Here is a 142,125-nt window from a genome sequence, read left to right on the forward strand (position 1 = left end):
ATAAGGGGTTTAGAGGCTACACAAAGGCTTTAAATTCTACATATGCCTTGCCTAGCAGGAAAACCCTGTCTAATTCAATTATCCCTGAAATGTACATCAAGACTTGTAAGAAGATTAAGGAAAAGGTAGGAAGAGCCACAGCCGTATGCCTCACTACTGACTGCTGGACATCCCGTACAACCACCAGTTTCATGTCAGTTACATATCATTTATTGGATGACTTTGAATTAACTACTTGTCTACTTGACTGTTTTCAATTCAGTGAAAGGCACACGGCAGACAATCTGTCTGAAAAACGTTTAGGCATTGCCAGAGAGTGGGGCATCAAAGACAAGGTAGTTGCTTGTGTCACTGACAATGCAGCCAACATGATCCTGGCAATCAGGAAAACAGGGTGGAAGCATTTAGCTTGCTTTGCTCACACCCTCAACTTAATTGTTAGGGGGGCCCTTAATTCAATCAAAACAGCGGTGGAAAAATTAAAGGCCATTGTCGAATACTTTCACAGAAGCACAGTTGCAGCAGAAAAACTAAAGGTCACTCGGCAACAGATGGGATTGCCGGAACTGTGTCTTAAGCAAGATTGCCCAACCCGCTGGAATTCAACATTCTACATGTTGAAAAGATTTTATGAAATGAAGGAGGCAATCATCACCACACTGGCTTTGGTCAATCCAGGTTTGCTAACCTTGTCTCCAGAAGAGTGGGAGGAAATTAAAGAGGCCTGTGATGTTCTAAAGCCATTTGAGGAAGTCACAGTTGAAGTTAGTTGTGAAAGGTAAGACATTTATATTGATGAAAGATTGTGATTTAGAAATTGTAGTAGGCCTAATTATTCTATTTTTGCATTATTAATTTGTTAATGATATTTATTTTGAAGCCACCCATTGACAAAAAATCTAATAATTATCTTAGAGATCCCAGAAGAAATAATTACAAGGAATAACACTTGAGCAGAAATACTATACATGTTATTAATAACAATAATAGTACTATTAAAAATGTAAAAATATATAAAAAAGGAATACTGTATGTCTAATAGTTGCTTTTGAACCTAAATGTTCTGTATCTTTTATTCTTCCAGCTACGTGACTGCCTCAAAGGTTATACTCCTAGCAAGGGACCTCCAAAGAACAACCTCCAATCTCCACATCGAAAAGTTGACAAGGCCTGTGAGGGAAATGGTTGAAGCCCTGAATGCAGATATGGCTTCAAGATTCCATAGAATGGAATTTCACAAGCTGCTTTCAGAGGCAACAGCTCTGGATCCCAGGTTTAAGAGAAGAGCTTTTACCGATGACCGTGCAGCAGATGAGGCCTTTCAGAGAATTTCCAACGCAGCAGGAAAGATGAACGTCAATGAGCAGGCTGAGGAAGAGGAACACAAAGCTGAACATGCAGGGAGTACCTCAAGGGAGAGCGCAGTGTGGGCCGAGTTTGATCAGCGTGTCTCTGGACAGCTTATCAACACGCGCAATTCAACTGCAGAGGCAATTATGGAGGTCCGTTCTTTCTTTGAAGAGGCTATGGTACCCCGGTCTTCTAACCCGCTTGTGTGGTGGAAAAATCGGGGTGTGGTCTACCCAAGGCTGACACGGGTCATGATGACAAGGCTTTGCATTGTGGCCACATCTGTCCCTTCAGAGAGTCTTCAGCAAAACTGGGCAGATAATAACAGAAAGGCGCAATAGAATTGGCCCTTCAAAAGTGCGCCAACTGGCATTTCTTAAAAATGCAGTTTAATATTTATAGTTCATTGTTGCACTATTATTTGTTTGTAATTTTATATTTTCAAAATAATGTTGATAATGTTTGTATTTCTATATTTACTTACCATTTATTTATATATTTTCTGATATGTATATTTGCTACTAAAGGCATAATTGCCTATGAATCGGTTATTTTAAATTGCATACATTTAGTTAACGTTTGATTGTTTGGATAGAATACACTTTGATCTGGGCCAAATGGAGATCTATGCAATAGTTAATTGTTGTTGAATAATTATTTGTTCAGTTGTTAATTTATGTTTTAAATTTGATATTTTGTTTTGCAAAACTAATGTTGATGTTACATTTTCTGAAATATATTTGCACTGGGCTATGGTTATATTTATATAACTGCATAAGTATTGCCTATAAACCTGTTCTTTTGAAACAAATAAACAACAATCCAAAGAAAATGCAAGGTTTGTTCATGAAAAATAAATTGCATACTTTACCAGGTGGATCTTCATTTCGGAAACGCCTTATTCCCTTTGAGTGCTTGATAGAATATGAATAAATCGTCACCGATGTAGAGGATATATTTTTATATTCACTTTGAACTCGGCCAAATGGAGTTTAATGCTTTGGGATTTAAGTTAGGCCACATAGTACGTGCGTGGGTTTGAAAGTATAACGTGCTAGCCTGCTGTAATACATCGTATAGTCAGGCACACATTTATGAGATTTAACAATGGCCAATTATATTTCTTAAATAATATGTAGCCTATTCCCAGAGCATAATTCATGGGGCAACAAGGTGAGGTGTAAAATGTGTTTTAATATCATACATTTTACGCCAGCAAACTTCTTGTATGGACTTCGGCAGTAGTGAAGACTCACTGAACGAATTAAGTACAAAGAGGAATCGTTCGCGAACGTGCAAATCACCAGAAGTCGTTTGCGAACCGGTGAACGAATCAGTGAACGAATCTTTAAAGTGAACTGAATCAAAAGATTCGTGTCCCATCACTAGTTCAAGTTAGACAACTAATGTCTGGGTTCAGGGGCGGCTATAGAGGCTTCCTAATGACGTCACAGGATTTCGCGTCAGACATCTTGGAGTACCACTCTACTGGCGGGAGCGTTCAAAAATGGCAAAAATGAAAGGCTACTACAAATCACTAAACCCGGAGGATAAGACCGTTTACAGAGAAAAATGTGCGTCGATTGGTTCGGTGGACCCTTATTTGATTCCCGTTAAGGATTACAGCACCGATATAAATTCATGGCCTTCACTTTCCTACTGTGATATCGTGAACTACCTGGTTTTTTCGCCTATTCCATTGTACACCATGGAGGAAATGAAGGCGTACAAAGGACTCGAGGCACATAACCAGTTCACATCAAGGAGATGTGGCTGTAATAGCAACACATCCTCACTCCCAGGTCGGCCTATGTTGACGTTATGTCAAGTCCTGTGTCGGCTTTTTCCAACGCAAGGGGGGGGGGCCTTAGCGTCCATTTTCAACGCAAGAGGAGGGCCCTTAGCGTCCATTTTCAGCTTTCCGGGATGTCCATATGCTTCTATGGACGCTCATGGAAGCACGGCATTCGTTTGTGTCGGCTGCCCTTAAAGGCAATGTGAGCGTCCATTCTCATTGGATAACGGAGAATTGTACACCCGGAAGTAAGTATTCCCCTTACTGTCGATTGAGTTTACAGTGATATCTGCACTACTCATCGACTAAAAAACACCAGATTATCCTTGTTAATTACACAACATTGATTGGTTTAAATTGTGTGCAATGCTTTTGTATTTTTCCCCTTCGATTCGGAGAAACAAATATTTTTTCGGAGTAAAGGATGGCAGAAGACACTACACTACCCAGAATCCCCAGCTATCGTTTGGACTACACCATGTGTGCTGTTTGACGTCACGTGATCTTCAAATTTCTCCCTGCAGAAAAAAAAACATGGCCGAACTTCGTTTTATTCTCGGTGTAAAATGCCTATTTTAAAGTTAGTTTGGCCATTAAAATGCGTTTTGATGTCATTTGATGCGAGAAATATGAGTTGTTATTTCAGATTATGTGTGCAGTGGATGTACATGATCTTTAGTTTGCTAGTTATTACGAAGATTACTTCAGGAAGTTTTCATTGTTACCAAGGTAGTTGCTAGGGACGCTGCTATCGATATTAATTCTGTTATGTTGTGTAACTGTTTAATGGTGTTATGTTTATTGCTACCCCCTTCCCCGTCAATGTATAGTGTTGGTCCACAGCGCAAACGTATTAGTTTAACAAACTCCGCATCTAAAGATACGTTATTTTCCCCTGTGCAATTCCAGTCTCACATCTCAGAGCACATCGTCATTAACAAATACCGGAAACAGACCGAATTTTTTTTTTTTAAATAAAATAATACTTTATTCCGAGTGTGCTTGCTTTTCTCTTTGAAAGTCATCACATAACGGCATTGTAATACACGGTTCGGCTGCATTAAATATTACATATCTGCCGTAGTTCTGTATTTATAGAGCCCTGATGAGAAGACTTCTAGACAAACATGAGGAACTGAAAACGTGACGTGGATCATAAATATATCAGCAGTTAAACAACATCTTACATTTCTTTTCACACAATACGTCTCGTTGCAGTATCAACACTAATTCGGCTGACTTTTATATTTGATCCAATTGGTAAATATGCTGTATTTACACCATAAAGGTGCACAGCTGATATAAAGGGACACCTAGTGGTTAAAGCATGTTATTGAATTTCATTATTTTTATTATTAGATATTAATAGGATCCCTATAAAGTATATTCATTACTCGTTATTCTCTACTAATAGTTAATTAAAGACTGTATATAATGACTATTTTGCACATCCCTTTCAAGATTTCAAGATTTTCTAAGGTTTATTGACATATCATATAGGCCTACACAACTATGGTGTAGTTCTGCATTGAATGAAAAACTTGGGTCGCAGGTTCCTCAATAGTGCATTACAAGACATCTATCAATATTTGTGCATACCTCCATCAATGTTAACTATGTTGAAGCACTTATTTTAACTGATATTATACATAATGTATTATACTCTTATAAGATGTATGTAGATATTTCATCTCCGGCCTTGTCAGGTATTGAACAATCAATAAATAAAGAACACAGAATTGTTGAATATAAAACACAGAATTTGTGTGATTATACTAAATGATTTACAAATGAACACCACTGCATATTTAACTGTTACACATGCTGATGTAACGCAAATGTTCCAACTTGGGATCAATAAAGTATATCTTATCTTAAGCTGATCGATGGCTACTGCCATATTTGCAAAATGTGCCTCTGAACCTTGACAAGTGCATGTTTCAGGCTTATCAATTAATGTAATGTAATGTTATCAATGAACAACAGGGGTCACAAACATAAGACCAGCTGTTAAATAAAGCTCTTCTGACCTTAGCTGGCATGTGTGTATATATATTAATGCTGCGCATTATGGGCACAAGCAATTTTCACCCATTTATTAATTATATGTTTTAAATGTGAGTGTTTCCTATCCCCTAAACCTCCAGGGATGTACACAGTTTAATACTGGCAACTTCTTATTATGGGAAATACGAAAACGTCTTTTAAAACTACAACTCCCAGTAGAGACGTGCCATAGATAGAGAACATGTTGCGAAACAGAATAGCCAGCATGTGTAGTTCTGGGGACGGGGTGGGGGTGGGGGTGGGGGAGGGGGGGGACGCGGTGGTCCCGTTCAAATCCAGTTTTGGACATTCTGCCGTTCGAGGCTCGGCGTAACCCTCGGAGCACACTCTCCAATCACAGAGCTTGAGGACTATCACGGGGTTTGTCAAACAGAGCACATGGTGTAGTCCAAACGATAGCTGGGGATTCTGGGTAGTGTAGTGTCTTCTGCCATCCTTTACTCCGAAAAAATATTTGTTTGTTTGTAAGGGGAATACTTACTTCCGGGTGTACAATTCTCCGTTATCCAATGAGAATGGACGCTCACATTGCCTTTAAGGGCAGCCGACACAAACGAATGCCGTGCTTCCATGAGCGTCCATAGAAGCATATGGACATCCCGGAAAGCTGAAAATGGACGCTAAGGGCCCCCCCCTTGCGTTGAAAATGGACGCTAAGGCCCCCCCCTTGCGTTGGAAAAAGCCGACACAGGACTTGACATAACGTCAACATAGGCCGACCTGGGAGTGAGGATGTGTTGGTAATAGCTGGAAAAGTGAGTAAATATTTCGTGAGGTCCTCTTCAGCTGGCTTTTTAAATATCCCTAAAGTCCCCCAAAATAAAATGGGTGAGGCTGCTTTTATCCACTACCAAGAAATATCAGAGGCCAACTCAGTGGACATTTTTAAACACCAGCTTTTATTTTTGTTGTACCTATATCTATATGTTTACTTTATTTTATAGGGTTTTATATTGTTGCATCAATTAACTTAGTCTTGTGTCCTATTATTTATTTTCATTATCATACCTTTTAACTCGCCGTGTCTCTTAACCTGTTAAAATGTTATATGTTGTTGCTATGCTGCATGTACCTGTAAAGGTCTTAACATCTGATCTGAGGGGAATTTCTTGTGGTTTATTTTTAACTTGTGATGTGTGCCATTTTGTGAAGCACTTTGAGCAACACATGCTTTATGAAAAGGGCTTTATAAATAAAGCTTTATTATATATTGCAATATATTTAAATGACAAAAGTTGTGAACCTATTCTTGTCAGCTTCTGTTATGTGCTACCTAGCATATGACAAGGTGGTTCTAAATAGTCAACAATCCAATAATATTTTTGTATTTTATTTTTCAGGTATTGCATTCTCAGAGTATTGGGCTGCCGCCAACATGTCCGTGGGTACTGATGAAGAAGGATGGTGCAGTCATCACAGCTAACTGCAACTGCAAGGCTGGTTTGGGATCAACATGTACCCATGTTGCATCTCTCTTTTTCTACATATAAACATCTATATGGATACGTGATGTGTGCAACTAAACCATCGCTTAGCTTGATTAAAGCTATTTGTTACCCAGAAGCCACAAAATGTAAAACTGCAGCTACTGAACGGGGATGTAATCACGAGAAATCAGCACGTAAAGATTACATTGCAATTATGAATCGACATGACGGTTTCATTTGCCAGGACTCTGGGCTCGTGTTATCGCCAACATTTCCATATTTAGGTGCTACTCCAGATGGTGTTGTGTCCAGCAAGTGCTGTGGTGTAGGTGTTTTGGAAATGAAATGCCCCTACTGTGTTGCTGCACCGTCAGACCATACATGTCTGGAATCACGTGATGGACAGGACAGGCTGAAGAAGACCCATGCCTATTTCTATCAAGTGCAGACCCAGTTATTTATATGTGATGTTGAATATGCTGACTTTGTTCTGTGGGTGAATGGAAAGATTAATCTTGAACACATAACCCCAGATATTGACTTTTGGGAGAAGGTATACCCCAAAGCTCATGGATTCTTTCAGAAGGTCATTCTCCTCGAGTTGAGTGGGCAATTCTTCACCAGAATTTCCAGTGCAACTACACCAGTCTCCATTACTGCACCAAAAAGGCCTCTCTGCCTGATACCAGACCCTGCTCTATGTGCCACTCTGACTCAGCCAACCGATACCCAACCACTGATACCCAAGTGGTGCCTTTGTCGTGGAGAGGAAAAGCTTCCCATGATAGGATGTGATAACACAAATTGTGAAACTACCTGGTTTCATTTTGAATGTGTTGGTATAACAGTCTTCCCCAAAGGAAGCTGGTATTGTGACAAATGTCATCAGCATGTCCCCTCTCAAAAGAAACAGAAGTAGTAATCAATCTGAATGACAGTGTATATATGTATTTGATTGAACATGTTTCTTTTACATCAAATCTATATAAAGAACATGTAAGTGTAACAATCAAAAAAAGTTGTGCACACTAAAATGACACAAAAAGCATCATTATTTAAACTGACACTCAAAGAGCAAAACCTCAGCTCAAATATCCAAAACTCTAAACACATGTTCAGCTCTGCACCCAATTTGCAATTCAACTTTCCACTTTTTGAAAAGTAAAAGTATAACAACAGTATATTTGTGTTTCCGCACATATTTTGGAGACTTGAACAATCTTTATTTGCAGAATTCTCTATATCAAACGCCATAAAACAGTGTGCTTGAGCACGATGGTGTGTAGTTGGTTTTACAAAATGTCTAATGTACTATGAATGAAGTGTGTGCCATTTGGTGCAAAAGTTTGGTTTTGGTAAGTGTTTCTGTAGTACTGGGTGCAGTGCTTAAGTCAGTATATATGAGGTGTTTTGCACTTTGTGTGTATGGTTTTGTGAATTGTGTTTAGTGTTTTGAGAAAATAAGCCCTGCTTTCAAAAAATGTGTTTTAGCATTGAAAAAAACTAATATGAACACAATGTTAATCTATCTCTGTTATGTGCGGTGATCTCTGCAGCTTACAGTTAAAGGAGCATGTACTTGTTTTTCACCCTTTTTCAATGGGTAAATTGGAAACCTGTAATAAATATAATACTTTGCCCTTTCAATTGTTTTTTTCAAAATGTATTTACCCAAGCTTAATCAGTCTGAGTTGCAGTGCAGTCTCTGGTTCAATCAGTCCTTCTTCTTCCCCAGTGGCTCCCAGGACTGGTGTGGGCTCTTCTAGAGATGGTATATCAGATACCATGCTGTAGAGATCAAGTAGTGCGATGGATGACCTTTTTCTGGCGCGTTTATACCTGGCATGTGTAGTAGGGGAAGGTGCTGTAATTTTCTCGTGGCCCAATTTGACAGACGGTGCCCAGTCAGGAGGATTTTTGTCAAAAAGTGCCACTCGTTTACCTGCAAATAAATCAGATTGTAGGTCAGTTATATCCTGGGTGAACTGTTAATTAATACAAATTTGACCTCTTTTGACAGGACAAGTCAGACTTTAGACATATTTAAAATGCCAAAAGCCTCTGAAAAGGTGCCAGGGACTGTACAGCCTTTACTGTTTACATATAATCAAATGGCCAGTAGGGGGAGGAATTACTTTAAATTACATTTAAACGAAGCACTGCAGGGGATTGACAGACTGGTGGGAAGATGACCTGAGCCAAGGGATGACTTTACTTTGTAGATACTCCACAATCTGATATGTCGATCGATGACACAGACTCCAGGATTCCTATTTCCTTGTTAAGATGCATGTCTTAGTACGTGGGTTATATGTTCATTTTGAATGTTTGTATGTAAAATCCGACTCTTACCTGACGTGAAATGATCCCCACAAACACAAGTATAGTTGTGGTTGGATGGTTTGAGATCCTCCCGTCCGATCCTATTGAGCAATTTTTCCTGGCGACGCTTTGAAAGTTCATGTGTTGCTTCACCCCGGTGTGTTATAACCGCCGGCAGCCTGTAAAATGACTTCGGCCCCCTGTTTCGATCACCTCTGTTGCCGCAGCCAACAATGGCACAGAAGTTAACCAGTTAAGCCCGAAGGTCCCCCCAGTGGACCCCTCCCACAGTTTTTTTTTTCTCACATGTCTCAGGGCTTCTTAACATTTATGAAACTATTAATGTTTCATACCCTTTTAAAGGTAAGAAACTCCGCTAACTGACAATAAGAACAATTGTTAGCTAGAAAAAAACACAAGAGTAATACCAAGCCTTTGAATTAGCATTGAGCGAAAAAATGCTAACTAATGCTAACGCTTTTTTACACACAACACACGGTAGAAATGCCCTTATTACTATCTTAACTGCACAAACAAGATATACGATTTAAAGCTGAGACTCCACAGATTCCACACATGTAATGTCATCACTGTCCTACCTCGAATTCCTGGAGCTATCAGCCAGAAAAGAGAAAGTAAACAACATCCGGTTCCAAAAATATTACAATAATTACGTCTTACCTTTTTTGATTTGTGATCAAAAGTTGTGTTCAACGGAATAAAAACGCATCTCAAGGTTAATCCAATGTCTTTGTGTCACGTAGGAATTTTTTACTGATAATCAATCATCATATTTATGGCAATATACTCGGTATAAAGTATTGCCGTCCAGGCTTGCACTTTCAGATATGCTTCGTTTGCTTCTCTATTACATCCGCTATGGTAATGTGTACGTAGATTTGGGAACTGCCCATCGATTCTATTGGTTCTGATGGTTAAGAAAAAGGTGTAAATCACACGAATCGACCAATGGGTTCCAGAGATATGGTCCTGCGTAAAGTATAAAGAATGCCAGCCAGCGTAAGCACATTACGCAGCCGACTTCATTTATTGTTTACAACGTAACGAAGCAGGAAATGCAGCAGGACCCAGAGCGCACGGAGCACAGAGCGGACAGTAGATAACGGAATTGCAGTTTTATTGCTTATAGATTATCAGAACATTTCAAAGGGACACAGCCCCATTGGATATTAATCTATGGATTAACTACATCATCGTTTTTATCGTTTTAATGCCATTGAAGACCAGTTTAGATCAGACAACGAGGAAGGTAAGTCATTGTTAGCCTAGCGCATGTTAGTACCACTTGTTTTGATGTACGTTTTTGTTGATAACGTCGCGAGTTTGTATCTTTCAGTGTTGAGGTGGGCACCGTTATATTCTGTGTCTCCTTGCGATCATAAACAATGTGTTGGATGTGCAGCTAGGATAAGTAATAAGGGAGCGAGGAGTGATTTTCGGTGCAGTAATAGGTTAGCATTTTTCGCTCGGGGCTAATTCAGAGGATAACAGAGTAGGCCTATGTTTTATTTATTTTTTTAATTTATTTTTTTCACAACAGTTGTATTTGGATGGAATGAATACCTATAGTGATAATTCAAAGTAATAAAATGATTTTTACAGTGAAAAAGTTCAAATGGAACCGATGGTTCCCAAATTACCCAGAGGTGAGTCCGCTTGGACTTTATTTTTCTAAATCTCTCTAAAAAGGTCAAATTTCACTTGTTTTGCATCAATCTTGATACAGGGTACTTATTATATGTTATAGTTTGGATTCCTAAAGCTTTTAGTCTACTAACCCATCATGCAAGGGTGGTTTTCACTATAAGTAAAGGTTTTTTTTTAGGTGGACATTAGAATTTACATGTTTTTACTATGTTCCATCTGAATTTACTTTAAAATAAAAACATCTATATTGATTCTGACACTTCTACATCCAACTCACAGATGTAACCTTGCTTTGAGAAAAATAATTATTAATTTACCCCTTTTAGAAGTGAAGATATATCATTTGTTGTGTTAGTGGCATTTTCGAGCCTGAAACCTGAAAAACAGGCTCAGGGCTTAACTGGTTAACCATTGTATGTCCGGTAAAAAAAAAAACATTGAACAGGTATGACGTATTACGGTGTCTGTTTTGGTACGGCCGTTGCGCTGACGTCACGTTACCCGTGACATCATATGCAAAGCCTCTATAGGGGCCGATTCTATGGAGCTAATTTCCTGCCATAACTCCACAAACAAACTAAACAGGTTTTACAAATGCCTCATGATTCACTAACAAACACAATGTGGTTTGCAAATACAAAACACCATCTACAAACTAATGCATTTAGTTTTGCAAAGAAAAAACGTATCTATCAAACAAACACATAACATTTTTCTAATAAATCATGTTTCAGAGACAAATTCAGCATAGGTTTTACAAGTACACACATTTTTTTTACAACTACAACACTTTTTTTACAAGTACAAATCTTGTTTTTACAACTACAAAACTTTTTCTTCTCACGGCGGAATATTACTGCCAAAAGTCACGTGACTTTTGGCAGTAATATTCCGCCGTGGCTGGCACATGCTCCACGGCAGCAGGGGCCGCTACTGAGTCCATTGGGGAAGGCGGGAGCCTCCCGCCGGGAGGTTGAGCAGAGCATGGAACAGCCCTTGCCAGCCTGATCACAGCAGTGTTTCTAGTGATCCAGCGATCTGGGTCAGTGTTATAGTGATAATAAACAAGGTGAATTTAGCGATCACAACGAAAACAGCCAAGACACATATTGAGCCCAGAAAATGAATGTTATTAGGGCTGTAAATATAATAAGCCTAAATCTAAAATGGACAACATTGTAAGGAGATCTAAACTGTAGCCTACAGCGATTCTGCACTCGGTCAATCAGCTGCTCTTCATTTTCTTTCCTGCTATATTCAATGAGTGATACAAATATTTGTTATCATAAGTTCTGAATAAAACTGACACTGTTGGACTCGGTACTAGTTGACTGCTACCAGAAATAAAAGGAAGTACTTTACTGTGTACTTTGTGAGTACTCCGTCAGAGTCCCCTCCGTATAATGCATGTTTTCTGCTATCTTTGATGAGTGATAAAAAGACAATTTTACCATAAGTTCTTAATGATATTGAGACTGCTGGACTCAGTATTCTTACACCTTTTGCCATTAGTTCTTCGTGATATTGACACTGTTGGACTCAGTACTAGTCCCACAAGTACTATGAAGTACTTGTACTGTGTACTTTTTGAGTAATCCTCTGTCAATGTCCCCTCCTGAGTACAATAATGCATTTTGAATAAGCGTTAAAACACCTTTCTTATGAGACTGATATTGTTGGACAGAGTACTTTAAGAGGATGGTAGACATGATATCAGCAATACTTCCAGTCAGTACTCCAGCAGCAGCATTTTACACCTTGGAAAGTCTTTAGAGTCTGGCCTGGATAGCTGGTCACAAATATCCTTCAGCAAAGTGACAAACCCATGTGACTCTTGTTGGCCTCTTATGACAATGCTGTCTTTTAAATATGATTATTTCTCAGCTCCTAGTTCATTCCTCTCAGATTCTTCCATCAGTCCCAGTCATTGCATGTCTGTCGATAGAGCTTTGTAAAATGTGTCCAATTCAACTAAATGTTTTTGGGAAGGTCAGAGCTAAATTATAGATTGTTTGATTGTGTAATTACAAGGTGAGAGAAAATAAATCCACATCCTATTAAACTTATTTTATTTACTTTTCCATGTTGTACATATACTTACGTGACTTACTATCATTTAAAAAAATTATAAAAATGTATAAATTAATAATGTTGTGTGCAAACATTTCAAATTGAAATATAAAATGAAAAATAAGTTTACTTTTGAAATGATTTCTCATAAAAACCTTTCTAAATTATAGTAAATTATTAAAAAAGGTTTCGTCAATATACGTTTTTCTGCCTAAAATAGTTATAATTGAACGTAAACTATATCAAACACCACATCCATGGCAATTAACCCACTTTTGCCCACTATTTAAATTGACTTTGGTTGAAGTTAATAACAATATTGATATTATATATATATATATATATATATAGCATATAATTGATGCAGTCTTTCTGAACACTTTTAAAATACCGCAAATTAAGAATATTTGTAATGTTCTGCACAGATAGTGGCTTAACTTGAATTTGAAAACACGTGGCAACTTTATTAATACAGCAGTTGAAAAGATTTTTGGAAAGAAAAATTCTTCATGGGCTTCAATGGCTCTCTAGATAAAGGGCGTTTATGGTTGCTTCTTATGCTCACATAGTGGTTTGTTTAAATAACTAGTGACATTTGAATAAATAATTCAAAAAAGGGCTCCAAAAAAGGCTTATATAACCTGGCCGGCTTAACCCGTCTGTATTTCTTCAAGCACCACAAGATTCATAGTTTATAAAGTACAATTCTGGGCCATTGATTGTGTTATTTCTCCAAACACATACAGTAAAAATGCCTGTTATGAAGCCTTAAAATGGTGCAGGACTTTACATTGGGTTATACTTAAAGACAGGGCTATTCAGCTAAGAGAAGAGCAAAAACGAAAGCAAATTGTTATAATGGGTGATGTAACATTAATGACCGACATAATATGAGGTCTTTGGCGCTCAGACTTTAGAGGGGTCATTTTGTGATCATGGGGCATCACCCTTACAGCATCAGGACAATATCATATGGAGTCAGACACTGGAAGTGTGCTGGAGGCGTTGACTGGGACTGATGGAAGGATGAGGCTGATGAGACTGAAGAATCTGCGAGGTACGAACTAGCGGCAGAGGAATAATTATATATTAAAAGACAGCAGCCCCATAAGAGGCCAACAAGAGTCACAAGGGTTTGTCACTTTGCTGAAGGATATTTGTGACCAGCTATCCAGGCCAGACTCTAAAGACTTTCCAAGGTGTAAAAATGCTGCTGACGGAGTACTGACTGAAAGTATTGCTGATATCATGTGCACCATCCTCTTAAAATACTCCGTCTGTGGCAGCGGGGTGGGGTTAGGGCGCCGGCTGCTGGAGTGAAGGGAGTGGCTCGGCCGGAGGCCAGACAGCTGATCGGAATCAGGTAATCAGTGCCGGAATAAAAGCATGTCGTAACCTGGTTCTGGGCTGTTTTGCAGTAGGCGAGATCCTGGAAGGTGACAAAAGGACCTGTGAAGGTTGCCACGCGGGCAACGTTGGAGACCCGTGGATGCTTTTGTTTGGAGCTAATAAATGCCTGTGTTACACGAACCTGCTCTTTCCGTCCATATTTGAACCCTGTGTGAGCGGAGAGGCTCACAGTGGCGCCCTGAATAGGGACAGCATGGCGGAAGGAGAAACCCCGCTGGGGCAGGCCCTCCAACGTCTCGCTCACATGCAGGAGACCACCACAGCATTACAGCGACAGCAGAGCGAGGCTCTGCTCGGGATCGCCTCGAGCCAGCGCGAGGACCGGGCTCTCCTACGGGAGCTGCTGCAGCGTCCGACCGCTCGGGAGGCCGATCCCGCGACCAACCAGGCCCGACCGCCTTCAATTGCCCTCCAGAAGTTGACGGCAGAGGATGATCCGGAGGCATACCTGGACATCTTTGAGGGCACAGCGGCGGCGTGCGGGTGGCCGGAGGAGGAGTGGGCAGCGCGGCTATTGCCTCTGCTATCTGGGGGTGCGCAGCTAGCCGCCCACAGCCTGCCAGCAGCCTCTCGGCATGTGTACCGGCATCTGAGGAAGGCCATACTGGACCGGCTTGGCAGCACGCCAGAGGGACATCGCCGCCGGTTCCGGGCCCTCCCCTTCGGGGACGCTGACCGGCCCTTCTCCTACGCGCAGCGGCTCCTGGATGCAGCAAGCCGCTGGCTCCAGCCGGGGGTGCGCTCCGCTGAGGAAGTCGTCGGGCAGGTGGCGCTGGAGCAGTTAATGTTAGGATCTGTCTGTGTTGGTGTTTTTCTTGTCTTTTTCTATCTTTGGGTTTCCTGTTGTATTTTGTAAAGTGTTCACCCCCGTTTCCTGCCTCTTTGCTTTCTGTCTGTTTCCCTCCCCGATTACCCGATTGTGTTCACCTGGTACCTCTGTGTTTTCTCCTCCCTCCTCACCTGTCTCGTGTTTATGTGATTAGTCCTGGGTGTATTTAAGTTCTGGGTTTTCTGTCTCTCTTTGTCGGGTTGTCTTGTGTTATGACCAGTTCATCGGTGAGTGTTCCGTGCTGTCTTTGTGTAGCCTATATCTAGCCTTGAAATAAAGGAATTATTGTTACTCTAATCTGCATTTGGGTCCTGCTTCCTGCACACCGTAACATCCACCGCAACATTACAACCCGACCATAAATATGGGCCCAGCAGATCCGTTCGAGCTGGAATTATTGAATTTTTCCTTTTTTCTGGCTAACTGCTCGGATCGATGGAAGAGAGCACCCGGAGTTCAGCAGCGAGAGGCGGTGTTATCAGAGGCGCGCCAGATGGCTAGAGAGAAACCAGGTTTGGTGAAATTCTTACCTGGCTGGATTTCAAAGATCCTCCCGGTGTGTGATTCCCGGCCTGCTAGCCCCAGGCATGCTAGCTCCCTGGCTCCCAATTCCCAACCTGGCACCATACGCCTTGGTGGGTTCCGCCTACACTCAACCCGTGCTTCTGCTCCAGTTCCTGCTCCTGTCCAGGAGTTGTATTCCGGAACTCGTCTGGCTTATGGAGGTCCACGGAGTATTCAGGCGGCTGCTAAGAGGAGTCGTCGCAAGGCCAGGCTAGCAGCCGGAGCGGCCACAATTCCGGCTCCAGAACCGGACCTTACAGTCATGTTTCCGGCTCCAGAACCGGACCTTACAGCCATGTTTCCGGCTCCAGAACCGGACCTTACAGCCATGTTTCCGGCTCCTGGACCGGACCTTACAGCCATGTTTCCGGCTCCAGAACCGGACCTTACAGCCATGTTTCCGGCTCCAGAACCGGACCTTACAGCCATGTTTCCGGCTCCTGAACCGGACCTTACAGCCATGATTCTGGCTTCAGTACCGGCCCCAGTAGCCATGGTCCCGACTCCAGTTCCACGGATGCATTTCCGGGAACGGTGGAGACGTTACGCACGGCCGGACTTATCTCAGCCAATGACAGCTCTGCATGCATCCCCTGGATATTATTTTAGTAACTGCTTTCATCGCGATGCGATGTTTACAGTGAGAACAGCTGTGAGGTCCGTGCAGAAAGCAGAGTAGTGTGTAAAATATATATCACTCAGTATAACAGGCCTACATTACTCTCTGTATTTGTATGCTGTGGTTTAGTACAGGGGTTCCCAACCCCCGGTCCGCAGACCGGTACCGGGCCGCGGAGGTGTTACTGCCGGGCCGCGAAATAGCTGTGAGTTTATCGTAATATTTGCAGAATTATAAATATATAAAAATATTTTATCATATTTTTTTTTTTAAGTGTTTAATTTTCGCACCTATACCAGTCATATTATTTAATCCAGTAGCCTAGTTAATCTTTCACCAGAAAACCATTTAAAATGGCTTTTATGATGTTCCGAGGGATTCGGCGGCTCAGCCTAGTCTCAGCCTCTCGAGCGCACGAGAGAGTTACCGGTGCGCCAAGTAGGAAGAGGAGCGCACAGGAGACCTTTTGATTGCAGACTGTTATGTTTATGTGGGGAAATGGCAGTGCATACATTATTTGAGATATATTTCAAACTCGGACTTCATTTTAAGGACATGTCGGCCAGGGGTGTAGAGCTATTTGTTTAAGCACCGGATTGGCAAAACAGGAGAGTAAACCAGTGTGCCTTGATCTATGAATTCATGTCCGGGACTCTCACGGTATCTGCTGCCCGCAGCTGTTTTATAGAAGGAAAACCTCCTTCACTTCATGAAATGGCTGCAGCATCAGGAGGCAGCGGGACGTATACTTCGCCTCTGAGAAGTGCAGCACCAGCGCGCCGAGAGCTGTGCCTTTTTACGCACCGCCTTCGCTGTGTTTACCTTCATCAGAACAGCTTAAGAGTGACTGCAGGCTGCTACGTGTTAACCACACACACCTCTACACACATCTCTACACACATCGAACTGCCTGATTACTCCCCCTTTTATTAGTTTTATATCCAGTCACCAAGGCGCATGATGTGTGTGTGTATGTGCTCTGCTCAGCTCAGCTGTGTGTTCGGTGTGTTTGTGTCTGCCCGACACCGGCATTTGTTTTCAAATGACCATGAACAGTAATTTACACACATCTGGCTAACTCCATAGGTAGCCTATATGCGGGTGTTCCCATAATAAATTAGTTTAATCTTAATCTCGATGTAGTGCTAAATGCTGTCGGACGTGCACCGGAACGAACGTCACTATCATAATATCTTCTGAAAATAAATGCCAGTGACACACACACACACACACACACACAGGCGACCGGACATCTCCTTCATAATGCGCCTTCTTCTCGTTTTCCCAGCATTCACTGGATTATCCGTAAATCATACAAACAAAACCAAAACGTTGATTTATCTGTTTTTCCGTTTTGGTTTAAAAACTGAATAACGTTGGTTTTTTGGTTTTCCGTTTTTCCGGTTCTTTTTTAAACGTGAATATGTTTTGGATGCATATTGTTCTAGTATTTGTTCAGGCTGTTACATACAATTAGCCTCTGTTGCTACCTGCTGGTGGTGAGTAAATATTAAAATCAGTTAAAATTGACAACCGGTCCGCGATTTGTTTTTAATGTATATGCCGGTCCTTGGCACAATAAAGGTTGGGAACCCCTGGTTTACTAGATAATAATAATTTCAATTTATATAGCGCCTTTCATGAAACCCAAGGACGCTTTACAATGGGAAGTAACAAAAAAAAGAATATTTCTCTAAGACCATTTAGTGCTTCACATAATAAAATACACAACGGCTGTAGCCTGATTATGCTTTAGGAGCTGTAGGTGTGTAGTACAGTGTGTAGGTGTGTGTGGTACAGTGCGTAGATGCAGCGGACAGACGGGTCTCAGTTGGTTTGGTGTCCTATGCTTACTTGTAATACTTGTACATACAACTTTTGGCACGTAATTTCAATTCCCCATTTCGGCGACCAGAGAGAAGGGGGGGATATCCAGTCTCTGATTGTGTTACGTTCTTATGAGAGTGCTCTCATACTTGTTTGATTCTGAAATTGTATATATTTATATTATGGCTGTCAGTCGATTAAAATATTAAATATAGCGATTAATCGCATGATTGTCCATAGTTAATCGCGATTAATCACAAATTAATCGCATATTTTTTATCTGTTCTAAATGTACCTTAGAGGAATATTTTTCAAGTTTGTAATACTCTTATCAACATATGAGTGGACAAATATGCAGTGTGTGTGGTGTGTGTGTGTGTGTGTGTGTGTGTGTGTGTGTGTGTGTGTGTGTGTGTGTGTGTGTGTGTGTGTGTGTGTGTGTGTGTGTGTGTGTGTGTGTGGTGTGTGTGTGTGTGTGTGGTGTGTGTGTGTGTGTGTGTGTGTGTGTGTGTGTGTGTGTGTGATGGATCGTTGGAGCTATGTACAACTCAAGGCATATGCTCGAACGGGAGCTGCCTGAGGCCTGTACTACGAAGCTGGTTCAACCTAACCTGGATATGTTTGAGTTAGCCGGTTGGCCTAATCCAAAACATACGCGCTGTCGCTAAACTGTACTACGACGCTGGTTATTGTTAGAAATTAAAATCAATGTTTTTATAGCATAATGTACCTTAAACAGCTCCTTATATCCGTTAGCGATGCTAGCTAGCACCAGATGCTAACAACAACAATACACGTAAGGTCTCTCTCTCGCTCGCTCGCGCCACACATGCACACACCCTCCCGGTCCTCCCGATGGCCAGTCGGTGCCTGCCGGTGAGCGTGGAAGTGTGGTCTGCCGCAAGCGGGCAGCAGGAGCGGGGCTGTCAGCATCAGCTTGTAGATGGTATTTTAAAGTCGATGCGCTCTGAAACTACGGGGCGCCCGAGGACAAAAAATACACATGCGTTACTCGCGTTAAAATAATTAGTGGCATTAATTTTTTTTTGCGTTAACGTGTTATTTACGCGTTCACTTGACAGCCCTAATTTATATAAATATATGTGTGTATATGTCCACATCTGTAGCCTGTTATTGTCTCATTATACCGCACTGTCAATGAATTAAAAGTAAATATATAAGTCGTCATGTCATGAACACATCTGTCCATCAGACAGAGTGCTGCTGTGCCTCCTGTCATCATTAATGGACGTCTCTTTAAAATGACCGCTCAGAGGAGAGGAGTTCTCATTTCTCTAACCGCCTGCTGCTTCCCCTCCTCTCTCCTCGATTCCCCTCCTCAGTCCTCCGCTCGCATCTCCTGTGGGCGGGACTAAGTCTCGAGGATAGGAGTCGAGGAGGGGAAATTAGAGTATTGAGTAACCTCTCAGGCATGAAAACGGGTCAGGGGTGAAAAAGGTGAGAAGGATATTATCCCTCTAGGGGGGTCCGGGGGCATGCTCCCCCGGAAGAAAATGTTGAATATTCCATATTTTAAAGCATCAATCTGATGCATTTTGAGATGCATTTTTTTGCCAACCTGGGGAGAGCTGGAGAAACTTAACTTCAGCCATGAGTCAAAAATATTATGGCCTCCTTACTAAGTATTATCAGGGATGCAAACTCATCAGGTATGGAAAAGGGGACAAGGACCCGAGCCCCCGAACCCACGGAATATCGGCTTTAAAATGAGGAATAACAGAGGATTTTAGCAGTCAAAACAACTAAAGCAGCAGTGTTAATAATAACAGAAACGCTAAAGAGTCACATCTAATAGAAATATATAAAAGCATTTATTTTAATTGTGTAGCAGTCAGTTTATAATTTTGGCAGCACTGTTGAGCATTTTGAAAATCTATTGTCATGCCTCTGTGCAAGGCTTAGTCTTTCTATCTTTATGGCATCTGGTGTAAAGTAACTAAATTCATAAACTCAAGTACTATACTTGGGTACAATTTTGAGATACTTGTACTTTATTTAAGTATTTCAATGTTTTGCTACTTTGTTCTTCTTCTCCTCTACAGTTCAGAGGTAAATGGTGTACTTTGACTCCACTACATGTATTAATACCTTTAGTTACTTTACAGATCTGGATGAATGATGTGAAATATAATCAAGTGTTAAATCAGACTTTAGTTCCACCTGGAGTAAATCCACAAGCTACCCTGCAGTATACAAAGTCATTCAAACTAGCTGCACCTTTACCAGCTTTGAAACACTTTCATGATCAATCATTATAAAACATATCATATATATTATTCTGAAATGGACCAATCTGCACAACGACTACTTTTACTGTCGCTACTTTCACTATATTTTGATGAGAATACTTTTCTACTTTTACTTGAGCAACATTTTGAATGCAGTACTTTTACTGACAGAGTATTCCTACACTCTGGTACTTCTACTTTTACTCAAGTACAAGACCTGAGTACTTCTACTTTTACTCAAGTACAAGATCTGAGTATTTCTGCTTTTAATCAAGTACAAGATCTGAGTACTTCTACTTTTAATCAAGTACAATATCTGAGTAGGCTACTTCTACTTTTACTCAAGTACAAGATCTGAGTATTTCTGCTTTTAATCAAGTACATGATCTGAGTAGGCCTACTTCTACTTTTACTCTAGTACAAGATCTGAGTGCTTCTACTTTTACTCAAGTACAAGATCTATACGTATACCACCTCCGTTTATAGCCTATGAAAAAAAAACTATTAGAAAACGAAGGCTAAAGCTAACGTTAGCAGATAGTGACAATGTATGCTAGTTAGCCAGCTCAACGATAATATTGCGACAGAAAAACGTTTCAGTTTACATCACGCTCTGCAGCTCCGACGGGGAACTCTGCTCTGAACACCTGAACGGCCCGTTCTAACAGCTGTTCACCAGCGGTCCAGTCTGTACCACAGTGACTCCGGACCGCACAGTTAATATTAACGAACGCACCCGTAGGTAATGTGGCTGCTGAAGCTAGACCATCATCGCGGAGCAGCAGAGCCGACAGGCAGGAAGACTCGAGCACACAGCTCGCGCTGCATTATAATATATAAAAAAAGAACACCATGCGTGTCATGATGGCACATAACAGCTCGCGGCCGCAGATTACTCCGGGTCCCAGACCCCCCCCATACCCCAAAAATATTTTTATTGCAGATCTACATGAATCACACAAACGACCTATTTTGGATTCAAAACGGCGAATTTCGCCGAAAGGTGAGTGATTTTCATGCCTGCCTCTATTGTCTTGAAGTGGATTCTAGCAGTTATATCTCTCACAGGCTCCGCCCTCTACTGGACTCTATGGGTACTACCTTATCATGCAAGCATTCACCTACTGAGATTTCTATAGACGTAGCCGGCCCCGGGGCGGAACTACCTGAATGCGTGCGCATCTCACTTCTGTATAAAAGGAGGCCCCGCCTCCTGACCATCATCCTTTACTCTTCAGCGAGCGGAGGTGAAAGCCTAGCACTGAGTCCAAGACGTATTTTTTGAGAGAAAGGAAGAAAGAGAAAGAAAGAAAACGAGTATTTTTTTAAATCGTGCCCTGGCTTAAATAGCGGGTGCCGATCCCCACCACCTCTGCTTCGAGTGTTTGGGGGACCAGGATATGGCCGAGGCGGTACCATTTCACGTTCGCCATTCCTTCCGAGTCCGGCGTCCATGGAAGGGTGTGTGGGCTACTCGCTCATTGCTAGAGATGCCCCCGCCTCACCAGGTCAGAGCGATTATTGGGCCGCAAGGCCGAATAAGTAGCTTAGTCCACGGGCCTTGCCCCAGGCCCGGTTCCCCCGGGGACCGGTGCTCGGTGGCTTCACATGATAGGGTCGACCCTACTTCATCACAGGCCGCCGCCGCTGCCTGCTGTGTGATGTCCCTGGGGGATCACGTCGCATGGCATTTTTCCAAAGAGGACCGTGTTGATCTCCTGGGAGCCCCCGTCTTTACGGAGGGGTTATTTAATATAAATAACTTATATATTAAGGGTTGATGTTATTATGTTTAGCTTATGATGATCAGCAGCACTATGAGCTCATTCTCTCAGTGTATCATCAGGAATACAGAGACACACACACATCATTTAAATAAGAGTTTTTAAATTCAATTATTGGTTAAGAATAAACATCTTAAAGTAAATAACAATAAACAATAGCCCTTAACCCTGTAAGGCCCCCGGTTGTAATTTTACAACATTAATTTAAGCTATCCAAAAAAGTCAGTAAATGTTTTTGTTTTTTTAAAAGACTACATTTACATAGTCAAAAGGTCCTTTTGTTCAGCCTCACAATGCTATTGGATAGTAAATGTGTTTATAGGTCCTGCCCTCTGGCCATACATATAAGACTTACATTCCTGACAATAGATCTCAATAGTCATCTTTTATGGTGTAAATGCCTTTTTAATAATAACACTTTTGAATGGAACATTCTCAACATGAATGCATCAATCAAAATGAATACAACTTAAATATGTGGGAAAATACTGTGTTTGAAATGTATAATTGAAATGAGATGTTAGCTTTTTGTTTTGATATATATATTGTATTCCAGTCTCCCTTCAGATATGTTAAGTGGCATGTAATGCAACACAATGCAGCTCACCTCCTTCAAAGTTAAATTAAAAACCTCTGCAATTTCTATATAGATATTAACAGTACTTAATGTCAGCTTAGTAAAAAAAAAAACATAACTTATTATTTACAATGGACTACGCTTAGCTAACAGACTAATTTCCACCACTCATGTACCACACTCACCTTTTCTCTTGAAATACTGGGTGACATACTGTCGCCCTCTACTCCCTCTCTCTTTTCTTTCTCTCCTTTCTTTTCTTTTTGAAAGCCTGACTTTGTGAGTCGTTGAGACATGGTGTTGTACCCTTAAAAAAGGGAAATAGTGAGTGAGAGAAGTGAAGCCATAAATCACGCAGCTCCCGCCTTCACTCGTCTGAATCGAGCCATCTTTATAATGAAGTTTGTACATTTACAATGAATACACTCAAATTTCAGGACCAATAATTATGACTAAATTATCCTTTATCTTTAGCTCTTTAACAGTGGTACAACAACATCTGTATGGACATGTGCATGTAACAGTGCCTAGCTTAGCTGCCAACAACATGACAAACGGTCAGATTCAGCGGCACCACAAGGTATACAGCAGCTAGCTTCAATGACCACAAAGTTAGCCAGAATTAGCAAGAACCTTCCAACAATACAACAAAGTGCAAAATACACACTTTCCTCTCACAACGAACCATGGTGATGTAATACGGATTATATATAACATGGGTTGATAGATTTACAGTGCTTTGTATACTGTAATTACCTTAAAAAGGGATAGTGATTGAGAGAAGTGAAGATCAAGATCGATCACGCAGCTCCCGCCTTCACTCGTCTGAGAGCGAGGAAGAGCGCAGTGATCCGTCCCACTGGAACCCCAAGGCATTACCAACAGATTAACGCACAATCAACCCATACATCTATCTCTCAGAATTGACTATTCTTGTCTGTCACAATGGCACACACGTAAGTACTAGCATCCCTGCTCACATGCTCTCACTGGCCGTGTCTCAATTCAGGGGCTGCACCCTTGGAAGTACGCAGCCTACGCGGTCCACGGAGGACCCAGCCCACGTAGACCGGGGCTGCTTCTCATGTCGATTAAATGAAATCCTTGCTTCCCTCACTTGCGTCGTTTCCCTGCGTTTAGTCCCTCCCGCCAGGGAAGCATGGAGGGACGCAAGGAAACCACGAGAAGCAGGGAAATGAGTTTTAAGAGCAATGGGACGTCCTTTCCTCCGGAGCGTCACGTGAAGCGACGTCCGTTTGTGATGACGCTGCACAGCTGTTCGTCTGGCAGCAGCCAGCTCTGTACCCGTTATTTCCACAAACACCCCCGCCTCTGTTAGTGCACATTTACTGACATAAACATTAGTATCATCTGTTGTAGATCCAAATACATGAAATAAAATAAGAACTCATTCTCAAAAAAGATAAACGCCATTCTTAAAATGTATTTAAACGAACAATAGTTTGATTAATATTGATTAGAGTGCACAATAGGAATACAATTATTCAGAGAACAAAAACAGATATGTTATCTATCAAAACCCAGTTAGATTAACATTCATTGGACTGCACACTTTGTTTGTTTGTGTGGAGCAAATTAACATTTTAAATAGGACTTAATGACTGCGGTTTGGGAGCTGAATTAAAAGCTAAGCAGGTCAGTGAAAAACTACAAGCTGAAACCCATTAAGGTAATTTAGGAAGAAGGTTCCAATATACATGTTGGATAGAAAGAGGTTTAACCTTTCCAAACACAACATGTCTGATGCCATGGCGTGCATTGCAGTAGGCCTTGATGTATATAATGCGCTCCTGCAAGAGCAGGAGCAGTCCAGGCGCCGTCGGGCACGACTACAACAGGCTATTGGTTTCATGGAGGTAAGCATCACTAGACTGTTGCAGTATGAATGGTTTCACCAACAACAGCAATTTCATGTAAGATCAATTAATTGTCAGTTTAATAAAAGCTAGGTGCTGAAGGTAACATGTATCTTTATTTTGCAGACGGATGTCGATCCCATAGCCATTTTAAACCCTCATGTGCCAGTCCTTGCGGCGTTCTTTGATGGCCAGAAAGACCTCATGCAGGACTACAGACTGGGGCGCCAGTCTCTGGAGGCCCTGCTGAGGATCCTGCCATCAAAGAACACACAAGGCTGGTCACATGAGGTGAATATTTTAATTACCCTTTATTGGTTGGCACACGGCTTGTCATACAGTGTGGTGTCCCGAGCCTTTGATGTCCCCAAGTCCACCGTCTGCAGACTGGTGCACACTGGAGTACAAAAAATTGCAGCCCTTCGCCAGGAGGTCATCAAACTGCCCCCCCCTGGAGAACTGGAGGAGGTTGGCCCAGAGTTTGCAAGGCTGGCCAACAGCCCAGTATTCTCCAGGTGTGTGGGGGCCATTGATGGCTGCCATGTCCGCATAAAGACCCCCCCAGGACCTCTGGGCCAGGATTACCTCAACAGAAAGCTCTTCCCATCCATACAATTGCAGGCAGTGTGTGATGGGAAGGGCTTCTTTCTCAACACCTTTGTTGGGAATCCTGGCTCAGTCCATGACACCAGAGTCCTGAAGAACAGCGCAATTTACAAACAGGCTCTGTATCCTCCCTCAGGTGACACCAAATATTCTTGTTAATACATCAAAATCCATCAATGACTTTTAGTATACTAAATATGTTCTCTCTCTTTTTAGGATTCTTCCTTTTGGGTGATGGTGGCTACCCCTGCATAGAAGGACCTGTGGCCCTCATCACCCCATATAGAGAACCACTGCAAGGGAGGGTGCAGAGCCGCTTCAACCAGCATCATGCCAGGGCTCGCTCCATCATAGAGTGGGCCTTTGGCAGGATGAAAAGCAGGTGGAGATCGCTGTTCTTCAAGGCTCTGGAGGTCCACCACACCTTTGTCCCCTCAGTCATCACCGCCTGTGCAGTACTCCATAACATCTGCCTCACAGCGGGGGACATCCTGGAGCCTGAAGAGGATGTTGGGGACATTGGTGTGGTTCCACCACGTCTGGTGAGGGGGGATCGAGGCGGACATGGCCAGCGAGACTGACTGGCAGGGCTGCTCTCTGCTCCATGTGTGCAACCAGTTGAACTACAAGAACATGATTATTTGTAGGACTTGGGGACACGAAGGCCTTGGACACCACACTGTGTGAAAAGCTGTGTGCCTTCATTTGCGGTTTATTGCGTTGTGATGTTTATAATTTAACAAATAAAGGAACAATGTTTTGACAAACAAAGTGTATCTCAATGGAACAATAACAACGTTGCAAAAACTTAGAAACAAAATCATTTATTTACCAATTTCTCAAATAAATCCAAAAATCTTTTTGTGTTAGCCTGATTGGCCTCAAAGCGTTCCTGCTCTCGTTGGGCCTCCTCTTTCAGAAACTCTAATGGCGCGTTTCCACTGCAGGCCTCGCTCGGCCTCGCTCGGCCTCGCTCGGTTTGGTTTAGCCCGGCTCACTTTAATGCTGCGTTTCCATTACAGTTTAGGAACTGGGGTAGTTACCATAGTAACGCAGTGTAGGCGGGGCGATCAGCTTTTTAGCGGGCGGAGCGACGCTGCATACAACTGCCGTGATGTCATCTTCAATGCGACACAACTCACAAAACACACAACAACAATGGAGGATGTGGAAGCCATCGTGTCCTTGCTTCTTGGTATGTGGTTTTTTATCACAGCAAGAAGGAAAACTTTGTTTCGGAAAAGGCTGCTTATAGTAAGACGTAATACAGAAGAAGCTGAGGGGAGACTTATGGCAATCGTACAACGCGGCAGAGACTACTCCAGGACGACTCAACGACAACGCTACTCGGTAAGCTAACGTTCGCTAACTAGCAATGTGTTTCACACTCACTATACGACCAAAGTGTTTCACGCTCATTATATGACAAAAGTGTTTCAAGTATTTAATTAATTGTAGCTACCACTTTTACGTATTAAAATATGTATGCTTTTGTTTGTGTATTTCAGAAGTTAGGTTGCCACCGCAGACCATGTGTTTGGATGCTTGACCGAGCAACCGAGTGGTGGGGTGTGATTGTTCCATCTTTCACACACACTCAGTGGGTGGAGAACTTCAGGATGTCTGAGGAAACCTACGTATACCTGTGCAACAAACTGCGGCCAGCGATGGAGAGACAGGACACACCATTCCGCGAGCGTATACCTCTAAAGAAGAGGGTGGCCATCGCACTGTGGAAGCTTGCGACCGGCTCAGAGTACAGAAGCATTGGACATCTTTTCGGAGTGAGCAGGACTACTGTGTGCCGGTGTGTGCAAGACTTCTGTGCTGCTGCAGAGACGTTGTTGGTACCGGAACTAATTTGTTCACCAGACCGGGAGCAGTTTGCAGAAATGGCTGCCTACACTGAGAACAGGTGGGGGCTCCCACAGTGTGTAGGTGCTATTGATGGATCACACATACCCATCTTGGCACCACAGGAATACCACTGCGACTATTTCAACCGTAAAGGCTGGCACTCCATCATCCTTCAAGGAGTTGTAGATGGAAAGGGACATTTCTGGAATGTGTTTGCAGGAATGCCTGGGAGCTTGCATGACGCTCGGGTTTTGAGGCTGTCCTCATTGTGGGAGTTAGCCAGTCGTGGCAACTACTTTCCACCTTGCACCAGGGACATTGGTGGGGTGAATGCTGGCTATTAATAGGGCCCCCCTACTTGCCCTCTTCTTCTTGGCAGGCGGGGGACTGAGAGAGGTGGATGGCTCTTCATCCAGTGTAGTGGTGCTGCTACTTGTGCCAGGCTGCCCAGGATCCTCCTCTTCCTCCATTGCCTGGCCACAAGGAGCAGACCCAGCTCCACTGGATGAAGAGCCAATCCCACTGGGGGCCACGTCAGCCGAGTCCATCACTTTGGAGGCTCCATGGAGGGCCGACTCCCAATGGCTTCATGCATCAGGGAAAACCACGACCATGTGGCTGCCGTGGCCTCCGCCGCATCTGTCCCCGTCCATGTAGGGGGGGTTTTCAGCTCCTGAGGGAGAACAAGGAATGTATGAGTCAGATGAAGACACAATAGAAATAGCTGCATTGTATGCATCTAGAAATACAATATCTCACCTTATATTTTCTTTTCAGGTTGTCCCACTTTTTTGCCAGTTGGGTGGGAGTGAGCAACTCCTCCAACTCCATCTTCTGCAGAACCTCTCTGTGGAGTAAACCATTTCTTAAATTATAGCATCCAGGCATGCAAAGTCTGATTACTTCTGACAATATGCTTCATGCATAATAATTCCATGACACACTCAGGTTCACTGTGGTTCATTCACAGTAGTGGTTCCATTGATTATCATACCATGCACCAAAACAACATTGTCAAACAACTCATGTAGAACTGTAGCTCACCCCCAGGCCTTCTTGGCTGTGAACCTCTTTCCTGTAAACAGGTGCTCATTGTCAGTCCTCTGTCTAATGAGGGCTCTGGTTTGGGCCTCCGTCCCTGTTTAAGGAGAATTATGTTATACATACATCAGCAAAAGGAAACCTTAAGCCATTAACATTTCACTCACATAATGCTGCATATAAATGACAGCTTAATTATTGAATTGAGCCGATTTGAATGTATTGAATTATTTAATACAAATACATTGTGACTGCCAGCCAAATGAATGATGGTACCTAGTTTAGCATACTCAGCCCGACTCAGCCTGGTTGTTCCTGGCCCTAGAACCACGATTTAGTCGGGCCAGAAAAAAGGTGAAAAAGTAGCCCCGGGCCAAAACTAGGCCAAGTGGAAACGCAACCAAAAACGGGGCCCCGCACGGCTCGGCACGCTTAAAGCGAGCTACCCGCTGCAGTGGAAACGCACCATTAGTTACGTCTGTATGTGGCAGGTAGCCTAGTTAAATGAAGAAACAAGTGGTTTCCAACCGAAATATGTCCGATAAATAACGAATGCTGCGTGTGTATACGCACGTTATGTAGCCTATTGCAAATCTTGCCTTTAGTTGGGCATTTCACATGAACATTGTTGAGAAAATATAAAGCGTTCAATAACAGAAATATATGAGTTGTGGGTTAAATACATGTGAACAGATGTTGCATTATCGTAACGGTATCGTTGTAGGCATACAAATAACATGAAGTAATAGGTACTTACACTTGTGTAGTTTTTCTGCCGCCATGTCTTTCAAATGTGCCAGCTGCATGCTGGAGGCAGGGCTTTTAAACCGAGTGAAATCAAGGATTCATGCCTCAGCTGTGATTGAATGGAAATGACAATAAATGAAACTGTAAAACGAAAAAATCGATCATGAAAATGTTTCCAATAATGATTTTTGACCACTTTTGTTCAGATCACATATTTGTAACTAAATTATACATTAATTGAAACAAAACACGGTATAAACTGAGGAGTGAGTCCCGTGAGGTTCATGTATTTTCTTCACTCCGCTGGGGTATTGCTCTCATGTCAAGAAGCATCAGATCAGTGCATGCACTGCCTCGTCCAATCAGTGAGCGATACACAGTAAGGGGGCGGGGTGAGTATCTGAGGATTTCATCGGAGGATGGTCTGGTGGTTCCTCGGTTATCGCTCCTCCATGATCGCTCCTCGCTCCTCGCTCCTCGCTCCTCGCTCCTCGCTCCTCGCTCCTCGCTCCTCGCTCCTCCGGCAGAAATAAGAGCCATGGGACGGTACTCAAGATGGCGCAGGCAAATCGACTTCCGGTGAGACCGAGGACCGAGGAGCGAGGAAATGAAAATAGTCGACCTGAGAAGCAGCCCGAGACCGAGGAGCGAGGAAATGAAAAATAAGAGAAGTGAGAAGGGCCCAGAGAAACGCGGATTTTGGGTCTTTATCTTTTTTAAAAGAGGAGGCGGAGCTAATGCCTGATCAGAATTCTACCGGAGATAAAGTTAAATTCTGCTGTCATAAAACGCCATCCTGTTCTAAACCACATCAAGGATTATTTCTGAAACAATATGGAGCTCAAATGCTTTTTCTCTTGCGGATTTATCACAAGGTGAGTTCCTTTTTTTATTTCCTGCTTTTTAAAACACATGTGCTCTACAGTACAGGACAGGTTAGCTCTGAGTGTTAGCGAGGCTTGCTAATGTAAACAAAAACGAGATTACGTCCAAAACACGTCAGGCATTGTTTCTGATAGCAAGTTTCTGTGGGTCCTCCGCCGATTTGACGTCATATCGGCAGCAAATCTGTATCCGTTCGTTGTACCCCCGTTTTTAAAAGATTTGGGTACGTTCCTACTTCCTACCCTCACCTATGGTCATGAAGGATGGGTCATGACCGAAAGAACGAGATCGCGGATACAAGTGGCCGAGATGGGTTTTCTCCGCAGGGTGGCTGGTGTCTCCCTTAGGCATAAAGTGAGAAGTTCGGTCATCCGGGAGGGACTCGGAGTTGAACCGCTCCTCCTTCGCGTTGAAAGGAGCCAGTTGAGGTGGTTCAGGCACCTAGTTAGGATGCCACCTGGGCGCATCCCTATGGAGGTGTTCCAGGCACGTCCAGCTGGGAAGAGACCAAGGGGTAGACCTAGGACCAGGTGGAGGGGTTATATGTCTTTGCTGGCCTGGGAGCGCCTTGGGATCCCCCAGTAGGGGGATGATGTGGCCAGGGAAAGGAAAGTGTGGGGCTCTCTGCTGGAACTGCTACCCCCGCGACCCGACCACGGATAAGCGGGAGAAGATGGATGGATGGATGGATGGATGGATGGATGGATGGATGGATGGATGGATGGATGGATGGATGGATGGATGGATGGATGGATGGATGGATGGATGGATGGATGGGTACGGAGGAAAAGAGAAAGGGTTTTATTTTCTGACGCTGCGTGAGTTCCCTGACACACCGGGGACCCATATTTATGTATAAAAGACATCAAAAAGTGCATTTTGCACTTTTTAAATTAATACCTGAAATATTAATGCCAACATGAAGGGTATACTGCAGCCTAATGTACAGTTGTATAGTGTTACATATTATTGCATTATACATGTTTTTTTTATATTTAATCAACCTCATAAATGTCAACAATTATATTATGATTCTGAACAAAAAGTGAAAAGTAAAACTCCCATGACAGGTAGGCTTTGTTGTACAGTTGTTGATGGAAAGTTAAAACAAATCATCACCGTAAAACAACAATACAGTACTCTGCAGCTATATATAGATTGATATGTATTGTAAGGTGCAAATCTATGGTATCATACAGTAAATATTTATGATGTATTTATTGTTGATGCTTGTGAACATTTTCCTCTCCATCTGGTTGTGATTTGAAAATATGATTTGTTGTTTTAAATCTTTCCTTGTAGGAATTTTCTCTGTATCATTTTGTAATTTCTCTGTATTTTAGTCTCAATAATCTTATCTCTAATTTGTACCAAATCCAGTGGTTATGAAACCTACTACATCAACTGACTGTGTCACCCCAGTTGAAGAGGAGAGTAGATTTTGCTGAGCCGTTTTGAAGCAATGAGTGGTCTGACTCTAACCTAGGTCCAGATGACATGCAAGACACAATCAGGCCCTATTGATTTAGGCTACTTTGCATACATTTGGTAAATGACTTTGACTTGTAGAAATGAACTCCCTAAACTCGTTCATATAAGAGCTCATTTATGTAATTAGCTCTTAATAGCATAAGAACCCGGACCCATTTCTATTTTGGGGGAAATTAAGGGGAACATAATTTAGACTAAATAGATCACTTAGAACACATTTCTGACAAGTAACCCCCCCTAGTGTCAACTATCTGAAATGTGACATGTCACATTGGGCTTTAATGGTAAAATAACTCTTATATATAACTTCATTAATGACGATGATTTTTTGGTTTTAATTAGTTTGAACATTCTTTGAATTGAAGAATAAAGAATATATTAACTAAATATAATTGAATCAGCTAAATTAACTGAGCAGATCATAATCATATTTTTAATTGTGATTAGAAATATATGACACTTTGGGTTTACTGTGAAAGTTTAGGGTTAAAGTCCCGATGTGACACCAGTGTTACAGCGATGTTTGTCTCATATCAATTTGATCAATAAATGTTTCCACAACAGGTTAAATGTAATAAAGGACATATTATGTAAGCATTTTAATTCTTAAATGGCTTGAATTTGACCTTTAGCAACAACAACAAAAGCTTTTGAAATGCAGCTAGTTAGGTCACATGTGTTAGTCTGGCACATGGACATCATGGACCTGGACCATGACCCACCAGACTGTTCAGTGTGTAAGGGACTTCATGAGATAAAATAAAGGCTAAAGCGGTACAAGGAACTTTCCAGAACATTTAAAGTTCATGTGACACCCGTGTCACGGTGGGTCCTTATGGGGTAATCAAATCCTTTTCATAAATCCCACTTTTGACTTATATTGATCTGATCTACTTCTTTCACAACACAATTGAGTGACCACAGTTCTTGAAGACCAGCAGATTGTCATCTTCAAAGAATGAACTATGACCGGAGCTCAGAAGTCGATCTTACACAGGGCTGGCAAAACAATATTTTAGTGTTTTTATTGATCGATTTGTGGGTCATGATTTGATAAGGCAAGGCAAGGCAAGTTTATTTATATAGCACTTTTCAACACAAGGCAATTCAAAGTGCTTTACAAAAAATGAAAGAGATTAAGAAAATGGCATTTAAAATCAGTCATTAAAAAGAAAAGCTAATAAAATAAACATTAAAAGAAAAAAATACATGGCAGTCAATTAAACATTAAAAGAAAAAAAGTACATGGATAAAAGTTACAGTGCAGTCTAAGATATGAATAGTTCAATTAAAAGCAGCGACAAAAAGAAAAGTCTTCAGCCTGGATTTAAAAGTAGTCAGAGTTGTAGCGGACCTGCAGGTTTCTGCGAGTTTGTTCCAGATATTTGGAGCATAATAACTGAACGCTGCTTTACCATGTTTAGTTCTGACTCTGGGGACAGAAAGCTGACCAGTCCCTGAAGACCTGAGAGATCTGGATGGTTCATAATTTAGCAGGAGGTCAGAAATGTATTTTGGGCCTAAACCATTCAGTGCTTTATAAACCAGCAGCAGTATTTTGAAATCTATTCTTTGACACACAGGAAGCCAGTGTAAAGACTTCAGAACAGGAGTGATGTGATCCACTTTCTTAGTGTTAGTGAGGACTCGAGTAGCAGCGTTCTGAATTAGCTGCAGCTTTCTAATAGATTTTTTAGTGAGACCTGTGAAGACACCATTGCAGTAGTCGAGTCTACTGAAGATAAAAGCATGGACAAGTTTTTCCAAATCCTGCTGTGACATTAGTTTTTTAATCCTAGATATATTCTTTAGGTGATAGTAGGCTGATTTAGTAACAGTTTTAATGTGACTGTTGAAACTCAGGTCAGAGTCCATGACTACACCTAGATTTCTGGCTTTATCTGTTGTTTTGAACATTGCACACTGAAGCTCAGTGCTAACTTTTATATGTTCTGACTTGGCTCCAAAAACCATTACCTCAGTTTTATCTTTGTTTAATTGGAGAAAGTTCTGACACATCCAGTCATTGATTTGTTCAATGCACTTACTCAGTGTTTGAATTGGAGCATAGTCTCCTGGTGAAATTGTTACGTAAATGTGTGTGTCATCTGCATAGCTATGGTAACTTATTTTGTTGTTCTTCATTATCTGAGCCAGTGGTAGCATGTAGATGTTAAAGAGAAGAGGCCCCAAGATGGAGCCTTGAGGAACCCCACATGTCATATTTGTCAACTCAGATGTGTATTTAACTATAGAAACAAAGTTGTTTCTGTCCTTTAAGTAGGATTCAAACCAATTCAGAACTGTTTCCGAAAGTCCCACCCAGTTTTCCAGTCGGTCTAGTAATATGCTGTGGTCAACAGTGTCAAACGCAGCACTGAGATCTAATAATACTAACACTGAAGTTCTGCCACTGTCTGTGTTTAAGTGGATGTCATTAAAGACCTTTACAAGAGCAGTCTCAGTGCTGTGGTTTGGACGAAAGCCTGACTGGACCACATCAAAACAGTTATTTAAATGCAAGAAATTACTCAACTGTTGAAAAACAACTTTTTCAATGATTTTACCTAGAAATGGCAGGTTTGATATGGGCCTGTAATTGTTCATTACTGAAGCATCTAGATTATTCTTTTTTAAGAGCGGTTTAATGACTGCAGTTTTCAGGGCCTGTGGAAAAATACCTGAGTGAAGAGATTTGTTTACTATATGAAGTAGATCTGAGGCCATGCAAGGCAAAACATCTTTGAAAAATCCTGTTGGAATAATATCAAGGCAGCAAGAGGAGGATTTCAGAAGTTGAATAATGTCCTCTAGGTTTTTATCATTAATCTGATGGAATTGTGTCATGATGTCTGAATTGATGTTAAGTGGAGATAGGGACAACACATTTGCTGTTCCTGATGCAGAGGCACTGACTGCTTGTCTGATTTTCTGAATTTTGTCAGTGAAAAAGGAGGCAAAATCATTGCACGCCCTGGTGGATAGAAATTCAGAGGCTACTGACACTGGGGGGTTAGTTAGTCTGTCGACGGTAGCAAACAAGGCACGTGCGTTGTTTTTGTTTTTGGTAATGATGTCAGAGAAGAACGATTGTCGTGCGTTTTTCAATTCCAAATTATAAAGGCCAAGTCTCTCTTTATAGATTTCAAAGTGAACCTGGAGATTTGTTTTTCGCCACCTGCGTTCAGCTTTTCGACATTCTCTTTTTTCTGGATAAGAAAGACAATTTCTGCAATTTAGATTTCTCTCATATGTATTGTTTTGGATTGACTTCCATATTGTATTGTTGTGTTATTTTTTCAAAAGTAGTTGCTTTACTGTTAATGTAAGCTAGTAATTTATCATTCAAGAAAAAATGTAAACAAGATATGATCTATGGATATTTGTATGACCACCTCTGATTAATTTATTGTTGAAAATGTGTGTAGTACATAACAACAACCCCAAATAAAATCATTCTAGACCAGAATTATGATTATTTTTTTATTATCCCAAATTTTCTTTGCATTAGTTCAGTCAGACAACTTTATTAGAAGCAGCATATTTGAGTTTGGCATCTAGGCTCGGGTCTCATCACTCCACAGATATACATAGCACGATGAGTGATCATTAAATAACTAACCCCCAGAGCAGGTGGAAGCTGGGGTGGTGGTGAGGCAGGCAAGCAGCAGCGACGTAGAAGTAGCTGCAGCAAAGCAGCAGCAAGCAATGCATAGAGAGATATCTGGCAGGTTAAATAGCGGCATATTAAGGAGACTGTTTGGTTGGCTGTAGAGTGGCAAGGGGCGTTATGTATGAATGCAGCATAAGTGCTCGAGTTGACTGCCTGCTAGCTCGCAGACTTCTCCCCATTTATGGCCATTTGCTCAAGTCCAATAAGATATTTTGTACGTACTGTAATCACTGTACTCAGTGCTGCTGTGACTCTTGTGAAATGTCACTGTCAGGCTTTCTTCTTCTGCCTGATTAACTTATCTCTAGTTCACCTCTGTTGTAATCCTGATCCAACAGCTGTCATATATCACTCTTAGGTTAAAGGTTAATCAACAATAAAAAAACATCAGTCTCTTGTTCAGCAAAGTTTATCAGAAGAATGTGTGCCTGAGTGTCCCAGTATACTTGAGGCATACCTTTGAACATATATGACAAAGCCTGAGCCCGAGAAATAAGTTAATGTAGTTTCAGCCAAATTATAATTAAATAAAAGTTATGAAGAACACTGTACAATTGGACACAGCATTTAGTCTGACCTTAGGCTTTAACTGTCTCATAGATAGACATCTTATGTATTTTGGTTGTATTCAGATATTTTCCTTTAGCAGAAGTACTTATACCACACTATAAAAATACAACATTACAATTTCCTGCAAAGTTAGTCACTGAAAATGCTGCAGAAGTAAACTAGATATAGAAATGATTAGGTATGAATAAAACATTTGAGACACTGAAATGTAATGCAGCCATTTTAATGTTATCTGATACAGCTGTAATATTTAAAATATAATTCAGTATGACATGAAACGGCATAGAATAAGATCATATATAGGGTAAAAAAAATGTCAGCGAATGTCAGCTTTAAGACATTCGCTAATGTGGTGATAAAACTCCAAGTGCTGTAAAAAGCAGCAGGTGACTAAGGTTTCGATTCTGTGTGAATATGAATCATGTTGTTCAGCACTCAAGGGACAAAGGCTCACTTGCCTTCATGTATTTGTGAACGTTATAGTGTAACCTTTGTTAAAAAAATCAGTAAAGAACTACAGAGTGTTTACTTATTTTTTAACAATTAATTGACTTAAAGATAATGGTTTTGGAAACATTACAAAATAAAAACAGGATAGCACACACAACTGAAATACAAATATTAAATAAGTAATCCCCTTGCTTTGCTGAAATCAGTTTGTTTGTGAACTGCCCTTTGAGCACTTCAGACAAGCAATTAAAGTTGTCTTTTTGAAAATCAAGATATGTGACGAACATTAATATATGTTCACATTACTAGTTTGTGAAATGTTTTAACCTTTGGCCTGCCACACAGACTACTCAAACTTTGGAACCAGGGCAACACATTCGCAAGTCCTGGTAGTCACACCAGTGAGGTTGGAGGAGTATAAAAGCCAAGGGACCAAGGCATAAGAATTAGTCTTCACAGAAAGAGGAAGACTCGACAGGAGCTTTATACTAGCCAAACATGGGGAGTATCAAGCTCTGCCTTTTGCTGCTGCTGGGCACATCCACACTAGCCCGTAAGTATTGTGTTTTTATTTCAAAGCTAATAGAATTTAAGGATACAGTTTTAAATTATTAATGTTAGTTTATTTGAGAGAAACATGTAGTGGCTTTTAACGGGTCATTCCCTTTAGGATGTTGCTGTTTTGACAATATTTCATAGCCTGTTTTGTATTCTGCTTTAATTTTATTCAAATCCTTTTCAAATTTGACGACAAGCTAAATTCAACGTTTAGAGCACGAATATAAATAATTAGAGCTTTATAATGATTTAAAATATTCTAACTTTTCGAATGTCTTGAGTTGAACCTTCGTAGCAGTTTTTTAAATGTCATATAAACAATGTGTGCTTCCTTAACAGAGCAAGATGTGGGAAGTGTTGAAGAACAATCCCCTGTTTGCCCATGTGAGTTTCTTTTTCAATATTAAAATAGTTTTATTGATTATTATAAGATGTGATTTAACTTAGTAAATGCACAAAAAAAAGTGATTTGCCTCTTTGAATCCTATCGATAACCTAACATGTTAATAACCATTTGTCATGTATTCTTAGTTTTCAAGTATTTAAAGGCATATCAAATGTGTATTTCCTATAGAATGTCAAAGAGATGTTCAGTGTATTAAACTTTAACATGACAGAGATCTAACTGATGTTTTAAAACATTTCAGTGGCAAAACGATTCAAGAACTTCCGGCGTTTTGTGTACGACTATGAAGCTGAGACCTCTAACGGCGTGAACGGAGCTACTGACAACAAGAGCGGCCCCAAAGTCTCCTGCAAAGTATGTCATGACCATTACTGCTAGTTGTGACTCTAAAGTAGAAACAATAGTCCTAATGAAATGTTTAATCTGCTGCACAGGTTGAAGTTGAAGTGCCCCAGACCTGTAGCTTCATCCTGCGCACAACAGAGTGCTCTCTGAGCGAGATCTCTGGCGTGGACACAGAAGGAAACGCAGTGTATCGTCCTGCCGATGAAAATCAGGCTTTCACATCTGCCATGGCCAAGTAAGTTGTTATGTTTCCAGCTAAAATGTAAAACTCATCTGTGTTATTTAGCTCTTAATCTGGGGCTGTATGATCAGAAAAGTGGCTAATGATAGGAAAACCAAAGAAAAGGGATGGGCTGAATGGCAGGTTGTCAATAATTATGTGTCCACGTTAACAGGAACGCTTTGAAGATTACAGTTGAAGGACACCTCCGTGTTCAACTCTACCCCGAGGATGACGAGCCTGTCAACATCCTGAACATCAAGAGAGGAATCGTCTCTGCTCTCATCGTGCCAGTAATGGAAGAGGAGAAGAACAAACAAATGGTAGCTCATCTTACTGTTTTACTGCCTTATTTTTGTTTTGTTAGTATTTACATCAGTTTCCAATCAATTCAGGACACGGTAGAGCTTGATCCTGATCATGTTGTAAGCTCATGCTAAGATAAAAAAATTGCATAATAGAGAAGATAAGCGGCGCCTGTCACAGGTGATAAAACCTCATGTAACATCATGTTCTTTCGATGACACTCTTCAACTGGAGGGCAAAGTCCTAGATAAGTTTATCTTGCCTCACCTGCTCTCATAATGGGGGCAATCTTTCAGATCAATTGATAATCAGATTCAAGGACCAACAAGCAACTTGGTGTTTTTGAATCGTTTCCTCAGTATTGATGATGCCTCTTGTAATTTTCAGGCCACCATTCATGGAATGTGCCCCACCAACTTCAGCGTCATCGCCACAGAGGATATTGCCACCGATGTGACTCTCAGCAGGGATCTGTCCCAATGTGACTTTTTCATTGCCCGCAGGCAGGTCACCAGTCCTCTGGCCCTCATCACAGGCATGGTAAGTGATTAAGTTACATTTTCATGGTATAAATCCACTTACAAAGCTAGTAAAATAAACACGAAGCTTTGAGATGCTACTTTCATATTATTTTCATTACTTTCCAACAGTCTGCTCTTGAGAATCTAACAAAAATGTATTTGTCTCTTCACCATCAGAACTTCCCTCTGTCCAAGATGATTAGCAGCACCCAGACTTGCAACTACCACTTTGACAACCAGAAGAAGCACATGACCAGCGGTACCTGCACAGAGAAACACATCTTCCTGCCCCTTTCCTACCAGTACGTTTAAGAAAAATAATGCAGGAAACAATTGAGGAGTATCTTATTCACAAAATCTTATGGTATCAAAGTGACTTTTTTCTAAAGGGGGTTGAGCGCCATGCTAACAAAAACATTTGACAAGTGATTTTTTTGTTTGTATCCCTTTTGTACATAGTTTAGGGAATTTCCTAATTTAATATATGCTTTAAACAGAGGCTCCAAATTGGTACACAAAGGCTCAGTGAATAGAAGTGAAAATGTATTGTAAAGTAAAGATAATTGTTCCTACTTTTTATGCGTCAATGTCAAACAGCAATATCTTGACTAGTTTTTATGGGATCAAAGAATGTAGTCATGATCCCATTGGCATCCAGGAATGAGTGAAACTGAGTAAGTGAACTAAGGGGGGTGGGCTCTTTTCTAAACTTAGTCTGATGGGAGGTCCATAGTCATACACTTAAAAAGTGATATTGGTATGTAAAATGAAGTGTAATAATTTCCTATTTATGACTAATTTGTTGAATTTGTCTCATCTTCCGCAAACAGGAATGAATATGGAATTTCTACTGTGGTGAAGCAGACTGTGACTCTGAGAGAGACCTCCAAGATCAATGACAGAATCTTTGAACGCGGTGAGTGTTACAAGAAAAATAAATAAAAAATGCTCAGTGCTTTAAATGCGTTACATTTGTTGCATGCATTTTCTCACATTTTCTTCTGTGATGACTCTTTACAGATGAGAACAAGTTTGTGGAGCTGGCCATGGATTTTGCTGACGATAAGTCCCCTGTGCAGACCAAGGATGCTGTCATTGCCACCATGCAGCAGCTGAACACCCTGTCACAGACAACTGATGGTGAGGAACGCGCCAGCCTCTTCCACAAGCTGGTGTCTGAGCTGCGTGGCCTGAAGGTCGACGTACTAGGATCTGCTACTGTTGAGATGATGGACATGTCCGCACCTCTGGCATGGCAAGCTTTGGCTCAGTGCGGCACCCCAGAGTGCACCAGTGCCATGCTGAAGGTTCTCAGGACCTTCGATGATGCTGCTCTTGAGGTTGATGCCAGTGTCTACGCCCTGGGACTGCTGCACAACCCCTCCTCTCTCATGGTGAAGGACATGCTGGCAATGGCTCAGTACAAGCAGAGCAAACCCATCATGTATGCTCTGAGCAATGCAGTGAGGAAGTAAGTAAACCTTTAGTTATTTCTTTTTTTTAAGTCCTCTTCAATACTCTAGCAGTGAGTGGTGGTTTCTGTTGAAAATTAATGTCAAACTTTGTCTCTAGACTGTACGGGATTGAAGGTGTCACCCCCGAGATCTCTGCTGTCTCTGAGTTCATGTCCTCCCTGCTGGGCGCAGACTGCGCTGGGGATAAAGATCTGACCTTCCTGACCTTGAGGGTATGTACCCATCTTGTACACACAGGCCCCTTAAAAACTTAAAAACTTCAAAAGGCACCATCCAGTTCCACGTTTTTTCTTACTATCTATACTATTCCATCCAGGTTGTTGGTAATATGGGAGATGCAATGGAGGCAGCCGACCCTGCAATTAAGAACACCCTGCTGAAGTGCATGAGACAACCTGCAACCACACTGTCTGTGCAGCTGGCTGCCATCCAGGCTTTCAGACTTATGTCTCCTACTGATGAGGTAACTAACGCCCCCCTCCACAGATGAACACTTGCTTGAGTCCCAATTTTATAGTGTTATCGAGATTCCGCAATGACTAACACTGTTGTTTTTCTATCCAGATTCGCTCTAACCTCCAGAGGGTCAGCCAGTACCCCAAGGGTGCTGTGCAGAAGCGCCTGGCAGCTTACCTGATCCTGATGAGAAATCCCCAGGATAGTGACATCGAGATAGTGAAGAAGCTGCTGAATCAGGAGCAGAACACGCAGATCAAGTCCTTTGTTACCTCCCACATTTACAATATCATTTCCTCCACTGATCCAGAGACCATGAAGTAAGAATGGAACACCTTTCAACTAACAGCACAATATATGCTTTATTTAATGGAAATACTGTGGTCATGTAACAACCAAACTTCCTAAATTCAGCTGATATTTAATATTCTGTTTCATTATTTCTCCAGGCTTGGAAAGAGGATCGTGGATGCCCTAGAGGACACTGAAGTCGCCACACACAGTGACTACAGCACAAAGTCTCGCAACTACAAGCTGGGCATGGCCAATGAGAATATGCAGGCCGCCATTCAGGGCAACATGATCTTCGATCCCAGTAGCCAGTTGCCAAGAGAGGTGCTGCTGGAAACTACCCTGCAAGTTTTTGGTTTTGACATGGATCTTTGGGAGGTATGTAACACTGTAGGTCATAATAATCATCAATGTGTTGCTGTTTCAAATAGTTGTTTTACCCTTACTGGCAGAAAACTATAGAATAGGTGTTTTATTACTATTTGGTCTGTTGGACTTTTTAACAGTATACCAATCTGCCCCTTAAATATTATTCGTTCATGAGGCAGACTTAAACACACTAAACCCACACTGTTTCTGAACTAATCTTACTTTTTTTTAATAGATTGGCATGGAAGGAAAGGGCCTTGAGCCAACCATTGATGCTTTGTTTGGAAAGAACGGGTTCTTCCCTGACACATCGGGAAAGGTTATGTACTGGACTTTGGAAAAGATGCCACCAAAGATGAAACAGGAAATGGATAAATGGGTATCTCCCATGGACACAGAGGGGCGCAAGGTATATATTGTGTTTAATTTATGTTTAACTTTAATGTATGTTTAACTCTATCAGTTAAGTTGTCATTTTTACTGATATCACCACATCTAATACAAATGTTCCCTCAGGTTCCCGAAAATCTTGTAAGAGAAATTGTTCGCAACTTCAACAAGCTGGTAAAGGATCTGCAGAGTCAAGAGTCCCCAGAGGCCATGGCCTACCTGAAGATTATGGGAGCTGAGCTTGGCTTCATCAAGGGCAGCGAACTGAAGTTTATTGCTGATAATGCACAAATGTATGCAGAGATTTTCCTGAAGGGCATTCCTTCCAAGGTACTGTTGTTGTTGTTGTTGTTGTTGTTGTTGTTGTTGTTGTCAACTTAATATAGTCTTTTTATTTTTCCACATCAAGATAGATTTCATGTTAACCATTTTTCTTTTTTTAAATCAGGTTATGGCTAAACTGATGTCCAACACTGACAATGAGCTCTTTGCCCATTACATCTTCATGGACAACAAATTCATCCTGCCAACAGCATCCGGCATGCCTCTGACATTTGCTCTGTCTGGCACCTTCACTCCTGGAGCAAAGGGAGGCATTCGCATGGCTCCAAACATGGTACATTTTAAACCTACCCTTTATTGATGTTCTTCCTCAATTATGTTGTATTTTATATATATATCAATAACAATTGTTGTTCTATTATATTATCAGTTTCATTTTTACATTATTTCATGACTGTAATGTATTAAATCAAACATGTTGTTTATTTAACAGCAGGAGCTGTTGTTCAAGCCCTCTATTGGAGTTGAGTTTGTGACTCAGATGGGAGTCCATGTCCCTGAATTTGTTGTGTCCGCTGTTGAGATGCACACCAACATTTACCATGAAAGCACACTCAATGCCAAGATTACCATGGAGCAAGGCCAGGTCAAGCTTTCCATCCCCGCCCCACAGGGCACCACAAGGGTTTTGAGCATCAGGTAACAAAAACCATAAAGTACATAAATACATGTTATATTTCATAAATTAAATAGTTTTAGAAGTAAATGGCAGTATTTCTTTCTGCATTTTAAACAGCAATATTGGAAAATGGAAACTGATGTTTGTTGTTTTTTCTTTGAAATAGCAATAAAGTGATGATTGTGGGCGCTGGCCAGTCTGCAGTGATCCCCCACACAGAGGGTGAATCAAGCTGCAGACCTCTCTTCTCTGGAGTCAAATACTGCACCGAAACAATCCGTGCCACAACTGGTGATAAGACTGCTGTTCCTTACTTCCCCCTGAATGGAGAGACCAAGTAAGTTGTTCATTAAAAATATGTCAATTTCATATCGTTTTAATATCTCCTCTGTAATTTACTCGTTTGTCAGTAAGAACATACTGTTTAGTAGAAGCAATCAGTCAGAAGTCTAATACACAATTACTTCTAGACCCACAGTACAACTTCATAGAAGTTGAGAGAGAGACTTAAACTTTGTTTTTATCATCCTAGGTTTGCTTTGGACATCAAGCCCTCTGACGAGGTCTCTGAGTACACAGCCACCATCGCCTACGAACTCCTCAGGGAAGGAGAGGAGGGTCTCCAGAAAATTGATTCTCTGACATTGGCTCTGAGAGCTGAGGGTATGATCATCTTTTTGGGAAAAAACCTTCATAATTATAAAAGTTATTTTATGTGGCATTCTAACGTCCTTATTCATTTTATAGGTTTACATTAGTAATCAAGTTATACTTTTGCTTGCTATAGGTTCTCAGCCATCCGAGGCCACAGCCACTATGAAGTACAACAGGAACAAGAATGTCTTCACCACCCAGATCCAGGTACCTGACTTTGATGTTGAGGCCGGCGTTAAGATTGGCATGACTGACAGCATTGCCAAAGGCCAATCCATTGTCCTCGAGATCTCCAGCAAGAACGTGCCCCAGCTCTCTCTGATTGGCAGTGCCAAGTGAGTAAAACAAGCTAAAATATTTGCTTAACACATCTACATTTTAATATAACTCAGAGCTGAGTACTCTTACACTCACATGTCAACAACAGCAAATGCATGTTTTTATATAGTGGTATTAACTGAATTGTTTTTGTTTTAAATAATCACAGGCTTCAGGCCATGACTGATGGCATGATGCAAGTTCAGTTGTTGGTCCCCTCACTGAAGACTGACGCTGCTATCACTGCTACCATGAGAAACGCTGATGTTCTCACCCTTGAGATCAAGAGTGATGTCAAGCTCCCAGAGACCTCCTCCATTCAGGCAGTCATATTCAAATATGGTATGTCTGTTTGAAAAAAATATTTTAAAATGTCTTTAAAGATAGATGTTAACAAAACAATGTCTCAAATGGAAACATAACATGTGAAATGGTTTGTATCTCAGGTGAAGACCAGGCTGAGGTTCAGCTCACTTCCAACATGAATGCAGATACTAAGATCCTGGTGCCTTACACTGAAGCCGTCCAGGCCTGGCTCAGGCAGCTTGCAGAGGATGTCATGGACCAGCAGGTTGTCAAGACCGACATGAAAGTGCGTCATGTCATCAACAAGGCAGTCGAGGTGAAACGAGTATAATAGTTACAACTATTTGAGCAGACCTTGTTCTAGTTCTTGTTCTAGACTAAAGCATGAAAACTGTGCTGCTTTTTTATCAGGCCAGTGATATCTGGATGAACAAGATCTCAGCTGATGTTCCCTATGTTGAGACTCTGAAGAACAAGATTGCAAATGTGGAAATGCCCTCCATGCCTGAAAATCTATTCATGAACCTGTAAGTAAACACCACATTTAATAGTATGAATGTATATACATTTTTGTAAATGTCCTTAAAAGTTTAATGTCTGTTTAAAGTTACATAATAATAAATGTTCCTCTCTAATAATTTCACCAGGGATAGTAACATCATATACAAGTTCAACCAGGAGCGTTTGGCCATCACTGTCCCCCTGCCTCTAGGAGGCAAATCATCTGAGGAGCTAAGGATACCTTCAATGGTCAACTCTCCACACATCTCCGTGCCTCAGCTGGAAATCGACTTTGCCTCACGGGAGATCCAAATCCCCACTTTTACCATCCCTCTTGAATATGACCTCAGCCTGCCTCTGATGGGCAAAATGGAAGCATTTGCCAAACTCAACAGCAACTATTATGACTGGGAAGCAACTGCATCTGCTGGTAACAACAGTGAAGAGACTCCTAGCTACTTGGCCAAGTTCAGCGTCATGGCTGAAAGTCCAATCAAACTTCTCTCCTTCTCAACTGAGGGTAATTTCATATTTATTCATGCTTTAATTTGTAGTTGTTTTACATTTTCAGTTCAATTCTATAGACACAACAACCCATTTGATGCTAATGAATGTTTTACTGTTTTGTCTTTTTTTAAAGGAGCTGCAACAATCACTGACACAACAGAAGGCAATATGAAACTCAACATTGATGGTTCCCTGAAAACCATGCTCCTGGACACAGGTTTTAATGTGCTTGAAACCATTGCCGTCACAGAGAGAGTATTGTCAACAGGAAGGTATAACATTCATGCCACCTCTCCTGTGGGTCTGGACACATCTCTGACTATTACCACCCAGGTCACCATAGATTCCAACATACTCTCTGGAGATATCAACACAGACGGAAGCCTGACTGTTGGACCCATGGCTGCCAGCACCACTTATCTCCACACTTTCTCTGTTGAGCCAGCGAAGAAAGAAGCTAAACTGGAGAGTACACTGAGGGTGAACTCTGAAATCCTGAAGGTTGCCAACAAAATCAAGGCATCTTATGCAAACGAGGAACTTCTGATTGAGTCCAACACCAACATGAACACTGAACCAATCAAGCACACCACCAAAGTGAGCCTTAGCTACAAAGAGGTCAAGCTTACCATCCAGTCTGACTCTGTGACCAAGGCTGATGAGCGCATGGTTCGTAGCCAGATGGAGTTCTCTGCCTCTGATGGACAGGCCAGCCTCAGGATTGAGAATCAAGCTGATGACAGCGAGAACCGTGCCTACTCTTTGCTGACTGGGTCCCTGAACCCCTCCGGCTTGGAGATCAATGCTGATGCATCCCTGAACATGTTCTCAAGCCTTGCCTCTCACAAGGCAACCTTGGCCCTGAACCAGAATGGCCTGACCAGCAGCTGTACAACGACTGCTCAGTATAGCCCAATGACCTTCGAGAATGTTTTCCATGGTGGAGTTGACACATCTGGTGCTACCGTGTCTATCACCACCAAGGGAGCCATTAAAGATAACAAGGCAGAGCTCAGTGTTGAAGGAAAGCTTGCAAGCAAAGAAGTGTATCTCAACTCCATCCTCAAGGGTGATCTCTTTGACATCAACACCCTGAACAGAGTGAACCTCAGACTGAATGAAGATGGCTTGATCATGTCCAACAAAATTGTTGGATCTCGCAATGAGATGAGGACCGAAAATATCCACTCACTGTCTCTCTCACTGGGATCTTTCACCCTCACCTCAAAGACTGACAACTTCCTTGACAACAGAAACTCATACATGCATGACATCACAGTTAACATGGAGCGTTTTACTGTTGCAGTTAATGTGAAAAATGACCTGAAAATCATGGAGATTAACTTGGTAAATGATGCCCATTTCAAGGCAGAGCCCTACAACCTGGAGCTGACTGGAACAATGAAGGGAGCGTTTTCAGAGGAAGAGCTGAAGCACACTTACGAAGTCAAGTTTGTCGATATGGTCCTCTCTGCAAAGTGCACTACAAATGGTAAACTCATGCATGCTCAGATGACACATACCACTGATATGGAGGTTGCTGGTCTGACCGTGAAATTCGACAGCGTGGCTAATTTCAACTCACCAGCTCTTCGTTTCGACAGTACAGTCAAAACTGTTGCTGAACCCTTCACTCTGAATATTGATGCCATTTTCAACTCGAATGGTGCAGCGTATCTTTATGGTGAGCAGAGCGGCGAAGTATACAGCAAATTCCTCCTGAAGGCTGAACCCCTGCTGTTCACACAATCATTTGAGTACAGAGCCTCAACCAGCCATAAACTGGAGGACAGACCCGTTATCAACACCAACATGGATAACAAGTTCAACAGCATGCTGAGTTTCCAAGAGCAAAGTGTCAGCCTGAAGATGGTATCCTCCGTGGATGAGCACAGTTTTGATCAAGAAATTAATGCCTTTAACAACGCAGAGAGATTGGGTATTGAGATGTCAGGAGCTGTTTCAACCCCCCTCTTCAGTGAGGCGAATCAAGAGTACGCCATCTCTGGATTTGTGAAATACGACAAGAACAGTGACAGTCACTTCATCCAGATCCCATTCATTGAGCATCTGCCTGCAGTTATTGAAAATGTAAAGACCACAATGATGAGGATGATGGACTACAGCATTGAGATGCTGAAAGACATCAACACCAAGTATGAGATCAGTGCCACAATGCAGAACAAAGTGTCAGAACTGAAGGATGTCATTGACAACTTTGACTTCAGCCTTTTTATCCAAGACCTGACAAAGTTTATTAACTCAATCGAAAACTACATGTCCAACCTCACAGGCAAATTCCCAACTGACAAAGTCATGAATGTGATCAAATCAGTGAAAGACGCCATCATGGCTTGGATCAAGAAGCATAACATTGCTAACAACTTCAATATAATGTATGCCAAAGTAGAGGAGATCCTTTCTAGCTATGAGGTGGAGAAGATGATTGGGGCCATTATGGATGAGATTGTTAAAATTATGAAGCAGTATCAAGTAAGGGAAAAGATCCAGTCTGCATTTGCTGCTATCAAGTCAATTGACATCAAGCCCTTGCTCGAAAAAGTGATGGCACCTGTTCAGGACCTTGTGAATGAACTGTATACCTTTAACTTCAAACAGCTGATTGATGACATGACAGACTATTTAATGAGGATGGTTCAGAAAATCAGATCTTTTGATTATGACACATTCACTGTGGAGTTGAAAGAGAAAGTGGCAGATATGAGCAAGATTCCTTGTTTTGGAAAACTCTCCGGAGAGTTGAAAGTAAACATACCACAACTCAAACTTAAGACCACTGCTGACTTTGAGAACACCACAATGACATCAGACACACCAGAGTTCAAAATCAACCTTAACTCACAGGCTACATCTACTTTGAAAATCCTCGACTACACCATCGATGCCAGTGCTCATTTGGCTGCGCCGAAGATGAGTCGCCTGTCTTTCTCGGAGAACATTAAACTTGATCAGTCATGTTTCTCACTTGACCACAAGGGATCAATGACTCTCTATGGCCTGTCCGCTCAAGCTTCTGCTGACACTACTGGAAAAGTGAACACTGAGGTCTTTGTTGCCGAGCTGGTCAACAATGCATTCTTTGCAATGGAAAATGGAGTTTCTGCCACTGTGGAGACTGTCTACAAACATGACCTCAAAGTGCCCCTCTACAGAAATTCCCTAATCATGATAAATCAAAAGAATGTCCTCCAGATTGAAGCTGGAACTGCCCGTCTGACCGTTACCAATGTGGCCAATGAAAAATGGTCAACGCCAATTTTGGACATCGCAGATGAGATAAACCACAAGAGTGACATGGAGGTGGTCATGGATCTCCACACTGCCAAAATGACTTTCACTGGAGCAACAGATAGCATCTTTTTCAAACTGAATCAAAATGTGGATGCCGAAATCTGCATCTTCCGCCACATTATTATTAATTCCAAGTTTGAGACAGAAACACCTTTCATGAAGGGAAGCGTTGCAGAGGTCAAGTTCCAGGCTAATGCTGGAGACATGAAAATTGATTTAACTGCCTCTCACAGTGTTGAGCTGGCAGGAACGGTTGAAGGAACTCTCTCAAACTCTGCACTTGCTTTGATCACACCTAGTGAGCTTATGTTTGACACCAAGAACAAGGGAAATGTCAAGATTATCCTTCCATTGAAGCTGTCTGGAAAGATGGATCTCCAGAATGACATGTCTTTGACCCTGAACTCTGAAATGCAGCAGGCTAGCTGGAACGGTCTGGCTAGATTTAATCAGTACAAATACTCCCATTACTTCACCATGGATAATGGTGACAGTGAAATCAACATATTGTCCCAGATCAATGGAGAAGCAAATCTGGATATGCTAAAAGAGCCCATCACCATTCTAGAAATGACTGTGCCATTTATTGGTTTGACGACACCAAAAGTGGAAGACTACTCTCTGTGGGAAGACACTGGCCTGAGCAACCTCCTGATCACTACTCAGCAGACATTTGACATGAACTCCAAGCTGAAGTACATGAAGAACCCTGAGGTGATTACAATTGACATCAATGTGGAGCCACTCATCAATTTCATTAATAAGAATGTCAAGACTCTGCACAAGAAAGCGCTCATCCACAAAGATAAGGCTGCTGTTGTCCTGGTATCAACTTATGAAGAAGCCAAGGCAGAGTATGAAAAGTATAGCATTGATTTGCCCAAAGTCATTACAATTCCTGCATACAAAGTTCCTGTGATTAATGTTGAGGTGTCCTCATTCACCATTCCCCTCCCCGACGCCAGTCTCATCACAATGCCTGCTCTGCATGTTCCATCTGCCCTCAGCAAGCTGACTCTTCCAAAAATCACTCTGCCCAAAATTCAGAACATTAGAATTCCAGTACTGGGGGATCTGACCTACGAGTGCTCCATGAAAACAGCAATGGTTACTCTCAAAACTGATGCCAGCATCCTTAACCAGGAAAGCATTCTCATTAAATTTGATGCTTCCTCAACCTCTGAGTTTGAGATTCTGAATGGAAAGATTGAGGGCAACGCCAACCTCTACAAAGTTGGTGGAATTAAAATGACCTCTGTCCTGTCTGTGAAACATTTAATGTTTGAGGGAAACCATGAGAGCACTATCACCTTAAGCTATGAAAATGTGGATACTTCCATCACCAATTCAGCAAAGATCACTCTACCTGTCCTGACCATGGAAGTCTATCAGGAGATTACTGGAAATCCAGAGGAAGGCCTTGTTGTCTCTATGTCCACTCCATCTGCAGGACTTGTTGCACTTCAGATGCAGACTAAGCGCCCAGCTCAAATTAAAGCAAGAGTCTACGGTCGCTACCCGGTAAGATAACTTTTCCTTATAAATAACCTTTCATTGTGATTTCATTAAAAAACAGTATATTTATTTTTAGTAATATATTTAACCTTTTTTCCTTTTACCCCACAGTCCGAGCCAACAAACGACATTGATATCTTCGGTCTGAAGATGTCTGTGATGAACTCTGAGAAGCTGAACCTTCAGACAACCTGGAACATGGAGATGCCATATGAGATGGTGCTGGGACTGAAGAAACAGGTGCCCGCAGTAATGGAAATGGTATCTGATCCTGCTGTCAACACATATAACACCATCTACAGACAAGCGAGAAGCCTTGAGGGTTCTTTTGAGCAGGCTAAAGATCAGGGTAAAGAGATGTTCAAGAGGGCAATTGACAACTTTGCAGCAGTAAACCCTTCTATTGTTATGACAACTGTCACAGATAAGACCATTTTGATCCTCCAAGAGTACCAAAAGAAAGTTGCAATTGTCCTTGATGCTGTTGTTAAATTCCTGAGAGAGACCAAGTTCCAGCTCCCTGGGTATGAACAGAGGCTGTCTGGGCTTGAGGCTTACCAGGAATTAAGTACTTTTATTGCTGATGTATCTGAGGAGGCTGTTCAAAGAGTTCCAGAGTATTTTGCCTCCATGTTTAAAGCAGTCCTTGATTATGTCCAAGCCATTGAGTTCACTCTTCCTGGCTCTAACCACGTTGTCATTGGTAGAGAAGTTCTTGATGACTTGTTTGTAGCTTTGAAGAAAATTCAGGACCAAGTTATTCTCACTGTTAGGAAACTGGGGGAAATCCAGCTGGAAGATGTCATTAATAAATTATCTGGATTTGTACAGTTTACCACTGAACAAAGTGAGAAGTTTCTGCAAACCCTTAAATCTCAAAACGTAGAAAAGCTCTCAAACTTTGTGTCTGAAGTATACGATGATGCCATTAACTCTCAGGTCCTGGCTGATGTTACCCGGCAGGTTGAAGAGGCCCGCAAAATTGTTGTAGAATATCTTCAAGCTGTGAAAGCTAAGCTCCAGAATATTTTGGCTGACATGTCTTTTGAACAGCTTCAAGCCGACATCCAGTCCTGGATTGACTTATTGGCAAAACGTGTGAACACTTTCCACAACAATGTCATTAAGACACTTAAGGAGAAAAGCCAAAGTATTGAACCATATGTGAGAGTAGGTGATAGACAGTTGGAGGTGAACATTCCTTTATCATTTTCCGCATAATTCAACCAACTGACCATGGCTAACCAGGATATATGTCAGTGTTTGTATTGACTGTATCTGTTGTGTAACCATAATGTTTATCTCTGTTTGGTTTTTCCAATTATTAATTTTGTTTGTTATTTCACAGTAGACTCCCAGTTGTTCTGGTCCTACCGTGCTCCCTTTGTGTCTTGTACTATTTAAAAATAAAAAAATGTGGCCTTCAATAAAGACAGTTTGTACTGCATATTTTACATTTCTTTGTATTTATTTTATATAATTGAACATAAGACTAAAACAAAACTTCTTTACAGACTTATAAAAGTAACAGAATAACTTAAAGTGCTAACATTTGTACACCACAATAACATTTCTTCAGCTGTATTATTCCAGCTAATGTATGAATTGGTATTTTCCACACATTAAAAACAGTTTGAGTTCAAGCTGCTTCCCTCAAAAAGACTATATGAAGGGTAAAAAACCAACACAGCCTACTGAACAGGTCGCAATAAAGTAACATTTGAAAAAGCTCACTATGCCCTGTCTTATGCCCATTAGTCATTTGTATCCTTGGGTCTAAATTTAGCAGAGACACACATAGCATCTGTGAAACACATGCTCTCTTATGCTACCTCTGGCTGAAATTATTAAAAAGAGCGATCTAAGCTATCATATCTATGCAGACGACACCCAGATTTATTTAAAAATTACACCAGGAGACTATTCTCCAATTAGAACACTGAGCAAGTGCATTGAGCACATCACTGACTGGATGACTCAGAACTTTCTCCAACTGAACAAACAAAAAACAGAGATCATTGTTTTTGGAGCAAAGAAGGACCGATTAAAAGTAATCGCAGAGCTTCAGTTGGCAGACTACAAAAAATAAACTACACTAATAAAGCCAGACATCTAGGTGTAGTGATGGACTCAGACCTGAATTTCAACAGCCACATTACATCAACAGTCATTAGGTCAGCTTATTATCACCTGAAGAATATATCGAGGATTAAAAAACTAATGTCACAACAGGACTTAGAAAAGCTTGTCCATGCTTTTATTTTCAGTAGACTCGACTACTGCAATAGTGTATTCACAGGGCTGACAAAAAAATCCATCAGAAAACTGCAGCTGATTCAGAACGCTGCTGCACGTGTCCTCACTAACACTAAAAGAGTGGATCACATCAGTCCGGTTCTGAAATTTTTACATTGGCTTCCAGTCGGCCAAATAATTTATTTTAAAGTACTATTGCTAGTTTTTAAATCATTACATGGTTTAGGACCAAAGTATATTGTTGAACTCCTACATAATTACGAGCCATCAAGGTGCCTCAGGTCTTCTGGGACGGGTCTGCTATCGGTTCCGAGAGTAACAACAAAACATGGAGAGGCAGCATTTAGCTGTTATGCCCCGACACTCTGGAACAAACTGCCCAAATCATGCACGTCCGCAGAAACGCTTACTATTTTTAAATCGAGACTAAAAACATATCTCTTTGCCGCTGCTTTTAATTGAGATGATCATATTCGAACTACAGTATGCCTTTTAAACATGTATTGTATACCTGTGGTGTTTATTTTTATTATTTTATTATCTTTGCTTTGTAATGCCTGTTGTAAAATGCCATTATATAATGTGTTTTTACTGTATTTATTCCTAAAAAGTATTTGAATTTGTTTTGTAAAGCACTTTCAATTGTCGCATACAGAAAAGTGCTATATAAATAAACTTGCCTTATCACAAAACGATGAGAACAAGTGAGTCAGCTTGACAGTTGTTTTAAACATACATATGTAAAAGCTAAGTCTTAAAATTGATTCACCCTTTGTAATGCATGAATTGTGTTTTTCTTTGTGATGGCTATTGGCTATTTGTTATAATCAATAGTGTTCAGTGTATTTACTTAATCAAAAGTAGCAATACAACATTTGGAAAAATACATTGTACATTCTTTTTAAAATCTCACTTATGTTAAAATGCAGAAGTTATATCAGCTAAATGTATGCAAAATATCAAAAGTATAAAAAGTCAACTCAATATAGTTAAAGAGAATTATTTTAAATATTAAATAACCATATTAAATATGCAATAAAGTATACGGAAATACTCGTACAGTACAACTACCTCCAATATTTACATCAGTAAATATACTTGTGTTGCTTTTCTTCAATAATCATAATACCTATATTAAAGTTATTGTTTAAAGTAACAAAAATCCCAAACATTAAGGTCACATAATTGTAGATACATTTATTATTTTACTTTTGAGTTGGTTGAAACATATGCCAGCTTAACCCCAACACTAAGTGTGTGTCTTTAGTTTGAGAAAATGAGGCAAAAAAGTGAGAGTAAAAGGTGGTGACACATTGATTTTTTATTGACTTTCCCAAAACATTACCGCTTGTTCCCTTATACTGTATTGTTTTTCCTCAAAAGAAATGTGCATTGTCCCATTCAAACCTAAACATTATATTATTACAATAAAGTTGTCATGATAAACTCTTACAAATGTGTTTGGCACATTTCAGCATTTTTCTGTTTTCATAAAACATGATGCTCTGCCCTGTCTGATCACTGAATAATAACCTTACAACATTGGAAATCAGAGGCACATGAGGGGGGCCAGTGTGGGAAAATTAACCAGTCGAGCACAATGCATTCCTGTCCTGTAAGTCAGCAAAAAGCCCAGCAACAGAAGGCAGGGAGGAATGTGACTTTTGCACCATTGTATCTGGTTTGATTTATAAAAGATAGTCTTTATAAACTTATTAAGATTTATCTTAGCAATTGTTTAATTAACCACTGAAAAATGACATGTTTTAAGAAAAATGTTGTTTCTCTGTCACTAAAAGAACAACTTGTATAGTAAATCCACCAATGATTTATATCCTGGATTCACAGTGTTGCAACACCCTCTGTAATTGATGTTCATAGTTGTCATTTAAACCAGCACTCCCACTATCCTGTAAGAGGACAGCACTTTTGTTTAGACACAGATTAAACATGAGTTTAATTTATTACACAAGATGGAATTTTGGCTCAAATTCGTTAAATACTGATGCCAACTTCAAAGCTCCAACAATATTTTTGACATAACAAATTTGAGGTACATTCACAGTCATAATGGAAGACATTGATAACTCAGTTTAACGCCTGTAAACACATTTTAACATCTTCATAAATAAAACAGTACTGTTTTTGTCAAAGGGATACCCATTTGTGTAATTATCATAAGATTGTGGTTTAATAACATATGAAACAATTCCATGTGTTTCTTTTTAATTACCACACCCTTCCATTACCCAACATAACCCTGTTCTACTGGCTCATAGAGCTCTGACATAGCACATTCTTCTTTCTTGACATTTTCCAAGAAAACGAGTTTAACTGAGCATAGCACTCACATGCTAAACCATCACACATGCTTAATCTTCTCTTGGACATATCAACACCATAACTGTAAAGGAAGCTGTAGCTAAATAGAAAATGTCTACTACAACACAGCTGAGATATTCCAGCCTGTAAAACAGCTAGACCTGGATATCAAATTCAGAAACATGGTGAGATACTTAGTGCTTAAAAAGGTTGGGATCAGGTGAGCTATAAGGGAAGGTAGTAACATGCTTAGCAAACATACCAATTATATTTCTATTAACTGTTTGTACATTTGACAAGATACTTGGAATTAACTACACTGGACAATGTGGTTGGCCTTTTTTTTTTTTTTTTAATGCTGGCCAATGTTTAGTCTCTTTGAACTTCAATGTTTATTTTACCTGTTGTAGGAACTACTAAACTAGGCATTTAATACTGGAGTCGACAACATACTTTTAACAAACCTGAGACAACTGATTTCTTTAACTGTAAACTTAAGCTATATCTTTATTCAGAATGGCGTAAAACATCACAAGAAACTATACAGAAGACCTCAGGCATCCTTGCTCTGACTTTTACTTCTCATAACACTTTCTGTGAATCACTGTACTGTCCAGATGCTGTGCAATTTCACAAACTAATAGTCATTGTTTACAATACAAAGTGGACATTAATATCGAGTGCAATTTTTTTTACTGCTTTGCTTATTATAAAGTATAACCTTGGCAGTAAGGCAGTGGCCTATGCAAACACTTTGAAACACAAAAAGTAAGCAATTTTAACCTTGGCTCGAAAGCAGGCCTTTAGAAAGGACATGTCCTCATTATTACAAAGGGGATAAATAAGGCATCCACTGATATTAAGCTTGACCTTTTTACCTCTTAACCTGCCAGACAGGGATCATGTGACAACAAATAACATGCTGTAACCAGTGCATTTCACAGACACACGCCCCGATATCAACCCATCATCGAGGGTGTTGAAAACAACCTGTTTGCAGTCATTGGGTTTGGTTCGACCAAGGTCGTGTGATTACATGGGAGTATCCAAACCATTGTCTCTGCCCGTACATGTTAAAACACAGATCCCAGCGGGGGAAGCATATTGTCTGCGCGGCACAGTTGTCTGCGTCGATTCACATCAAAACACAGCATTTGAGACAACTTCCTGATGGTATTTTGCGTTTCTGCAAGGCAGCCCGTGTTGCGGTTTCGAATACCTCCCAGATCCCCTCCTTGGTTTTGGCAGCGCACTCTAAATAGTCATATGCGCCAATGCGCATGGCCATGGCCCGGCCATCCTCTGCCTTCACGGGCTCCAGCTTCAACCGGGACAGCTCGTTCTTTACGTTCTCGTCGTTGCGCAGATCTTTCTTGTTGGCCACTAATATAATGGGTACATTCGGACAAAAGTGTTTGACTTCAGGGACCCACTTTTCTGGGATGTTTTCCAACGAGTCCGGGCTGTCCACGGAGAAGCACATCAGAATTACATCGGTGTCCGGATAGGAGAGGGGGCGCAGCCGGTCGTAGTCCTCCTGTCCAGCTGTGTCCCACAAAGCTAGCTGGACTTGTTTGTTTTCCACCTCTATGTCCGCCACATATGTCTCAAACACAGTCGGAACATACACTTCGGGAAACTCGTCTTTGCTAAATACAATAAGAAGACATGTTTTCCCACATGCGCCGTCCCCCACCACGACAAGTTTCTTCCGTATGTCTGCCATTCCTTCCTTTTTCCTACTGCTCGCTTAAACGTGGCATCAAACACACAGATGTGCCCGTTGTAGTCACTCCTTCTGCCTTCAAAGTCTAAATGAGACGTATCCCGTAAGGCACTCCTGCCTCCTAATTCCAGAAAATCGACCAGGAACAGTGCGATCTCTTTATAAAGCATAGGGTGGTTTCCTAAATATAGCAATCCAATAGGAAATAGGGAGGTGAGCTCACAGTTTGTAGAGGAAGAGGTGATTGGATCTCACCGAGTTCCCTTATGGAGAGGAGGGTCATGGACCACGAGGACAAGCCCGACCCAGGATCAGTTTAAATCATCCGAATCAAACTGCATAATGAACACGGCTTTTTAATTTTTTTATTATTCCTCTCTAAGACGACGTGTTTTATGGGCTGCTCGTCATTAAACATTCCCCATATCCGAATTTAAACATTATATATTTGGTTAAAGATAATCCTTTGTCCATACAAGTCTAGTATTCAATACGCTCGAATTCTAAAATAGGCCTATATATTTAAATAAGAAGTTTTATGGGAAATGCTTATTTGAACAAAATGATGGATGTCAGGTTGCTTATCAAATAAAATACATCTTGCCATGGTGTAAAAAAGGTACGTTGGGAAGGCAAATTCAATTCGACATTGTTATACGCATGTCTACGTAGTTCACGCTATTTACAGGGAGGGGGCACTAGCGTAGGCAAACTCTTAGCTTTGACTATCAAGCCTTGCTAAATCACCGCTCTCTCCAAGGAAACAAAAACAATATATAATTGGGTTGACGGCGTGCTACAAGCAGAGACCCTCTCTCGACAAGACAACGCGTGAGTATCTCCTCTTTATGTGTTCAGGGCAAAAGCTGTGCAAAGCGACTATTTTAAACGCGACTGCCGTGCTGTGAGTATTTCCCCTTTTGTTTAGCGGTTAAGGCCCCTCTGTTTGGAACTTGAAGGGGGGCCATGTTGTTGAGCCACTCAGTGTTTGCTTCATGTTTTAGCTCACACAACTTGGCAATAAGCGTGTGCTAGCTCCGAGCTATTTGGGTTTATTAGGCGTGTGTGCATTCAACCAACGCTTTATTACGAACCAAGGAACATTTACGGCTTTTCCATCGAACAGGTGAGCCCACACGCTACTGTAAGACAATCGTGAATTCACAAATGTAACTTTGATCGCCAAACCAATAATAAACAGCAGGCCCCGCTAGCGTTAGCTTTTTAGCTGGCTGCTAATGCTCCAGTGAAGTATCACTTGAGAACAATAAACAAAAGCGATATCAGCTAGTACCGACAAAGACGTGCACTGTAACAAACATACAATGCAACACATCAAGGAATTGCTAGCTATTAAACATTTGGAAATATAAGTAACGTAAATAATAAGTCAAAGCGGCTAGGCTAGCTTGCTTGTTAGCAACGGGCTAGCAGGCTAGGTTAACATCATTAGCTTGATTGAAGGCTTGCTTGCACATCGGTTTGTCACATCGACTAGTAATGTTGGATATATCAGTGCAGCTAGTCAAACATTACCGATGGTTCTTGCAGTGGGAATACAATACCCAATGTTATGCGATAACATCGAGTGTTTTTGCATCACTAGTAACATTAACGGTAGCGTTTCGTTTGCCATGATCACCAGCTAACACTAGCCTAAAGACAACGCTAGCTAGCATTCATGCATCAACATGCTAGTCAGTTACCTGTTTTGTTCTTGCCTTACCCATTCGTGAATGATTAAACCGTCGAAATTAGACTTCCCATTTTATGTAAATGCCCAGTTTCATCCGTCAACTACATTTTGAAATCTTGTGCAACATAAACTATTGTTATAGTCGTAGCACGAAGTTAGCATCTCGGGAATTAGTCATTTCCCGGCGAAGAAAATAAGTGGTAGCCTACCTGTTATACGTGTAGTAATCTTTTGGGTGAAAACTTTCCCTTTAATCTTTTATAAAGGTGTACTTTTACTCACAATAAATTCAGCAATAACGCCCACATGTTTTACTTGCAGCATTTTATTTCCTTAAAGCCTTACTGTATATGGTAAACTGTCAAGTGTAAATTGGTGCTACATTGACTTTATATAAATAAAAAGAAGGTACTTAAACCATATTACTGACTTATTTGTGTCAGACTTAAAGTCTATTAAAAGTAATGTTATTACTATGCAGAAAAGCACAAAACGGGGATGAAACGAGTCTGAATAGCCATGTCAACATAACAGTTGTTTGTCTATCTTTGTTTTGTATAGGCTTTACCGTGGAATGAGCGTTCCATGCAGCATCCTAGGTATGAATGACGTGGCCTGGCAGGAGACAAGAGGTGGGATGCTGCATGCAAATGGCGCTCCTGAGTCCGTAGGTGTCAGAGTTCACGTTGGAGTAGCTGGACAGGCTGCTGTAGTCCCACATTTACAGGGAATGGAAAGGGTTGTTCACCCTACCCCGGGTACCCCGCAGCCTCCACTGAGTGGACGGTCTCAGGATGACGCCACCGTTGGATACTTCTTTCAGAGGCAGCCCGGGGAGCAGCTTGGAGGTTGCACGCCCAGCAAGCATCGCTGGCCAACTGGTGATGCTAATCATGTTGATCAGGTAAAGCATTTGCACTTAGTGTTACATTATTTGATTTAATTCATGTCACATGCTCTGTTGATCCGTTATGTTTTACACCAAATGCCAGACATTCATCAATAACCATCAATATTGTTTTATTGAAATTGGATCTCTTGATCTAAAATCACAGGCTTTTGTTGGTAGAGGGTAATGCTTTAGGGTGCAGAATCTGTCTCCGATATGCCAAGGGGTTGTTCTACTTTCATTAAATATAAAGGACTTCTACATGCAAAAAAAAAAAAAGGGGTTGTTGGTTAACCAGTTAAGCCCTGAGCCTGTTTTTCAGGTTTCAGGCTCGAAAATGCCACTAACACAACAAATGATATATCTTCACTTCTAAAAGGGGTAAATTAATAATTATTTTTCTCAAAGCAAGGTTACATCTGTGAGTTGGATGTAGAAGTATCAGAATCAATATAGATGTTTTTATTTTAAAGTAAATTCAGATGGAACATAGTAAAAACATGTAAATTCTAATGTCCACCTAAAAAAAAAACCTTTACTTATAGTGAAAACCACCCTTGCATGATGGGTTAGTAGACTAAAAGCTTTAGGAATCCAAACTATAACATATAATAAGTACCCTGTATCAAGATTGATGCAAAACAAGTGAAATTTGACCTTTTTTAGAGAGATTTAGAAAAATAAAGTCTAAGCGGACTCACCTCTGGGTAATTTGGGAACCATCGGTTCCATTTGAACTTTTTCACTGTAAAAATCATTTTATTACTTTGAATTATCACTATAGGTATTCATTCCATCCAAATACAACTGTTGTGAAAAAAATAATAAAATAAAATAAAACATAGGCTTACTCTTACAGTGAGCCACTGAATTAGCCCCGAGCGAAAAATGCTAACCTATTACTGCACCGAAAATCACTCCTCGCTCCCTTATTACTTATCCTAGCTGCACATCCAACACATTGTTTATGATCGCAAGGAGACACAGAATCTAACGGTGCCCATCTGAACAGCCCAACACTGAAAGATACAAACTCGCGACGTTATCAACAAAAACGTACATCAAAACAAATGGCGCTAGCGCTAATGCGCTAGGCTAACAATGACTTACCTTCCTCGTTGTCTGGTCTAAACTGGTCTTCAATGGCATTAAAACGATAAAAACGATGATGTAGTTAATCCATAGATTAATATCCAATGGGGCTGTGTCCCCTTTGAAATGTTCTGATAATCTATAAGCAATAAAACTGCAATTCTGTTAACTGCTGTCCGCTCCGTCCGCTCTGGGTCCTGCTGCATTTCCTGCTTCGTTACGTTGTAAACAATAAATGAAGTCGGCTGCGTAATGTGCTTACGCTGGCTGGCATTCTTTATACTTTACGCAGGACCATATCTCTGGAACCCATTGGTCGATTCGTGTGATTTACACCTTTTTCTTAACCATCAGAACCAATAGAATCGATGGGCAGTTCCCAAATCTACGTAAACATTACCATAGCGGACGTAATAGAGAAGCAAACGAAGCATATCTGAAAGTGCAAGCCTGGACGGCAATACTTTATACCGAGTATATTGCCATAAATATGATGATTGATTATCAGTAAAAAAATCTACGTGACACAAAGACATTGGATTAACCTTGAGATACGTTTTTATTCCGTTGAACACAACTTTTGATCACAAATCAAAAAAGGTAAGACGTAATTATTGTAATATTTTTGGAACCGGATGTTGTTTACTTTCTCTTTTCTGGCTGATAGCTCCAGGAATTCGAGGTCTTACAGTGATGACATTACATGTGTGGAATCTGTGGAGTCTCAGCTTTAAATCGTATATCTTGTTTGTGCAGTTAAGATAGTAATAAGGGCATTTCTACCGTGTGTTGTGTGTAAAAAAGCGTTAGCATTAGTTAGCATTTTTTCGCTCAATGCTAATTCAAAGGCTTGGTATTACTCTTGTGTTTTTTTTAGCTAACAATTGTTCTTATTGTCAGTTAGCGGAGTTTCTTACCTTTAAAAGGGTATGAAACATTAATAGTTTCATAAATGTTAAGAAGCCCTGAGACATGTGAGAAAAAAAAAACTGTGGGAGGGGTCCACTGGGGGGACCTTCGGGATTAACTGGTTAAAGAACATTGTTGACAACTGGCAGGTTCTATTGACTAAAACAGTCAATTGTATTTGTTGACAAAAAATCAAATGGAAATATTCACTACAGTTGAGTTGGTGCCTTATTCATTCATTAATTTGAATTTATATTAGGTACGATCCAGACGTATTCAGGCAATAATACATCAAGAGGAAAGGACTGTCGGTCCAGTAGGTCTTCTCTGTAGAACACTCTGAATACTACCGCTACCAGCCAAATAAAAAGAATCGAGGCGTCTTAACAAAAAGGACTGAGTATTAGTTTCTCCCTGCACACTTTGGTTGAGAGGTGCCGTCAACCCTGGACAGATCACCAGTCCGTCACTGGGCCACCACAAGACCCAGGTGTGTTAGGGCAGCAACAGCATTGATTGTTAAAAAAATGCAACCTTCTCATTTGCAGAAGGCAAATCTAGTCAGACCAGAGCTTTGTCCACTGTTGGCACAGCTGCAGAGTGACTGTCGCTATGATAACCAGTAGGGATGCAGGATATTGGTTTTTTGAAACCGATACCGATAACTTCCTGCTTCTCAAGACCGATACCGATAATAATATAATATATATATTAAATGTACTGTAGTTTTTGCACACCTGTTGGTAAAAAAAAGACTAGTAGTGAGCAAATGACATGAGCATTACTACTATGAACAAAACAAAGCCAAGAACAGTTTTGACTCTTCAAAGTGACCATATTTATTTTCCCAAATAAAGTTCTTGCCTTTTTCAAAAGCCCCGGTGCCTTTGCAGCTGGCTTTGGATTCGCCGCAGTTTTGCAGCGCAGGCGTCTTCGTACGCTTTTAACACACCATCGTAGCGATGGCGATGTTTCAGGTGACTAATCAGGTTGGAAGTATTATAGCTCGTTGCCTTTTTCCCTCCTCGTGGAACGTCTGCATTTGTTAATACAAATAGCAAGCGAACTATCTAACTCTGAAACTTTGAAATAGTCCCATACTACCGATGACATGTTTGTTTACTGTCCTGGCTTTACAGCCGCACACCATTTACGTCACAGCCAGGCATGAGTTAGGGAGCGCTGGATTTGTGAAAAACTCCCCTCTTCCTAAACCACTAATACCACAGTACTGGCAAAACGGGAGGAGCCGAGTGAAAAACAAGCGCCCCTCATCCCAATCCACCCACACCGCAGTATTTTTTCTTTTTTTTACCCAAAAAATATATTGTATATTATCGGGGCTATTAATACTTTTATCGGGTTTATCAGGATGACGTCATAATTCCTAATATCGGACCGATAATTATCATTCACCACTAATAACCGGTCTAACTTCTAATACCTCTCTACCAGAATTGAACAGCTCAGTGTTTTGGCATCTAAACAGTTTTGAGATTTCTTTCTTTGTTGCACAAACTTCACTTCCTGCATTGACTTTGATCTTCTTACTGGTACCTGTAGCGTCACATCCACCTCACTTAACCAACATGAGTTTAGGCTATAAAAAGACAATGCTGAACATTTAAAATAAGTTAATGTTTTTTTTTTTACATTGCATTTAGCTGATGCTTTTATCCAAAGCGACTTATATAAGTACATCAGGTTTCATAGAGCAAAACAGTGCTACTCAACTGGCTATAGATAAGCCAGTCCTTTATTAGTATATAAGTGCTCTGTTAGCAGTTCTTTGTTAGTAATTCTATCGCTCGTAAAGTATGTTTATTAGGATGGACTAGACTGGAATTATTTCACTAGCTCTATCCAACCAAAACCCAACCAATAAGCTAGTAAGAAGGTTAAGGGTTGATATGTTTTTGTGATTTAAAAGAAAAGGATCTCTCTTTACAATTTTAATCTATTCTAACACTTATTTCTGGCCAACCTTCTAATTATTGAGACGCATGCCATGGGGCCGAGAGATAAACCCATGTCAGGTCCATTGTATGCATTAATAAGGGCTTGTTGAAAAATGTTTCGGTGTAACCTGTTTTCTGTGTTGTTTTTTACAGCTGTGTCTGTCTGGGTTCATGTTGCATTACATCAGTTTTTTGCCTTAAAATATGACCCTGCTTATCATATGTAACAGAATCAGGGTGGTCCGGAGGGAAAATAAATTGGGCGCAGCTCTTCTGTTTTGTTAAGTCCTTTCAGTGTTCTAGTGCTATGATTGTTATCTTGACATTTAAACATCCAAATTAGTTCCAGCATCATCAGCCTCAGTGCAGAACAATGGCTCATTCAGTTTATGAAAATCCTCCTGGATCTGTACTCTGGTGATTAGGATAACTTATGGAAAGCTAATTAGGCTTACACATTTAGAATTACACATTTCAAAGGAAATGTGGATGTATTGTGGCCTATTTTATAAAGCACCTTGTTGAAATCCTCAGTATTGAACATGCTGGCTGAGCGGCCTCTTGAAATATTCTGGTTGTTTAGTTTTTTCTCACAGAACCTCGTTTTTTTTTTCAGGGTAAAATTGAGCACATACCAATTGCTACTTATTGATCAGAACATGTCTTTTTTGTCTCCTCTTATTTAGTGCTTAAAGCTTTTTGGTTACAGTCCATGTTTTCTTCCTTTGTCTCAGGTCCGTGCTGCAGATGAAATGAACTACGACTTCCAGGCTCTTGCTTTGGAGTCGAGGGGCATGGGAGAGGTAAGAGGTTTTCCTCCTAACGTCTGTCTATATTCAATTACAGTACCGGGGTTTTTTTATAGAAAAATATAGTATGAGGGGGCTAACGTCAGTTCCAGCCAGAATTACGAGCCCGCCCACTTTCGGGTGAAAATAATGCATTACAGCGAACTGGAAAATAATAGATTCTTCATGTCTTAAAGCTGCCGAGTCATATATTGCTCCTCAAACAACAAATTAATCCAGAGTTATGGTTTCGTTACTTCCTCTACAGAAAAAAAGGACAGTAAAAGAAACAATCTTATTCCGAATTCACAGTTTAAGTGTAGGCCTTCTGCCTGCCACTCGTCCGCCGACCGGCTGGACATCCATCCCCTATTTATTCGGAGTTCCGTAAAAACAAAACTGTCAAGGCCGTCTGGCAGTCTATTTGACACGGGGTTTTTTTTGTTGGAGTAAGTACATAGTTTTTGACAAACCGAGATATTGTTTTCTGGCATCACTTTAACATTTTACTGGGGAAATTGACATTTTGTTATGAGGGCCCCCCTGTTACACGGTTTTGACAACCCTGCAGTACAGCTTTAAATCAAAGTAGGAATCTGTATGCACCACTCTCTTTTTCTTGGCTTGAAAGTTAACAGTAAGACATTTGTAGGTGGCTGCCTTTACACACATCAGATTGGGTTGGACAGGGCCCTCCAGTGTATTGCAGGGATGTTTTTCTTCATGATCTCTGCAGCCACAATAACTGTATATAAGTGTTCATAATGAAGGGAGATTTTTGATTGAGTATTAGTAATGGGAAAATGTTTATCCCTAAACATCAGATTTTAAATAAACTATAGTTTGCATATTTTACATATTACATGGCATAAGACATCTTACTTACTCATTTCAAATGTCTACAATTTACTTGTAGCATCTGCCAGCAAAAAAGCTCTGGGATTCTGATGAGCTGGCCAAGGATGGAAGGAAAGGGATGCTTCTTGGAGAGGAGTGGAGGGACAATGCATGGGGAACATCACGTGAGTGGCTCCTATGTCTTTATTGTATTCTCAAGTAGCTATCATTTCAAGATCAAGAATTCATTTCATGGCTGAAAATAGCACCACTGATCACCTATTGACTTTGACTTTCACTGTTGCATGACTATGACTGGGTTGTTTACCCAGATTGGTTTATGTACACGACTATTACTATGTCTGATCACAGCTTTTCATTCAGATCATTCAGTGTCTCAGCCAATCATGGTGCAGCGGCGACCAGGCCAGAGTTTCCATGGGAATGGTGATGCCAATTCTGTGCTTTCACCTCGCTCAGAAGGCGGAGGCTTGGGGGTGAGCATGGTGGAGTACGTCCTGAGCTCTTCTCCTGGGGACAAAATGGACGGTCGCTACAGGAATGGAGGCTATGTAAGTTTAGCTTTTTGTTTCAAAATGGGGCCATCTCTTACTCATTAAAAGTTATTCCCTTGGAAGGCAAATAGTCTTAACCTTTATTTTTTTTATTTTTTTTATGAATATAGGGTGGAGCAGATGTTGATCAAGATGGGAGAGAGAAGATTGATGTACAAGAGAAAGTATCCCCCTTTGAAGAGGACAAGAGCCCAGAGAAGGTGGGAGATGAGAATGATCCCGCTAAAGCAAACGGAAGAGGTCTACTAAACGGCATGGACAGAGACTGCAAAGATTTCAAGTATGTTTGTTCTTTAATCGTAACTCAAATGGCTATCCAATGTGATTGAGATGTAAATTCGTTTTTGAATCCTCATCTGAAGCTCTTGTTTTCGATTATCCTTCCATTTCAAGCCTAAACATAATAAAATTGTCCAAATAGGCAAGTTAATTTAAATATAAAAGCTAATCGTCTTAACAACTATAATAGACCTTCTTCCTAAGGAAAAGTTTCCTTCTAATTTGGTATTTGTGCTTCTTTGGTTTTCCAGTCTGACCCCTGGAAGCCGCCAAGCTTCCCCCACTGAGGCTGTGGAGAGAATGGGTCCCAGTCAGCCAGGTATGGAGATGATGGCACAGCACCACCAACATGTCCTCCAACAACACAACCCCGCTCAGAACAAGGGACCTGAGGACTTCCAGAACCAGGAACCCCAGAACATGGGAGGCATGGAGCAGCAGGCCGGAGTGGAGTCCCTCCAGTTCGACTACGCCGGGAACCAGATTCAGGTGGACTCCTCAGGAACTCCAGTAGGAATGTTTGACTACAACTCTCAGCAGCAGGTTGGTTGAATCTCACAACACATCCTTAAAGAGAGATGATTGTAAGATCATTCAACAGATTGTGATCCTTTTTCTTGTTTTCTTATTTTATTTGGTCCAGTTGTTCCAGAGATCAAATACCCTCACGGTGCAGCAGCTCAGTGCAGCTCAGCAGCAGCAATATGCCCTGGCTGCAGCCCAGCAGCAGCATCTGGGTAAGTGGGACTGTGCATCTTCCACAGTGTGCTGTGTAATATCGTTCAACTACTTTTCTGTCTCTAGAGATCTGTTTTCAATGCTGCATATTCACTTGATATGGAAATATAAAATAATTACTGTTCCACATAATACGCAGCTGGCCTTGCTCCCGCGTTTGTGCCAAACCCTTACATCATTAATGCTGGCCCCCCTGGAACCGACCCCTACACAGCCGCTGGTCTGGCAGCAGCAGCCTCGCTTGCAGGTGATCATACAAAAACAATTTTCAGCCTTTTTTGAGCTCTTAAGCCTTTTGTCTTTGACGTGCTCTTCTGTTCTGATTGAGTTCAGTTGATCTGTATGTAACATCACCATTTCCTTCAGGCCCCACAGTGGTCCCTCCACAGTACTATGGTGTTCCCTGGGGCGTGTACCCGGCCAACCTTTTCCAGCAGCAGGCTGCCTCAAATGCCAATCACTCAGCTAATCAGCAAGCATCCAATCAGGGACAAGGGCCAGGCCAACAACAGGTAAGAAGTGGATTTGATCAGTGGGTTGTTTTGCAAAGGTGGCCCTAAAAAGCACCTGAATGACGAGTTGCACCCAGATGAAGCTATCTCCTAAACACCACTCAAAGCTAGTTAGCGCAGATTTATGCAAGTCTGGTTTATGTCATGACTTTGAAATGCGCTCAATACGTCAAGCACGGATTAGTTAACTTCACACTCAAGAACATGGCCATGTACAGATGGACTATAAACAGGGGTGCACATAACTTTTTTTAGTGAGTTACTCAGATGAGTACCAGGAGACAGCGTTTGGTACTTACCCCACACGAAGCGTGGTCCTCCTCAGTGTCTCCTTCACTGTCCTCTATTTACACTTCTTGCATGCTAGATGATGAAGATGATGAAGATGCACCTCCCTGTCTCTTTTTAAGCCTCCGATTTGCTTTCTCCAAAACTTGTTGCCAAAACTGTGAAGTCCTTGCATTTCCTGAGGCCAAGTTGAAGGATCAAATACTAAGAAATGATCACATGACTTGAAGTCATATCTGATTTCAGATGTGGGAAGTTACTAAGTACACTTATTCAAGTACTGTACTTATATGATATTTTTACTTTACTTGACTTTGATCTAATTTGTAAAATTAGCTGCAGCTTTGAGAACACTTTAATGATCAATCATTACAAAACATATCATATATATTATTCTGAAATGGACCAATCTGCACAATGACTACTTTTGGTACTTTAACTATATTTTGATGATAATACTTTTCTAATTTTACTTGAGTAACATTTTGAATGCAGGACTTTTATTGTAACAGGGTAACACTCTGGTACTTCTACTTTTACTCAAGTACAATATCTGAGTACTTCTTCCACCTCTGTCTGATTTCAAACTATTCCATTAACACCCTGAGGAAGTTTGCAACTGTGTGTTTCACTCCACTTTGTTGTAAATCAAACTGCAGCAGCTTGACCACAGAGCGTGAACGTTGTGATCAGCTGATTTTGCGCAGTTCTCCAGTGTGTGCGCGGGGCACAGAGTGTGCGCGGGGCACAGAGTGTGCGCGGGGCACAGAGTGTGCGCGGGGCACAGAGTGTGCGCGGGGCACAGAGTGTGCGCGGGGCACAGAGTGTGCGCGGGGCACAGAGTGTGCTCGGGGCACAGTGTGCTCAGGGGAGTCTCCCACTGCAGCCAGGGAGCGAAACGGCAACGTAGCTGCTTAATGTCTTTGAGTTTTTTGACACGTCTCGTAGTTTACTCCATTGAGTGTTGACAAGAAACACCTGTAGACGAAATATGTGTTTTATTTTTGATATTTTGAGGTACGCAAAGGCGCGTAGTGACACAAGTGACGTTACGCAATTCAGATTTTTGCCGCGCATGCGTACCCGTTATGTGCTGACTATAAAGGTCATGACAACCGAGCTGCACATGTGAAAGTATATTATATTGAGATTTAAATATTATAGTTGGAACAAACGAAAACACTGCCACTGTTTAACTAACTTCAAGATGGCTGCCCTCTTCATTAGACAGATTTCTGGGTGTGGGTTTCTTTAAATTACATATTGATCATATGCTGTTCAGCTTAAGACTTAAAATCATATATGATCTTAGATTATAAATTCAAGTGCAGTTCATGTCAATATACAGTTCAAATTAGTAATAACTGTCTGTATTTATCTTCCTGTCCTTGTGTTAAAAGTGGTTTTGCCGCTATTGGAAACAAATTGTCGCATTCCTCTGTGCACCAATCAGAATTGAAGAAGATTTGAATCAAAATGTGATGCCAGTTTGGGGGTTGTTTGTTTATGTTGCTAGGCATTTGTCAATCAGAACTGCTAGAACCAAAGCCACACAGTCCTGATGAAGCAGATTAGCTCAACTTTACCATAAAAAGCTAAATATGGTTAAACTCTGCGAGTGCCTTTGGGGAAGCTGTAGTTGTGACGATGTCCTCCCCGTCCCCTCCCAGGTGATGCGGCAGGGAAACAACCAGCGGCCCCTCACCCCGGGGCAGGGACAGCAGAGTCAGCAGGAGTCTCTCGCCGCAGCAGCTGCCGCAAACCCTGCGTTGGCGTACGCAGGTATGTCTGGTAAGTACACTACTACTTACAAATACAATACAGCCATATACATTTAACTTCACTGCTAGATGTAGTCATTTTAATTGTCTTTTAAGTATGTTTTGTATTTATATATATTTTTTTTGGTTTTATGTTCTTTAGTGTCTTAAAGTTGTTTCATTTGTAGTAACACCCTTTTCATGTTCTTCATCTCAGGATACCAGGTGTTGGCCCCTGCAGCCTATTATGACCAGAATGGGGCCCTTGTGATGGGCCCAGGTCGAGCTGGCCTAGGTGGTCCCGTTCGTTTAGTCCAGACTCCTCTCCTCCTCAACCCTGCAGCAGCAGCACAAGCTGGTGAGTACTAGTCCACCTGTCATCCTTTTCAATATGTCTATCTACTCCTCCCTGCTCTTACTCAATCAGTACCACCCGGGTCATTCTGCCCTCAGCTCTCCTTGTGCCCCTCACACTCTCCTCTCTCCGTCCACCAGCAGCTGCGGTGTCAGCTTCTAACTCCGGTAACAACATGTCTGGTCCTCCAGGCAACGGGCTGTACCGCTCCATGCCTCAGCAGCAGCAGCAGCAGCAACAGCAGCAGCAACAGCAGCAGGCTCCCCCACCCAGCGGCGGGCTGCCCTCCAGCTCCTTCTACGGCTCTGGATCGGTCCCCAACACTTCTCAGAGCAGCTCCCTCTTCTCACACACCTCCGCTGCACAGCAACAGAACTCCTCCCTGGGTTTCAGCAACACCGGCGGCTCGCTCGGCGTCGGCCTGGGCTCTGCTCTCGGGGGCTTCGGCTCCTCTGGTCAGTAACTTTGCCACAAGCTAGACAAGGATAAACTTTACTTTTAGGAGTCTGTTTTCTCACACTGTTTCTGTTTTTGTTTTTTTGCAGTATCAAGCTCTACTAGTAGCAGTGTATCTCGCAGGGACTCCCTGCTGGCAAGTGCTGACCTTTACAAACGCGGCAACAGCAACTTAACTCCCATCGGCCAGCCCTTTTACAACAGCCTGGGTTACTCCTCTTCGCCCAGCCCCATTGGCCTCACCCCAGGTCACTCTCCACTCACTCCTCCACCCTCTCTGCCCTCCTCTCATGGATCCTCTTCCAGCCTTCACCTAGGTATGCCTTATATTCATTCATTATCTAATGTTTTACATTATTTAATTTTTACTTTATCTCAATATTCATTTTTTAAACGTTTCTTTTGACCAATGTGTACACTGTTCTAAAATGAATAACAATCATGGTCAACTGCTGTCACCACTACAGTATCCGCTCATCCTGTTACCCTAGGTGGCCTGACGAATGGCAGCGGCCGCTACATCTCTGCAGCGCCTGGAGCTGAGGCCAAGTACCGGAGTGCCGGCGGGACGTCCAGTCTCTTCAATTCCAGCAGCCAGCTGTTCCCTCCGTCTCGGCCCCGCTACAGTCGCTCTGATGTCATGCCGTCCGGACGCAGTCGCCTACTGGAAGACTTCAGGAATAATCGCTTCCCCAACCTTCAACTCCGTGACTTACCGGGACACATGGTGGAGTTCTCTCAGGACCAGCATGGATCCAGGTGGATAAGATATTTCAGCTCTTTGGCTGAAAAAGGCATTGTAACTCTTTTACCTTGCATTGTGTCTGTACCAAAATCTGACAAACATCTTTTCCTCTCATCTGTCTAGATTTATCCAACAGAAGCTAGAGAGAGCCACTCCAGCTGAGAGGCAGATGGTTTTCGGAGAGATTCTGCAAGCAGCATACCAACTGATGACTGATGTGTTTGGGAACTATGTCATACAAAAGTTCTTTGAGGTAAGGACTGGTTTTAAAGTCGATCTATATCTGAACAGATACAAGACCAGAGATTTTCTTGAGTATGTGTACTAAATACTTTGTTTTATGTGGTGCAGTTTGGGAGTGCAGACCAGAAGCTGGCTTTGGCAACACGTATCCGTGGACACGTCCTTCCCCTGGCTTTGCAGATGTACGGCTGCAGAGTTATTCAGAAAGCCCTGGAGTCCATTTCCTCTGACCAGCAGGTAATTGTAAGTGAGATGATACTTTTTTTTTTAAACAATGTTCTTGCTAACTATTTATTTATTTTGTTATCATACGCCAACATGGGGACATTTGTTAAAATGTTCCCCTCCTTCCCCTAACGTCTTCTCTCCAGAGCGACATTGTCCGCGAGCTGGATGGCCACGTGTTGAAGTGTGTCAAGGACCAGAATGGCAACCATGTGGTGCAGAAGTGTATCGAGTGCGTCCAGCCTCAGGCCCTACAGTTCATTATTGATGCCTTCCAAGGACAGGTGCGTTCAATATATAGATGGCATTGTTTTATGCAAGAAGGTAATATGAAAAAGAAATGAGCAGATCAGATGTCAGTTTAACATGATCCTATGACATTAATTGTCAAGCAATAAAACAATCCATTTCTGTATGGAGTGAAGGCATTACTTTTTTACAATCACGGTGTTAAAAATAAATACTAATGGTATTATTGCATATCATTGTTTTTCTAAGCTAGTGCCTTCTTTTTTTTGGTTAGTAATAAAGTCCATCGCCACCTTTTACACTTTTTCCAATTTCTATGGATACCACAATATTGTGAAGTAAATATCTGATATTCAGGGTTCTTACGGTCATTAAAAACCTGGAAAAGTCATGAAAATTCAAAATGCTAATTCCAGGCCCTGAAGTTTTGGAACAGTCATAGAAATGTAACTAAAGTTGCATCAAATATAATGTATATTTTATCTAATCGCCGAAATAGTAATACTATAATGATAATAAATACTGTATAGTCAGGGCTGCACATAACTGGCGCATGCGCACCTCCGCCAAAAAAAGAGCACTGGGTCATTTGAAACAAAGCGCATTTGCGTACCAACATTGAGGGAGAGAGAGAAAATAGAGGAGAGAGAGAGAAGAGAGAAAGAGAAAGAAAGATAGAAAGATATTTGCGAGTTGCATATGAACTCAGGGCCGGCCCGTAGCACTGGCTAGATGTTCGCCTAGGGCGCCAGATCTGTGGAGGCGCTGCGCTGGCAGTTCTGGGAGGGAAAAAAACATTTTGACCGTTGGGGCTCATCCTAATTTTCGGCCTTGATGTAACAATATTCATAATTAAGTAAATGTAACACCCTTTTCACCCCGGTTACACGTTTCATTTGCCCTGTACGATGGGCGCTGTAAGTGATGAAAATGGGGGATGTTGGCTTATCTGGCGCCCGCAGCTCACAGCCAAAATGCGAGTGAGCGAGGGAGGGTGCACCGGTACCAGCGCTGTTGTTATTAGAATCTGGTGCCGTGCTAGCTGCTCTAACGGATATAAGAAGAAGATGTTTCTACAATAATGTGGAGGGAGAGTCCTCTCCAGTCAGACTGAGAGGCTGATAACTACAGCTCAGTGAGGTAAAGTCTAAGTTCAAACGGTTTGGTCGCAATTTATGTAAACACATATTTCCAAGGCACTCCTTTATAATTATTGGGATAAACAGGTTTGAAATCATTCCAATGTATACTATAGGACAGTAACCAAAAATATCCTTTAAAACTGGACAGATAAAAAAAATGCATAAATAAATAAATGTTAAGGTAAAATAAGATATGAATGAACAACACAAATAAAATAAGTTACATTCATTTGTTATTGGCTATGGTAGGTTATTGGTTATGTTCACATACTTATTTGATTACATCCACTTGTCTAAGATGACAACAGAGACTTTCGACCCAAACCCAGATGTTGACTTGTGGATGCAAGCAGCTAATCACAGACTCAACCAGAGAGGAAGTAGTAGGCCTACATCATCAGCTACCATGTCTGACAGAGAGGAAGACAGAGAGGAGAACAGTCAGGAGGGGAGTGATGATAGCTTGTAGGATTACTGGTCGTGCTAATATTGTCTTGTGTTCACCTCTGCATGTGTGTTCTGTGTTCACCTCTGCATGTGTGTTCTGTGTTCACCTCTGCATGTGTGTTCTGTGTTCACCTCTGCATGTGTGTTCAGTGCCGTGTGTCTGGCAAATAAAGTCAAGACCCCCTCAAAAGTTACGGTTTATTTCATTTTAAGGATGAGCACCAAGCAACATCTCCAGGTGCTCCTTTGAGAACCAGGGTAAAAAAGTTATGTGCACCCCTGTATATAGTAAAGAAACTTAAAATGGCATTTAACTGACGAGGTATTTTGCTGGTGAGAGATTTTAATTGCTTTAGAGCAGAGGTGCCCAGTACGTCGACCGCGGTCGACCGCCGGGGCAATGCTGGTAGATCGCGAGTCATTCATAAAAAAAAAAATCCAGCTCCGTTAAAATAGACAAAACAAGTTTCGATCCCTCCTCCCTGCCACTTAATTCAGGAGTTTACTTGATTGACAGAAAAAGCGACCTATCGCTTTCCAGTCTGTTAACCCAGAATGCAAAGCGATACAAAATCAGTCAAGTGCCGGGAAAACTCAAATTACGTTAAAGAGACAAACAACAAAATGAGTGCGGGACCGAGCAAGAAGCTAAAGACAAACCACTTCCACACAGAATGGGAGGAAGAATATTTGTTTGTGATGTCACATTCAAAGGTTATTTGCCTTATTTGTAAAGCAAGCGTCGCTCTGCCAAAGAAAGGTAACGTGGAGAGGCATTATCGGAGTGTTCACAAGGCATATGACAGCGACTTCCCTCCAGTAGCGAGTTGAGAAAGGTCATGTATTATTGCTACACAAACATTATCTCGCAGTCTTACGGCCCGTCCACACTACAGCTTGTCTGAAGCTCGACCAACAACCAATCGCATGAATCTCCCGCCCCTGACACACAAGCAGCGGTTTGATTGGCTAGAGCTTGTACTGGCATATGATTTGATTGGCTGACGCTTCCACCGAAAGCTTCAGAAGCTTCAAAAGTTGAACATTGCTCAACTTTTGCAGCCTGAAACACCAGGAAAGCTCCGCTCTGCTTCCCATAATGCAGTTCGGCGAAAAGTGACGTCACCCCATTCAAAGTGAATGGGCAGACATGTTGGAAACCGTTTTTGAAGCTGTCGAAGCTGTAGTGTGGACGGGCCGTTAGTGTCGCCAACTCGTTTCTAACATGCAAAAAGACAAACAAATGCGTCTATGGTCGGTGTATTTTTGATCTTTCCAATCGAGACGAGATCTCTCTCTCCCCCGTCTGTGTGCGAGGGGGCGGGGCAGTTTACACACACGCAGCTGCTACATGCAGCAACACACGGCGGGGATGGCGGAGAGAAGCGCTCCAAGGTGTGGTTAAATGTTACCCGTCTCGATGTGGACAATGCTCGTTGCCAAAAGTGCAATAAGAGTTTAGCATGTAAGGGCGGTAACACGAGCAATGTGTCTAAACATTTATCAAAAGTGCTCCACATTCATTATTTAACACGATTTGTTAAAACACTGTTGTTTCTTTTGATGTGAAATATTATTTATTTAATTTAAATAAAAACCATGTTAGTTTTGTTCACAATTTGTTAATTTAATAATGTATTTTTGAATCAAGTATTCATCTTTATTGTCTTCATCGTTAGTTTCCACATGCCTAAAACAACCTCAAGCTAAATCTAAAAGTTGATGGCTAAATAAGAGCGTTTGAGAAATTGTGCAAGGCATACAGTAATAGTCCGAATAGTCGATTAATCGTTTCATTAATCGATAGATTAATCGATTATCAAATGAGTCGTTTGTTGCAGCCCTATTGTAGTTATTGTTATTCAGCAACCCTTGCAATTTGGAATTTTGTTTTTGGTTGGTAGACCTCGGTGAGCTGGTCATTTCAAAAGTAGCTCACCAGCCAAAAAATGGTGGGCACCCCTGCTTTAGAGTGTAGAAGCTAGTAAGCCTATTTGATTTGTTTTAGATAGGCACAACATGTTTCATATGCAGACCTTATTTTCCTTTTCCATGTTAAAATAAACCATTTTCAGTGGTACCGCTGAGAGTAATTTTTTTGGTCATGGAAAATTAGGTAACGGTCATGGAGAAGTCATTGAAAATCATTGGTGAAAAAGTGTATGAACCCTGGATATTGATACAGCTGTAAGCTTTTTAGTCCAGTCAAACGCAGCGTTTATACTTCAGTCGTGCTTTATTTTTATGAAATGACCTCTATACTGATACCCTTATTTGTATTTCCTTTGGCAGGTGTTTGTGCTCTCCACACACCCTTATGGCTGCAGAGTCATCCAGAGGATCTTGGAGCACTGCACCCAGGAGCAGACTCTGCCCATCCTGGAAGAGCTGCATCAGCACTCTGAACAGCTGGGCCAGGTGAGCACATCTGTCTCATTTCTAAGTGAACCTAGATGTGACAGATTATTATTGATGTGTATTTGCATGTCTTCCTTCATGTTTGAGCATTTCATATTGTCAGCTTGTCATTGTACCTGTGTTGTCAAATGTAAGGATGAATGTATGTATACTGTTAGCTGTCATTACATCTGATGTATGTGATTATTTAAACATCCACCCTGCCCCCTCACCTATTCCATCTAGAAATATCAAGGCGTATCATTGGAGATGACACCCAAAACATATTATACAGTGTCCCGCGATGCACTGTTCAAGGTCAGAGCAACTTGCCTCTCTCTCTCGCGGATGTCCCTATGCTCCCTTCCTCTTTCCCTTTTTTATCTTTTGTTGTGTAAAGAATCTTATTTAACATTTTAGATAGTTTTCCAACTACAGGCCTTCTTCTAACCCACTGAGCCGCCTCTTTCTCGCCTTTCTCTCCTTCTTGCTTTATGCCTCAGAGGATTCAAAAGACACACCTGCTGTCTGATGATCCCTCTCTTCTGCCCGAAGCATCCATCATCAATCTGGTTTTTTTTATCGTCTTGATTTCACTGCTATTGTTTGATAGAAGAATTTGAAACTCATAGGACAAGTAAAAGATTCATCTTACCGCAAGAAATTGGCTTAAATTAATATAATGCAGGTTCTTGTTAAAACAGATTGACAGGAAATGGATTTGAAGGCTACCAAATTTAAAAGTGGTCTCATTACTACCCAAAAAAACTATTAATTTAACACAATCAAATCAGAGTGGTGTTATTTGTTGCTTGGGCAGGTGAGTTCTTGTCGCACTAAAATAACACCATAACTGTCCATCACCCATTCCTGAAGGGGCAACGATGCTGTTGGTCATGTTTGATCATCAAACCAGCAGCATCTGCTTTGTCTGATTTTCCGCAGTGATGACGATAACTTTTTAAGTAAGATCCAAATGGGAGTGTCACTCATCGGTCTATCGATCGCTCTAGAGATGCATGATTATCTCGCAAAGAATTTAAATCAATGTTAAATAGTGTTGCATGAGCATCAATCGCAATAAAGGGTGTTGCATGGGTCCTTTTATGATTTTCTTCTTTTTTTTTTATATTGAAATGGTTTTTCACCCTGAGCTCACACCTCCACTGCCTCCTACAGGATCAGTACGGTAACTACGTCATTCAGCATGTTTTGGAGCACGGCAGACCAGAAGACAAGAGCAAGATCGTCGCAGAGGTTCGCGGAAAGGTTCTTGTCCTCAGCCAACACAAATTTGCAAGGTAAGTTGTCTTGTTTTTAATGTAGACACTTTGAGGAGGTGTACCTCGCAGTGAAACACGTTCAACTTGTATTGTCAGTCGTATAGGGGTGCAACAACTAATCGACTTAATCGGTTAAAATCGATTACCAAATTAGTTGCCAATTAATTCAGTCGTCGATTCGTTGGTGACGTCAATACGTGTGTTTTACGCGCCGTTAAGCTCCAACGTTATTGGTCTTTTTATCGGTACTGGAGACATTTAAAAAAGATATGTCATGTGTTATTGCTACATAAGCATTATATCGCAGTCTTAGTGTCGCCAACTCGTTTCTAACATGCAAAAAGACAAAACAATTAGTCTATGATGTATTTTCGACCTTTCCAATCCAAAAGAGAGATCTTTCTCTCCCCCGTCTGTGTGCGAGGGGGCGGGGCAGTTTACACAAATCACACCTCATAGCATGCAACACACTGCGGAGATGGGAGAGAGAACGCGCTCCAAGGTGTGGTTAAATGTCTCGATGTGGAAAATGCTCGTTGCCAAAAGTGCAATAAGAGTTTAGCATGTAAGGGCGGCAACACGAGCAATTTGTCTAAACATTTAGCAAAAGTGCACCGCATGCAGACGGAGGAATGTACCGGGTTCGACTGTCTTTCTAGCAGCTCTGTAGCCCCATCCACGAGTAACGTTTCCACGTCAGGTGTTATGTATGCTAGCAGCAACACACCGAGTTAACTACATGATACAAACATGGGTTAATGATTAGAGGTAACTGAGTTACTCTTTATTTTGTTAAAGTTTCAGCTATTCTGTTTACAGTTCTGTCATCACATTATTTAATACGATTTGTTAAAACATTGTTTCTTTTGATGTGAAATATTATTTATTTAATTTAAATAAAAAGCAATTTTAATTTTGTTCAAAATGTGTTTAGTTAATTTAATATATGTATTTTTGAATCAAGTATTCATCTTTATTGTCTTCATTGCTAGTTTCCACATGCCTAAAACAACCTCAAGCTAAATCTAAAAGTTGATTGAGAAATTGTGCAAGGCATAATAGTCCGAATAGTCGATTAATCGATTATCAAATGAGTCGTTTGTTGCAGCCCTACAGTCGTATGATAATTCAAAAAGCAGTAATAATTATTCAGCCTTTCCAACAATGAAAGCATCCACCATGACGGACAACGGCTGTGTAACTCTTTCAGCACAGATGATGAAACGGAAGCGTTTCTCTTTCTTTTGTCCTTCAGTAACGTTGTGGAGAAGTGTGTGATCCACTCTTCGCGTGCGGAGAGAGCTCTGCTGATAGATGAAGTGTGCTGCCAGAAGGACGGGCCCCACAGCGCCCTGTACACCATGATGAAGGACCAGTACGCCAACTATGTCGTCCAAAGAATGATTGACATGGCAGAACCTGCTCAGCGCAAAATCATCATGCACAAGGTTGCTAAACTACAAATCTGTTTCTCCATAAATACAGTGTACCAATGATTTTAAATAAGTACTTTACCTGTTATGCAATAGAACAATAACTACAACTTACTCATTTCCCCTAACTGCAAAACAATGCGAGGGTCTGAGCAACTTGTGAAAACAAGGTTTATGGCCTTATACATTCCCTCCAAAAAGGGAGTATAGAACATCAAATATATTTTATTTGATATCTTCCTGTATTTAATCCATATTGTATGTGTTTTGACTCTTTCAAATGTAGTTATTGACTTTTTTTACATTAAACCACACTGACTATGAGCTAGGGTTATTTATTTTTTGATTGTAAGAAATGCCTGTAAATTATGGTGTTCTGACCAAAAAGATCTAAAATATTATATTCAAATATTAATTTGTTTTCCTTATTATCATAAAGTTATAACACATAAGAAACTGCAAATACAAAATCTGGCTTTTATGGCCTCAGAACTGAGCTAGATTGATTTAACTCAATAATGAATGGACTAATGGTTTCTGCTCTGCTGACCTCTGCGCCTTCTCTCCCTTCTCAGATCCGGCCTCACATTGCCACTTTACGTAAGTACACCTACGGAAAGCACATTTTGGCCAAGCTGGAGAAATACTACATGAAGAGCGGCTCTGAGCTGGGTCCCATCGGTGGCCCCACTAACGGCCTCATGTAGTCGCGTCGACACCCTGGGCCCCCCCGGAGAGAAGCGGAGGACTACGAGCCCCAAACCCCCTGTTCTGTGAGAAATGCTCCTTAGCCATAGGGGTTAGCCTTTGACACCCTCTGTTATCCCATTTTTGGGGGAATTACCAAAAAAATTAAAACACAGACAAGTCAACTTCACCTAAGAACGCTGTGACAACTGACCCCTGCCGCTCTGCCCCCTGGTGCCGGCCCGTCCCTCGGCCCCCGGGGGCGCTCAGTCGGCAGGCTGATTCTTTTTTCTTTTTTTCCGTTCCTGGGTAAAGCACAAGCCCATTGTTAATGATGTAATTGATGTATTTGACTGGTTTTCATATTATCTTGTACATTTAGTTTTTTACCTTGTAAATTCTCTGTAGAAAAAAAACGTATACACATTTGCTGAAATTTCCAATTCCTACAATTAACACCAGCAAGTGATTTTATAAGGCTAAACTGAGTGATCCTTTTAAAAGAAGCAATTCCACTTGTTTTTGTAACCAGACTTATTATGTCAGCTGTTCTAATGAGATCTAGGCAATTGATGATTATATTTGTATATTCTCCCGTGCACAGTAAAAGTGTTTTCCCATGCCAAAGCAGCTGATGGGTTCGTTTTCAGATGGCACTACATAGTGTGGAAGGATACAACCCACAGGTGAATACGATGAGTCCTGTGCCACAGTGAACCCGACGTCTCTTAAGACCGCAGTGCGAGCTCCGCTTTAGGGATTGGTGCTTCAGTGTAGGGCGGTGTTTCCCAGTGGTGGCTTTTTCCTGCCTCCTTTCCCCATCGGGGGCGGGCGTTTTGTTTACCCCAGCAGCTTGTAGTCTGCCTGATGTAACTATCTGAACAGTTTCGGTACTAAATATTACAGACTGACCAACCTGAGCTGCTGCATCCACTGAGCCTCATCCAAGTGATCACTCGGGGTTTATGCAAAACACGAAAGCTACCATTTAACTTATAGAAGCAGAGCATGAGGTTTGGTTGTACAGCGGGGCGTGTAACCTGGTATAATCTTAACAGGAAATGACCGTAGTGAGGGAGGTGGGAGGGGGGGCTTTTTGTGGGTTTAGTGGGGTGGGGTATGTGTTGGCATGCTGTGACAGGTTTTAATCCTTGGAATGGTTTTTTTCTTTATCATGTTTTGTGTAACATCTTATCTGTCTTGTACTTTGAGATGAACACTGCCCTAGAAACGGTATCTTTATGTACTGAATAATCATCTCTTGCGTAGAAGTAGTTTAGCGATGTATAGCATCTTTATGTACGAGTAAATTGTTGCTTTTGGGTAGGGGGCTTGAAGCGACGATGGGATCCCCACCGCCTAAAGTCAGAGTAGAGTAAAAAAATGTTGTGAAGTGAAGCTTATCCCAGCTTTGTACATCTGAGGAGAAATGAACTAGAAGTAGTGGGAGGAGTTGAAGAAAGGGATGCCGAAGGAACCTTTTTTTAATGGTTCTGTTTTTGTTTTTTAAAACCTTTTTTCATTTGGTTGGGTATGCAAGTGCGTTGGTGGAGGCTGGTGGGGCCATCGAAAGCTATGCGATTTACCTGTAATGCTCGTAGTGACGGCTTCTTTGCTTCAAATGAATACATGTAGTATATGTGCAGTTAATAAGTGTAATGTTATTAGTTAATTGAAAAAAAAAACGACTAGTCGTGGTGTTTGACAGGCCTTGCTCTAAATTTGTAGTTATGCTTTTATTTCGTCTGTACAGTTGTACATTTGTAAACGTTTATGCTGTAAATGGGATGTCTTTTACACTTTTTTGGGGAGATGAAGGCAAAGATGTGCATTTTGATGTGTGTATATTCATCACTCCTTTCCCCTTGAATATAATGTATACAGTTTTATTTGATCAAGTGTTATTTTAAAGGAAAAAAGAACTTTATGGCTTCACAATCTGGCATGGTTTTTGTTTTTAATCTGTTATGGGGAAAGGCCAGCCTCTATTTGTACTGGAGCTGAAACATCCACTGTTAGTCTTTCTAAAGTGTGACAGTTTAAAAAGAAGAAGAAAAAAACACTCTGTACTAAATCTGAGGCTGCATTTAGTCCTCTCTGCTACCATGGAAACTTCACAGGATATGACAAGAATTATTTTTGTACAGAAGAGTGCTGTATTTTGGAACAGCTTCTACCTTGTAAGCAAAAGCAATGTAAAATATTGTCAATTATATAAATATGAACATATGAGTTTTGTCACACTGTCAAAGTCATGTACATTTTCAGGTGGCCTTATGTACATTTCCAGATGTTAGATGAAGAAAACAAACTCATTTTTGGAAGCAGAATTGTGACTATGTAATGATTAAACTGTTCTTCTAACATTTGATCTGCATTGTTGTGTTTTTTGTTCTCATGTTTCTTTAAGCCTTTTTTTATCTTGTTTACAAATGTTTGGAGTTACTCCTGATAATAATCTGTGTCCAGATGGAGAAAGGGTCAATACATCTTCAACTGGTTTTAATATGTACTCCACTAAATGGTAGGCCAATCACAATATAACTAACACTGCCTAACTTGATGCAAATTCCTATTCCAGGGTGTCCGCGGGGTATTAAAAGTTGATAAATCAATTTAGCGAAAATTAAGTCTATTAAAAAGTATTAAACGGCATTTTCCAAGGTATTAAGAAGGTCCACAGCAACGACAACATGAAACACCCTTTAATTTACTGCAACAACATGTCGGGAAACCCCCTCAAGGCGGACCCATGCATAGCGCGCCGTAAAATGCTGCTTCTTGTTTTATGTTTCGTTGGGGCGCCACTGATGGTGACGAAAGCTGGTTCGAGGGGCTCACAGACTCTAGAATCGCCACTGTCGATGGGGATCAAAGCTGTCCGGTCCCACATGCTAAGTAATAGCCAGAAAGCCGCGGCGTTTAAATCCCGACTCTCCCGATAGCCAATCCGTGCCTCCCCTGACTGCACGTCGCTGACACACACCGCTGCAGACTGCAGGGAGCAGCAGCGGAGTCCGGCGGATGCTGCTCCTCCAAGGAAGAGACACACGTTCACTAAGCCGAACTATATCCGGTTACTGTGATCTGCTATTTTAAAGTAAAGTCAACACATATCGACCCTAAATATAGTCTCTATTAAGAACGAGAAAAGTGTTAACATATATCGTTTTTTGTTTTATCTCTTGGGAACAATGCCTACATCAAATACTACTTTATAATGATTTCTTTTTCTAATAAACCTTGCATTGGGTTAGTCACACAATTCATTCTCTTGCGCTTTGTTCTATCTGAATTATAAGGAGTTATCACAAGCTGTTGTGCTATCTTACAATCCATACTGTATAGTCAATGTGAGGTAAAGTGTGTCGCCAATGTAACCGGTTAGAACTCAAAGTGGCGATGAGGTCTTAAAAATGTATGTAATGGTCTTAAAAAAGGTCTTAAAATGTATTACATTTGACTTCAGGATTCCTGCATATACCCTGTATTCCTATTAATGACACGTAAACAAATGGTCCGCACTAATGGTTGAAAAAAAACTAGCCTAAGCAATTGTTAGGAATATTGACCAGTGGTAATGCATACTGTTTACATCATTTCGCTACTCTACATTTTAATTGGTTGTAGAAGTTGTATAATTAATAACATTTAAATGAGCTGATTGTAGTCAAGGGATTTCAATTGATTGTAGTACAAATACAGCTGCATCCAAATCTTGTGTAATACAACTTTGCATTATTGAAATTCAGACGATATTCAGACAAAATGTACCATTTAAAAAATACTTTGCATTGTTTTACATGAAACTTCCCAAGGTATATAAGCCCACCTTGACCTGCTACAATACTGCTAGTGCATCAATAATAGGCTAATTGATCAAATATAACTTTTGATAGTAGCAATTACTAAAACTACTTTTATCCTTGCACTAAAATTGATCGCAGAGATTTTGCTTCATAGGTATTTTATTCTGTAAAACATAAATGATTAAGGAAGACAAATATATTTGTATGTACGTAATTATAATTTCTTGCAACTAAGGATATTTTCTGAAGTTACATGGGCCCATTCAATAATTTTAACTGATTCAAATATAGTTTTTTGAATTAAAAACATGAGTGGATGTTTATCAGGGTAGCATCTAAAGGCAGTTGAACGTGTTTATTGGTGGGCGTGGTTTGGGCGGCCAGGTAGAGGCTGGAGGAAGAGTACAAAATAAACTGAACACCAACTCAACCAAACATGAGGATTTATTTGAAAGCTTCCTGTTTTTTGATTTTGGGATTAATACATCCTGTCAATATGTCGGTAAGTCACTTTTAATCTTTAAAACACATTTTGACATTGTAGACGTTACGTCAATCTCTTGCTCACCCTTCTCACTTCCTGAAGTTACCCGGTGCTTATTACTTCACCAAGGTGTGTTTGTTGTTTTACGACCTTGTTGTTTGTTAAACCTTGAGATTAATTGAGAATCTTTTTAAATGTTAGTTACAGTGACCAACATATACATTTAATCGAATTTGTTGATTTTCAGTGGTGTATGGTATTGAAGTACATTTACTCAAGTACGATTTTGGGCTACTTGTACTTTACTTAAGTATTTAAATGTCATGCTACTTTATACTTCTACTCTATTTTGTAAGCCAATATTGTACTTTTCACTCCACTGCATTTATTTAACAAAACTAGTTATAAACATATCATTTTAGGTACAGATATCCAGCAGCAATATATAAAGTAATTCAATTAGCTCCACCTTTACCAGATGTGATGAACACATTAAGGATCAATAATCATAATGTACTCATTTTCTATCTATATATGAAAATGAAAACCAGGTGCGTTTCAACAGAGGACATCACACTTCCCATTTTGTGGTTTCAACACGTCATGTGGCTTTCAGTAGGAATTATATAAACAAGAAGAACCGCATTTATTTTTATTTTACAGATATTTCATACGTCCACAGATGAATGTCTTTATAGTAGGCTACATGCATTTTGTGACAAAAAGGAGTGTACCTTGGACTAACCCCAAACTAAAAGTCTCTTCTATAACATAACAAGTCTTCAGAGACTAAAGTGGTTGAAGTTTATACAAATCGGATACAAATGTTTTACTTCCTAAATAATGTTTTAAGGCAGCATCACAATTAAAAAAAAATGTTATCTCTTACAAGTCAACATAAATTGACACTTTTCCATATCCATGTTGTCATTAATTAAGATGAATTCAAAACAAAATTATTAAAATATTATATTTAATAGCACTTTTATATCTCTGTCATCTCATTGCTTTTACATGTTTTTCGTTATTTTCTTTGAAGAAGTCCAAAGTAAGTGAAAGGATGTGTGTCTTTATTGGTGTGGTTGACCCACATTGTTTGTTTTTTTGTCTCAGTTTCGCTGCTCTGATGTCTGTTGGCCTTTAATTCTTGGTACGGAAATTCTTTCACACTTGGTGATAGACATCATATGCAGCAAACACTTTGATGTGGTTTCCAAGTCAAAGTGCAGTAAGACCGTCTTATGTACAATGCGGCTAGTCCATCTCAGGGCTAACACACAGACAGAAAGCATTCGCATCTTGGGTTAAGTTCATCTTTCACTCATGTCTGTAGAAAACCCTTGCAAACATCAGGAGAAACAAACCATGGATAAGGTTAAATTAGGTTCACTGCATCCCTTTTAAGCAATAGTGCCGCTTGACAATTGCTTCCAGCTGTAAACATTATAAGTGTCCACGATTACAGCTGGAAGCACGGACAGTATGACACATCAAAAAGTCCACTGATCCAGGGAGGTAACCAAGCCACATTTTATTTCTGGGTGGGGATATTTACAGTATGACTGTTCAGATTGTTCTTTACTCAATCCAATCAAGAGTAATACTTTTCTACCCCTGTTTCCAGGCTGTAAAACATTATAGTTTTTATTTCATTAAGAACAGCAGCTTTATGTGATAAAGACCATTACGTTTATATCAATGAGTCTAGCTTGTCATTTATTTAAAGAGAAATCTTTTTAGGAGCTTTTTATTGTTGTGCTGAGCTGCTACATAGACTGTGTTGAGTCCAAACAACAGATCATCTGTTCTTTTACCTTTACAGCTTTGCTAAAGGGGTGGAGTTATTTTACCATGTAATTCAAGCTATAATATGTACTCATTACACTTTATTGGTGATAACTGCATCATTATGGGTTTGTCAGCCACAGTGTGTTTTGACATTGCGTCAGTGGGACTTTGTATCCGAGATATGATTCATTCTTTATTGTCCTCTTAAGGAAAGTACCTTCATAGGCTTAGTCAGCCCAATGTCTGTTTTCAACAGGAAACAGTATTGTGTTGAACTGCGTCTGTAAATATCTTCATCCCTTTTTCTCCATGAAATCAGTTTCCTGGCCCTCCAGAAGACTTGGAGGGATCAGGATATGACTTGGAAGATTCTGGCTCTGGTTCAGGAGATTGGACAGAACAAGGTAATGCTGAAAACCACAAACAAAGGCTATAGAAATGTTATACTCCACTTAATACAGTATCTTTTCATTATTTTTCAAAAACCAAACACAATACATGTCTACTCTCTGTCTCACCAGGTGAAATTAAAAACACCAACAGCAAAGATATCCACATTTTAGCAGCAGGAGGTGGAACCCAGACTAACTTTGATGTACGGTAGAGTCTCACTTCTTCTTAACCTCATTAGGAAGATGGCAGAGCAGAAAATAAGGTTTTAATCCTGCTCTTTTTTATTATAGGGTACTTCAGACCTGAACGACAACATGGGATCAGAATATGTTCTTGTGGCAAGCAGCAAGATCTTTTTGGACAACAAAGAAATCTTTGCTGGTACTTTGCCTTACGGTACATTAAGCATATTTGACAGAGTTTTACACTGTGTGATTGTTTCTAACTCAGTCATTTGTGTTCAGCTGTTATTGCAGGAGGATTGATAGGAGTGGTACTTGCAGCTGCAATGGCTGCAATATTAATCTATACATGGCAGCAGAAAGATAATGAAGGATACGTCCTGGCCCAGCAGACGACTTCACATGGAGATTATCACAGACCCAACAGGGAAGAAGTGATTGTTTAACTTAACATTTTAACACCAATGTTTATGTTTTAAAGGGAGGTTGCCAGGCAAATGTATGTACCTTGGGAGCGACTGTAAACGTTTTGTCTTCTCTTAATATTGGGGGTGAATCGCTGACTATCCCACCTAATACAAATGTATCTGCAGTTGTTCATTGATAATGTATTTATATTTATGAAGAATTGTTTTTGTTTACTATCTTAAAAAGGATTTGAGATTGCTTCATTCTACACAGGGCCAAAGGTATCATTGAAGTTTTGCTACTAATTTTAACTTGCTTTATTTCTTTATAAATGATGGGTTGTCAGCAGGTGTATGATCTTATTTGGCATTGTTTGTGCGTAAAGAAGATCATAGATGTAGTATGTGATTAATTATCAACCATGTAAAATATACTTTGCTATGTAATTGTTTTAAAGTGGCAGCTATCTTTGCTTCCATGCACACTTTTTTGTAGCTTTTACATTTAAAAAATACACTTTATGGGACTGGCTTTATGAAACTTAGCCATTGTTATTGTTGTAAGTAACACCACTGCTTTTAATACTGTAACACTTCAGAATGTATGCTGTGAGCCTCTCCCCTCTGTTACACCCAGGTGTAACAGGGCCTTTTAAGCTGCATGCAGGACTAATGACCTCATTATTATAAATCCCTGACTAGAGTCCTGGTTTAACCAGAAATACTTGATTAACTGTGTTAAATAGGGAAACCTCAGCATTATCCCCCATTACAGTGCGTTAAATAATCCATGTGACATGAACAATCTATGGGTGAACTCATTGTAGGGTGCATAATAAATGTAAAATAATACAATTTGGTAATAATGATGAGCTGCTATGTAACTATCTCGTAATGTCATCTAGACAAGGGGTTCCCAACCCCCGGTCCGCGGACCAGTACCGGGCCGCGGAGGTGTTACTGCCGGGCCGCGAAATAGCTGTGAGTTTATTGTAATATTTGCAGAATTATAAATATATAAAAATATTTTATCATATATTTTTCAAAAAGTGTTTAATGTTCGTACCTATACCAGTCCTATTATTTCATCCAGTAGCCTAGTTAATCTTTCACCAGATAACCGTTGAAAATGGCTTTTATGATGTGCCGAGGTATTCGGCGGCTCAGCCTGGTCTCAGCCTGGTCTCAGCCTGGTCTCAGCCTGGTCTCAGCCTGGTCTCAGCCTGGTCTCAGCCTGGTCTCAGCCTGGTCTCAGCCTGGTCTCAGCCTGGTCTCAGCCTGGTCTCAGCCTGGTCTCAGCCTGGTCTCAGCCTGGTCTCAGCCTGGTCTCAGCCTGGTCTCAGCCTGGTCTCAGCCTGGTCTCAGCCTGGTCTCAGCCTGGTCTCAGCCTGGTCTCAGCCTCTTGTGTGCACGAGAAAGTTACCGGTGCGCCAAGTAGGAAGAGGAGCGCACAGGAGTCAACCGTTTAATTGCAGACTGTTATGTTTATGTGGGGAAATGGCAGTGCATACATTATTTGAGATATATTTCAAACTCGGACTTCATTTTAAGGACATGTCGGCCAGGAGTGTATAGAGCTAGGCCTATATGTTTATTTTATAGCTTTTCTTTTTAATGACTGATTTTAAATGCCATTTTCTTAATGTCTTTCATTTTTTTGTAAAGCACTTTGAATTGCCTTGTGTTGAAAAGTGCTATATAAATAAACTTGCCTTGCCTTTGTTTAAGCACCGGATTGGCAAAACAGGAGAGTAAACCAGTCTGCCTTGATCTATGCATTCATGTCCGAGACTCTCACGGTATCTGCTGCCCACAGCTGTTTTATAGAAGGAAAACCTCCTTCACTTCATGAAATGGCTGCAGGCAGCATCAGGAAGCAGCGGGACCTATACTCCGCCTCTGAGAAGTGCAGCACCAGCGCACCGAGAGCTGTGCCTTTTTACGCACCGCCTTCGCTGTGTTTACCTTAAGCAGAACAGTTTAAGAGTGACTGCAGGCTGCTACGTGTTAACGACACACACCTCTACACCAGGCTTGGAATGTTGTCATTTTAGGGGCAAGGCCATTTGGCCTTCCCGTTCACATTTTTTTTAAGGGCACAAAGGCCACATGACAGGGCACAAAGGCCGTTTGGTTAAATTACGCTGGTCAATCAACATGACTGAAAAGTCAACACCAGTCGTTTTACAAATGGCTGATTAGCAATAGTGTTTCTTAAACGTATAAGTTCAGCCATAAACCACATAAGTCAGTCATGTATTATATCAAAACCGCTTAGCAAGAAAAATACTAGATTCAAAGGTGACAGCTATCTGCTAGCTTGTATGTAGAAGCAACACTAGATGTAGACCCCTTGAAAGGAAGACGTTAGCTCTATCCAAACTAGCTAGCTATCGCTAGTTTTCATGACAAAATGTAACGAGTCGACTTTAAATAGGCTAATACAATGGTAATTACCTATCAATAGTACTTTCTATAAACACTTGCTTACCTGTGCTTGTCTTGCTCCCGCGGCTGAGGTGGAGGCTGTCGGGCCCCTACAGGCATGTCTGACGGAACAATCACAGCAGAGCAATCGCTCTGATCCACAGACACGGGACTATCCTACTGCGCGCACTAGTATGACTTCACTAGCGTTGTTTACACTGGAACTTTTGACAGGGGCACAAAGGCCACTTTGGCCGTGAATTGCATTTTTTTCCACAGGGCATCACGGCCAAAGTGCGGGGCAACGACGGCCATGGCCGTCGTGGCCGTCGTGAAATTCCCACCCTGCGTCTACACACATCGAACTGCCCGATTACTCCCCCTTTTATTAGTTTTATGAAGGAGATGTCCAGTCACCAAGGCGCATGATGTGTGTGTGTGTGTGTGTGTGTGTGTGTGTGTGTGTGTGTGTGTGTGTGTGTGTGTGTGTGTGTGTGTGTGTGTGTGTGTGTGTGTGTGTGCGCTCTGCTCAGCTCTGTTTGTGTCTGTCCGACACCGGCATTTGTTTTCAAATGTTCAGTAATTTACACACATCTGGCTAACTCCATAGGTAGCCTATATGCGGGTGTTCCCAAAAATAAATTAGGCTAGTTTAATCTTAATCTCGATGTAGTGCTAAATGCTGTCGGACGTGCAGCGGAACGAACGTCACTATCATAATATCTTCTGAAAAGAAATGCCAGTGACACACACACACACACACACACACACACACACACACACACACACACACACACACACACACACACACACATACACACATACGCGCACACACACACACGCGCGCACACACACACACGCGCGCGCACACACACACACACACACACACACACACACACACACACACACACACACACACACACACACACACACACACACACACCTCCTTCATAATGCGCCTTCTCCTCGTTTTCACATCACTGGATTATCCGTATATCATACAAGCAAAACCAAAACGTTTTCCCGTTTTGGTTTAAAAACTGAATAGCGTCGGTTTTTTGGTTTTCCGTTTTTCCGAAAAACCAAAAAACGACACCGGTTCTTTTTTAAACGTTGTTACTATGTTTTGGTTTGCATATTGTTGTAGTATTTGTTCAGGCTTTTACATACAATTAGCCTCTGTTGCTACCTGCTGGTGGTGAGTAAATATTAAAATCAGTTAAAATTGACGGTCCGCGATTTTTTTTTAAATGTAGGCTATCTGCCGGTCCTTGGCAATAAAGGTTGGGAACCCCTGATCTAGACCCTAGATATTTACTATTTTTGTATTTGATAATTGTTGATACAAAATATCAATCCTGAATGTCTTTATGTTTGTTTTACTAGCATATAACTAGAGTGTATGTATAATGTTTATTTAGTATATGTATGTACTAATCAGGAAAATGTGATTGATTTTCAAATGGTAAAAGATGAAGTTGCAAAATAATGTACACCCTCCTAAAGGTAACACCATAACACTTAAAAGGGCAACTGATTACTAGATGAGGGTTGAACTGCCACTTGAACTGTTGTTAATTAAAGGAATAATTGAATAACTCTCACACTTAATACTGACAATAATGACACCACATAGAGAATATTGTCTTTTGCAATACAGATGTGAATTGTAAAAGAAAACGACAAGGATAAAAGATCATTTTCAACAACCTAAACAAGCCTATTAATAATAATGATACACTTTATGTATATAGAACCTTTCAAAACATAGTCACAAAGTGCTTTCACATAAAGATACACAAAGAGCAAGTGAACTAAATAACAGCATCTTAACATAAAAACAGGTTGAAAATAATAACACTAAAATGCATAGATAAAGACAAAATAAATATAAATAAAGTCACATAAAAGCAATTCTAAAAGAGTGAGTTGTTAAAAGTGATTTAACACTAGAACCGCCAGAGGTCGCTGTATACCTAAAACCGCCAACGGGTCAAATGTACCCGCTATTGATTTTCAAGGTACAATGTTCTTTTATTTATCATACAGAACAGTGAGTTTTGATCGCACAGGGATGAAACTTATACCAATAGAATCTGTGGACTCTCAGCTTTTCATATGATATCGTTTCTGCAGATAGCATGAAGTATAAAATATCGCTACAAGTGCTGATTTAAACGCTTGGTGTTCGACTTGTGTTTTGTTTAGGTACAAATCTCTCTATCTCTCTATCCATCTATATATAACTATCTATCGATCTCTCTGTAATGTTCTGTTCTATGGACATATAATTGTCTACATAAACAGACGACGCGGACTACTTCTCTCATTCAGAGTGTCCATCTTTATTCAACTGGCACGTAACCTGCACACATGCATTACGTCCTCAACGTGAGCTCAGTCATCCAAGATCTTGTATTCTCCAAGATGTTACATTATCTATATCTCTCTATCTATCTATCTATCTATCTAGCTCTCTCTCTATCAATATATCTATCTATCTATAAGGAACCGCAGTAGACAAAAGGCGTTGCTATAGCAACACGTCATGCTTACGCTGCATTTTCTATGAGGTAAATATTACCCGCTGGCGGATATTGGTATAAATGGCTTTTTTTTGGCGAATTTTTCATTCTGACTTCCTATTGACAATTTTTAACAACAGAGGGTGCGACATAACACACTTTCAGGAAAAGTCACGGACTGGGAGACTTTAATATGTTATGGAAAAAAAGTTACATACAATCAAAAAACAGCTGCGGGTAAAATGTACCCGTTGGCGTTTCGAGTGTTAAAAGAGCAGACATATTTTGCAGCCCTGTTCTGTAACAGGGCTGCTTCACGCTCATTGGTTAAGATTCCTGTCAGTCAAAGTTACCCTCTATTTCCCGTGTGTTGTTATCGCGGTGTCTCCCATCTCGTCAATTTGCTGGGTGGGCGTTCCTCCTCCGAGTTCGTCTACTGACTGTTGTGAACAGTGAATGCTGTGAAGAATTGTATCCTCCACGACCAGCTCCCGATGTTTCTTCCTACGCTTGTGGAGGACATGCATCACTTTAAGCCAACTCGAGACAGACTGTACACCACCCGGTGTTGCGGATGTTGCCACGTCCGGACGGGGACCATCATTCTGGGAACTTGGTATATGGTGCGTAAAATGGTGATGGGGATTAGCGAGCTAATGCTAGCTAGCAATGCTTGTCAATAAGTTCTGTGATAAGTTCGATAAAAGTAACAAGTTACATTATAAATGTCAACCAGACTTTCGATACACATATCAATGTTAGTATTACGACTGTTTTCGTTCACTTTAATGTAAGCTAGGTGCTACTTTTTGACCATTTTAAACAGCCGTTACACGCCTCGCTTATAACTGTACAGAGAGCTAGCGTTAGCAGCCTGCTAGCATTACAGCTTTGACTAGCTCAGTGTTTATGTCGATACAACTCACCCAACCTTGAAAACGCGGTTATTTAATTGATATAAAGACAGTCAGTGGCATATTCCTGCTAGTTACCCACACCCGATTGGGTTCAGAGGGTATGAAATGTGTCACATTTGGACTTATGTTGCACGTAAGCGCAAGCTAGGCAACATTCCGCTAACTTGATAGCGTAATGGCTGTCAAATCATAACAAGCTTGGCAATGAGGGAATCCACAGTCGCATGCTGTAAGGGATACGGGTTTTGACATTATTTATGTTGTTAAAAAAGTATTAACATAATATTATCTAGTTTCTATTAGTTCATATACAGGCTGAAGTAGTTACAACTGTTTGCTAAGGTCAGCTATTTCTGCACATTTCTCATTAACTTCTGCTATAATCCCCTCCACCACGTCACAGAACAGATGTTCATGTTTTCGGTTGCATTTCGAGCTTTTTGCCAGCTGGACACTACTTGACTCATACAAAAACCCATGAGCATTTCCCTCTATTTTCACGAAATCACACTGATGTATATATAATTACTCTTGTTCACATATCTGTATACATATAAATTCACCTGATCAGAGTTTGAGTCCTTTTTTATTGTTTTGTTATTACATGTTTTTTTTAATTTTCTAATTCCTATTGTTAATATCCCTGTGTATATGTTTTACTATATGTGTTTCCTTTATTCTATTGCTGACAAAAACTGAATTTCCCAGAGGGGATCAATATAGGTCCATCTTATTTTATGTAGCACTAGGTCTCAAGCTAGATGCAACACACACAAAAAATCGGATACAACAACCAGACACAGCGATACAGTTAGTTAACGTTAAGATTTAGTATATTTGGGAGAAGCTGATAATGTGGTTAATTTGGCTTTTTTGCATTTAATGATGCTACAGCCAGATATCAGGAGGAGGAGAGATACATAATTGAAAATGCACAATAAGTTCCCTTCTCTATCCTCCTTGATATTGTCAGAACACATAAACAACTGGACATGATCAGCCTACGCTACACTTTTCTGCAGTTAAAGTTGGAGAAGTTTTAGATAAAATGTTGAGGTCAGTGTCGAACAATAATGCTTTGTTTTGTCGCAGATGCTCTGGTTCCAAGTTAGTTCCAGCTCTAAAAAGCTAGTTTTTAAATGATAGACTAGGACCATTTATTTATAGTATTTCACATTAATTTGAAATTCCATCTATTATAAAAGATTATATTAACTTGGATGTTCTTCCTTCCAGATAACCAGTTGTTTCAGGTCATGACACCATGTGCTACTGTATGTCTATTTCCCTTAATTTACCACAATATTCTGTATCTTATGAATGTAGCAGCTTGAATGCTGGAGCATCCTCAGGTCCTTAAATGGTTGCTCCTCACGCCTTCATTACCACATGATGATAAAGTAACCTTGACATAAAAACAGTGATAAATGATTCACTGTTATCTTATCCACATGTTAACTTCCTTAAACTGAAAACTAATGCCTGACCTTAAAGGAGTTATTTAATCCAAAAATGTTGTTAATTATTTAAAGGCTAAACAATTTGTTGGTAATGTGCTAAGACATGCATAATTGTTCTTTTAAAAACCCTCTCTCTTTTCCCTCCTTCCTCTTTTCAGGTAGTCAACCTGTTGATGGGCATCCTGCTGACGGTAGCTGTGACCCACCCGGAGAACGTGCCCACTATCGACTTGCAGTATGAGGTCATCGACCATTACTTTGCGTCCGACAGGATGTCTGGTAAGCGGTTAAATCTACATAAGAAATACTATAAGGGCTCTCAAACAGCATTATAAAAATACATTGTTTTGAGTTTATTGAGAGGCATTTACACCTTTTTGAATATATTCATTCAAGGTAGGCCTTACTTCCATGGTGTTCAGATGAAGATGTTTTGCCCGCGGAAACATCAAACATATGCTCTGGATTTAGAAGTGTATATGTGCTCAACAGATGAGCTGCTATTATGTGAGGTGGAACATGTGATTCATCTTCCTCAGGGAGCAAACCTCCCCACGGAGTGCAAATCAAAGCAACTGTGTTCATGTTGTTATTGGACTGGGGTCACTTGTATTGTTCTTTTGTATTTCCTTGAGGTTTTGTGTTTTAGCTGAGGTGCTTGTACCAGGGCAGGGCTGGCAGGACTATCGGAGTGCTTTTTCCATCTGGCGTTTGTTCTGTTCATTTGGCTTGGTGACTCCTCTTCATTTTTCTGAAACATTGACTCGGCGGGAGAGAAGAGGAAACAATCGTTGTGGGTTGACCTTCCCACAGCAGGCAAACAGGAGTGTAAAGTTAGCATGTTAGTGCAGCTTCATCAGGCTGCACGCTCTTTATACCACTAAATGTTTGAAAGAGATATTAAGAGATAACATGAGGAAAGGGTCTCTAGCTTTAAGTTTGGATTAAGCTTTTTGTCTATAACAAAATGCTAAATGATTGTGTTGCAGTTTCTCCAAATCTCTTTGGTCCCCCTCTTGATCTTATGTGTAAGTTAATGAAATAACTTTGGATCTTAGACTGTTTAATCAGACAAAACAGACCATTTAAAGATGTAACATTTGGCTTAAGAAAACAGATTGTAAAACTGCACAATGTTCTGCTATTCATTGAAAAAACATTGCTTTAACAAGAAATGTAGAGATTGCAGTAACACTATATAAAAAAGCAATTTGTTGACACATCTGACCCTGGCCTAGTGTTAGTATAAACCTAAAACTAAATACAGGTGGACAAAAACAACACAAAGACAAATCAAAACAATTAGACCAGTCAAAGGTCCATAATAATTGAATGCTATGTTTTCACAAACTGCAAAAGTGGACTTTCCACCAACTCCAAAGTACAAGCCTTTTTTTTTTATTCATTAACCAGAACTTGAGACTGTTATTTTGTTTTCTAAAACCTCAACTTGAGCTGCAGACAGTCCTCCATGTTTAGGTTGTGCTGCTGGAGCTGCTGAATAACAAAGAGAAGCCTCCAGGCCGCAGTGCTGCTGTAGCGTTCTCACCAGCATCGTCTCATCGTCAGTTGTGCAACAGGCACCATTGATTGAGGAAGCGATCAACTGAGTGATGGAGATAAAAGAGGATATGAAAGACAGGCCTTTTAATTATCCCAGTCTGAGTTTCATTGTGTATTTACCCACGCTACATAGCTCTGAGGGAGAGGCTTAATGCTCCCCAGAGCCTGCCTTTAAAACGGAGTTAGCTGCAAAGAGCCCAGCCGTGGGAACTGTTCACTTGCAGAATGTAAATCACTGCTGCTTCAAGGAGAGCCGACCAATCCATCCTCACTCACTGATAAGTAATGATTTATGTGCGAATAAACTCAAATTGTAATAACGCTTCCATGCTTTTTCTTTATTCTCACTTTTTCTCCCACAGAGAATGCCTGTGTGGGATTTGCCATCTCTCTGCTGATGCTCACCATCAGTGCCATGATGGTGTATGGAGCCATCACTGTAAGTCTGCACAGTGGCTACTCTGCCGTTTCTAATTCTCTTTTGACAGCGTGTACTTACTTTAAAGCGCCGTCATGGTTTCTTATGCTAATATGTGATCCCAGACTGCATGCATTGAAAAAAAAACATTGCTTTCACGCTGTTTAATAATAGCACCGGATTTAAGAGCTAAGCAAGACGTCATACGAAATACCAAAGCACCCTTCCCTTTTTCTTTAAACTTCAGTTCATTTCAGCTGGATGTTCAAAAGAGTGCTGGTGCAGTGGGAGTTGAGCGCTCCGTTCTTTGTTTTCACTGCCTGTCATCTTTACCTCACAGGCCTGCCCGATGGCATCAACACTGACAGGTTTGATAGCCTTTAGTCGTGGCCCTGCATTAAGCTGCTGGTTAGGATGTCTGCACAGTTAAAGGGTGACTCGCATCTGCAGGATCTGTTCATGCTGACGGTCTGCAAGAGTTATGCGTTAGCTGTGCACGAACATCTCCCAGACAACAGTAGTAGAAACCCCTTTTCCAATGCAGTGTGGCGGTGCAGAGCCGCAGTTGTTGTAGTGTCCCAATTCAATATCCTAAATGTTTCATGTTCATAATGTACGAAATATATTTAGTACTTTGCTACATTAACTAAGATTGGAGAGTAAAGTAGAAGTATCGTCCTTGCATAAAAAACACCCAGAATGCCTGTAGAGATTCTTGTAAAGTGACCCAGTTAAAGGAACGCTGCAGATCTTCAATCTTCTCTTTGTATTCGTTACAGTGAGGCTTGCTAATGCTACAGCGTCAGCACTCTCTGTCTCTGTAGGCAGGCTCTTTTCATTTACCCCAAACCACATGTGATGATGCAGCCTGAGCGCAGAGCAAAAGGCGTTTTTTCAATCCAGGAAAGATCTCAATTAAACAGAGAAACCCAGGGTTAGAATGGAACAAGCACTGAAAGCTGTTTTGATGCAGGCTGTGAATGCATCTTTATCTGTAGTTCTTGTAGAGGGCAATACCTCCATGATACAAATATGTCTAAATGTTAATCAAAGACATGTGTTGGGGGATAAGGTTGATTAATGCAACATGTTCCTTGTGCTCAATGACCTCAAACAGCCTCTGCCTAACTGATAAGTTTGTTCATTATAATTCTTTGTCTCCCCTGTAATCGTTCTCCTCAGCATCGTGACGGCTGGCTCATCCCGTTTTTCTGCTACCAGCTGTTTGACTTTGCTCTGAGCTGCCTGGTGGCCATCAGCTCTCTCACCTACCTTCCCCGGATCAAGGACTACCTGGACCAGCTGGTCAGTGCCAACACATTCCTCTGTCCACAGTCTGATCCCGTGGCGTTATAATTCATGACACCACCGTTATTAACCCTGACAATAGAAAACAGCATCTAATACTAAGCCTCATTGCTCTCCTTTTTATGTCATTTTTACCTAAAAATACCTCAGAATCCCTTTATTAGTCCCGCAGAGGGGAAATGTACATTGTTCAGGGTTCTTACGGTCATTAAAAACCTGGAAAAGTCATGGAAATTCAAAATGCTAATTCCAGGCCCTGGAAAAGTTATGGAAAACAATATTTTTCCCAAAGTCATGGAAATGTAACTAAAGTTGCGTCAAATATAATTTATATTTGATCTAATCACCAAAGTAGTAATACTATAATGATAATAAATACTGTATCGTTTAGTAATGAAACGTAAAATGGCATTTAACTGACGAGATATTTTGCTGGTGAGAGATTTTAGTTGCTTTAGCGTGTAGAAGCTAGTAATCCTACTATTTGATTTGTTTTAGATAGGCACGACATGTTTCAGATGCAGACCTTATTTTCCTGTTCCATGTTAAAATAAACCATTTTCAGTGGTACCGCTGAGAAAGAGTCATTGTTTTGGTAATGGAAAATTAGGTAAAGGTCATGGAGAAGTCATGGAAAATCATTGGTGAAAAAGTGTACGAACCCTGCTTGTTACAGCAGAAAAACAGCCAAAGACAGCTTAATGTTACATGCATGAAAATTAAGTATTAAAGTTAAAAAAAGTTACAATATAATACAAAATAGAATAAATTAAAAAGTTACACGATTTAAGGTTTATGTAGAAGGGTAAAGATATTTGTATTTGAATGTCAATGTTATATTTGTAAACCATTACAAGTTGTTCTTAGAAGAGAGTTGATTTAGTATCTTCATACTTTAGTGCACTTATTGTAAATACTTTTTGATAAGTGTTAAATGTTATTCCACGTTCATGGACAATGAGGAGAAAACATGACTGAAAGCAAATAATAATCAGTATAATCAGGCTATACAAATGTTGATAAATACTGAAAATGATTCACCTATGACATTTGACTGTTTAAACAACCTCAAGCGCTCTAAGGGTTGAGTTTCTTTCTGTGGGTTGCGTGGCAGCGTTGATGGAGATGTGTGTTGAGTTTAAAAAGGTCTCATTGATTATCTGCCGTCTGTTCTTGTCCTCCTCAGCCGGACTTCCCGTACAAAGATAACCTGCTCTCTCTGGACTCCAGCTGCCTGCTGCTCTTCGTGCTCGTCTTCTTTGCCTTCCTCATCATCCTCAAGGTGAAATCCTTGTTATTTATTCACAGATCCATCCGGTTTATTCTGTGTTTTGGTTCATTTAATTTCGATCCAATCAAACTTAAAACATAGTAAGTTTGATTTTTTTTTTTTAGATGAGGAAGTTGATATTAGTTAAATGTCTGTGGATTCAGTAAAATGATGATGATGATGATGATGATGATGATGATGATGATGTGTATATAATAATAATACACTTTATTTGTATAGCACCTTTCATTCAAGTGCTTTACAGAAAACATAAAAACAATATTAAAATAAATACAGAACAAGATAAAACATCTACAGCGATCCTAATGAAATACCCGTGAATTAAAGCTAACAAGAAATTAAAGTATGTTAAAATAAAACAATAAAAATATGTAAAATAAAAGCAAAACAGAAAAAAATATGTAAAACATGGACAGAGAGAATTGAAAGTTAACCCAAATTAAAAGCCATATTAAAAAATATGATGAATTTTTGTGCTGTTTTTAAATTTAAAAGATATGTTGTGGTTTTAGCAAGTTTAATAATAACATTCAAAATAAATGTTTGCTTTCCAGTCCTACCTGATCAACTGTGTGTGGAACTGCTACAAGTACATCAACAACAGGAACATGCCAGAGATTGCAGTCTTCCCGGCCTTCGAGACCCCTCCCCAGGTATGCAGGCTGCCTGACTGCTCTCTGATTGACTGCTGTGAATTTTCCGAGCGGTATCGCTGTCACACACTCGACACTTTTTGGTAAAGCAATGTGTAATGCTGACGTTGGGCCAACAGGTGGCATACTGTCCACGCAGTGATGGTATAAGAAGCCAAAAGCAGGCAGTAATCACATTAAGTGTTCAAAAAAGAACAACCTGTCAGAAGAAATAACATTTATTGCCAGCTACCATGTTTTTCGTAAAAAAATCTCCTCTTTCAAAGACTCTTAAATGTCTAATAGTTATTAAATTAAAACGTTTAGTCATATTGATGAGATGACACACTTAACTGGTGGTGAGGTTATCTCATATGGAATTGAAATCCACAATTACAAATATGTTATCAATTTGTCTGTCAGTTCCCTTGACAATGATTAAAATAATTGTTTGGTGTAAAAAGCATATTTCAAAGGTCCAAAATCCCAAATTGTCATATTTTAATCCCTACTTTTGTCGAACAAACAGCCCAATATCACCACATGTTCACTTCAATATCATAGAAGACAACCTGCATTAACTTTAGAGACGCTAAAATAAGTTAACTTTTAGCATGCTTTAGCATGGTTTGTTTTGTGTTTGTATCTTGTATTTTAAATGTATTTATATTATGTTGTGTGAGCTTATCTCTCTGTACAGCACTTTGGTCTGAAGGTTTTAAAGTGCTATATAAATAAAGTTGGATTGGATGCTTAAAATATGATTTTTGACCATTAAGACTCTTGATATCCAGATGAATGAATTTAAAATGTGTATATTCCTTAGTTGCAGCCCTAATATGTGTGCATCTGGATTAATATAGATTACTATATAAAGCACTTTGAATTGCCTTGTGTTGAAAGGTGCTATATAAATAAACTTGCCTTACTGATGTTATGCTGATTTGTTTTCTTCTCCAGTACATCCTGCCTACCTACGAGATGGCGATGAAGATGCCAGAGAAGGAGCCACCTCCCCCTTACATGCCTGCTTAAGCACCAGCCCCTGTTGCCAAACTACACACACACACACACACACACACACACACACACCACCACCATATGCATTCCTACCTTGCCTCACTAACCCTTTCTGAACACCATTTCACCCCCCCCCCCCTTCCCTGACCCACTGTGTACGTGTAAGGCCACTGACAACGTTTTGTTCAGCCCTTCCCTCTGTGTTCCTACAGAGCGTCTATAGAGCATCCCGGAGGTGTGAGAGGGGAAAGATGGGAAAGACTGAAATCTGTGAGATGAATGAATGAATGTGATGTTTGAAAAGCAAAGGAAGCTACCAGCCCTCGCTCCCACCCCTCTGGCCTTTTTTATGTCTTAGCAAAAGGGATACATGTGAAAATAAATTGCTTGAAATGCTATCATCAATCCAGCACCATCCTATCTATTGATTGATATATGAAGTGTAAAAAACATATTATGACAATCCATTTATTATAGCTCTTATTGTTGAATTGTGTTATTTTCCCCCCTAATTATTTACACCTAGACTATTCCATCTCAGTCATTGAATGGAGTCTGTAGCACTTTTTCGCCTGGTATTTATTTAGCTTTGCTGTGGTTCAGTTCACTGCCACCCCTGACATTTTCATCACTCTGCTGCCCCGATGTGTGAGCAAAGATAGGGATTAGTTTCCCAGCTGAAACGGAGAGACAGAGAGAGAGCGGAGGGCACTGATGATGATGATCATTTTCTCTGCTTCCTCCTCGCCCGACATCTGGAGCAGCAGCTAGTCTTGTGAACATTAGTATTTGCATGCTTATCAAAAGCCTCCCCATTTCTTTATTGGTATTATGATTTTATCCTAGTGGAAATACATTTGACTTCAATAAACGTTTCAGAAAAATTATGTCTCCATGACTCTTTTGTTATGTCTAAGATTCTGTAGTAAATTCAAAAGCAGATTTTAAAAGTGAACGTCTGTGATGTTGAGAAACACTTCAAGTTCTTCAGTGTAGGAATACTCTGTTACAAGTAAAAGTCCTGTATTCAAAAGGTAATTCAAGTAAAAGTACAAAAGTATTGGCATCTAAAAATACTCAAAGTAGCAAAGTAATATAGGCTACTTGCTATGCGGATTGGCCCATTTCAGAATCATATGTTGTCATTAAAATCATTTATGTATTGATGTGTTTATCAAGCTTGTTAAAGTGGACCAAATCTGTATTATGCCATTTCAATCAATCAATCAATGTTTATTTATATAGCCCAATATCACAAATGTTACATTTGTCTCAGTGGACTTTACAGTTTGTACAAAATATCAGTATGACAATACGACACCCTCTGTCCTTAGACCCTCACATCGTACAAGGAAAAACTTCCGGAGAAAACCCACAGTTTAAAGGGAAAAATGGGAGAAACCTCAGGGAGAGCAACAGAGGAGGGATCCCTCTCCCAGGACGGACAGACGTGCAATAGATGCCGTGTGTAAATTGAAAAGATAATACATTTGCAACATAGGTAGTCCAAATGTTTGGAAATGCATGTGTGTATAATAGGAAGATGAATCCACGAGGATATCCATCCAGGACCTATGATCCAGGACCACAGCCACGACTCAAGATCCAGGGCTCGCGATCCAGGACAGAGGAGCGCAGGATCATCCATGACTCTGGATCCCGGCGTATATAGACACCAAAAAGAAAGACATTTGGGGAAGCTGGGTTAATCGGAACATGAGAGTACACAGGTATAGACAGAAAGAAGTAAGATGTCCCCCCACAAACTAAGCCTATATCAGCAAAACTAGGGGCTGAATCTAATCAGCCCTAACTATAAGCTTTATCAAAAAGGAAGGTCTTAAGCGCACTCTTAAAAACGGATAGGGTGTCTGCCGTCCGAACATAAACTGGAAGCTGATTCCACAAATGTGGAGCTTGATAAGAAAAGGCTCTGGCTCCCATTGTACTTTTAGAGACTCTAGGAACAACCAACAACCCTGCATTCTTGGAACGCAATGCCCTAGTAGGACAGTAGGGTATAATGAGTTCTTTAAGGTAAGATGGCGCCTGCCCATTAAGGGCTTTGTAGGCGAGAAGAAGAATTTTAAATTCTATCCTGTGTTCTATAGGGAGCCAGTGTAAGGCAGCCAGAACAGGAGTAATGTGGTCCCTTTTCCTAACTCTGGTTAGTACACGAGCTGCAGCATTTTGAATCAGCTGAAGCGACTTGACTGACTTCTTGGTACACCCTGATAATAAAGAGTTACAATAATCCAGCCTTGAAGTAACAAATGCATGGACTAGTTTCTCTGCATCGTTTTGAGGCAAGATATGCCTGATTTTTGCAATGTTACGTAGATGGAAGTAGGCGGTCCTTGAAATTGATTTTATGTGGGCGTTAAAGGATAAATCCTGATCAAATATAACACCAAGATTCCTTACAGTCTCACTGGAGGCCAAATTAATGCCATCCATAGTTAGTATATCTTTAGATAGTTTGTTTCGTAGATTCTTCGGGCCAAGTACAATAACTTGAGTTTTGGTCGTGTTTAACATCAAAAAGTTTAAGGTCATCCACGTTTTTAAGTCCTTAAGGCAGTCTTGAATTTTATTTAGATGATTAATTTCATCAGGCTTGATTGATAAATATAGTTGAGTATCATCCGCATAACAATGAAAATGTACAGAATGATTCCTTATAATATTGCCTAACGGAAGCATATATAATGTGAACAAAATAGGTCCGAGCACTGAGCCCTGTGGCACTCCATGGCTAACTTTGGTTTGCGTGGAAGATTCATCATTGACACGTACAAACTGAGAGCGTTCAGATAGATAGGACCTAAACCAGCCTAAAGCAGTTCCCTGTATGCCAACTAAGTGCTCTAGTCTTTGCAATAAGATATCATGGTCGATAGTATCAAATGCAGCACTGAGATCGAGCAAAACAAGAATAGAGACACGTCCCTTGTCAGAGGCTATTAGAATGTCATTTGTGACTTTAACCAGAGCTGTCTCTGTGCTATGATGTGTTCTAAAGCCAGACTGAAAATCTTCAAATAAATCATTGTTTTTTAAGTAATCACACAGCTGTTTTGCGACCGCTTTCTCAATAATTTTTGAGAGGAACGGAAGATTGGAAATAGGTCTATAATTGGCTAAAACCTCTGGATCGAGGTTGTGCTTTTTAAGAAGCGGTTTTATCACTGCTACTTTGAATGATTGTGGAACATAGCCTGATAATAAAGACATATTCATAATATTTAATAAATAAGTGCTAATTAATGGAAAAACTTCCTTCAACAGCTTAGTTGGAATTGGGTCTAACATGCACGTTGATGGTTTAGAAGAGAGAATCATTGAATTTAATTGTTCAAGGTTTATGGCTGAAAAGCATTCTAGTTTACTATCTAGTGTAATATTAGAACTTACGTTTCCGGGAGCTGTTGATAACACTATACTGGTCAAAGGCAAGAGGTCATTAATTTTGTTTCTAAGAGTAACAATTTTATCGTTAAAAAAGCACATAAAATCATTACTACTGAGTGCTATGGGAATAGAAGGCTCAATCGAGCTGTGGCTTTCTGTCAGCCTGGCTACAGTGCTGAAAAGAAATCTTGCATTATTCTTATTCTCATCTATTAATGAAGAGTAGTAAGCTGCTCTCGCTTTACGCAGTGCTTTCTTATATTCATTGAGAGTAATATGCCAAATTAAACGAGATTCTTCAAGTTTAGTGGAATGCCATATCCTTTCAAGTTGTCTCGACTTTTGCTTTATTTTGCGGGTTTCGGCATTATGCCATGGAGCTAATCTATGTTGTTTTATTTTCTTCTTTTTTTCTTTATTTACTGCTGGGTAGCTTGTGAATTTACTCCACGTGTAACTAAAGTCTTATTTGATCACATTTGTTATCATTAATCCATATCTGCAAAGTAACTAAAGGTACCATGTAAATGTAGTGGAGTAAAAGTACAATATTTAGAGTTGTAGTGGGATCGAAGTACAAAGTAGTACCTCAGAATTGTACAGTACTTGAGTAAATGTACTTGACACCTCTGCTGCTATACGTCTCCCCGAAACGCTGCAGATAATATTTGAGATTTGTTCTATACCGTCCTCCATACCGTCTCTACCGGTGGAGGTCATGTCCCACCTTTGGATTGGACGATCGGTTTGACGCGTTGTGCTGAGAGCCCCTCATATGGGGAGGCGGTCAGTGAGGACCCTTTGAGACCGAGACAGACACCGGACAGACCACCGGAGGACTCTGCAGACATGATGAAGACTTTGCTCTGGAGCCTGCTGTGCTGCGCCGCGCTGCTGCTGCCTGATGCCCGGGCCACACACCCTCTCAATGCCGGGGACCCGCGGCTGATCTCCGCACAGAGCTACGCACAAACACGACTCAATGGCCGACCCCCGATCAGGACCCTGAACCCAGAAAGTAAGTTCTGAACGTGTTGGTACTTTCTAAGTGTGAGGGAAAAAGTTTACAAAACTTAAGTAAAAAAAATATAGCAATATGAAAGCATTAGTAGTGGAAAGCACATTTATTATTTACTTTAATAAGAGTTTTGAGGTACTTTAATACTACACTACAGATTTAACTCCACTAGTTTATGTGACGTTGTGGTTACTGCTATTATTTTAAAAACACAAATACAATTTACTGCTATAAATGAACAATCGTTTTGGTTTCTGACCCCTTACAAAATTATGCATCTACTAAAGTGACATTTTCCTTCAAAAATTCTCTGCTGGTTTTATTTAAATAACTTTATAAGTCGAGGCATTGGTTTTTTTTTTTCCTCCAACATCTGAAGTTTGGTGGTATTAAAAGACACAATTACCTGTCTTTTACCCCCTTTAGTGTGTTTAATGAGGCAAATACTTTGAATTTTGTGTCAAGTTTGGTTTTTGCCCCAAAATACTTTGGCCAGAAGCAATACTGCTCTTAAAAAATATAAATATGTTTATTTGTTTTACTTTCAAAACTATGTAGTAGAAAGTACTGCATTTCTCGCTCATATGTAGATGTAACATAAACTGTATTTGTTCAATTAAAGTACCTTAAGACTGTACTTAAATATAGTAATTGTTCCTATATCCACGCCAGACTTTTTTAATCTCATGTCAGTATGAGTTAAAATAGAAATAACTTTAAAAACTGTTATGTATTTTTTGCATATTACATTAAACATGTGATGTTGACCTGGTCTAGTTAGGCTGAACATGTAATGTAACCAGTAGTGGATGATTGGACTTTACCCTTTTCTTAAACACAACGTGCATGAATTGTGAAATGTGTTTACTGGGTGTTTCACAAGCATTATTATACAGGATAATCCAAGCTTGTTAGAAAACAAACCCACGTGGCTGAACTTACACTCGTGCTTCAACTAATAATGTGTCTGTCTATTGTTGTCAAATGTCAACTTACACCACTCTCCTGTACTTTCCACCTACTAATGTTCTCTATCACTTTTCCTTTCTGGTGTGCCTGTAGGCCACAGAAGTGCTTACACGTATAGAGGAGGGTATCACTACCACTACCAGCCACCAAGGATCCCTCCACCGGTAGTGTATAGACCTTTTCCTATGTCTCCTCCACTGACCTACCACAGACCCTCACACCCCATGCCCCCATACCACCACAGATTCACCGGCCCAGTGGCTCCACATATGCATCACATATACAAAGGTCTATCTCCACCAGTAGTTCACCACCCTCATCACAGGCTCAAAGGCCAGTTCCCTCACACGTTGAAAGGTCCCTGCCTCATAAAGACAGACCCAACAGTGCCACCAGCGCCTGTGGTTCCCCTTCCTCCAACTCAACCTCCACCTCCACCAGAGCCGACAATACAGTCAACTCTGCCAGCAACGACAGTGACCACCATGCTGCCGGTGGTGGTGACCACTGTGCCGCCGGTGGAGACCCCCGCTCCTGTGACGCTACCGGTCAGTACCCAAAGCGGCTTCATCACCACCGTCAGTCCTGAGACAGGTAGAACATTACCAGTCAGGTTTGCTTTCCAACCCAAATCTTCAATGCTTTTACAGGTCAGATCTGTTTGATTTGAGACAGAATAGAAACACACACCATTTATAGATTCTTTGTGAGATATTTTCCTTCTTACTAGAGAAGATTCACATCACTTTCACATCTGTTTGATTCATATTAAGCATTTGATGTTTAAAATAAGACAAGAGCTAACACTGATGTCTTTTTTAAATAAAAGCGGTATTTTTTCTTTTGTAAAGCAAAGAGGATCTGACACTGAACTGCAGAAATGTAGTTTGGTATGTTTATGTTAACGGACAGGCAGGGCTTCTAACAATGTCTCCATCTTTAGGTGGGACGTCACTTTTTTTGTGTTGACATCAAGCATCCTTTTCATTCAGGAAAATGAGATAAAAGGATATGATGGACTGAAATATTGAAATGATGTCAGTATGTTTAATGGCATACTATATCATTTTTTTTTTTTACCACTACATGGATGCACAACAGTTTCCTTCTGTCTTCATGGCAACATGTGTTGTGTATCCCAAAGTGTCCTGTGTTTTGTTGTCACTGACAGTTTAACCAAAACACTTGAATGTTTATCTGAATAATGACTATGACCTAATCCTGCCATGCTTTGGTTGATCACCAGAGACAGACTCTCAGTGCATGAGCCGTCCCCTGGACCTGGTCTTTATCATTGACAGCTCTCGCAGCGTGCGTCCCGGTGAGTTTGAGAAGGTGAAGATTTTCCTGGCTGACATGGTCGACACCTTGGACGTTGGCGCAGAAGCCACCAGAGTGGCCGTGGTCAACTACGCCAGCACGGTCAAGATCGAGTTCGTCCTCAAAAACTACTTCAACAAACCCGACATGAAGAAAGCCATCACCCGCATCGAGCCCTTGGCGGCCGGCACCATGACAGGCCTCGCCATCAAGACCGCGATGAACGAAGCCTTCACCGAGGAGTCCGGAGCCAGACCTCGCTCCAGGAAAATCACAAAGGTGGCCATCATTGTGACAGACGGGAGGCCCCAGGACCAGGTGGAGGAGGTCTCGGCCGTAGCCAGGGCTTCAGGCATCGAGATCTACGCTGTCGGGGTGGACAGGGCCGACATGCGCTCCCTGCAGCAGATGGCCAGCATCCCCCTGGAGGACCACGTCTTCTATGTGGAGACATACGGCGTCATCGAGAAGCTCACCTCCAAGTTCAGAGAGACCCTGTGCGGTAGGACAAAGTGACCTGCAAGACCTTTACGCCACCATTAACCCCGGTTCTAGTTCCTCAGTAAAGGGCACCTACAGTCTACAGGGGGGTTGTTGCAGATAGAGGGTAATTTACTGTGTTATTGGTGAATTATAAACTCTGAAATCATGAGGATAAAGCCAGATGCCCTCAACCCCCACATGGACTGCAGATGTCGGCACTAGAACCTGCTTTTAGTCGAACAGTCTAACCAACGTAAAGTCTTGGGGCTGTGCGGCCCTAAACTTTCAGCAAAAATGTATATGGTAATTGTTAGTCGTGTTTACTGAAGCCCTGAAAGACAAGTGACACAACATTTTTAACAAGCAGTTAAAGACTGATCTAAATTGAGTCGTCTCCCGTGTTTATGACACAAAATCTAATTTATAGCCAAAAGAAGGACATGACAGCAATTGGTTCATGACTTGCTAACCCACAATAAGTGTATGTTGTGTTGAGAGTGTATGGAGAAATTGAAAAATTTGAAGAAACCATTTATGCTTTTAGTAGTAGCAGTGCACTTTAGCCTCTAGTGGCCACAATGAATATTACATTTATTTATTTATTTCCTCCATATGTAAACAAGTTACTCTCTGGGCTTCCGTAAAGTTGTTCAGAGCATCTGAATGGTGTATGCTTTGAATATCTAAATATGAAATGATTTATAGCCGAACCTCACTTTTTTAAACCAATCTCAAAAATAAGGCATTCAAACTAATACATGCAATATACCTTAATATGGACATGTGAACATATCATATTCGTTATATGATTTGGTAACAGTGATCAGAATAATTTATTAAAATCTCTCGATTTTGATTAATTTCTTTGGATAAATGAGGTTCTGCTGTAAACTTGTATGTACTGGTCCATATTTTACTGTCCTGTTGTTTGTCTTGTCCCCCTAGCACTTGTGAAGTAATGTATCCATGTAACTTATAATTACTGCTTTACTTCAGGGTTCTGTGATTTTACCTGTGTTGTCCAACACACAGTGAACCTAAGCAGTTTGCAAATGACCTTGGCTGAGATGTGGTGAAGGTCTATGAAGGAATCAAGTTACATTTGGTCGAGTACAAACGCAACGGAAAAGCTTGCAAATATAATATACACTTGTAAAAGCTAAATAGATGTCAGAAATTATATTAGAAACAGCTGTCGCAGTAAAAAAATTGTTTATATTACTCATTTTTTGTCGACATTAGAAAGAAACTGATAACTTTTACCTGAATTATTTGCAGCTATCTTACCAATCAGGATCTACTTATATTAAAGTGTATCCAGTATCCATCCCTTAACCCCGGCTTATTGCAGGTCTGGACCCCTGTTCCATTGGAAATGACTGCGAACACATATGTGTCAACAGCAATGCCTCGTATTACTGCCAGTGCCGGATCGGTTATATCTTGAATACGGACAAGAAAACATGTTCCATGAAACGTAAGAACATACTGTATGGATTCCTGCAGCAAACATGATGTGTTGCTTTGATATTAATTAATGCTACTTACAGTGCATTTGTGAATAATGTGTTTGGCTTCCAAGCAGGGCTTCACAACATCACAACCAACTGGTGCACAATTCTCTATAATTCACTGTTTGCTGTAGCAAATGTTGGACCATAACCGGGTAATTTTATAGAATTGATTGAATATTGATGTAGCAAATTGCAAATGCTAAATTAATATTGTAGAATATTTGGGAACATATTATTTTTTAAGCTTTCTTCAGAGGCCCAGTTGGAAAAGTAGAGTGTGTGTTATCGTATATGTTTTTTTCATTCTCTGAAAGATCTGTTACACTGATATGACATTTGCTTTCTCCTGGAGAAGAGGTGAGGGCGGTGGTGGTGGAGGATCCCTGCAAATGTGAAGCCCGACTGATGTTCGCCAAGCAGACCCAGGCCGCCCTGCAGCAGCTCACAGCCAAGCATATCCTTTCTGTTGTTTCAGATGGAAGAAGTTTTATTATAAACACTCTCAGCGACCCATTTCTCTGAGGCTGATACCTGCTAGCACTGTTATTGTAACAGCATTTAAAAGCGTGTCTTGTGTATGTTTCATCATTTAATTGTGCCTGTACTTGAGTTTCCTTGACTGATCTCACTGGCCGATGTGTCTGGGAGGATCGAGCGTCTGGAGAACATGGTGGGCCACATTTAAGAGCTGCGCACTGTGGTAGGTGGTGACTGCTTTGTTCTCTGGGGGGAGGATTTAAAAGAAAAGCCTCTCACCCACCACACAGTTTGACCTTTCGTTTATTTACTTTCTGCAGAAACAGCTCGCCGGTTTACTTCCTGGACACGGACATGAGCTTCCTGTCATCCAGCCTCCCATAACTACTGTACGGACGTCAGACACAGATGGAGTGAAGCTGTGATTCATAAACCAATACCCCTCAAGCTACTGACTATAGTGGACTGTTGAGCTAAAACATATGCAGTTTAATGAGCATTTAACTACAGTTATTATTCTATTTCCCATATATATATATATATATATATGTGAACATGTATAATTAGTATAAGTTATCCTGTACTGTATTATGTATGTGTCCTGTTTGTACAAAGTTGCATATTGTATATAGTAGTGTTTATATAATTGATTTATTGGATGAATTTAGTGACAGATTTCAATGGAAAAAATATGACATTTGACTACATTAGATATTTTTGCATATATTTGTTTGTTATAGGCTCTCTGTTACAGTTTAACTAAATCACTTGTCATGGATAACAATTGTTAGTAGTCTGTGAAAGATATGAAATGAAAAATAATGTTTGCTAATATTTATAAATGTAACCAGGCAGACCAATTGGATAATAAAAAAGCCACAAATGAGAAAGTTGTTGTACACTTTTGTCTTTTTGAGTTCTTAACCGTAGGGCAATACTGACAATATTATTAATATTGTTCTATAATACATATTATTCAGACATTTGAATATAACTGCCAAAACAGTAAAAACTACTTAATAAAAGGCTAATGGGAAAATACATTGAACAGCTTTTGCTTGAAAGATTTCTGACCATCAACTAAACATTTTTATTTATTTCTGTTTGAAAAAATGAAACCTTATTATCATGTTAAAAGGCTTATAAAACATTTCACTGATATCATTGCTTGGTAATAAGCAATAAAGGGTTTTATTTATTGTGAGGTAAATTAAAATCCTTATCATGATAAATCCCACAGTGTTTTTTTATAAAATATTGATCAGGATAAACTCTATATCCAATAAATGATATGGCAGAATAGACATATTGCTCTGAAATATATTTCTGCATAAACAAGAGAGACATTGTATCAGTTTATATAATATAACTGGACATTTGAATACCATGTATGTATTTCTGTGTCAATAGAAAAGGGTAAACACAATGGACGTTCTAACATTTTTGTTAACAATGTGTTAAAATGTACTCTGGTTTAACAAAAACGATCAAAGCGCTCAGATATTTGAGGTCAGTAAGAGATCACTTCCTAACCCTGAACTCTTTCTTACCCACAAACACACCTACAGTCACCAAACATACTAAATAAATGTCTAATAAACTCTACAGAGCTACACATCCTTCTAACCTAAGTGGATTTGGACGTGAATTATTTTTAACAGCGTTCATCTGTCATCTGTTTTTTAACCCTGTTATCACCATCATGTTTTTTTACACCTTCAGTGTTGCCAAAAAACAACAGAGAGAGGTCGTCGTGAAACCTCTGGAATGAGTTGGCTTATTTGCCTGAAACAGAGCGTCTGTGTCTGCTCTGTCTGTGAGAGGGAGAGAGTCAACACGCCAAAGTTTACCTGGAGTCTGGTTTGGATCCTCTCCCTCTTTCCTTTAACCGGACAGCTGTTTTATGTTTGTTCGCTATTCCAGTGTGCATGGTTTCCACACGGGCAGGCGGTCAGGGAGGTGAGCCCACCGGTGTGTCTGTGGAGGAAGATGAATGGGACTCACAGGCCTCTGAGAAGTGGAAAAGACACATAAAGGATGGTGCAAAGCGTTCCTGCTCAGGTTTTTACTTGAGGATACATTTGAATATTTCTTTAAAAAAGTTTAACAGTGTTACTTTTTCATTGATGAGTGTCTTTTAAGAGTCATTAAACCCCCCTAACCCCCCCCCCCAATATCCTATAATGAACAATATAACACTCACAAAGCTGCACTAATCTACACTAAGCTTATAAATGGACTGAAGTTAAAGAAGGTAATATACAAAATACGGGGAATAAACCTTTCACTGTATGTACTAGTTTGTTTGCAGTTGGCAAATCTGCAAATATATGCAAATATTTCAAGAGTCAAAATCATCCTTAAAATAATTCAAATATTCGGTTTCAAATACGTTTTTTGTTGTTGATTATGATGAGTTCATTCCGTACCTTGTGAATTTATTACTGCTATTACCAAATCCACTTACTGGTTAACGACTCTGTGGAACCAGATGTATTTTCGTAAACCTTATTTTGTGAACCTTCATCAACTTTTTTTTCTTTTTTTATATTCAATATCAAAATGTAGCAGCAATAACTTCCTTAAAAAAGTGAACTGTAGTGATAAAAGTTCAGTGTGGTGGTGCCGTGTGTCTGTCAGTGAAGAGGATGTAGCTGGGTGATGGATTTGTGTCTATGTTCTGGCAGACTAAAGGGGATTTTGATACTTTGTGTTAAGTCTCTCAGCAAACAGCAACATTTAGGGTCCAAAAAAAGCTCTGAACATACCAGTCTGTGCTTCACGTGGACAGGCTGTCCTTGCCAACATAAACGTATGGGATTTTCCATAGCTTCATGGAGTTTAAGTTGACCTCAAATTTAAAGAATCTGACCTCTAATGATGAGCACAGTGGTACAAGGTAAAACTGTCTCATTTTAATGGATTATTTCTCAAATGAACATACGGTATTTGTGTACTTCGTGTATCTATCTATGTACATGATTTATATTTGTTTGACTTGATGTATGGGTTTTTCTGTATTTGCAATTTTTTGAATTCTATTTTATTTGTTTTGTTTATGTTTTATGTAATACCCTCTGTACTGCTTTTGTAAAAAATGGTGCTATACAAATTGAGTTGCATTGAATTATTTTGGAGATGTCTCCCTTGTTTTTATATATTTTCAGACTTCTTGGGCTTCCCGATTTTAGGATGCAGAAACTCAAAGATTTATGTTATATATGTAAAGTTATCCCACATTCCCACAGGTTGTATGTTTTTGTTATTTTCCTCAGCCAGCGGTATGCACTCTCTTCCTCAGGGTCATTTGCTTCAACTCGTCTTGAAGATAAATGGACCGCAAAAGGGAAGTGCGCGGCTACTGAACAACCTTTGCTTCCTTAAGTTGACTTTTCACCTGGGAGATGGTCTGAGAATGTCTCACCAGTTTGCTTATGGGTATGCTAAATTGTGTATTTACTGCAGCGAGTGTCATACTGACCTGAGAGCGGTGTGACAGATGTTTCATTGTGTGAGGGTCACAAGCCTTTTCTTTTTTTAAAACACATCCATTGCTGCAAAAATAGGAACATATTTTTCCAGATAGTTAGCCACTGACTGGATCTTTGGTTAAAATGTCATGCTTACAGTATTTAAACTGGTTTTGAATGCACCTACAGACTTTGATGTCTTTAAGGCCTGGTTTTTAAAGGATCTGAGTCAAGTCTGCCACCTGCTGTTACAAAAAAACATTAGAAAGATATCCTCGGTGCATAACTGACTTCATGTTTTTACTTTACTCTACCTGTATTTTGTATTTAATTTGTATCTTATTTTGTATCCGTTTTTATATCCTGTTGTTTGCACCTTATGTATGTGTGTTCATTGTTTTGTTTGACACCAGGACCAGGGAAACACCGTTTTGTCAATTCATGTGCTGTACTGCTTTTTATACTGATGGATGACAATAACAACTCGCGTATCTTTAAAAATAAAATAAACAAATACATTAAATAAAAGCCACGTTTATTTATATAGTCACTTTTATGAAGTGATGCATCCTCTGTGGTCAATTTTAAGTGATATATTAATAAAGGCAGGTTGTGTGTCAACCAGTACCCTCATAATAACTCCAAAAAAATGCAGAGAAGCATCGACATATGTAAAGTGGAAATGATATCTTATATAATAAACAAAACTCAAAATGATAAGTTGTTTGAGGCGCTAAATTAAATACATTCTGAAGCCCCATTGATAAGCCCCGCCTTCTTGAGACGCACTAGAACGTGATTGGATGTTTTCTTGCTTGTCGTCACTTCCGTCTTTAGGAAACACAACAAACCCAGCGCTCTGAACAAACCTTAACAGAATTCACAGCTAATGGAGCAAGACAACCCTCAAATACTTGAACATGCTCACTCTGAGTTTAAAAACCAGAACTTCAAATGTGCAGAACTACTGTATACAAAGTTTATCTCGTCCTGTTTACAGTCCAGGTACTGTTTGTTCCTTTTTTGGCGATGTATAGCAAGTCTGTAGTCGTTTTAGTGTTACAGCTTATTCTGTTATCCGTCCAATTCTGTGTCACCGGCTAAAGCTAACTGTTAGCTAACGTTGATGTTTCTTTGACTTCGGTGTCATTTTCGGAGACTTTCTTTAACGCTGTCATATTTCCACAGGGATTGTAAAGCCAGTCATTTGGCCACTGCTTACAACAACCGCGGACAGATAAAGTACCTCCGGGTGGATTTTGGTGAAGCGGTGGAGGACTTCTCTTTAGCGATACAGAGTGACAGCAGCTATGAGACACCTTTCTACAACAGAGGACTCATCCACTATAGACTAGGTAAGGGTACAGAGACCCCTTTTAGTCCAAAGTTCACAGGAGATAGTTATCTGTTATTTTCAAGCCTGACAGAGTAAAAAAACGTCACTTCCGCTTTGCTTCAAAAATAAATGTCAAAATAATTGTATATTTAGGTTGGATATTGGATTGATATTCACTTGTGTTTTCTAGGTCTGCTTCACTAACTGTCGGAACCTCTTTTCTTGTGGATTTTAGTCAATTTTTTTTAGATTAATATAAAACTAACAATAAATAAAACGTTTTTTTTGTTGCAATAGCTTCCATATATGACCTATTGACCCCAAATAAATGCAGCATTGTACAACATAACTAGACGAGAAGGATACACACCTCTTTGTACATTTAAATGGCTTTTTCTATTTGATATGAATATTGTCATGACAACTGAATCTGTGTGAACATTGAACATTAATAGAATATCACCTCCCATCTTCAGAGCAATCTGACTATTATAACATTAGCGTTAAGAAAGCTTAGGCTACTTAAATATCTGCCACAACATAAGTAACCGGATCAAAGTAACAGTACAGTCCGCGGCATATCACATCATAATGTATCATATATTTCCTTATCTGAGTCAGCTGAGCCGTATCCCTGCAACACTCACAGTGTCACATACTGTATGCAGAAGTATTATTTTAAGCAACACATTAAGTTGACGAAACACTCGAGTCAAATGTAATTAAAGTCAGATCCACTCGTGTCTTAAATGATCAATCAAAAAAGCACAGCACTGGCTCAGTGAACTATAGAAACTAAGCTTTCTTTAAATAGCCTTTCCACAAGCTTCCTGTTGGTTGTTTTAGCAGAATACCTTGTGGCAGTGACTCTTTCTTGAGAAGTCAACCAGCTCTCTCTTAATATAGATCTATAACATCTGTCATTAACTGTGTTGTGGTGCGGTCCCAGCATTAGATGGGTTAATGTGTGTTTGAGTCAGTCGGTATGTTCTTCTTTTAACACCAGATGGAGCTGTGTACTCACTTGTTCTCATGATGCCCAGAACATAAAACTGCTGACTCTTAATGTACAGTGGCCCTGAAGTGCAAGACACCCGCAAAAAGCTAAAACAAAGGGCCGGCTGTCACAAAACAGTCATATCTAGAGACCTCAAAAACTACTCTAGCGAGGCCTTTAACCTAGAACTGGAGAGCCTGGACTGGTCAGATGAGCTCAGTGGTACACAAGTTGAAGAAACATGGCTTGGTTTCAAAAACAAATTCACTGCAATACTCAATGATTTGGCCCCCCCTAAGAACAACCAGGGTAAAAAATCGCGCTGAGCCGTGGATGCACTCCGGCATACTGACCGCCATGAAAACCAGAGACAAAAAATGCTCTGAGTTTCATAAAAGTCAGTCAATGCTTTCCAAAAGCACGAGCAGTGAACTCCAGGCCCACGTGACTGAACTCAAAATTGAAAGAAACAGACTAAGAAATGACGTAAGCTCCATGATCAAAACTGCCAAAAAGAATTTCATCAATGTCAAAACTGAGGAAAACAAAAATAAACCCCGTGAACTTTGGAAATTACTCAATAACCAGCTTGGCTGCAGTAAAAAACTCAAAACGAGATTTTCTAACTTAAACATAAAGACAGATAACAGGCTCATCACAGACAAACTGGATGTGGCCAAGTACTTGAACATTTTTTTCACAAACATAGCCACAACTCTTGTAAATAAATTACCCTCCCACTCAGGGCTTTTTGGAGTAGATCACATCATGACCTACTACAAAAACCTAGGGGTACGCAAAGATGATTTCAGTCTAGCAAGGGTAACAACAGCAGAGGTACTCATTAAACTGAGCGCCCTCCAACCTAACAAGGCCACTGGCCACGACAATATCCCCTCCAAATTCCTCAGAGACACAGCAACTGCCATCTCACCAGTCATAGCTCACATAATTAACCTCTCCATAAAACAGGGAAAAGTACCCAAAGACTTCAAAATTGCAAGAGTAACCCCCCTGCACAAAAAGGGCAGCAAATTGGACCCAGGCAACTACCGCCCTGTTTCTATACTTACCTCCATCTCGAAAGTCATGGAAAAAATAGTATATGAACAGGTCGAAAAGTACCTCGCGGAAAAGAAACTAATCTATGAATTTCAATCTGGCTTTAGAACATCCCACTCCACTGACACATGCCTTCTTTATTTGAACGACCACATCAAACAAGAGGTGGACGAGGGCAAGTACTGCGGCATGGTGATGCTGGACCTACAAAAGGCTTTCGACACTGTCAATCACCCCATTCTGATTGACAAGCTAAAAGCAATTGGTTTTGATAAACTATCGGTGAGCTGGATGCGGTCCTACCTGGAGGGGAGAGAACAGATAAACGGTACTCTGTCCCCCCCCCTCCCAGTGAGCTGTGGTGTTCCACAAGGAAGCATATTAGGTCCGTTACTGTTCCTAATTTATGTAAATGACAGGTCATCTGCATGTGACTGCAACTTGTTCCTGTTCGCGGACGACTCAGCCCTGCTGGTCTCTGACAGGAACAGGTTGCAGGTTGACAAAACCCTCAGCTCCGAGCTCGGCAGAATCTGCACCTGGCTCGCCGATAATAAATTATCATTACACCTGGGTAAAACAGAGTCCATTCTCTTCGGTTCGAAACATAATCTCAGCAAATCCGACGACTTCTCAGTTGCAGTGGGCGACATTATTGTCACAAGTAAGAAGGAAATTACATACCTAGGATCTATTCTTGAGGCAAACCTCTCCTGTGACAAAATGGCATCCAATGTAATAAAAGAAGTCAATCAAAGAACTAGATTCCTATACCGGATCTCCTCTCTGGTAAACAAAAACACCCTGAAAACTCTGGCAGGAGCACTCATTCAAGGGTACTATGACTATGCTTGCACGTCATGGTACCATAGCACCTCCAAGGCGCTAAAAATAAAACTTCAAACATCGCAAAATAACCTGGTCAGACTACTGCTTGACCTTTCATCTAGAACCCACCTCACCTCTGCCCACTTTGACAACCTAGGATGGCTTAGAGTAGACGACAGAGTACAGCTACTTGCAATGGGCCTGGTCTACAAGATCCACTACACCTCTATGGTACCCATGTACATGTCAACATTCTTCCCAAAGGTCAAGGAATACCATGATCATAACACCAGAGGGAGCTCCACAAATCATGTGAAACCCAGATTTGGCACAAAAAAGGGGGAATACACGTTTCGCAATTATGCCACATCAAGGTGGAACGCTCTTCCCACAACTGTAAAGGAAAGTAAAACTATACTTACCTTCAAAACCTCTCTTAAAGAGCACCTTCGGGGGAGAGCATTGCAAAACTGGCCCCGGTATTGGTACAAATCTCAACCTGTCGTTCAATGGACAGCTTCCCCCCCCCCCCCCCCCCCCCCCATCTATGTATATACTCGCATTTTAGACTCTGTTACTAACTGTATATCTGTAGACTTGGTATGTCTTAAATGTCCGGTTAGGATGTATTAGAACGAAATCTAAAATGAAAATTGTAAACAAGCAATCTGTATGTAAAAAAACCACCTGTATGTAAATTGTAAATAAGCCATCTGTATGTCAAATATGTCTTATATGTCTTAAATGATATGATGAATTGGAAATGGGGGACCCTGATGTAAACAAGACGAAAGTCTTTCTCTGGTCTGCATCCCCTTAACAATTGTATGTTTTGAGCTGTACTGTACTGTACCCAATATACAAGCTGTTAATACACTTTTCAATCAATCAATCAATCACACCACAGCATATCAGAAAACGAAAACACCACAGCATTTCAGATTGGACGGAATGGGTATTCTTTAGGGAGAAAACGTATTGTTTGTGATTGGACAGAGCCAGCCATAGAAGCACTGCTGTGATTGGTTGTTTTTGCTGCCAGTCAAGAAATTACGCTTCGTGATTGGCCCAACACATCAGCCATTATCTGTTAGCACACACTCAGAGCTCACAGCTCCTCATATCTGTTCAGAAACTGCACAAAAGTTAAATATATACAAAACACAGACTGTCTATGTCATGGTGAATACAGTCGCTGCTTTATTTATGTCTGTATGACGTTGTTGTGAGTGTGGACGGAGCAGCTACAGGTTAGTTTAGCCTGATCGATCTGTGGTGTCTTGCACTTCAGGGCCACCGTATTAATGAGCTAGTTTGGCAGTACATTACATATCATGACATTTATCTATGAACATTTTTAATGTCTTATAGGTTTTTTCGATGATGCCAAGAGTGACTTCCAACAAGTATTGAAGATGAATCCAGATTTTGAAGATGCCAAAGTGAGCCTGAAACAGACACTTCTGGACCAGCAGCACAAGATAGACAGGGGATACTGACAACTCCATAAACTATAGAATATACCTTTTTATAAATCCTGAAATCTGTTGGCTTGAAGAAACAATCTGTCAAGTTTTGTCAAATTATTTACAATAATGTACAGCTATCGTATAGAAAATTGGAATTGTATTTGATCTGAACATGAACCCTTTGATTAAAGATATCAGAATGAAGATGAACCTTAAAGTAAACACAAACCACATAAAAAATAACCTACACAAGGAACAGAAACAATGAAAATAAAACTATTGCTGCAAAAACATTCAGTTTGAACCTATGAAACCAAGTAGAAATCCCACAGGGATGGGTGCGACATTTTGATATGGTTTTTGTTAAGCAGAGCATCGATTATTCCTTCTTCTGCACTGACTCAACACTCTTGGACAGAGCAGAAAAATCAACCCGGGTGAAACGATAAGCTCCGGTTTTACTGTCTGTAATACATGTTAGTACATCCTTAGTGGTTTGAGAATATATACAAACAATAATCAAGTGTTAGATTACAGTCATTATAAAGAGGCTCAAAGGAAAAATCAAAAGCACATGTGATTTTAAGGAAAAGTTTAATTTATTATTAACTGTGGATTATTTTGTTGCTTCTTCAAATATAAAAAAGTAATATATGTATAATATTAAATACAAATCTACTTTTGCTGAACAATAAATACTTTTTTTACACTACTGAAAAATGTGTGTTTTTCCTTTCCATACATATGTTCTTACAATATGTTCTTAATAAACTAGGCATACATCAGCTCACCTTGTGTGTGTGTGTGTGTGTGTGTGTGTGTGTGTGTGTGTGTGTGTGTGTGTGTGTGTGTGTGTGTGTGTGTGTGTGTGTGTGTGTGTGTGTGTGTGTGTGTGTGTGGAGAATCCTTAACAAGCCTCACCTGTGCTTTGTCGTAAAGTAGAATATAAAGCAGCTGCTGATGTCTCAGTTAATCATCCAGTCACCTTCCTTTTAGACTTGTGTTTTTGTTGGAAGGTGTGCTGGACATTGCCAAGCTCTGATACTGACTGTATTCTTTTTGGTTTTACTGCTTACAAGCTGCAACATGCTGAGGCTTGGGAACATGTAAGTTACATTTCTTGTAGATTTCTTTCTATGTGTGTACTTAATTATCTCTAAATGATGTGTTTTATGTGTTCAAGTTTGTTATGGATGGCTGCAGCTATCATCTTGGGTCAAGCCAGGCCTAATTTGAAGCTATATTTGCAGTCAAGTAAGCTTCAATTCTCATTAAGTCATTTTACACAGCATATTAAGTCGGTTTACATTCTCCTCACAAGCCTTTTCTTTTAACAGGCAGTGGGTTAAGGTCTGACTGTGCCGCAAATGTAATGAGACTGTCGTTGGACAAGGCTTTAGCAGTGGGAAACCAGCTTGAGGTGGAGGCCATCAGTAAGTATTAACTGCTAATAATGCAGCTGATTGGTTCATCACTGAGGAAAGGGGTCCCTGACAAAGCTTATTTTCTCCCCTCAGATGGCACCAAGCACATTTTGTTAACACCTAGCATGGCTGCTCAGTGTGGATACAGCATGGAGTCTGACCCGTGGGGTAACACTAGAATCTACACCTCCCTGATGGGCTGCTTTGTGGACAACAAGGTTTGTTTTGAGCTAAAGTGGTTTAACAGCATTCAATGTAATTTTCTACCAAGTTTAGCTGTGCTAATTCTGTCAAGTGACTGAATTAATGGCTCAACAAACACATGGTTGCTCCCATTTTTGTGTTTCCCTTAATTTATTTGTAACCCCTTACCGTTAAAAGACCCAAAGTACATTTCCCTTTTTTGTTTGGTACATCCCTAAAATATTAGCTCTGCTCCACTCAAAACTGTATTCCTTAATTAATCTACTAGGTACTTTCTTGACTTGTTTGTTACATACACAAATATCCATTTAGACTTCAAATGTGTCCCTGAAGGCAAGGATATTACATTTTCAATGACAAAGAAGCTGGAACCAAAGAATATAAGGGAGTTTCACTTAATTTAGTTTTTTTTATATTTATAGGATGATGCTACATTTAACGTTGGCTTGAGACTCAAGATGTACGGCGAGAATCCATCAGACGTGGTCAGTCATGACGTGTCTCAGACTTGCAGCTACACTCGCTGGGCCTCCAGGGAGATCCTCTGCGACAGGAACTACATGGAAGTAGGTCATCTTTATATTGATTCCACCATCTTGTGTGTATGGAAACGAATGCTAAAACCACCATTTTCTGTTTTAGGTTTCGCACCACATGGCTAACCTTGATGCTGAAGCTAAGGGTCAGACTCGGGATGGTAAAGACGAGAAGCTCAACGCCAAGCTTGAAGTATGTTGAATTAAACCGTTAAGATACTACAGTTTAATTCCTCCCTACACCAATGAGGATTTAATTATTATTTGTTCTTTCCTGTAGGCCTCTGGTGCATCACAAGGTATCTGGAAGATCACGTTTTACACCCCAGAACCAGTGGCCATGGTGTTGCAAGAGGCTGAACAAGCCGGCTACGCTGCCAAAACTACCTCTAGTCGCCTGGTTATGCGAAGCCCGTACAATACAGCAGAGACTTATTCAGAGGATGTAAGCAACACACTCCTATACAGTGTTTCTTTCCTTTCCCTCCTTGTCAATTATATTAAACCTCTCCTCTCTTTAGGTGGCTGGAGTCCCCATGGAAGTTTTCAGGGTGAGCGCCTACTACATGGCACCACAGGGTCTGAATGTAGTGAACTTGGCAGCTGCTTGTCCCAAAGGTGAGTCCTGAGCAACATATTGCCTTCACAGTAAGCTTAATTGTTGCACAGTTAACCTCAACAGCTCCATTTTGTCATCAACAGGTGGCGTCCTCTTCACCGAGGATATGATCTCTTGGCACGTACCTCGCCGTGTGACTCCTCTGTTGGACGGCAGAATTACAGTCTCGGAAATGCACATGGGAATCAACGGGCAGAGGCTTGATAGATCTCAGATGGCCGCACGGGGGTACACACTGAGCACCACAGACTTCCACATGGTCGTCGAGATCCCAGTGGGCTCGCCTGATGGTTACTACAAGGTTGGAAATCTCTAGATTAGAAATGCAAGAGTCACTAGTGCATTTGCATGTTTTATTGAAATGTCATGAATTATTGCAGAGCCATGCCCCAGATTACCAGTACCACATCACCTACTTTGTGGAGCCCATGCTTGAGGTACTGTGGAGGGAAGATGACACCCAAGATGATACCAGATACAAGGTTTTGTTCCCCATCATGACTCCTCTGGTGCCTCAATCTCCCCAAATCCAGGATGGTAAGTCACATTTTCTAGTAGGTATGAAAAAAAACGACATTAAAACTCGGGCTTGCTCGGATATATCCTAAAGACTGCTAAACCCATTAAATAAAGTCTTCAGTTTTTGCAAAATGGTGTGTTTGGATGGGATTTGAAGCGAAGTACAACATCTACTTTTGCTTACAAAGGGCACTTTTTTGTTTTTTTTAAATAGCACTCAATCCAACTACTCAATTTTTCTCTATCAATGTTGAGGCTGGTTTAGAAGTTGTAAACCTGCCACTTTCTGTTCCTCAGACACTGTCCCAGAGACTCGGGTGTTCAGCGTTCTCTTGGGAACCTTCCTCCATGACGTTGAGCTGAGGAACATCACCTTCTCCACCGGGGTCCTCACTGTTGAGGAGAGCAATGCCAAAGGCTTCACAGTCCAGGAACACAGCTTGGCTAATGGCTCCAAGAGCTTCTCTCTTCAAGTGCCCTTTGATGCCGATGTTGTCTTAAAACATGTATGACATTATAGATTCAAAATATCACTTTGTACCAGCATATTTTCAGTGTTGCTGAGCTTTTATTTCATTGGTTGCAGAATCCTGAGCGCTTGGTTACATCCTACTTCCTCCCTCTGATCTTTGGGTTGATCGTCCTGCCTGAAGAAACTCCTTTTGCTCTCCCGGTCGACCTGCATGCCTCTCTGCAGGATGTTGGCGAGATCAGATTGAATTTGCTCTTGACAATATCTTCATGCAAATTGTGTTTTCTAAAATTAAATAAAACATATTGGAGTAAAAGCTACACCATCAAATGGATAATGTATGTTTTGCTGCTCTAGTGTTACCCATCATGGCTGGCACCTGTGACCAGAACCAGTTTTACATCAGCGTGAAGTTCGGGAGTCACGGCTCTAATTTCAAGGCTATCGTTGGACCTCGAGAGCTGACGGCTGAGATGGCTGAAGACTACAATTTCTATGAGAACGGCACACACCTCAGCCTCATTCTGCCATACACTGCCAAGGACGCGGTTTTCGAGGTATGTCAAAACTACAAAATCCCACCATAGATCTTCTGCATTGGCTAACTTTACTTTCTTTTCCACAGCTGCTCACTGCAGAATCAGTCAAATCCAGAATTGACTTGCTTCTGTTGGATCGTGCAAATGACTGGGTGCTTGCTGATCTCTATCTGGCTTGCTACTTCCCCTTAAAAGCAACTGGTGAGATACAATAGAAGTATATTTGCTGCTTTAATTGATGGATTTTTGTTGCTTTACACATTGCCTGCTTCTTCTTCCAGAGTGCCACCCCAATGGCACAATGACCGCTGTGGCTGTGAAGGTTGAATCGACTCGTAATCTGAAGCCAAGTCAGCTGACGCTAAAGGACCAGTCCTGCACACCACAGTTCAGCGACGATCGCTTTGCATATTTCTCCTTCAGTGTGGATACCTGTGGAACCACCAGAACGGTGAGTGTGAATCACATTTAAATATCAAAAGGTTTTTTTTGTCAAATGTTAATACGTTTTTGTTGTTAAATAGTTCTTTGACAACTACATGATATATGAAAATGACATCCGCCTGTCTTACAACAACGCCAAAGGAGCAGCCAACACATCACCAGTTGATCCTGAATACAGGTAAAACATTTGATTCTGTATAATTGGAGATGAACACCTTCAATGTATGCATTTATATATTATTTTTCCCCTAATAGGCAAACCATTTCCTGCTTCTATGTGGTCAATGAGACTCAGACTGTTGCCTTCAGCGCTAAACCAAGAACCTATGAGCCCGCTGCAGAGATCGGCACCGGCCAGCTGATGGTGCAGATGAGGCTTTCCCAAGGCATGGTGGAATTTTACAACATCTTGTTCATGCATACAAAACACTGTTTGCAGGTCTCCCTTGAAAAAGAGATCTATGATCTCAAGGGACCGATCTGATTTAAGTAACGGTTTGAAATGAAACTGTAAATGTCCAGGCCGCCTTTCTCTAACGGGACTCTTCTCCTGCAGATCCATCCTACGAGCGCTTCTACCAAGCAGAGGATTATCCAGTGGTGAAATATCTGCAGCAGCCTCTGTATTTTGAGGTGGAGCTGATGCATTCTACCGACCCGCACTTGGAACTCATTGCTGAGAACTGTTGGGCAACCCTTTATGAAGATGGGACATCTCTGCCAAGCTGGGACATCATTGTGGACAGGTAATGTAGTGCAAAACTAACTACTAAGTACTCATTTCATTTGTTTAACTGCTGCTTTATTAACTTTCGAATTCCTTCACTAGCTGTGAGAATCGCAATGACAGCTATGCAACAATTTTCCATCCCGTTGTGAGTGACTCCAGAGTTTTAGTCCCGTCCCACATCAAGCGCTTCTCTGTAAAGATGTTCACTTTCACTAAAGATGACAAGGTTCTGAAAGACCAGGTAAGACTTGTAAATCCAAATCTGGAGTCTTTTAGCCACTGCTATATGTAGCCATGTGTAATAAATCATCCTGTCCGTCCACAGATCTATGTCCACTGTGATGCAGTGATTTGTGACACAAGCAGCCAGGCAGATGGTTCCTGCAGAGGCCAGTGTGTGCATCCTCCAGGTCAGAGCTACTCAAGACCTGCAGGTGTAAAAAAGGGTAAGTGACCGAGTCTGAACAAATGTAGTCGATCTGGATGTGCAGTTGGTAATCTTTACTTTTTTTGCAGAGCGAAGAAGCACCGACTCAACACGCCAAAGGCAGATCTCCTCTGGGGCAATTACTCTGTCTAACCTCTGAATATTTTCTACTAGTGTTTACATTTTGTCATTTGCACCTTATGTACATTAGTTCATTGTGTTGTTTGGGACCACGGGGACAGTTTTATCAATGAATGTACTGTACTGCCTTGTATATTGATGGATGACAATAACGACTCGTGTATTTTGAAAAAAATAAACGGAAAAAAAAAAAGCCACATTTATTTATAGTCGCTTTTATCAATGTGTTGCATCTTCTGTGGTCAATTTTAAGGGACATATTAATAAAAGCAGGTTCTGTGTCAACCAGTACCCTCATAACTCCAAGAAAATGCAGAGAAGCATAAACATATGTAGCAATGATATCCTATATAATAAACAACTCAAAATGATAAGTTGATTTAGGTGCTAAATGAAAGACATTCTGAAGTTGTTATTGCCCCGCCTACTTGAGACGCACTAAAACATGATTGGAGTTTTTTTTTGTGCGTGTTGTCTATTCCGCCTTTAGGAAACGCAACAAACCTTAACAGAATTCACAGCCAATGGAGCAAGACAACCCTCAAATACTTGGAAATGCTCACTCTGAGTTTAAAAACTAGAACTTCAAATGTGCAGAACAACTGTATACAAAGTTTATCTCTTCCTACTTACAGTCCAGGTACTCTCTGTTCAATTTTTGGCGATGTCTGTAGGCTACTAGTGTTGCAGCTTATTCTGCTACCCGTCAAATTCTGTGTCCCCGGTTAACGCTAACGTCCATCGTGTTCTGTCACTTTGTCATTTCATTACATGTATTGTTTTAGAGACTTTCAACGCCGTCCGATTTCCACAGGGATTGTAAAGCCAGTCATTTGGCCACTGCTTACTGTTGGGGAATATTTTCCAAGGCCCATAACTTTGACCCAGTTTATCAGTTCAAACTGTCCTGACTGAGCACACGCACCTCGTAACCTTGGCTGCTGTGCGCTCAGTGTTCTGTCTCCCTGTTCCTGCCTGTTGGCGTCAGCTGATAGAGGTGTTATGATTTTATCTTATGCAGCATGTTGATGATGCTCTCGGAACTAGCTAAATACATGGGTCTGGGGTAGAGTTATTGAGAATTGACGTGGCAACTCTACCGTGCAGTCAGATACATTATCATTACACCTGGATAAAACGGAGTCCATTCTCTTCGGTTCGAAACATAATCTCAGCAAATCCGACGACTTCTCAGTTGCAGTGGGTGACATTGTCACAAGTAGGAAGGAAATTACATACCTAGGATCTATTCTTGAGGCAAACCTCTCCTGTGACAAAATGGCATCCAATGTAATAAAAGTCAATCAAAGAACTAGATTCCTATACCGGATCTCCTCTCTGGTAAACAAAAACACCCTGAAAACTCTGGCAGGAGCACTCATTCAAGGGTACTATGACTATGCTTGCACGTCATGGTACCATAGCACCTCCAAGGCGCTAGGGGTTTCACCGACTAGTCGACTACCTTTACCACTAGTCGTAGGCCCTAGTCAACTAGTCGTGAAAAAAATGGAGGTAAACGAGGTGCTTCAAAACACGTCCGACATTCTTATGTATGGCAGTACTTCAACAACGATGTAACCAACTCCACAGTGAAGTGTCAGTTGTGTACAGCTGTACCGAAGTACAACAAAAATACATCTGCTATGCGCAACCATCTGAAGATGAGACTCCCGCTGCCGACAGCTAGCACTAGCAGTAATGCTAGCACCAGTGAGCAACGGACCGGCGTCAGCACAGGACAGAGGCAGACGAGCAGCAAGAAAAAACGGGTTTACTGCCAGCGGACACTGCATATCCCCACAATGGATAACGCACTGGAGTGGTGGGCAGAAAACGTGCACCGCGTCCCCCGTTTAGCCAAGCTTTCGAGGAGCTACCTGGCTATTCCAGCCACAGGCACCCCGAGTGAGAGGGTTTTTTTCCCTGGCAGGCAACACTGTCACCCGAAAGCGGTCAAGCCTCCTTCCCTCACATGTCGATGCGTTGGTGTTCCTCAACGCAAACCAACAATCTGGAAAGATGGACGTTATCGTGGAGGACAGCGAGTAAAGTGTTGCGCACTGGATTTACGTGGCATTCAGTAAACAGAGTTTTTGCTGTCGATTTTGGTGAGTCCAGTTACTGTTTGTTATTTACTAAGTCCAGTTACTGTTTGTTATTTACTCAGCCATGTAACACAAATTAAAATGCAGTGTTTAATGTAACTGTATGAGTTCCAATATAAAATACAGTTGTACACCTCTCTGTGTGTCTTTATTATGACGTATCGACTAGTCGACTGCTATTTTGAAAAACGTGTCGACTAGTAAACATCGCAAAAATAAACTGGTCAGACTACTGCTTGACCTTTCATCTAGAACCCACCTCACCTCTGCCCACTTTGACAACCTAGGATTAGAGTAGACGACAGAGTACAGCTACTTGCAATGGGCCTGGGTTGCGTTCCGATAATCCAAAAATCAGCTCCTAAGTTCTAACCCTATCTCCTATTCCTTGACCTCTGAGTGAAACGTCACGGGGTTAAGGGATAGTGGATAGGAGAATTCAAAAGGATTTAGGAGAAGAGACCGCGGTATTTTAGAGAATCCGAATGCACTTTCACTATCCGACGTGTTTATGATGCGCCAGCGGACGTCATGAATGTGCGTCTGCTGCTGTGGGGAAACTATGGAAACTACAGTTTTCTATACAGCGGACTACAACATGGATGTATAATAAGAAGGAGGGACTACTGTAAACTCATCTAGAGACTCTGCACCGTGCTCTGATGCTGTTGCTTTATGCTTTATGAACGTGGACAACAGAGAAACATATTCTTCATGACCAAAGTTGGAATTGAAATAAAAAAGGAAAGTGAAACTTATGCTCGTCACCCTCTCCCTCCGGTCCACATTAATACAAATGATCCCAATACGTATGATTGATGAAAAGATCTTAAAATCAATACAGATGTATTTATTATAAACGTTAGTCCTTAACATCTATCACTGTGTATATCACCATTCAAACATCTTTTAAAAGTTGAACAAACTCCACACAGCTCAGTAAAGACTGTGAAATGTTGACTTTATTTGATCATTTCAGTAAAAACTAACGTTCATATTTCTCTTTTTGATTATAACACTGATGAACGTTCAGAACAAAGCACTTTGGTAACTTACCACATACGTTTTAAAAATGCTTAATAAGCACCGTAACTTTCATGATATAATTTCTCGGTCATAATCGGTTGTTTCCGTGAACGGCCGACTGTTGAGTGACGGCAAATGCTGCGGCTGCAATGCATTGTGGGGCAGCATTTTCTCCTCTCCTTTCGGTTAGGGAGGTCCAGTGGTTCCTAAGCTAAAGGAGGTTATAAAGGAAGTTTGAAACCTCCTTTCCTTTCATTTGGAGAATTGGAACGGCACTTATCATGGCTGCCAGTGATGTACTTCCGGGTCATTTCACTTGGTTAGGAAGGTTCCTAAGCTAAATGGACTATTGGAATGGGCCCCTGGTCTACAAGATCCACTACACCTCTATGGTACCCATGTACATGTCAAAATTCTTCCCAAAGGTCAAGAAATACCATGATCATAACACCAGAGGCACAAAAAAAGGGGGAATACACGTTTCGCAATTATGCCACATCAAGGTGGAACGCTCTTCCCACAACTGTAAAGGAAAGTAAAACTATACTTACCTTCAAAACCTCTCTTAAAGAGCACCTTCGGGGGAGAGCATTGCAAAACTGGCCCCGGTAATGGTACAAATCTCAACCTGTCGTTCAATGGACAGCTTCCCCCCCCCCATCATCTATGTATATACTCGCATTTTAGACTCTGTTACTAACTGTATATCTGTAGACTTGGTATGTCTTAAATGTCCGGTTAGGATGTATTAGAACGAAATCTAAAATGAAAATTGTAAATAAGCAATCTGTATGTAAAAAACTACCTGTATGTAAATTGTAAATAAGCCTGCTCCCAAAGAGAATGACGCTCCTCAAACTGAACATTACAGCCGTTGATACTGTCTCACGTGGGTCTGCTCCCCCTCACCGAGCCATGAACTGAAAGCTTGACATCTGCTTTGAACACCTGGAAGCCACCCTGTCACACCAGCACCAACCCTTGGGTCAGTCAGATGAGACTAACGGCTTCACTTAGGGCAGATCATTTGGGTTAGATACATGACTCTCGTTACCGCAGAGTGGGTTGTTTTTTGAAGGCTATTCATACTGCTATGCAGAGGATGCCTGTAAGTTGGCAAGCTGTTAAAAGCCCCTACTATTTTTTAAAATAGGCCTAATGTCAGGGGCCTCTTAGTTCTACATGTATTCACATTATATGGACCATGTTTCCACCTGGTAAAACTAGAGGTTGCACAGTACTCAGGCTACAATACGACCATTCTGTTCTGCTCTAACGATTCAATTGATAGATTCTACATCAAAACAATTAGCTTTTATTGTTTCCAATGATAACGTCACTTTAAGTGGAGGAATGCAAACCTGTTTTCAAATGTTAGGTTTTGAATTTGTTTGACGTTTCTCAGTAGTGACACCCTCAGACACCCAATTCCATTCATGCTATGCCATCAGTAGTGACTCAGATGTTAAGGGGGATGAAGCTTTCCTCCCAAATGAGATATGCTTTGTTCTTCAACAAAGGTATACATTTCCTGCATAATATATGTTTCTCACAATTGTTTGTAAGCTGCACACAGGTGATACTGAGTCTTCTCGATTAATAGATTATAAACTACACCATGCTTAAATAGACTCCTAAGTTATTATTTCATATGTGACATATGTAAGAAAAGGGAGGGAAGAGCCAATTATAATTGATTTTATATTGGAACATTTATTTCTCAAACCTGTTTTATGGAAGAGAAAACAAATATTTCTGATATTTTATCAAACGGTAAATGGTGAATTAATATAACATTTAGAATCATTGAGAAGGGGTTATATCCACAGGGACTAGCTCACCTTTAAATTACAATAACATTTCTCTGCTTTGGACTGATGAGTATATGATTCTTGCATGTTAAATGACTAACACAAACCTTACATGTATGCATGTGCATGTGTCAGGAAGGCTCCCAAATAATTCTGAGGGGCCTATCCTATTTTTGTAATTAAATGATAATGTGCTAATCCATTACTTTGAGTTGTCTGCACTCAGGAAAACATCCCTATCAAGTGTTAACCCAATAACAAGGACAGCTCTGAAGGCCAAGGGTCAGAGAGAGAGGGTCACACTCTCCGGCTGCAGAGGGCACCCCCATCCACGGGCAAGGAGGCACAAGGTCGTTCGAGATGAGAGGATTCTAATCTTCAACTTTCTGAGGAGATGGGATGCTTCTTCATCTTTCTGCTCGGTGGGCTCAAGCAGACAACCCTGCAGGACGAGCAAGGGCTTCAGAGGCTTCATACAAGGTTCCTTGTTTCTTGGAGGAGTTTGATGTCTCTCATCACGGGGGGGGGGGGGGGGACACCTGGATGCGCCACTTGGAATATGCAGTTGCACTGCTCTAAAGCAGATAGCAGAAGGAATGCAGGCAGATGAGCCTCCATTTCACTGGGGGATCAACTACAGTGCTCACTGAATGAGCCACACAAAAGCAGAGCAATTGGGGGGGTTGAAATATGGCGCTCTGATGAAGAAGAGTTTGAGCCAATCAGCACCTCAGTGCTAATCTACAGTATCAGGATGCCTTTACACACCAGACATTCTTTGTCATAAAGAGAGGAGGAGAACGAGTCAGAAAGACTGAAGGACATGTTCTTCCAGTTCTCGTACAAAGATGAACTTTGAATTGATTTTATATCTTGGATGTTTACAGATGTACCATTAATGACTGTTTCTATATTTCCAATGACCAGACATGTGTTCGAATAGTGGTGATCAATATATTTTTGCCGGATCAGATTACACTTTCGCACTAAACAAAATTAATTGATTAATATTTTCAGATTATAAAGTATTGAATAATAAGATATTTCTACTATTATCACAGATAATGTTAATATCCTTAATCGTCCAGCAATTAGGCTTAACAACACTACTCTTTAATGTATTATCCATGCACAGAAAGACCTAAAATGATGTTTCAAGTACTGGATTAATTTCAGTTTTGGCCCAAAACAAATATGTTTGCTATTGTGCACCTGTGTTTTATGTGTGTTCATTATTATGCTTTTGACAAAAGATGATCCAAACACTGATGAGAAATGATTTTTCTATTATGATTGGCTGTATCAATCATTGTGATTGAATGTTTCAATCTTATTATGTTGTTCTTAATGTGATTGTTATTGATGTAATTGATGTTGTGTATGTAGATTCCCATTGATTTAAGTATTGAACAAAATATTATTGGACTAAAGTTTTTAGATTATCAAAATTGATAAAAAGAGAAAACTGTTGGGGAATATTTTCCAAGGCCCATAACTTTGACCCAGTTTATTAGTTCAAACTGTCCTGACTGAGCACACGCACCTCGTAACCTTGGCTGCTGTGCTCTCAGTGTTCTGTCTCCCTGTTTCTGCCTGTTGGCGTCAGCTGATAGAGGTGTTATGATTTTATCTTGTTATGCAGCATGTTGATGATGCTCTCGGAACTAGCTAAATACATGGGTCTGGGGTAGAGTTCTTGAGAATTGACGTGGCAACTCTACCGTGCAGTCAGATCGTGGCTGCTGTGACTTGTGATGTGAATCCTCCGGCCGAAGCTCCTAATAAACCATCAGTGTTTGACATCAAAGCTCCTGCTCTTCCCGTGTCTCTTTCCTGAGTTGGTGACTCCCACTGCATTGCTACACAGAAGTTTCCCTTACACTTACAACAACCGCAGACAGATAAAGTACCTCCGGGTGGTTTTTGGTGAAGCAGTTGAGGACTTCTCTTTAGCGATACAGTGACAGCAGCTTTGAGACACCTTTCTACAACAGAGGACTCATCCACTATAGACTAGGTAAGGGCAGCGCCATATAGACTGAGAGTTATGTCATCTCCGTTCACTCCAATGGACCACTTTTTTACAGCAATGGCGGATCGTGGAGCCTCTCAATCGTTCCCCGGAAGTTAGCGCCAAGGCTAGCAGAGCTATAGAGTTGCAGCATAATAGACCGTTCGTGACGGACTTTTAAAGGTAAGAAGAAGTTTAAAGATTTATATTGCGGATATTATCAGTACATCTGATTCAAATTAACATGTGTATTAAAGGATGTCAGTGGATTATCCCTAAATTAGTAGATTTAGGGAACGTTTACAGATAACAGATTAAGCTAGGATACCGAAGCAAGTTAGCAACACACGTTGAACAGCCTTTTAATTGTAAATTCCGTTCTCTTAATGTCTATTTGGTCCAAAGTTGTTGAATTAGAAAAGAGGGGCTTCTAAACGGGATTATATGCGGGGGTGGAGGGAGTTAAATAATAGATAAATATAACTTTGGTGCGTGTAGAGTGAGTGTTTTTAGCAGAGCCATATTGTGTCCTTGTGATTATGTTGATTATTACCTGTCTGTATAATGTTGCAGCTCAGCTGATTTTGGATTGATGGCAAAGGGAGAGGGACTTAAGTGAGAGTGAAAACACAAGGTAAGTTTAATACTAGTGTTTTATATAAGTAAACACCTTATCTCCCCAAGGCAATTTCCCATCCAATAGGTGTGCTATATAGGTGTGTATAATCAGGGGTGCACATAACTTGTTTGCCCTGGCTCTCAAAGGAGCACCTGGAGATGTTGCTTGGTGCTCATCCTTAAAATGAAATAAACTGTAACTTTTGAGGGGGTCTTGACTTTATTTGCCAGACACACGGCACTGAACACACATGCAGAGGTGAACACAGAACACACATGCAGAGGTGAACACAAGACAACATTAGCACGACCAGTAATCCTACAAGCTATCATCACTACCCTCCTGACTGTTCTCCTCACTGTCTTCCTCTCTGTCAGACATGGTAGCTGATGATGTAGGCCTACTTCTTTCTCTCTGGTTGAGTATGCGATTAGCTGCTTGCATCCACAAGTCAACAGCTGGTTTTGGGTCGAAAGTCTCTGTTGTCATCTTAGACAAGTGGATGTAATCAAATAAGTATGTGAACATAACCAATAACCTACCATAGCCAATAACAAATGAATGTAACTTATTTTATTTGTGTTGTTCATTCATATCTTATTTTACCTTAACATTTATTTATGCATTTTTTTTTTTATCTCTCCAGTTTTAAAGGATATTTTTGGTTACTGTCCTATAGTATGCATTGGAATTATTTCAAACCTGTTTATCCCAATAATTATAAAGGAGTGCCTTGGAAATATGTGTTTACATAAATTGTGACCAAACTGTTTGAACTTAGACTAAAGTGAACCATCTAAACACTCAAGAGTCCTTTACCTCACTGAGCTGTAGTATCAGCCTCTCAGTCTGACTGGAGAGGACTCTCCCTCCACATTATTCTAGAAACATCTTCTTCTTATATCCGTTAGAGCAGCTAGCACCAGATTCTAATAACAACACCGGGCGGTGCGCCCTTCTCTCTCTCCCTCGCTCATTCGCATTTTTTCGCGCCAGATAAGCCAACATCCCCCATTTTCATCACTTACAGCGCCCATTGTACAGGGCAAATGAAACGTGTAACCGGGGTGAAAAGGGTGTTACATTTACTTAATTATGAATATTGTTACATCAAGGCCGAAAATTAGGATGAGCCCCAACGGTCAAAAATGTTTTTTTCCCTCCCAGAACTGCCAGCGCAGCGACTCCCCAGATCTGGCGCCCTAGGCGAACATCTATAACGCCAGTGCTACGGGCCGACCCTGAGTTAATATGCAACTCGCAAATATATTTCTCTCCTCTCTCCTCTCTTCTCCCTCTCCCTCTCTCAATTTTGGTACGCAAATGCGCCTTTTTTCAAATGACCCGGTGCTCTTTTTTTGGTGGAGGTGCGCATGCGCACCAGTTATGTGCAGCCCTGTGTATAACCCTTTCTCCTGTCTGTTACTCCCTCTTTCAGCACAAGAACCAGAGGGGGATTCAATGGAGCCTGAATACCTGCACTGAGACCCTCACCCTGCACCCTGAGTCTCAACTCTCAGTGTTTTTCAAGCCTTTCCCTGTTTTTTTGTATTAAACAAAACATTAAGCTTTCCCAATGGTGTGGTTTTCGTTTTGTGAAAAAGTGCAAATGCAGTGTTTGTATATAATTAAATCACATATTTGTTTGCTGTTGGTTGTGAAATTGCTCCTGCTGACTTGAGCCAGCCATTTTTTCCTCCGCTCTGTGTCAGTGGGGAAGCCGTACATTCGTACTCCTTTCTCTGAGCGATTTGAGCATCCCCAGGCAGCACAGCAAACCATGGTGGCGACTAGGAGGCAGCACAGCAAACCAGAACAACACGGAGGAAAAGGCACAGACAAACTGCATGATATGCTATTCAATGTTTATTGAATGCATGTATTTGCAATGGATGTTCCTAAAACAACACATTTAACATCATCATCATCATGCTGCTGCTGCTAGTCCTTTGATAGTCACCTGTCGGTCTCCTGTCCTTTCTGAAAGCCATAAAGATGACATTAGTCATTTAGATAACTTGTGTCCTCAATTACCATGGGATTACTGAAACTACCATGAATTTAAGAAAATGGTAGAAATTAATCTAATCTGAATTTTAAAGCATTACTTTAGATCCCCTCCCTCTAAATATATCAATAAACATTAGAAAGTGATGCTCCTGACTACCATACAAGTTTAAGAAGATAATATTGGTTTTAAAGAATTCAAAGCTATAAATAAACAGCAACAGGCTCTTTAACCAAGGCACTGTTATTCTAACATGTAAACTAGTTGTTCACACTAATCCTAATATTATCACTTAATATTAGCACATTCTATTTTATTTTTAAAAACATATTGATGTAAATACATACACATATTGATTTGTTGTATAAATATTGCAAATCAAAACCTTTATTCACTAATAATTACCAAAAATCGTAGTTCTATCTCCTGTTATCAATGCATTCACATTGCCCGCCATGAACTTCCGGGGAACGATCCTCGTCTACATGAACCACGTGACGATAACCGTTTTTGGACTTCCGTTGTCATAACTCTTCTATTATATGGCGCTGGGTAAGGGTACAGAGACCCCTTTCAGTCCAAAGTTCACAGGAGATAGTTATCTGTTATTTTCAAGCCTGACAGAGTAAAAAAAATTCACTTCCGCTTTGCTTCAAAATAATTGTATATTTAGGTTGGATATTGGATTGATATTCACTTGTGTTTTCTAGGTCTGCTTCACTAACTGTCGGAATCTCTTTTCTTGTGGATTTTAGTCCATTTTTTTTTAGATTAATATAAAACTAACAATAAATAAAACATTTTTTTTGCAATAGCTTCCATATAATGTGACCTATTGACCCCAAATCAATGCAGCATTGTACAACATAACTAGACGAGAAGGATACACACCTCTTTGTACATTTAAATTGCCTTTTCTATTTGATATGAATATTGTCATGACAACTATGCAGTTTCTTTATTGGCTGCAATGTTAATTGGCTTCAATATCATATTTGTCCAGTGTAGGATTAATATCAGAGGCCTGTACTACGAAGCAGGATTTTCGCTTAGCCGGCTAACTTCAGGGAAAACTCAGGGTTTCTGGTCCTACGATGCTGGTTCTCTTTTTAGCAGGCTAGATCTCCATGGTAACTTATGCTGAGGGTCTAACCTGCCCCGGAGCAGGTTAGGTTGCAGGCTAAGAGATCAACTCAGTGAAAGCACCGCCTGCTGACCAATCAGAGCTCAGTGTGCGGAGTTTAAAGCGATCAAGTCATATTACAGGAGAAAGGAAATACAGAAAAAACTGCCGTTGCAGGAAAGACGGCTGGCAAGAATCACCGACTGTGTGAACGTGAACATTAATAGAATATCACCTCCTATCTTCAGAGCAATCTGACTATTATAACATTAGCGTTAAGAAAGCTTAATTAAATATCTGCCACAACATAAGTAACCGGATCAAAGTAACAGTACAGTCCGCGGCATATCACATCATAATGTATCATATATTTTCCTTATCTGAGTCAGCTGAGCCGTATCGGCCGTGCAACACTCACAGTGTCACATACTGTATGCAGAAGTATTATTTTAAGCATCACATTAAGTTGACGAAACACTCGAGTCAAATGTAATGAAAGTCAGATCGTGTCTTAGACGGGGCAGTGATATCATAAACCTGTTAATGTACGCATTCAAACACTTTTCTTTTGCCAGCTGTATTCACCTTGCAGGTGCAGCTATGTGGCTTTTATCCTGGATAAAGTGTTTAAGTCATGGATGTTTAAAGTTTAACTTCTTCATTTTTGACTAGTATTAAAGTTCACTTTTCATTCAGGAAGTATGACGCTGCGCTGTCAGTAACGCTTCTTCCATGTTTGTGATTGGTCGAATGCTCCAAATACCACCCCTTTCATGTGAACGCGCACCTAACTAGATAGGAAACGGCTGGCTTGAGCGATCCACTTGATAACCAGCGTCGTAGTACAGTTTAGCGAGAGCGCGTATGTTTTGGATTAGGCCAACCGGCTAACTCAAACATATCCAGGTTAGGTTGAACCAGCTTTGTAGTATAGGCCCCAGATGGAGCTGTGTACTTACTTGTTCTCATGATGCCCAGAACATAAAACTGCTGACTCTTAATGAGCTAGTTTGGCAGTACATTACATATCATGACATTTATCTATGAACATTTGTAATGTTACATTACATTACATTACATTGCATTTAGCTGACGCTTTTATCCAAAGTGACTTACAATAAGTGCGTTCGACCAACAAAATACAAACTTGAAGAAAACAGAATCATATAAGTACATCAGGTTTCATAGAGCAAAAACATTTCAAGTGCTACTCAACTGGCTTTAGATAAGCCAGCCCTTTATTAGTATATAAGTGCTTTGATAATAGTTCTATCGCTCGAAGTGGAGTCGAAAGAGATGAGTTTTCAGTCTGCGCCGGAAGGTGTGTAAGCTATCTGCTGTCCTGATGTCAATGGGGAGCTCATTCCACCATTTAGGAGCCAGGATAGCAAACCCACATGTTTTTGCTGATGGGAACTTGGGTCCCCTTCGCAGCGAGGGTGCAGCGAGCCGTTTGGTTGATGCAGAGCGGAGTGCACGTGCTGGGGTGTACGGTTTAACCATGTCCTGGATGTAGGAAGGGCCAGATCCATTCGCAGCATGGTACGCAAGTTTGTCAAATTATTTACAATAATGTACAGCTATCGTATAGAAATTGGAATTGTATTTGATCTGAACATGAACCCTTTGATTAAAGATATCAGAATGAAGATGAACCTTAAAGTAAACACAAACCACATAAAAAATAACCTACACAAGGAACAGAAACAATGAAAATAAAACTATTGCTGCAAAAACATTCAGTTTGAACCTATGAAACCAAGTAGAAATCCCACAGGGATGGGTGCGACATTTTGATATGGTTTTTGTTAAGCAGAGCATCGATTATTCCTTCTTCTGCACTGACTCAACACTCTTCCAGTTGGAACATATTGTTATGGCCTCATAAATGACATATATCATTGCATAATTGGACAGAGCAGAAAATCGACCCGGGTGAAACGATAAACTCGGGTTTTACTGTCTGTAATAAATGTTAGTGCATCCTTAGTGGTTTGAGAATATATACAAACAATAATCAAGTGTTAGATTACAGTCATTATAAGGAGGCTCAAAGGAAAAATCAAAAGCACATGTGATTTTAAGGAAAAGTTTAATTTATTATTAACTGTGGATTATTTTGTTGCTTCTTCAAATATAAAAAAGTAATATATGTATAATATCAAATACAAATCTACTTTTTCTGAATAATAAATACTTTTTTTACACTACTGAAAAAATGTGTGTTTTTCCTTTCCATACATATGTTCTTACAATATGTTCTTAATAAACTAGGCATACATCAGCTCACCTTGTGTGTGTGTGTGTGTGTGTGTGTGTGTGTGTGTGTGTGTGTGTGTGTGTGTGTGTGTGTGTGTGTGTGTGTGTGTAGAATCCTTAACAAGCCTCACCTGTGCTTTGTCGTTAAGTGGAATATAAAGCAGCTGCTGATGTCTCAGTTAATCATCCAGTCACCTTCATTTTAGACTTGTGTTTTTGTTGGAAGGTGTGCTGGACATTGCCAAGCTCTGATACTGACTGTATTCTTTTTGGTTTTACTGCTTACAAACTGCAACATGCTGAGGCTTGGGAACATGTAAGTTACATTTCTTGTAGATTTCTTTCTATGTGTGTACTTAATTGTCTCTAAATGATGTGTTTTATGTGTTCAAGTTTGTTATGGATGGCTGCAGCTATCATCTTGTGTCAAGCCAGGCCTAATGTGAAGCTAAATTCGCAGTCAAGTAAGCTTCAATTCTCATCACGTCATTTTACACAGCATATTAAGTCGGTTTACATTCTCCTCACAAGCCTTTTCTTTTAACAGGCAGTGGGTTAAGGTCTGACTGTGCCGCAAATGTAATGAGACTGTCGTTGGACAAGGCTTTAGCAGTGGGAAACCAGCTTGAGGTGGAGGCTATCAGTAAGTATGAACTGCTAATAATGCAGCTGATTGGTTCATCACTGAGGAAAGGGGTCCCTGACAAAGCTTATTTTCTCCCCTCAGATGGCACCAAGCACATTTTGTTAACACCTAGCATGGCTGCTCAGTGTGGATACAGCATGGAGTCTGACCCGTGGGGTAACACCAGAATCTACACCTCCCTGATGGGCTGCTTTGTGGACAACAAGGTTTGTTTTGAGCTAAAGTGGTTTAACAGCATTCAATGTAATTTTCTACCAAGTTTAGCTGTGCTAATTCTGTCAAGTGACTGAATTAATGGCTCAACAAACACATGGTTCCTCCCATTTTTGTGTTTCCCTGAATTTATTTGTAACCCCTTACCGTTAAAAGACCCAAAGTACATTTCCCTTTTTGTTTGGTACATCCCTAAAATATTAGCTCTGCTCCACTCAAAACTGTATTCCTCAATTAATCTACTAGGTACTTTCTTGACTTGTTTGTTACATACACAAATATCCATTTAGACTTCAAATGTGTCCCTGAAGGCAAGGATATTACATTTTCAATGACAAAGAAGCTGGAACCAAAGAATATTAGGGAGTTTCACTTAATTTAGTTTTTTTTATATTTATAGGATGATGCTACATTTAACGTTGGCTTGAGACTCCAGATGTACGGCGAGAATCCATCAGACGTGGTCAGTCATGACGTGTCTCAGACTTGCAGCTACACGCGCTGGGCCTCCAGGGAGATCCTCTGCGACAGGAACTACATGGAAGTAGGTCATCTTTATATTGATGAGTCCACCATCTTGTGTGTATGGAAACAAATGCTAAAACCACCATTTTCTGTTTTAGGTTTCGCACCACATGGCTAACCTTGATGCTGAAGCTAAGGGTCAGACTCGGGATGGTAAAGACGAGAAGCTCAACGCCAATCTTGAAGTATGTTGAATTAAACTGTTCAGATACTACAGTTGAATTCCTTCCTACACCAATGAGGATTTAATTATTATTTGTTCTTTCCTGTAGGCCTCTGGTGCATCACAAGGTATCTGGAAGATGACGTTTTACACCCCAGAACCAGTGGCCATGGTGTTGCAAGAGGCTGAACAAGCCGGCTACGCTGCCAAAACTACCTCTAGTCGCCTGGTTATGCGAAGCCCGTACAATACAGCAGAGACTTATTCAGAGGATGTAAGCAACACACTCCTATACAGTGTTTATTTCCTTTCCCTCCTTGTCAATTATATTAAACCTCTACTCTCTTTAGGTGGCTGGAGTCCCCATGGAAGTTTTCAGGGTGAGCGCCTACTACATGGCACCACAGGGTCTGAATGTAGTGAACTTGGCAGCTGCTTGTCCCAAAGGTGAGTCCTGAGCAACATATTGCCTTCACAGTAAGCTTAATTGTTGCACAGTTAACCTCAACAGCTCCATTTTGTCATTAACAGGTGGCGTCCTCTTCACCGAGGATATGATCTCTTGGCACGTACCTCGCCGTGTGACTCCTCTGTTGGACGGCAGAATTACAGTCTCAGAAATGCACATGGGAATCAACGGGCAGAGGCTTGATAGATCTCAGATGGCCGCACGGGGGTACACACTGAGCACCACAGACTTCCACATCGTCGTCGAGATCCCAGTGGGCTCGCCTGATGGTTACTACAAGGTTGGGGAAATCTCTAGATTAGAAATGCAAGAGTCACTAGTGCATTTGCATGTTTATTGAAATGTCATGAATTATTGCAGAGCCATGCCCCAGATTACCAGTACCACATCACCTACTTTGTGGAGCCCATGCTTGAGGTACTGTGGAGAGAAGATGACACCCAAGATGATGCCAGATACAAGGTTTTGTTCCCCATCATGACCCCTCTGATGCCTCAATCTCCCCAAATCCAGGATGGTAAGTCACATTTTCTAGTAGGTATGAAAAAAATGACATTTGAACTCGGGCTTGCTCAGATATATCCTAAAGACTGCTACTTTTTAGTTTTTTTTAAATGGCACTCAAGCCAACTACTCAATTTTTCTCTATCAATGTTGAGGCTGGTTTAGAAGTTGTAAACCTGCCACTTTCTGTTCCTCAGACACTGTCCCAGAGACTCGGGTGTTCAGCGTTCTCTTGGGAACCTTCCTCCATGACGTTGAGCTGAGGAACATCACCTTCTCCACCGGGGTCCTCACTGTTGAGGAGAGCAATGCCAAAGGCTTCACAGTCCAGGAACACAGCTTGGCTAATGGCTCCAAGAGCTTCTCTCTTCAAGTGCCCTTTGATGCCGATGTTGTCTTAAAACATGTATGACATTATAGATTCAAAATATCACTTTGTACCAGCATATTTTCAGTGTTGCTGAGCTTTTATTTCATTGGTTGCAGAATCCTGAGCGCTTGGTTACATCCTACTTCCTCCCTCTGATCTTTGGGTTAATCGTCCTGCCTGAAGAAACTCCTTTTGCTCTCCCGGTCGACCTGCATGCCTCTCTGCAGGATATTGGTGAGATCATATTGAATTTGCTTTTGACAATATCTTCATGCAAATTGTGTTTTCTAAAATTAAATAAAACGTATTGGAGTAAAAGCTACACAATCAAATGGATAATGCATGTTTTGCTGCTCTAGTGCTACCCATCATGGCTGGCACCTGTGACCAGAACCAGTTTTACATCAGCGTGAAATTCGGGAGTCACGGCTCTAATTTCAAGGCTATCGTTGGACCTCGAGAGCTGACGGCTGAGATGGCTGAAGACTACAATTTCTATGAGAACGGCACACACCTCAGCCTCATTCTGCCATACACTGCCAAGGACGCTGTTTTCGAGGTATGTCAAAACTACAAAATCCCACCATAGATCTTCTGCATTGGCTAACTTTACTTTCTTTTCCACAGCTGCTCACTGCAGAATCAGTCAAATCCAGAATTGACCTGCTTCTGTTGGATCGTGCAAACGACTGGGTGCTTGCTGATCTCTATCTGGCTTGCTACTTCCCCTTAAAAGCAACAGGTAAGATGGAACATGTAAGTATATTTGCTGCTTTAATTGATGGATTTGTGTTGCTTTACACATTGCCTGCTTCATCCTCCAGAGTGCCACCCCAATGGCACAATGACCGCTGTGGCTGTGAAGGTTGAATCGACTCGTAATCTGAAGCCAAGTCAGCTGACGCTAAAGGACCAGTCCTGCAAACCACAGTTCAGCGACGATCGCTTTGCATATTTCTCCTTCAGTGTGGATACCTGTGGAACCACCAGAACGGTGAGTGTGAATCACATTTAAATATCAAAAGGGTTTTTTGTCAAATGTTAATACGTTTTTGTTGTTAAATAGTTCTTTGACAACTACATGATGTATGAAAATGAGATCCGCCTGTCTTACAACAACGCCAAAGGAGCAGCCAACACATCACCAGTTGATCCTGATTACAGGTAAAATATTTGATTCTGTATAATTGGAGATGAACACCTTCAATGTATGCATTTATATATTATTTTTCCCCTAATAGGCAAACCATTTCCTGCTTCTATGTGGTCAATGAGACTCAGACTGTTGCCTTCAGCGCTAAACCAAGAACCTATGAGCCCGCTGCAGAGATCGGCACCGGCCAGCTGATGGTGCAGATGAGGCTTTCCCAAGGCATGGTGGAATTTTACAACATCTTGTTCATGCATACAAAACACTGTTTGCAGGTCTCCCTTGAAAAAGAGATCTATGATCTCAAGGGACTGATCTGATTTAAATAACGGTTTGAAATGAAACTGTAAATGTCCAGGCCGCCTTTCTCTAACGGGACTCTTCTCCTGCAGATCCATCCTACGAGCGCTTCTACCAAGCAGAGGATTATCCAGTGGTGAAATATCTGCAGCAGCCTCTGTATTTTGAGGTGGAGCTGATGCATTCTACCGACCCGCACTTGGAACTCATTGCTGAGAACTGTTGGGCAACCCTTTATGAAGATGGGACATCTCTGCCAAGCTGGGACATCATTGTGGACAGGTAATGTTGTGCAAAACTAACTACTAACTACTAATTTCATTTGTTTAACTGCTGCTTTATTAACTTTCGAATTCCTTCACTAGCTGTGAGAATCGCAATGACAGCTATGCAACAATTTTCCATCCCGTTGTGAGTGACTCCAGAGTTTTAGTCCCGTCCCACATCAAGCGCTTCTCTGTAAAGATGTTCACTTTCACTAAAGATGACAAGGTTCTGAAAGACCAGGTAAGACTTGTAAATCCAAATCTGGAGTCTTTTAGCCACTGCTGCATGTAGCCATGTGTAATAAATCATCCTGTCCGTCCACAGATCTATGTACACTGTGATGCAGTGATTTGTGACACAAGCAGCCAGGCAGATGGTTCCTGCAGAGGCCAGTGTGTGCATCCTCCAGGTCAGAGCTACTCAAGACCTGCAGGTGTAAAAAAGGGTAAGTGACCGAGTCTGAACAAATGTAGTCGATCTGGATGTGCACTTGGTAATCTTTACTTGTTTTGCAGAGCGAAGAAGCACCGACTCAACACGCCAAAGGCAGATCTCCTCTGGGGCAATTACTCTGTCTAACCTCTGAATATTTTCTACTAGTGTTTACATTTTGTCATTTGCACCTTATGTACATTAGTTCATTGTGTTGTTTGGGACCACGGGGACAGTTTTATCAATGAATGTACTGTACTGCCTTGTATATTGATGGATGACAATAACGACTCGTGTATTTTGAAAAAAATAAACGGAAAAAAAAAAGCCACATTTATTTATAGTCGCTTTAATCAATGTGTTGCATCTTCTGTGGTCAATTTTAAGGGACATATTAATAAAAGCAGGTTCTGTGTCAACCAGTACCCTCATAACTCCAAGAAAATGCAGAGAAGCATAAACATATGTAGCAATGATATCCTATATAATAAACAACTCAAAATGATAAGTTGATTTAGGCGCTAAATGATAGACATTCTGAAGTTGTTATTGCCCCGCCTACTTGAGACGCACTAAAACATGATTGGGCGTGTTGTCACTTCCGCCTTTAGGAAACCCAACAAACCTTAACAGAATTCACAGCCAATGGAGCAAGACAACCCTCAAATACTTGGAAATGCTCACTCTGAGTTTAAAAACTAGAACTTCAAATGTGCAGAACAACTGTATACAAAGTTGATCTCTTCCTACTTACAGTCCAGGTACTCTCTGTTCAATTTTTGGCGATGTCTGTAGGCTACTAGTGTTGCAGCTTATTCTGCTACCCGTCAAATTCTGTGTCCCCGGTTAACGCTAACGTCCATCGTGTTCTGTCACTTTGTCATTTCATTACATGTATTGTTTTAGAGACTTTCAACGCCGTCAGATTTCCACAGGGATTGTAAAGCCAGTCATTTGGCCACTGCTTACTGTTGGGGAATATTTTCCAAGGCCCATAACTTTGACCCAGTTTATCAGTTCAAACTGTCCTGACTGAGCACACGCACCTCGTAACCTTGGCTGCTGTGCGCTCAGTGTTCTGTCTCCCTGTTCCTGCCTGTTGGCGTCAGCTGATAGAGGTGTTATGATTTTATCTTATGCAGCATGTTGATGATGCTCTCGGAACTAGCTAAATACATGGGTCTGGGGTAGAGTTATTGAGAATTGACGTGGCAACTCTACCGTGCAGTCAGATACATTATCATTACACCTGGGTAAAACGGAGTCCATTCTCTTCGGTTCGAAACATAATCTCAGCAAATCCGACGACTTCTCAGTTGCAGTGGGTGACATTGTCACAAGTAGGAAGGAAATTACATACCTAGGATCTATTCTTGAGGCAAACCTCTCCTGTGACAAAATGGCATCCAATGTAATAAAAGTCAATCAAAGAACTAGATTCCTATACCGGATCTCCTCTCTGGTAAACAAAAACACCCTGAAAACTCTGGCAGGAGCACTCATTCAAGGGTACTATGACTATGCTTGCACGTCATGGTACCATAGCACCTCCAAGGCGCTAGGGGTTTCACCGACTAGTCGACTACCTTTACCACTAGTCGTAGGCCCTAGTCAACTAGTCGTGAAAAAAATGGA

The 142,125-nt window shown here is 40.8% G+C and overlaps 11 protein-coding genes across 41 annotated transcripts; 10 read left to right on the forward strand and 1 right to left on the reverse strand.

Moving 5' to 3' along the window:
- The first annotated feature begins 24,796 nt into the window (after window positions 1-24,796).
- LOC117556844 (protein ALP1-like) lies at window positions 24,797-25,627 on the forward strand. Its single transcript, XM_034232399.1, has 3 exons — window positions 24,797-24,952; window positions 25,057-25,177; window positions 25,258-25,627. The coding sequence occupies exons 1-3, from the start codon at window positions 24,797-24,799 to the stop codon at window positions 25,620-25,622; spliced, it is 642 nt and encodes a 213-aa protein (XP_034088290.1). The 3' UTR covers window positions 25,623-25,627.
- Window positions 25,628-26,130: 503 nt separating this feature from the next.
- Window positions 26,131-27,308, forward strand: LOC117556758 (protein ANTAGONIST OF LIKE HETEROCHROMATIN PROTEIN 1-like). Its single transcript, XM_034232259.1, has 2 exons — window positions 26,131-26,391; window positions 26,550-27,308. Exons 1-2 carry the CDS (start codon window positions 26,200-26,202, stop codon window positions 27,240-27,242), a joined length of 885 nt encoding a protein of 294 aa, XP_034088150.1. The 5' UTR covers window positions 26,131-26,199; the 3' UTR covers window positions 27,243-27,308.
- An 8,792-nt stretch (window positions 27,309-36,100) lies between these two features.
- On the forward strand, window positions 36,101-50,613 carry LOC117556592 (apolipoprotein B-100-like). The gene is made up of 26 exons (XM_034231996.1): window positions 36,101-36,308; window positions 36,653-36,697; window positions 36,961-37,073; window positions 37,154-37,299; window positions 37,460-37,607; window positions 37,978-38,130; window positions 38,289-38,413; window positions 38,942-39,027; window positions 39,132-39,582; window positions 39,684-39,798; window positions 39,903-40,049; window positions 40,151-40,362; window positions 40,492-40,711; window positions 40,938-41,111; window positions 41,219-41,422; window positions 41,541-41,708; window positions 41,868-42,073; window positions 42,220-42,390; window positions 42,586-42,716; window positions 42,841-43,042; window positions 43,195-43,367; window positions 43,472-43,647; window positions 43,743-43,858; window positions 43,979-44,352; window positions 44,473-49,172; window positions 49,278-50,613. The coding sequence occupies exons 1-26, from the start codon at window positions 36,254-36,256 to the stop codon at window positions 50,385-50,387; spliced, it is 9,921 nt and encodes a 3,306-aa protein (XP_034087887.1). The 5' UTR covers window positions 36,101-36,253; the 3' UTR covers window positions 50,388-50,613.
- A 2,530-nt stretch (window positions 50,614-53,143) lies between these two features.
- LOC117556777 (rho-related GTP-binding protein RhoB-like) lies at window positions 53,144-55,597 on the reverse strand. Its single transcript, XM_034232293.1, has one exon. The coding sequence runs from the start codon at window positions 55,468-55,470 to the stop codon at window positions 54,880-54,882; it is 591 nt and encodes a 196-aa protein (XP_034088184.1). The 5' UTR covers window positions 55,471-55,597; the 3' UTR covers window positions 53,144-54,879.
- Window positions 55,598-56,045: 448 nt separating this feature from the next.
- Window positions 56,046-79,824, forward strand: pum2 (pumilio RNA-binding family member 2). Of its 25 annotated transcripts, none has more exons than XM_034232108.1 (23): window positions 56,046-56,301; window positions 57,728-58,070; window positions 62,749-62,817; window positions 63,719-63,824; window positions 64,024-64,211; window positions 64,325-64,494; window positions 64,745-65,036; window positions 65,128-65,230; window positions 65,371-65,478; window positions 65,598-65,743; window positions 67,702-67,822; window positions 68,009-68,149; window positions 68,245-68,601; window positions 68,692-68,919; window positions 69,070-69,361; window positions 69,471-69,600; window positions 69,699-69,833; window positions 69,962-70,099; window positions 73,946-74,071; window positions 74,297-74,368; window positions 75,230-75,351; window positions 76,589-76,781; window positions 77,342-77,981. In XM_034232108.1, the coding sequence occupies exons 2-23, from the start codon at window positions 57,741-57,743 to the stop codon at window positions 77,471-77,473; spliced, it is 3,699 nt and encodes a 1,232-aa protein (XP_034087999.1). In that variant the 5' UTR covers window positions 56,046-56,301; window positions 57,728-57,740; the 3' UTR covers window positions 77,474-77,981. The 25 variants fall into 25 exon arrangements, with proteins under 25 accessions (XP_034087999.1, XP_034087943.1, XP_034087918.1 ...); XM_034232052.1 differs by lacking the exon at window positions 56,046-56,301 and adding an exon at window positions 56,356-56,374 and having other exon boundaries at window positions 69,094-69,361; window positions 77,342-79,824; XM_034232027.1 differs by lacking the exon at window positions 56,046-56,301 and adding an exon at window positions 56,356-56,374 and having other exon boundaries at window positions 67,702-67,813; window positions 77,342-79,824.
- Window positions 79,825-81,628: 1,804 nt separating this feature from the next.
- On the forward strand, window positions 81,629-85,057 carry LOC117556785 (syndecan-1-like). Its single transcript, XM_034232303.1, has 5 exons — window positions 81,629-81,764; window positions 83,854-83,938; window positions 84,056-84,129; window positions 84,218-84,308; window positions 84,392-85,057. The coding sequence occupies exons 1-5, from the start codon at window positions 81,699-81,701 to the stop codon at window positions 84,553-84,555; spliced, it is 480 nt and encodes a 159-aa protein (XP_034088194.1). The 5' UTR covers window positions 81,629-81,698; the 3' UTR covers window positions 84,556-85,057.
- A 4,764-nt stretch (window positions 85,058-89,821) lies between these two features.
- On the forward strand, window positions 89,822-98,961 carry laptm4a (lysosomal protein transmembrane 4 alpha). The gene is made up of 7 exons (XM_034232283.1): window positions 89,822-90,091; window positions 92,004-92,124; window positions 93,771-93,847; window positions 95,009-95,131; window positions 96,321-96,416; window positions 96,980-97,078; window positions 98,018-98,961. Exons 1-7 carry the CDS (start codon window positions 89,963-89,965, stop codon window positions 98,090-98,092), a joined length of 720 nt encoding a protein of 239 aa, XP_034088174.1. The 5' UTR covers window positions 89,822-89,962; the 3' UTR covers window positions 98,093-98,961.
- Window positions 98,962-102,305: 3,344 nt separating this feature from the next.
- matn3a (matrilin 3a) lies at window positions 102,306-108,159 on the forward strand. Of its 5 annotated transcripts, XM_034232222.1 has the most exons (7): window positions 102,306-102,506; window positions 103,569-104,069; window positions 104,722-105,297; window positions 106,630-106,755; window positions 107,148-107,246; window positions 107,422-107,492; window positions 107,590-108,159. In XM_034232222.1, exons 1-6 carry the CDS (start codon window positions 102,338-102,340, stop codon window positions 107,475-107,477), a joined length of 1,527 nt encoding a protein of 508 aa, XP_034088113.1. In that variant the 5' UTR covers window positions 102,306-102,337; the 3' UTR covers window positions 107,478-107,492; window positions 107,590-108,159. The 5 variants fall into 5 exon arrangements, with proteins under 5 accessions (XP_034088113.1, XP_034088120.1, XP_034088135.1 ...); XM_034232229.1 differs by lacking the exon at window positions 106,630-106,755; XM_034232244.1 differs by lacking the exon at window positions 104,722-105,297.
- Window positions 108,160-111,578: 3,419 nt separating this feature from the next.
- On the forward strand, window positions 111,579-135,005 carry ttc32 (tetratricopeptide repeat domain 32). Of its 2 annotated transcripts, XR_004570626.1 has the most exons (4): window positions 111,579-111,744; window positions 111,928-112,094; window positions 116,334-116,622; window positions 134,829-135,005. XR_004570626.1 is itself a non-coding variant. In XM_034232317.1 (3 exons), exons 1-3 carry the CDS (start codon window positions 111,629-111,631, stop codon window positions 116,459-116,461), a joined length of 411 nt encoding a protein of 136 aa, XP_034088208.1. In that variant the 5' UTR covers window positions 111,579-111,628; the 3' UTR covers window positions 116,462-117,131. The 2 variants fall into 2 exon arrangements, 1 of the variants encoding a protein (XP_034088208.1); XM_034232317.1 differs by lacking the exon at window positions 134,829-135,005 and having other exon boundaries at window positions 116,334-117,131.
- Window positions 117,417-122,679, forward strand: LOC117556810. The gene is made up of 21 exons (XM_034232351.1): window positions 117,417-117,537; window positions 117,615-117,685; window positions 117,769-117,864; window positions 117,949-118,073; window positions 118,482-118,625; window positions 118,702-118,788; window positions 118,876-119,040; window positions 119,117-119,213; window positions 119,298-119,515; window positions 119,595-119,751; window positions 120,031-120,239; window positions 120,320-120,437; window positions 120,563-120,762; window positions 120,831-120,945; window positions 121,026-121,195; window positions 121,269-121,366; window positions 121,444-121,574; window positions 121,745-121,934; window positions 122,018-122,159; window positions 122,244-122,364; window positions 122,435-122,679. The coding sequence occupies exons 1-21, from the start codon at window positions 117,518-117,520 to the stop codon at window positions 122,503-122,505; spliced, it is 2,745 nt and encodes a 914-aa protein (XP_034088242.1). The 5' UTR covers window positions 117,417-117,517; the 3' UTR covers window positions 122,506-122,679.
- Window positions 135,006-135,646: 641 nt separating the features above from the next.
- LOC117556517 lies at window positions 135,647-140,819 on the forward strand. 2 transcript variants are annotated; one of them, XM_034231855.1, is made up of 21 exons: window positions 135,647-135,767; window positions 135,845-135,915; window positions 135,999-136,094; window positions 136,179-136,303; window positions 136,711-136,854; window positions 136,934-137,020; window positions 137,108-137,272; window positions 137,349-137,445; window positions 137,530-137,747; window positions 137,828-137,984; window positions 138,169-138,377; window positions 138,458-138,575; window positions 138,701-138,900; window positions 138,969-139,083; window positions 139,166-139,335; window positions 139,408-139,505; window positions 139,583-139,713; window positions 139,884-140,073; window positions 140,157-140,298; window positions 140,383-140,503; window positions 140,574-140,819. In XM_034231855.1, exons 1-21 carry the CDS (start codon window positions 135,748-135,750, stop codon window positions 140,642-140,644), a joined length of 2,745 nt encoding a protein of 914 aa, XP_034087746.1. In that variant the 5' UTR covers window positions 135,647-135,747; the 3' UTR covers window positions 140,645-140,819. The 2 variants fall into 2 exon arrangements, with proteins under 2 accessions (XP_034087746.1, XP_034087755.1); XM_034231864.1 differs by lacking the exon at window positions 135,845-135,915 and having other exon boundaries at window positions 135,660-135,767.
- Window positions 140,820-142,125: the final 1,306 nt, after the last annotated feature.

Source organism: Gymnodraco acuticeps, unplaced genomic scaffold (assembly GCF_902827175.1).
Source record: "Gymnodraco acuticeps unplaced genomic scaffold, fGymAcu1.1, whole genome shotgun sequence".
NCBI lineage: Eukaryota > Metazoa > Chordata > Actinopteri > Perciformes > Bathydraconidae > Gymnodraco > Gymnodraco acuticeps.

Coding starts and splice junctions, on each gene's coding strand:
- LOC117556844 (XM_034232399.1), top strand. CDS start 24,797: ATGTCCCCAAGTCCACCGTCTGCAGACTGGTGCACACTGGAGTACAAA. Junction 24,953..25,056: donor CAGCCCAGTATTCTCCAGGT/GTGTGGGGGCCA, acceptor ATACAATTGCAG/GCAGTGTGTGATGGGAAGGG. Junction 25,178..25,257: donor GGCTCTGTATCCTCCCTCAG/GTGACACCAAAT, acceptor CTCTCTTTTTAG/GATTCTTCCTTTTGGGTGAT.
- LOC117556758 (XM_034232259.1), top strand. CDS start 26,200: ATGGAGGATGTGGAAGCCATCGTGTCCTTGCTTCTTGGTATGTGGTTT. Junction 26,392..26,549: donor CTCAACGACAACGCTACTCG/GTAAGCTAACGT, acceptor TGTGTATTTCAG/AAGTTAGGTTGCCACCGCAG.
- LOC117556592 (XM_034231996.1), top strand. CDS start 36,254: ATGGGGAGTATCAAGCTCTGCCTTTTGCTGCTGCTGGGCACATCCACA. Junction 43,648..43,742: donor TCATCAACAAGGCAGTCGAG/GTGAAACGAGTA, acceptor CTTTTTTATCAG/GCCAGTGATATCTGGATGAA. Junction 49,173..49,277: donor GAGTCTACGGTCGCTACCCG/GTAAGATAACTT, acceptor TTTACCCCACAG/TCCGAGCCAACAAACGACAT.
- LOC117556777 (XM_034232293.1), bottom strand. CDS start 55,470: ATGGCAGACATACGGAAGAAACTTGTCGTGGTGGGGGACGGCGCATGT.
- pum2 (XM_034232108.1), top strand. CDS start 57,741: ATGAGCGTTCCATGCAGCATCCTAGGTATGAATGACGTGGCCTGGCAG. Junction 67,823..68,008: donor GGCGTACGCAGGTATGTCTG/GTAAGTACACTA, acceptor TCTTCATCTCAG/GATACCAGGTGTTGGCCCCT. Junction 68,150..68,244: donor TGCAGCAGCAGCACAAGCTG/GTGAGTACTAGT, acceptor TTCTGCCCTCAG/CTCTCCTTGTGCCCCTCACA.
- LOC117556785 (XM_034232303.1), top strand. CDS start 81,699: ATGAGGATTTATTTGAAAGCTTCCTGTTTTTTGATTTTGGGATTAATA. Junction 81,765..83,853: donor TACATCCTGTCAATATGTCG/GTAAGTCACTTT, acceptor CCATGAAATCAG/TTTCCTGGCCCTCCAGAAGA. Junction 84,309..84,391: donor CAACAAAGAAATCTTTGCTG/GTACTTTGCCTT, acceptor ATTTGTGTTCAG/CTGTTATTGCAGGAGGATTG.
- laptm4a (XM_034232283.1), top strand. CDS start 89,963: ATGTTTCTTCCTACGCTTGTGGAGGACATGCATCACTTTAAGCCAACT. Junction 96,417..96,979: donor CCTTCCTCATCATCCTCAAG/GTGAAATCCTTG, acceptor TTTGCTTTCCAG/TCCTACCTGATCAACTGTGT. Junction 97,079..98,017: donor CCTTCGAGACCCCTCCCCAG/GTATGCAGGCTG, acceptor TTTCTTCTCCAG/TACATCCTGCCTACCTACGA.
- matn3a (XM_034232222.1), top strand. CDS start 102,338: ATGATGAAGACTTTGCTCTGGAGCCTGCTGTGCTGCGCCGCGCTGCTG. Junction 104,070..104,721: donor CACCGTCAGTCCTGAGACAG/GTAGAACATTAC, acceptor GTTGATCACCAG/AGACAGACTCTCAGTGCATG. Junction 106,756..107,147: donor GAAAACATGTTCCATGAAAC/GTAAGAACATAC, acceptor CTCCTGGAGAAG/AGGTGAGGGCGGTGGTGGTG.
- ttc32 (XM_034232317.1), top strand. CDS start 111,629: ATGGAGCAAGACAACCCTCAAATACTTGAACATGCTCACTCTGAGTTT. Junction 111,745..111,927: donor TCGTCCTGTTTACAGTCCAG/GTACTGTTTGTT, acceptor ATATTTCCACAG/GGATTGTAAAGCCAGTCATT. Junction 112,095..116,333: donor ACTCATCCACTATAGACTAG/GTAAGGGTACAG, acceptor AATGTCTTATAG/GTTTTTTCGATGATGCCAAG.
- LOC117556810 (XM_034232351.1), top strand. CDS start 117,518: ATGCTGAGGCTTGGGAACAT. Junction 118,789..118,875: donor AGCTCAACGCCAAGCTTGAA/GTATGTTGAATT, acceptor TCTTTCCTGTAG/GCCTCTGGTGCATCACAAGG. Junction 120,946..121,025: donor CTTCCCCTTAAAAGCAACTG/GTGAGATACAAT, acceptor TTCTTCTTCCAG/AGTGCCACCCCAATGGCACA.
- LOC117556517 (XM_034231855.1), top strand. CDS start 135,748: ATGCTGAGGCTTGGGAACAT. Junction 136,855..136,933: donor GCGACAGGAACTACATGGAA/GTAGGTCATCTT, acceptor TTTCTGTTTTAG/GTTTCGCACCACATGGCTAA. Junction 138,901..138,968: donor CCAAGGACGCTGTTTTCGAG/GTATGTCAAAAC, acceptor TCTTTTCCACAG/CTGCTCACTGCAGAATCAGT.